This window comes from Triturus cristatus, chromosome 11, assembly GCF_964204655.1.
Source record: "Triturus cristatus chromosome 11, aTriCri1.1, whole genome shotgun sequence".
Taxonomy (NCBI): Eukaryota; Metazoa; Chordata; class Amphibia; order Caudata; family Salamandridae; genus Triturus; species Triturus cristatus.
Genome location: NC_140594.1, coordinates 126799965 through 126944143, shown reverse-complemented (window position 1 = coordinate 126944143; position 144179 = coordinate 126799965). Strand labels below are relative to the sequence as shown.

General features: G+C 46.9%; 1 protein-coding gene across 1 annotated transcript; it reads left to right on the top strand.

Moving 5' to 3' along the window:
- Positions 1-78606: 78606 nt before the first annotated feature.
- On the top strand, positions 78607-119812 carry UNC119B (unc-119 lipid binding chaperone B). The gene is made up of 5 exons (XM_085636313.1): positions 78607-78899; positions 85400-85513; positions 99858-99969; positions 100443-100615; positions 115722-119812. Exons 1-5 carry the CDS (start codon positions 78680-78682, stop codon positions 115832-115834), a joined length of 732 nt encoding a protein of 243 aa, XP_085492439.1. The 5' UTR covers positions 78607-78679; the 3' UTR covers positions 115835-119812.
- Positions 119813-144179: the final 24367 nt, after the last annotated feature.

Sequence of the window (144179 nt, the reverse complement as noted above, 5' to 3'; positions counted from 1 at the left end):
GAACAACATCTGAGAAAAACGTCACCTTTACCCCTGGATATCTGCTAGTTATATCACAGGTCCCCGAGAAATCTGTTGGAGAGCCAAGAATGCACTAATGCAGCACTACTTGGCGCTAGGTGCCATTGTACAGTCTCTCCCTATAGAGCTATATGGCGTTAGGTACAGTGCTATCTGTCCACACAGATTGCTTGCCATTAGGGGATCGTCGCATATATCTCTAAATGCATGCAGCGCTACTTGGTATTACGTGCTATAGTAATATCCGTTCACGCTGTGCTGTTCTGGCTTTAGGCGCTATAACAATCTTCTCTTCACACAGCGCTGTGTAGCATTGACTGCTACAGTAATATCTGTTCATACACCCATGACTGACTTGCGGCGCTATAACATATAGTCATATAGCGCTGCTTGGCATTAGGCGCTATAGTAATATCTGTTCCATGCTGCGCTGTTCTGCCATTAGACGCTTTAACAATCTTCTCTTCATGCAGTGCTTTATAGCATTGGATGCTATAGTAATATCTGTTCATACACCAGTGTCTGACTTACGGTGTTATAATATATATTCATATAGCGCTGCTTGGCATTAGGCGCTATAGTAATATCTGTAAATACCCCGTGTCTGACTTACAGTGCTATAATGCTAGTGTCACAGCAGCGCTACTCGAGTGCTCTGATGATATATGTGCATGCGGCGCTGCTTAGTATTAGGCATTATAGTAATAGCTGTCCATATAGCGCTGCTTGGCATTAAGCGTTATAGTGATAACATTTCATAGAATGCTGCTTGGTATCAGGCCTATAGTAATACCAGTTCATAGAGCACCGATATTTGTTCACTTAGCGCTGCTTGGCAGCAGGCGCTATAGTAATACCAGTTCATAGAGCGCCGATATTTGTTCACATAGCACTGCTTGGCATCAGGCGCTATAGTAATACCAGTTCATAGAGCGTAAATATTTGTTCACATAGCGCTGCTTGGCATCAGGCGCTATAGTAATACCAGTTCATAGAGCGCCGATATTTGTTCACATAGCACTGCTCGGCATTAGGTGCTATAGTAATATCTGTTCATGCAGCGCTGTTTATTGTGTTCTATAGTAATATATTTTCATGCAGCGCTACTTGCATTAGGTGCTGCAGTAATACCCGCCACTGCAGCGCTGTTCCTACAGCACTGTTTATTACGTTCTATAGAAAGAGACGTGCATGGAGCGTTGCCGGGCACTGAGTCCTGTTGTAATATGTGCTCATAAAATGCTGCTTGGCATTAGGCGCTATAGTAGCATGTTTTTGTAGCGCTGCTTGGCATTGAATGCTGCAGTAATACCTGTCCCAGCTTGGTCCCAGGCAGTTCATTCAGCACTGCCTGGCATTAGGCGCTATAGTAGCATCTGCTTATGTAGCGCTGCTTGACATTGGGTGTTGCAGTAATACCTGCCCCAGGTTGGCTTGGTGCTAGGCGCTATACCATCCGCCCCTCTGCGCTTCTGGGCAGGCCCGCACAGGCCCACAATGGGTATCACTTGCAGGTGCAGTGCTGCTCAGCCCCCGGAGCCGTCACCCCTAGACTCCCACTTTGGCAGCAGTTCAGGCCCCGCCCCCCTGCCCATTGTGCCCAGATGCCAACCTGAATGGAGGCCATAAGAGAACACCTTCTATGTTCGGATGCTTTTTTCTTCTGGTGGATTGTTTATGGAGACATGTAAAGCACCTCTATTCACCGCCAAGCTGGCCTTGGTAACTAGACAGTGGAGCTTTTCAGGAGTGGAGAGGTGGAAATGGGGGTGTCTCTCCCGCACCCCTCCGGCGGCACAGCAGGAAGCAGCCTGGTGAAGGCTGGGTCCCGGCGGGTGCGGGGAGAAAGAGAGTACAGGTAGCGCCTAATGCGGGTGCAGGAACTCCTAGGCACTCAGGATCTGCAGACGATAAGGTGAGAAGTCTTTTGTCTCTAAGGATAAGGCGGCGAAGCAGGCCCCCTGGTGTGTCCAGCCCCTTCCCTGGGGTGCAGGAGCAAACACCCTACTTCTGCGGGTCACATCTCGCTCGGTCTCTGCCTGACAAGATGCCCCCTCCGCCACTACATAGGGCTCCTGTAGACCCTGCCTTTGGACCCTTCCCTCCCCGTTGTTCGCCAGTACTTCATACTGTAAGCCTTTCCTTCCTGTTGCAGTCTGTATTGCGCACTGGGCGTACATTCAACCCCGCCCGCTTGTGCAACGGCTCGATGGTTTGTAGCTAGGTGTGCACTATATAGCTTCACGTACATATATATTATGCACACTGATACACTCGTACGTGTGATCACGTATATGACAGGGTCCCTGGCCCGAGCCTGTAGAGAGTGGACAACAAAGAAAGGGCAAGCATTGGCATAGCCAATAGGTCTCACCTTTGGGACCTTTTAAGTGTTTAGCCATGCAACAGTTGATGCAGTTGATGTTGTTGCACCAAGGATATCGTGCTGGATAACTAAACACTTATAAGGTCCCAAAGACGTGACCTATTGGCTATGCCAATGCTTGGTTAATTTGCCAGAACCCACGTGTTGCTTTCAAATTTCTTTTGCTCTCCAAGTGTTGCTTGCAGCACCAGCAAAAAGATTTTATTTCGTCGATGCTAAACATTGACCAACAAAAGCATCGTCAAAGCCAAATGGCGAGACCTTCTGGATTTGCCAAGGCTTGTTTGCAGTTGCAAGAACCACGCAGCGATGCCTGCAGACAGCGGATATTTCTGTCATCAGTACTCGAGACAGGAAGCAAATATTGCGCGTGCTCCCGTCCTCTCTTCCGCTTCAGTTGCGCTGCCGGAAGTCTCGCGTGGTTCCGGTTTACGCAACCAATGTGTCCTGTTTACTGTGTTCCGCTTGGCGCCCTTCAAGTAACTTCACATTAGGAAATTCGATGATAAAAAGAAAGAAACTAAAAGTACATTTAAAGTAAATTGTTGGGATAAAAAGTGCCATACGAGAGGTCGACCCTCTGAGACTCTGCCAAGAGTGGGCCTCTCGTGTGGCACTTTGCGACCTTATGCCCTGCAGCAGCTTCTCCTTCAAACAACGCTTTCTTCCCATTAAATCTGCCTCGTCGGTGATGACATAAAATAAAGGCCCACGGAAGAGAAGACGTCAGATTTTCTGAAACGAGAAAGTGCGGCCTGAGAACCGTCGCTTCACCGGCCCGTATCCGCAGCGTCACTGCGCCGTGTCTGCGTAATAAGCGGTGACGACTGCAGAAACGCCGGTGACGTCACGATCAAAGTAGGAGGGGAAATTACAAAGACAAGCATGACATTCTCCTCCTAATATTCACCGCAGTTCTGCCTTTTCGTCATTTTAAATGATGCTGTCTGGCAGACACCACGGGAGCGCTTTTATCACTTAGATCACTCACGTCGCTTTCATATTACTTTCCATTTCAGGGGCACGCATCGCCCTAGACCGTAATATTCAACCCAACATGTAAAAGCGAAGATGACTGAAGCCACCAGGTGCCGGACTGAAGCATGTCGTCACCCACTCATAACCAAGGGGGTGCTACTGGAGCCACCTTCTGGGGGCGCCGCGTGTGCACGTTTATTTTGGTTTTAAAAGCACCTGCTGCCGTGTTCCTTGCCTCCGGCAATTTCTAGCCAACAATATAAATGTCAAGATAACTCTTGGTGATTAATGTTCTTCCCAGAGAGAGATCAGAGTTTTGTCTAGTTGAGGTTTTGACTGATCATAAAATAGCATAGGGGGTAATATGCCTGCTGCAAAGAACGTGTACCAGGCAGATCACAAAGTGCATATAATGTAAAAAGGTCAGTGGGTTACTGCTTTTCTAAAAGACATCCTTTTGTTACTTGGAGTTCATAAGTTAAAATCCTAATGTAGAACAGTGAAATATTAACTGCTATCAGAGAACCACATGCACACTGCAAAGTATAAACTAGAGCATAGATTTTTACTTTTTTAATCCGCATTTCACCATTAGCATCTGCAAAGTTAACAATAAAAACCCATTCCAACCTGGGCGCCCAGGGCCTATGTTATTGCATTTGCTTTAGGCCAACCAGGCCAGCTTCTTTTGTACGAGACTTGGTGTAATCATTGGACCTTTGAGGCCTTAAACCAGCCTCATTTCCGTGCCCCAAAAGATCAATGGTGACCAGATGTTGTTATCCTCATTGTCTACCAAGCCCTGATCCAATCGCGCTGTGCCCAGTGCTGCACCCAACCAGATCTCATAAGACGGGGGTCTAGAATCTTTCCAAAATTTACAGATCTCCCTGCGGGCAATCAAAATCAAGCAGAAAAATAAACCTACTTGCACCGCAGAGATCATTATCCAATCCAAAAATGACTCGGGCTAGGTTCATATGCAGCTTAAGTTTAAAGATGCCTTCCATAGCACGCTCCACGTTGTGCCAAAAGTCTCTTAAATGAGTACAATCGAAGAAAATATGCATATCATCCGCCTCAACCAAATCGCATCTAGGACACTTAGGAGGTGGACAGGAAACAAATTTTGCAATTTTCTTAGGCTTTTAATACAGCCTATTAACCACATAAAAGGGATTCTTTTTAAGAGAAGCCGGTTTAACAAACATATAGGGTTTGAAGAGATAGAGCATATAGGCTAACAGATGCATCCCCCAATACGGTTGAATTCCATACAAGATAAGAAGGGGGAAGCCCTACATCCTCGGAATCTAATAAGCTCCTATACCAGAATCCGACCTTTTTTCTTGGGTCTACATTCTGAAGTATATTCTCAATCTCCCAATTTCCACCTATATGCTCCTTCTCTGTTGAAAACCAGGAGCACAATTGCAAATATTTGAATCTAGAGAGGGAGTCACCTATTTTTGATCTTAAAACCTCCCAGGGAAGAACTCCATCAGACGATATAAGGTCAGACCAGATCATGATTCCTGCCTTCCTAATAGGGGATGACAAACTATCTTCCAAACACACGGGCAATCCCGGGGAATCCCAGATTGGGGCAAAGTCTGAATAATATCTTATCCCCCATCTCGCTTTTACTTTATACCACACATTAAGTGCTGATTTTAAAACCTTTAAGCGAACCTTCTTAAAGAAACTTGGCGCCCCGAACTTGTACAGAAATCCAATACCCCCTCCCTCAAAATTGTCCATGACCCTCAGAATCCTCCCCCAATTAGTATCATCAGGGCTTGAGAGTAGACAGCGTATATTTTTAAACTGGAAGGCAAAAGAATACCAAAGCACGCCTGGAAGGGCTAGTCCGCCCTTTAAGAGTCTTCGTTTTAACTTCTTCCAGGATAACCTGGAGTTTTTATTAGTCCATATAAAGCTGCCTATTTTGTTTTGAATTTTACCCAGAAGTTTACCTGGGAAATCAAGGGGAATAGTGCTAAATAAATACGTCAATTTAGGCAAAATAACCATCTTGACTAGGTTTATACGGCCATAAATGGTGAGGGGTAGATTCTGCCATCTAGAAAAAAGATGGTCAATTTCCGTAGCCAATTTCCTCAAGTTAATCAGTGGGATGTTGCTTAAATCCTGTACTATAGTCATCCCCAAGTACTTAAACTCCTTACTACAGCTTTCAGACCAGTTATCAACACCCCAACACATTACCTCAGTCTTGGAGGAGTTAACCAAGTACCCAGAGTACAGACCAAATTCCTTCAGGGTAGTTTCTACCCTAGGGAGCACCTCTGCTGGGTAGTTGGTATAAACCAACAGATCGTCCGCGTATAGGGCTAATTTGCATCTGTATTCTGAAGCTTGGAAGGGAGTGATTTGTACATCCACTCTCAATGCTTGTGCAAGGGGTTCGATATAAATATCAAACAGTAGGGGTGAGATAGGGCACCCCTGTCGTGTTCCCCTTTTTAAGCTAAAACTCGATGTCAATAAACCATTCAAGAGGATAACTGCAGAGGCGCCCTCATAACATTTAATGAGGGTTTGTATAAATATTAAACCAAATCCCATCATTTATAGAGTCTCCCATAGGAAGGCCCAATTGACACGGTCAAACGCCTTGGCTGCGTCATATGCAGCCACAGCCAGGGGTTCCGACAGTGCCAATGCCAGATCAGAACTGCCTATTAGCTGTAAAGTTTGCCCCTGAATAAACCTTCCCAGGATAAAACCCTATTGATCAACATTGATCAACCGTGGAGCTATCCTGACCAACCTCCCCGCCAAAATGCTGGTAAAGATCTTATCCGCATTGAGCAGGGAGATTGGCCTATAAGAGTCCGCTTTAAGAGCGTCCTTTCCCGGCTTCAAGATAAGCACTATTGTTGCCTCCTTCCACGACGGGGGAACCCTACCTTCTGAACTGTAGATATAATTAAAGAGTTCACATAACCTAGGAACTATCACCTCCTGGAGGGCCTTGTAAACTTCACCCGGGAGAGCATCCGTCCCTGCAGCTTTGTTGTTCTTGATCTTCTTTATATGAAGTTTAATTTCCTCTTCCGTGATGGGATCATCTAGCATATTTCGACCCTCAGCTGTCAATGTTGGTAAGGCCTTATTTTTCAGCCATTCCCAAATACTGTCGGGACTCGAAGATGTCTCCTCTCCATAAAGATTAGAAAACATAGAAAGGAGGCACCTTTGCATATCCTCTTGATTACAAGAGGTTGCCCCCGTCTCATTCATGATCAATTTATTGATATTATTTTTTACTCGATCCGCCTTTACCTTCCATGCCAGAATAGCTCCCGCTTTTTCTCCATATTCGTAGTTTTTCATATTATGGGCCAACCATTGTGCCTTTACTTTTTGGTCTAGCTTTCCCCTATACTCTAATCGCAGGTGCTCCACGTCGCTAAGAGTTTGTGCCAAGTTGTCAGGTTGACAACTCAACCTAACTCTTTCCAATTTAGATATCTCTTTTTCCAATTTTTGGAATACTAGCGCCTCTTCCCTGCTCTTAGCACATATCAGGCTATGTAGCAGGCCACGAATATGGGCCTTAAATGCGTCCCAGACATAGTCTAGTGATGTCGAACCCATATTTTCTGAGAAATAATCGATAGTAGATGTTTTAATGGCATAAATTATTTCCTGGTTGGATAACATTGCCCTTTTTAATGTCCACCTAGGGGTGGAATTCATCTTAGACTTACTTCCTGAATATGAGAAAGTAATAGGAGCATAGTCAGATAAAATGCTTGGGAGAGCAGCGATATCCTCTAGATTCTCCAAACCCGATCTATCCATAAGGATATAATCGATTCTAGAGGAGTGTCCGTGCTTTTTGCTAAAAAAAAGTAAAGCCTGGACTAGAGCATAGATTAATGTTGCAAAAAAGGGTTCATTTGGGTAGAAATCGATTCTTATTATTAAAGAGAACCACCAACTATGGTGTTCCGTTTGTGCTTCTCCAGACCAAGCACTCTTAAACTATCCTCACTACCAGTATGGATGACATGCCACTCCTACGCCTTGTATTACTCTGGCTTATGTAACATGTCCTATAAACTGATTTACACATGTATGATTGACTGTGTCTGTGTAATGTGTGTGTGATGCAAAGTGCTCTGTCACCCTACACTGGTATGAGTGGCGCTATATAATGAATTTAATGCATCTGAAAAAGAGTGGTTATGGAGACATGAGGAAATCCGTGGTGGAGGTGGTCACCCCCTCCACCCTGGATTGGGGGGGGAGGAGTGCCAGCAAACATTGTTACACCAGGCGCCACCAGCGCTAAAGCCAGACCTCGCCAGGGTCTAACGTGACTGGCAGTTAACTCTGGCTTTTCTCTGACATTGTTCAATATTTGCATACACCCACTGACACACATGCAACAGGGGAACTGCAGATAGCAATTTCATAATTATACAGACTACACCTAGATTAATTACACACATGCAGCATAAATGGTAGTTGCAATTTCATACGTACACAGACTACACCTAGATTATTTCCTGTCTGGAGACTGACCTTGGTTGTCTATCAGATATCACCAAATGCCCCAACCGCATGTCCCTACAGAGGAAATAAAGTGTTTTTTGTTTAAAAGAAGCTAAGCAGGGAGGAACATGGCGGCCGCTGTTTGAACGGCCGCGGGCGCTCCTCTCCGGGCTCCGTGCTACCGGTGCTAATGGCTGATCCTGAGGTGAAAGCGAGGTGCTAATGCTACCCTGTTTGTCCGTGAATTATGGTCTGTCTCCAAAATCCTTTTTTGTACTTACCGAAGCCCTCCTCAACAACGAAGATATCGGCGGCAGCAGTCCCAGCACGGACAGATTCTCTCCGATTTCCTGATTCCTGCGGTTGGTTCAGCTGTTGTGGAGGCTGGATCGTGCACGGAATTCCGGCGGGGAGGGGCGAACTCGGAGCTGCTGAACGCCCAAGCTGGAGGTGGGGGAATGCCGCGGAGATTCTGAGAGTGAGAGCTGTGCCTCCTGTGGTAACACCTAGGTTGATTTTCTCGTTGGTGGGAGGATTATCCCTGAGTACGGGGGAGACTGTTTCGGACTCAGTCAGGGGTGAGCCATTACTCGCTAATACTATTGCTAATACTACCGCCTATAAGAATCATACGTCGAGGAATACAGAGGGGGTAATATTGGTTCAGTTTCCCCCCGAATGTATGGAGAATAGGATCCCTGTGCAGGAGGGTGCTTCCCCCCCTAAACTAACCAGATATTCATTAAGGGCCAGGGCGGCACATCTGGACTCCAACAAATTAATTACTCACTCAATTTTTACGCAGCAGATACCCCCCCTGTGGCCGAGATAAGTATTTCGGATAGGAAAGGGAAGCAGTTTAAGCAGGAAAGACCCTCAGAGGCCTCAGAGATATCCGCTTATTTTCCAAAACCCCAACGGGGCAAGTTGAAATTAAAAGAAAAGAAGCCTGCAGGTATCTAGATAAGAACCACCCCCTCTTTAAAATCTTACTATCAGGTCATGTCTCAAGCTTCTGCAAAAGCGAATCCCCGACCTCAGACACAAATTTGTAGTGGCTCCAAAAAAGTATCATCATTAGAGTCCACTATATTACATCCACCTACTAGCTCTCCTTCCCCCCTTCCCACGAAAGAGAACAAAGGGCAAAGATTAGAGGCTATCAACTCTGAGCAGAACAGTATGAATAGTGAAAATACTTTATCGGCGTCAGGAGACTCAGATGCACATTTAGAAGTACATCCTGCTATTACCTTGGACAACAGATACTCCATTTTGAATTCGCAGAATGAGGAAGAGCAGGTACAGGGAACGCAGTTAGCTAAAGGTCGGGAAGGAGAGCAAGGAATGGATAATCAAGAACTATTAGAGGCATTAACGGAGAGTCAAAATAAGGAAAAGCCAAAAGGGCAATCTGAGGATACGGGCTGTTCCACTACCCAGTCTCCTAAAGGGTCTCCACCCCTCCTTATGGATATCAAGACCGGTCCAGTTACAAGCACGCATTCGTTGGCCGACATCCTTTTAGCACTGAAGGATGAAATGGCAAATAGGTTCACAGTCTCAGAGGCTAACCAAGCGGATTTGGCGAATAGATTCTTGATCTCTGAGGCGAATCAGGCTGCTATCCAGTCATCTTGCGAGTTGCTGGCCCAGAAATTGGAACTTGCAACCGCAAGGATAGATGTAATTGAGGAGGAGATCCCAAAGATCAAGAACACAATGGAGGCCACGGCAGCAAAACTGGAGAAAATATCCATCCAGAATAAAGATCTCAAAGACGATCTGGAGAGGTTAGAAAACCACTCAAGGAGAAATAATTTGAAAATTTTGAATGTGCCTGAGGCAATGGAAGGAGATGATATCAAGAACTTTTTGATCTCCCTATTGAAGCGCACCGTTTTGAAAGACCATACTGGTATAGATTTAAGTTATGAAATCCAGAGAGTGCACAGGGATCCATTTAAAAGAAATCCCGGTCGGTTAAAACCCCGGAAAATTTTGGTTAACTTCTTATCTTACTCTGTGAAAGAACTGATCCTATCCGCCGCTTTAAAAGAAGGTGCCATCCCCTCGCCATTCTCAGAACAAGCCCCCTTCTCCTTCTTTATAAGATCTGATATTTCCCATATAACAGCGGAAAGACAATGGGAATTGGGAAAAAGACTCCCAGAACTGAATGGATTGGGGGCTAAGGCCCAATTGAGGTTTCCAGCTACACTGAGGGTGATGTGGAACAACCATATGCATATGATACGTTCATCGCAAGAAGTTGACACCTTAATTGCAAAAATTCAGCAGGACAAACAGGGAGGTTTGTGAGGTCCGTGAGGTCCCTCAGTTAAGTCAAGCTGCTAAGTTAATCAAATAGGTAGCCCGGAGAGGAAATTAGCCCGAATAGGCATTTGCCTTTTGGAAGGTAGGGTTCCTCAGGGAGTAAGGGAGGTAGGGGGTCACGAAGGGTGGAAGGGGAGGGTCCTGGGAGGTGGTGGGAAGAGGGGAGCACCGGGTGGCAGGAAAAACAGGAAAAATGAAAAAAAGGAAAAAAATGAAAAATCCTCAATTCACCGAGTATATAGAATAAATTGTAAATGCTGTCTGTTAAGTAATGAATCAACTCCGGAATGATAAAAGAAAAGGGAGGTAGTAAGATTCAAGTCATTTCATGGAATATAAATGGTTTAAGATGTCCGAGGAGGCAAAGATTGATTTTTAAGTACTTAGAGATGCTACCAGTCCAGGTCTGTTTACTACAGGAAACTCCTCTCAACCAAGAAGAGTCTAAGAGTATTTTTTCCAAACTCCCATGGATACAATCTTTCTGCCACTCCCAGCAATCAGTGAACTGCCGCGGGGTAGCAATCTTGGTTAAGAGGGGAATGTCCTGTGAAATAAAATCAGTCTTAACAGATCAAACAGGAAGATGGATTATAGCCCAGTTGGACTTCGGAGGGGAAAAATTGACTTGTTCTTCCTTTTATGGTCCCAACGTGGATGATCCCTCTTTTCTGGTCAAACTACAGGATAATCTTATTTCAGTACCCCCTCCTTTGATCGTCGGAGGTGACTTTAATGTGCGGTTGGACCCGGTTAAGGATAGGTCTAATCAGAGTCATACTATCGGCACTCCAAGATCTCGAAGGGTTATGAAAAGCCTCCTATTAAATATCAATATGGTGGATGTTTGGAGATCCAAGATGGGGAGTGTTAAGGGTTTTACCTTTTATAGTAAAAAGTATCGTCATTCGGCCAGGATAGATTATGTACTGATAAATAAGGAGGCTCTGGACAGCGTCCTCAATATCTCCATCCTTCCGAGTCATCTTTCAGACCATGCACCCTTACTTTTGCAATATTCCATGAGTAACACACGCCCGCAATCAAGGTGGACCCTGAATAGAGTATTTCTCTCAGATCCAGGGATCATCCAGGCAGCTAAAGAGGCTACAACTGAATTTTTTGTTTTTAATATTGATTCCTCCCCAATTGACCAGGTTTGGGAGGCATATAAAGCATATCTGAGAGGGGTGCTGGGTAGTCAAATTGGAATCAAAAATAAAAATAAAATCCGGGAATTACAGTCATTAGAGCTAAGAATATCTGCCCTTGAAAAAGAAAGGAACTGTATTAACCCTGAGAGGATTAGGGATATGGATAAGTTAGAGAAAGAACTTGAGGACGCTCGACAGAATCTCAGGATTTTTTTAGATGAGAAATGTAAGGCCCAGTGGCGTGTACGGAATATGGAGAATTTTGAATATGGGGAAAGAGCCGGAGCACTACTGGCCTGGAAAGCTAGATTAGATCGGGCAAAAAACGATATAAATGAACTTATTATAGACAGTAGTGGTACTAAATCTAGCACACAAGTAGAAATGCAGGAATGTCTTCGGTCTCTTTTCTCAAAGTTGTATAGTGAAGACATTACTCCCTCCGCTGAATCAATCTGTGCATGGTTAAAGGATAGGTCCTTACCTATGTTAACAGAAGCCGCCAAAGGCCGCTTAGAAGCACCTATCTCTATTGACGAGATAAGAGCCCAAATCAAGAGGGCAAAAAATAAGAAAGCGGCAGGTCTCGATTCTCTCCCTAATGAGGTCTATAAAATGTTAGTAGAAGAACTCCTCCCAATTCTCCATACACTCTTTAATGCAGTTTATAGTACCTCCGGGGTGGTCCCCAGATCATGGAAAGAAGCCATAATAGTTTTAATATTGAAACCAGGAAAGAATCCTCTTGCGGCAGATTCTTATCGTCCAATCTCTCTGCTGAATGCCGACTATAAAATCTTTGTGGGCATTTTAGCAGAGAGATTGGCAAAACTGGCACCAAATCTAATAAATATAGATCAGAAGGGTTTTATGGTCGGGAGATTTATCCAGGAGCAAACCCAAATTCTAATTGGCAATATAGATTTGGCAGAGATCAGAGGTGACCCCTTGGCGGTAGTGGCCTTAGATGCCGCTAAGGCCTTTGATCGAGTATGTTGGAACTTCCTATGGGGAGCGTTAGAGACAGCAGGTATAGGCCCGATATTTATCCAGACTTTAAAAAATTGTTATGCTGGGGCATCGGCGAAAATTTTACTAAATGGTTCCCTGATCCCCAGCTTTGAAATAAGGAGAGGAACAAGGCAGGGATGTCCTTTGTCCCCTCTCCTGTTCAATATATATATTGAACCTTTGGCGCAAATAATTAGGAACGACAAAGATATAAGTCCATTTGTATCACAGGATTATGAAAGTAAAATTGCACTCTACGCCGATGATATTATTATTTACACCAGTGACCCCAATATAGCGATTCCCCGGATTGAGATATTGCTGCAAGAGTTCGGTGCATTGTCAGGATACTCAGCAAATCCGGATAAAACAGAAATTATGTGTTGGAATACTACATATAGCTTAGGCTCTGAGAGTGGGGAGTTTAAATATCTCGGAATTAAAATAGTGAAAGACCTGAAGAAAATACCTCTCCTAAATATAGCCAAAATTGAAAAAGACATAGATTATCTCTTTGCTAGGTGGAAGAACCTTCCTATGACGATATATGGAAGAGTAAACCTAGTAAAGATGTCAGTTCTTCCAAAATTGACCTACCTCTTCAATACGATCCCCCTCACTTTTCCACCAAAAAGTATCAGTAAAATTCAGGGCAAAATAGGAAGCTTCATATGGGCACAGAAGAGTGCAAGACTTTCGTGGAAAAAACTAAGAAGAAAGCTTCTGAAGGGTGGCCTGGCCCTACCAGATATTAATTGGTATCTAGTTGCATTCCAGTTCAAGGGCACTAGGATGCTATTAACAACCCCGGTAGAATCTAGATGGGGCAGGCTATTGGTGGAAATGATTTCAGCTGAGGGGGACTTTGGACAAAGTGGGTTTCTGTATAAATTCGGGGCCCCCAGATTCTTTAAACGTGTACGCCTTAAAGTTTTAAAAACTGCTTTATCAAACTGGTATAAAATAAGGCGAACTCTGGGTATAGGCTATTACTCCCACTTTGCACCAATTTGGGATTCACCAGGGACCCCAGAGTGTCTGAAGGACGGCCTTGCTATCCCTATAAGAAAGGCGGGTTTGGGGAGATGGTCCGACCTGGTGGACTCAGAGGGGGTACTCTCATGGGAGCTGCTAGAGGCCAAGATTGGCTCCACCCTTTCGAGGTTCAAATACCTTCAGTTAAGATCATGGTATGAGGCAGAAGTGAGTGAAATCAAAGGGAATTGGGACATGGAACATCTATTTCAGGACCCTCACGTAAGGAAAAAAGAAATATCCCAATGGTATATAAATCTGCTTGAGGCGGAGGATAGAGAGATCCCGTCCCAAGCATCGGTGTGGAGCCCTCTCCTTCAAGTCCACCCCTTTGAAGCACGTTATGAATCTTCCTTTAAGTTACTCTATAGATACATAAGGCCTGCTAGGCTGAAAAAAAATCATTTTTTTGTGCTGAACAGGCTTTATTATACCCCCGCCAGAATTGCTAGGTTTGCCCCGGTCCCGACTCCACATTGCCCCAGATGTAAATATGACAAAGCGGATGATACACATATGTTTTTTGAATGTAAAGAATTGTGTTCATTTTGGAGGAAAGTGGGGGATATTTTGACTCTCATTTTTGATATAGAATTGGAAGTTGATGTCAACCTTGTACTCTTTGGTTCAAACGACTCTATAAAGGAAGCACTGTCCCAATTAGAAAAGGGATTACTATTATATCTAATTATTTTGGCTAGGAGAGAGATATGCCTAAGGTGGAAGGATCCGACTCCTCCCAATAGAGAAGACTGGGTAAAAGCCGCGCTGAATATGGCTTGTTTGAATCAGGAAGACAAGACAGAAGTAGACGGAAACATCTGGTCCCCCCTATTAGCGTGGGGAGGTCGCTTGCAACTGATTAATCGCTAGTGCTATGAAGGCTGAATCCTGGTCCAATGATTACACCTATCCTAAACAGCGTGGGGAAGCCCAAGGGGGCAGCGACTAAGGCAGTGAGTCGAAGGGCGCCCAGGTTCTTAATTTTCGGCTTGTAAAATCTGCCTAGGTTTAAAGGTGAGATGAGGACAAAAAAAAAAAAAAAAAAAAAAAAAAAAAGAAGCTAAGCAGGTCTCAGTGCTTGGCTGGGACTATACTCATAGCTGGCTTGTTTGAATAGCTGGCAAATATGTGCCATGACCACGTTTCAGGCAATAACAAATCCATGCGTCCTATTTGATGCAAAGCTCCGCTCCGCAGATCGATGCAGTGCTAAATGGCTTTCGAACATACACCCACTCCTGTGAACCCAACACAGACTAGTAAACTTAACCAGACCTTTATTGATGTCTCACCTTGATACTTGCAGCAGTGCCTACACTAAATTATCTAAGAAATGTACTGTTAGATTAGAGAAAGTGCTGAATCCGGAGGCCGAACAATGGCTCAATGTCAGGAAACAAGACTGGGGAAACCCCACCCTCTAATCCTCCCTCATAGACAAGGGATGCTGGTGCAAAGGACCAAACAATCTACACAAACTTGCCAGGGGTTCAAAGATCTAAAGCATGGTGGAACCCTAGTTTGAGGGTCAAACTCAAACTACATTTCAATTAGAAAGCTTTGAACAATGGAGCTGTTCAGACTCGCTCTGACAGAGATCCTGCCGCAAACAGGGAAGTGCTGAAACAATACTCAATAGCAGCTCCTTCCTCATATCAAGTTTGACTCTTAACTACTCCCCTGCACCATAGTGGTGACATTGTAGTTGTAGGGAAGTTGATTATTATTGTTGGTGGACAAGTGTTCACCTCAAAGGATGAGGCCAATGCCTCTAGATGTCACAGAAATTAAATTAAATAAACCTGTGCTCAATCCCATGTAACAGTTAGGCTTAAATAAAAGGCAATGTGTAAAGTATTTAAGCAGTGTAGACACAGTAGAAAAAGTCACACAAACACAATAAAATGTCACAACCAATTTTAGAATAAAGAAACAAACTTTATTAGCAAAAGAAGACCAAAACAACAAAAATCCAATAAGGGGAAATAGAGATATACATTTTGGAAGATTTAGTGAAAATAGCGTTAAAGAGCACAAATGATAGTCTATGGAAGTGGTAGACTGTCCTCTAGGCGGGATTTGAGGCTGACCGTGATGGAGCCCTGGTCAGATACAAGTGTCTAGTCTTCATGAAAGCCTGGAAGTCAAAATGTTAAAAAAGTTTCTAAGTCCCAGTGCAGAACGTGACTTGCTCACTTTTCTGGGCAAGAAAGAGGAGGAAAAGAGAAATTTGTTTTGTTGATAAAAAAGGCTGTGGAAATGACAGTCTCACCCGCATTGATTACTTTCTAGGTTCCCCCGGTTGTCTCCAGAATGTGGACAGTATAGACATTCAACCCAGAGGCATCTCTGATCACTCCCCGATCCTCTTGCAATACACTAGTTATCACCTAAAGCGCCGTCGCGTTTATCCGATTCGCCCTAGCTACATTCGCCTTCCAAAGATTAGTAAATCCCTAGTGCAAGCGACGAAATTCTACTTCCAGGAAAATGTCACTTCGGTCGACTCCCCTGCGGTTCTCTGGGAGGCATACAAAACGGTGGTGCGGGGCCGGGCGATGGCCGCCGTTGCAGAACACAAGCGCGAACAGGTAGCTGAACTGCAGTCGCTTGAGCTCGAGCTCCGGGCGGCGGAGGCCCGCCAAGCCGCGGCTCCCTCCCGTGCAACCTCGCATGACCTGCATGTGGCCCAGACGAAATATAAAGAGCACCTCGCAGAGCGAGTCAGGCAGCGCCTTGAGGCATCGAGGCATACAGTTTATGATGTGGGGGACAAAACTGGTAGGTTGCTGGCGTGGCTTGACAGGCGCGATAACGGCGCCAGGGGGATTGCGCAGCTGAGCACTGATGAGGGATTGGCAGTAACAGACCCACGAGTAATAGTGCGCACTCTGGCGGAGCACTTTCGCGAAGTATACTCCTCCAGCTCGTCCATGACGGTGGAAATGGCACTGACTTACGTCAAAGACCTGCAGATGCCCAAGCTCTCCCCTGAGGCTCGAGAGACGCTCGAGGCTGAGCTCACGGTGGAGGAGCTCCAGGCGGCTATCGGCGCGCTGCGGCCTGGTAAGGCGCTCGGACCGAACGGCATCCCAATCGAGCTTTACCAGCGACTCTCCGAGACGTTAACGCCGCACCTGCTAAATATGTTCACACATAGCCTCGAGGTGGGAGAACTCCCGGCGGACCAGCGAACGGCCACCATTGTGGTAATCCCGAAGCCGGGTAAGCCGATGGACCGCTGTACCTCATACCGTCCCATTTCGCTGATCAACGCAGAGGCCAAGATCCTCGCGAAGGTGTTGGCCGCCCGGCTCTCACCTCACTTATCGGACATTGTACACCCGGATCAATCCGGTTTCATGCCTGGCAGAAGCACGTCTCACAATCTGAGGCGGCTGCATGGTGTGCTGGCCCGAGTGGAGCGGTTGCAGGAGCCGGCTGTTATTCTCTCCCTTGACGCACGCATGGCGTTCGACATGGTGGAGTGGCCCTTTCTTTTCGCGGTACTCCAGCATCTGGGGTTCGGACCGAGATTCTGTGCCTGGGTCCAGCTCCTCTATACTAAACCACTAGCCCATGTCACGGCCAACGGACACATGTCGGAGGACTTCCCGTTGACACGTGGCACGAGACAGGGCTGCCCTCTGTCGCCTCTGCTCTTCGCCCTAGTGCTTGAGCCGCTGGCGGCTTGGATCCGCTGGGAGCCCATGATGCGGGGCCTCCGGTGGTCTCCCGACTGGGAGGACCGCGTCTCACTCTACGCGGATGACATACTACTCTATTTGTCCTCCCCGAGGCGTTCCATCTTGACGCTACTGAACATCTGCGAGATTTTTGGCCGGGCATCTGGCTACACGATCAACTGGTCGAAGTCGGTCCTCCTGGTCCTAAGGGGCCCACTCCCGCGACTACCGCCGAGTTGCCCGCTCCGGGTGGCGGAGGGGTCGTTCAAATACCTGGGGATACACATCGCGCTGGACCAGACGGAATTCTTCAAGCGCAATCTAAGCCCTCAGATAGACCGCCTTAAGCGGGACGTGCAGTATTGGGGAGCGCTGCCCCTGACACTGGTTGGGAGAGCGGCACTCTTCAAGATGATGGCGCTGCCGCGGTTTCTATATGTACTAGAGAATACCCCATACCAGGTGCCTCCGGCCTACTTCCGTGCGATAGCGGCACAGGTGTCCAGCCTGCTCTGGGGCAACAGGCCGGCGCGCATAGCGCAGTCTAAGCTGGTTTGCGGGTGGTACGATGGGGGAATTGCACTCCCGGATATTCAGCTTTATTACTGGGCGGCGCAGCTGAAGGTGATTAACCAGTGGCTCCACGCGCCTCAATCTGACCCGGCATTCAAGGCGGATAGGGACGTGCTGGGTGAGAGGGGTATGCTGTCCCCACTGTATGATACCCGACTGGCCTCGAGGATGATCGGCCCTTTGCGGCAGACTCTGTCCATCTGGCATGCTGCTCAGGCCAAGTTGGGATGGCGAGGGGTCTTGACTCAGCTAACACCTCTGTGGGATGCCAAGAAGCTGGGACGTCTGAGGGACAGCAAGGGCTTCGACGCTTGGGATAACATTGGAATATCGACGATAGGCGATGTGTGGCAAAAGGGAGAGGTTGTCCGGTTCGCGCGCCTGCAGCAGCAGTACGAGCTGGCCCCCTCGGAATGGTTCAGATACCTCCAGATGAGGCATGCCTTAATGACGCAGTTGGCTCCTGGAGCGAAGGTTCCGGAGGCGTCCCCGTTGGAGGACAGGTTGCTAACGGAATATATGCCAAAAAAGGCTACTTCCTTCACGTACCGCAAGCTGGTCAACAATCTACCGGATCCTATGGGGGTCCTGCGGGAGCGGTGGGCTGACGAGCTCGGCGATTTTGATGACCCAGAGTGGCGTGAGGCACTGGCCTCGCCGCGCGAGGCGGGTATACCCTCGAGGCTGCGACTGGTGCAGCTTCGTATCTTGCATCGCTCCTACTACACCAGATGCTTACTACACAAGCTGGGCAGGGCGTCACATCCCTTCTGCTTGCGGGGTTGTGGGGAGGAGGGAACCTTTTACCACACTATCTGGGACTGCCCAATCATTCAAGACTTCTGGAAACGAGTGCTGCGTACAATGTCACAGGCATGTGGAGTATCGCTGTTGCCGGAGCCCAGACGCTGCTTGGTAAATGTGTGGGAGCCCAATGACCTCAATCGTCAGACACAGGGCTGGGTGACGCTGGGCATCATGACGGCCAAAAGGAATATAGCCCAAAAATGGGGTGCAGAGGAGGTGCCACTGCTATCCACGTGGCGCAGGGAAATGGACGCAGCCATGTTTGCAGAGCGTTCTGTATTCATTAGACGGGGATGCCCTCGCAAGTGGGCCAAGGTCTGGGGGGCATGGAACAAGTACAGGGGAGGAATATGCGATCCGCCGCCTCTTTCAGATGAGGACTCCTCTGACTCAGATGGTTAAGGGAACCTGCGGAATGGTGGGAAGGTGGGGAGCCAGAGTCTTCCGAACTGCAATAGAAACTGGGTTGGTTGAGGGATTGCGCAATGGGGTGGTGCTCTATCTAGGGATATGTGTACAAGGTTCATTTCAATGTCCTACTGTTTTCACTGTTTTACAAAACAATAAAATTCTTTAAAAAAAAAAAAAAAAAAAAAGGCTGTGGAAACTCTAAACCTCTTTTAAGCCAGATGGAAAGCCATTGAACTTTTGAGCAGAGTTGTATAAAATCAGAAATATCACCTGCTTCCAACTCTTCATGCACTCTTTCTTCTGGTACACTTTGGGGGATCCACAGTATTCTTCTAAAAAATGTGTTTTCAGCTACTTGTATTAAGGGGCAGGATTTATATCCCCAAATCTCTGCACCAAAGGCCACCATCAGAATACACTTCGCATTATAAAGGTGTAATAAGGACTTTATAAGACTATGTCCTAGGCACCTTGAGAAAGCATCGATTCGATGTGCTGCCCTATTAAAGGATCAATCATCAATCATTTGTAAAGCGCACTAATCCTCTGTGAGAGTCTCAAGGTGCTGGGGGGAGGGGGTGCAGCTACTGCTCGAACAGCCAGGTTTTGAGGAGTCTCCTGAAGGTCAGCAGGTCCTGTGTTTAATGCAGCTGTGTGGGTAGGGTGTTCCATGTCTTGGCGGCGAGGTAGGAGAAGTATCTGCCACCGGTGGAGGTCCTGTGGATGCGTGGGACAGCAACGAGGTCGGCGGAACGAAGCTGGCTGTTCGGGGTGTAGAAGGTGAGACATTCGTTGAGGTATGCTGGTCCGGCGTTATGGAGTGCTTTGTGAGCGTGGGTGAGGAGCTTCAAGATGATCCTTTTGGTGACTGGGAGCCAGTGCAGATCTTTCAGGTGGGCGGTGATGTGGGTGTGGCTGGGTATGCCGAGGATGAGGCGTGCGGAGGCGTTCTGTATGCGCTGGAGTCTTTTCTGGAGTTTGGCCGTGGTTACTGCGTTGAGGGCGTTGCTGTAGTCCAGTCTGCTGCTGACGAGGGCCTGGGTGACCGTCCTCCTGGTTCCGGTGGGGATCCACCTGTAGATTTTGCGGAGCATCCGGAGGGTGTTGAAGCAGGAGGAGAAGACGGCATTGACTTGCTGGGTCATTGAGAGCGATGAGTCCAGGATGAACCCCAAGTTGCATGCGTGGTTGGTGGGTGTGGGTGCAACTCCCAGGGCGGCTGGCCACCAGGAGTCGTCCCAGGCGGAGGGGGTGGAGCCCAGAATGAGGACCTCTGTCTTGTCTGAGTTAAGTTTCAGGTGGCTGTTCTGCATCCAGTAGGCGACGGCCTTCATTCCTTTGTGGAGGTTGGTTTTGGCGGTGGCGGGGTTCTTGGTGAGAGAGAGGATCAGCTGAGTGTCGTCGGCGTGGGAGACGATGTTGAGGCTGTGCGAGCGGACGATGTTGGCGAGCGGTGCCATGTAGACGTTGAAAAGGGTAGGGCTGAGGGATGATCCTTGGGGCACGCCGCAGATGATCTTGGTGGCTTCAGAACGGAATGGAGGAGGCGAACCGTCTGGGTTCTGTGGGTGAGGAAGGAGGTGGTCCTGTCCGGGGCTTCTTTTTCACGCGTATTCCTGCGTTCGTGTAGGCGTGTGCATAGGGTATGGTGGCAGACGGTGTCAAAGGCGGCCAAGAGGTCCAGGAGGATGAGGGCCGTGGTTTCGCCTTTGTCCAGTAGGGTCCTGATGTTGTCTGTGGCAGCGATGAGGGCAGTTTCGGTGCTGTGATTGCTGCATAATCCAGATTGGGACGGTCTAGGATGTTGTTCTCCTCGAGGAAGTGAGTCAGTTGCTTGTTGACGATCTTTTCGATCACTTTCGCCGGGAATGGAAGCAGGGAGATAGACCGGAAATTCTTGAGGTCCTTTGGGTCCGCCGTGGGTTATTTGAGTAGGGCGTTGATCTCGGCGTGCTTCCAGCTTTCTGGGAAGGTGGCGGTCTCAAAGGAGCTGTTGATGATCTTCTGGAGTTGGAGTGCGATGATGCGGTTTGGTTTGTTGAAGATGTGGTGAGGGTAGGGGTCGGATGGTGAGCCGGAATGGATGGTGTTCATGGTCTTGATGGTGTCTTCGTTGCCGACGTGGGCCCCGGAGAGCAGGTGGTTGGTGAGGCCGGGGGGTGGTGAGTCTCTGTTGTCGGCGGCTGTATGGAGGGTCTGGGCGTTGAAGCTGTCGTGGATGTCAGAAATCTTGCGGTGAAAGAAGGTGGCTAAGGAGTCGCATAGGTCTTGCGATGGCGGGATGTCGTTGGAGCTGGAGCTTGGGTTGGAGAGTTCCTTCACGATGTTGAAGAGCTCTTTGCTGTTGTGTGCATTGTTGTCGATGCGTTCCTTGAAGGACGTCCTTTTGGTGGCTCGGATGAGTTGGTGGCGCTTGCGGTTGGTGTTCTTTAGGGCAGCGTGGTTGTCCGGAGTCCGTTCGTGGCACCACTTCTTCTCGAGTCTTCGGCAGGTCCGCTTGGATTCCTGGAGGTCGGTGATGAACCAGCTGCTTTTCTGGCGGTGCATCTGTTTGAGGGCTTTTTGATCGGGGCGAGGGTGTTAGCGCTTTCATCAATCCATTGCCTGAGGTTGTAGGCGGCTGTGTCGGTGGTGTCTGTTGGTGGGTCTCGGGCGAGGGTGGTGATGAGCTGGTCTTCAGTGACCTTGTTCCAGCTGCGGTAGGGGATCTGTTGCGGGTTGTGGTGCGAGGTGGGTTTCTTGAAGGTGAAGTGGATGCAGCGATGGTCGGTCCAGTGGAGCTCGGTGGTGTGGCTGAAGGAGACGTGGTTGCTGGCGGAGAGGATGGGGTCGAGCGTGAGTCCGGCGGTGTGAGTGGGGGTCGTGACGAGCTGTTTGAGTCCGAGGTTGGCGAGGTTATCCAGCAGGGCGACGAAGCTGCTGTCGTCTGCGTTCTCGATGTGGAAATTCAGGTCTCCGAGGAGGATGTATCTGTGGAAGCAAGAGCGTGCGTGCTGACGATGTCGGCGATGCAGTCGATGAACTGTGGCCGGGGTCCAGGCGGTCTGTAGACGAGTGTTCCTCTGAGGGTGGTGTTGGAGTCCGTGTGGATCTGGAAGTGCAGGTGAACAGCGGTGCTGGAGGTTATCTGCTGTGGAGGTCGAGATTCTGAGGGTGTTTCATTAGACAATGGCGATTCCGCCTCCTGGTGTGTTGGTGCGGTCCCTTCTGGTGATCTTGTAGCCATCTAGGATGGCTATGGCGATGTCGGGTGCCGAGGAGGGGTTCAGCCAGGTCTCTGTTAGGAAGGTGACGTCCGGGGAGGCTGAGTCGAGTAGGTCCCAGAGTTCGATAGCATGCTTGTGGACGGAGCGGGTGTTGAGTAGTATGCATCTGAGGTGGTTTCGTTTTGCTCTGGCGGGTGGAGTAGGTGTTCGGTGGCTGGTGAAGCTGCAGCTTCTGCAGGTGAAGGGTCCATGGGTGAGCTTCGGGGTGGCCTGGAAGCAGTTGTATGATCGTCCGTCGTTAAGTTCGTGGAGGAAGTTGGCGTCGTAGCAGCGTCGGGTGTCGTGGCTCTCGCGGGGGCCAAGGGTTCTGCCGCTGGGCGCGGGGAAGTCGCGGATGGGTGCAGACGGGTTTGCCTTAGGCGCGCCTTCGGCGTGCCAGCGGCGCAACCGCACAGCGGTCGCCATATGAAGGGGAGGGGGGCTGTAGCAGAGGCAGGGAGGCGGGAGCGGCTGGGCCGGGGGGCGGGGCCGCAGGGGCAGCAGCAGCGGGAACGGGAAGACAAGAGGCCAATACAATGAAGGGTAATATACAACGCAGGAGTAAAATAAAACAAATACAACCATAATACAATCAGCAAACAGCAACGGTTGGGAAAAGCAAAGTGGAGCACTGGGGGTTACCGGAAGGCAACCAGGCGGACCCTGATGCACAGTGCCGGGTAGCTGGCTCGAACCCTGATCAGGTGTCGGTCTCAGTCCTGGCAACGGGTAGGCGGAGCTGCTGGGGAGAGCGCTGCCCTTGGCCCAGAGGTCAAGGTCTCACGTGAACATGCGGTCTTATCAAAGAGTTTCAATTAATTTTGTTATCAAGAAAAATGCCTAAATAACAAAACGTTCTCACTTTCCCTATTTAGTGGTCCTTGATTAAATAATTTGTTGTTTTTACATTTTTAGGGCCTAGTATCATAGTATACGATTTGGAAAAATTAATGTTCAATCCCAAACTTTCCATAAAATCATGATTTAATAATAACTGCAAGCCATTAGCTGTGCCAGTTAGCGCAGGCAGCTGGAAAGATGTTTGGAGGGGTTCGACTCAGAACAGGTCATTCATTCTTAGTAACAAAACCAGCAGGGCGATAGTTCGAGCGTTTGTGTAATGGGAACGTTTTCTCAAGACTCACTAACACACCCTCTAAAGGTATAATATGAGCACAGCAGTGCCCCCTGCATCTAAGCGACCACGCCTCCCGCACCATTGCCTCCAGACCACTCTTCCAGGTTAAACAACATATATTTGTTTTGCATTGCACCGCTCAACCCCAGGGGTACGAGAGCACGTTACAGAGAATGATAGAAACATGACCAATGAGCTAGCCCCTTACAAAAACCAGTTGCCCAGGCTGGCTGGGAAGAGATAAGGACACACGGAGACATACTTTGCAAACTTCAGTGCTGCTGGGAAGGGCGGTGAGATTTGTTGTGCGAGAAATTAGTAAGTCAAACAATTGCATTCCTGGTAAAACAGACTTGGCCTATCCCCATTAATAAATGAGGTGTCCCTCAAAAAAGGGCCCCAGGCTGTTGTCTGACCTTAGTCTTTCAAGTGGGTGACATGTATATACTGCTATGGTTTCCTGAGAATGATAACCGTGGAATGCAGAGTGCTGCTCCAGCCCTCTGTGGAATGTGCCCAGTATGCATTTCTGTAAAATGTGTACAGAAAGAAATCTGGAAACCCTACACTGCTGTAATCTCTGAGCTGAGGTGCTGGTGCAGGCCCACAATGTAGGGTAACCCTGCTTCCATTTCTGCAAACTGGAGTATGGGACTGAGCAAAGGGTTTTACCCACTCTGTGTCTATAGGGAAATGCGTCGATACTTAATGGGCAAGGTTATGGTACAGGATTCTTGATAGCAAAGTCTCTAAGCATTGCTTGAAATTGCCAGAGTGACTCTTTGGGCAGGTGGATTAAGACAGAATTCCAACAAAACTGATGTATGACTATGACCTTGCTTTCCATGCTTGGAAATGTTTCAAAAGAAGTGGGGTCACATTGTAAAAAAAATACAATTGTGAGATTCAAAAAACATGGAAACACACATTGTGATTAGAAAAAAGTGAACAGAAACATGAAGGGCACAAGTAAGGAATAAGGATTAAAGAAGGAAAACCCGTAAGGGACTAATATAAAGAGAAGTGACGTATGGGTGTCCCTGTTTTTTTTTTTATAAATGATTTTTATTGATTTTAATAAAGTAACATCCAGAGCATTTGCATGACAGTGGAAGCATACTGTTAGCGAATGGGTGTCCCTGTTAATCATTAATAATAATAACAAATAATTGTTTTATCAGATTAATACAAAATGAATAATCCAGTATTCATTTTAAAACATTAAAGTTACGATTCTGTAATTAATTACTCTGATGTTCATCTCCCAAGAGTAACCTCGAAGTAAATAATGAAACAAAAACAAAAATAACACTGAACTAGTTTAAAATATTGTTCTGTGTGTTTATATTCAGGTTTCATCATTTAGTTTCAAGAGGGCCTTGTAATGTAAAGCAAGGTAACCCACTACATATGTGGTGCAACTTTATTTGGGATATATTAATGCGTACATTTAATAAAGTGCTCAAACCCAGCCGTATCCTAGGACTTATACCGGGGAGTGTTAGCTGAGGTTAGTGAACTAGAGACTCATAAACATTAGTTGCCAAGGATCTCATGGAGGTTTTAGGTCTAGTCGAAAGAATGCTTTGGCTGTCTCTCTAGTCTCGTGTTTTCATAATAAAAATACATACATATATACATATTGAGTGGCCTTGGGTCAGTCTTCTTCATCCATTGGTCTGTTTAAGTGTCATTCACTTGTTGCTTCCACCCACGACAGCATATAGCATGGGGCAATAGCTCAGCCTACTTCATCCATTGGCTGTCTTGCTCTGTGAGTGAAGGCATTTTGTTTACTTGCATGTGCCCAGCTGCTCTAACAGGAGTGCTCTTCAGTGCCAGACAGGAGAGACTGGGATGATGGGCCACTCTTTTATTTTTAATTTTTTTATATTTGCATTTTTTTGCATATTGTTTATATTTCTTAAAGAAAAAACAATTTTAAAAACTTGATGCTTGCCAAGGCCAGCCCTTTAGGCTCTGGCAATGATTGTTTTATATGTTCATCTGTATCAGACTTTATGAAGATAGTTCAGTCTATTAGGGCCTCTATACGCATAGTCTCCTCTATAAGGAGTTGTCCTTTTCATTTTTGGCAACAAGGGTGTACCAGATGTAGCAATGAAGGACTCTAGTGCTTCGAGATTTTCGTGCAAAGGTTTAGCTGGTTGGCACTTTATGCTAGTGTCTCTAACGTGTCATCAGCAGTGGAGAAGTGTGGCTCAATGATTAGAGCGGCAGACCCTGATGCAGAGGTCTAGCCTGGGACCAGGGTTCAATTCCCCGCCATGGCGGGTCTTGGGCTCAAAAATTCCACGGACCTGATAATTCTCGCCTCGGTGCCTATTCCAATCATGGAGTCCCACTCTGCAACTCTGGGCAATAGCTTGCTTAATCTCCACAACGGCCCCCACAATGCTAAGGATGCCTGGCCTCCACCTTGGGGGTGCCCAGGAGTGGACGCCTCACAGGGAAAGCCAGGATGGGTTCCACAGTGGTATTCGTACAAGCGCCTTGAGACCCTTGCGGGTGAGTAGTGCGCTATACAAATATCAAATCTACAATTTTACATTTATCATCAAGGTGATAGCACAGCTCCATAAGGCACTTACTGAACCCCATCCCCAACTCCTTTAACTCCTCAGGCGCCTTGTTTATCACAATCAAACTGATTTTCTTCCCCCAAACGTTTATGCTTATCCATTGCACACTCTTCTAGACTCCCAAACAGCACTTCCATTACCAAAGTATCTTTATTTGAGACCCCGCTTCTCTGTTATCCCCGTCCTTATATCTCAGTCTTTCTTAATTTCTTCCACTCTTGTCCAGGATTGTCCTCTATGGCTCTTCATTACAGCTCCTACTTGTATTGTTTTTCAGCACTTTTATCTACTCCAGGCTCCATCTTTCAAGCTCCACTGAGTAAATAATTACTCCCAATGACAACCCTGAAGATCTGCTGGGCAGGAATCTGAGCTGATTGCTCCATAAGTGAAATTTTAGACTCAAAGTGTTGTGTTGTATGGGATTTATATAGCACACTGAATGGTTTGAACTGCCCCTTGACACTATTCTCTGTGTGGTGATATTATTCCACTGGAGAGTACTCCTACTGGTTCTGGTCTTGCAACCCTCCACTGGGTCTGTATGTTCTTATTGTTACGCTTGTGGTACTTTGGACCCTCTGTGAGTTTTATCCCGATTAACTTGGCATTTTCTTGCTCCTTTGTCTATGCCATGTTAAGGCGACTGTGGGGATTATTTTGAGAATTGGTGGGGTTCCTGCCCAATTTAGCGACTGGGAATCACTCTGTGACTGTCAGTGGAGCATCTGTTGTTTGGAACTGCTCCCCATTTTTAGCGAAGACAGAGTGAATGCTTGGTGGATATGACCGTTAACTTCTGGACAGACAGTTGATCCCGCATAGACATTTTTTCCATATTGTAGGTGGTACACAATGAGGCTGCCTGGTGACTTGTGTCCTGACACTGCTTAGAGAGCGGATTCCATTGAAGTGGTTGAAGCTCAAACTATTCCTCACATCAAAATGCACGCAGAGGGCAGGATCCACAAGCGGACAACACGCTACTGCCCATTCCCAAACCCTGGGTTCATGGAGTAAGTACACTGGCCGAGAGATCTCTGTGACCAAGTACTGGCCTAAGTATGAAATAGCTATTTAGTAGCGCCACTGAGTAATTTGTGTACCGAGCTTTGGAATAGGGGTGTGCGGTAAAAATTGTGGGCAAAGAACGTGGTAGAGATAGAGTACTCAATGCCTTTAAGAGTGAAAATAATGTTGGAGGTTTGGATTGGGTGTTCAGGCTGAGGTCATGAGTAGGACTATCCAATGATATCCCGAGGAGGAGCAATGGGAGTCTGGGCTCTCAAAGCACCTTTGGATGTATGCACGTCTTCGTTTGCCTTCTATAGAAGAACCAGGGTCAAGGAGTGAGCAATCATATCAAAACAGGGGCACGCTGCCATGGTGGCAGAGTGCTGGGTCCTGGACGATCAGACTTCTTTCAAGAACCCACTGTCCTGAGTGGCAGAGGAACAGGACTCCCCCTTGTTATGAACGAGAAATGCGAAGTTGCCTGGTTCGAGCTTTAACGTAGTACATGGAGATGATGCCATAGGGATCTCGGAGGACACTTGTGCAGGGCTATTGTAAACCAAGTGCCTGGATGGCTTGTGGGGAACAGCGAAGCAGTGTGGGTGTGCATGTTCAGGAATGCACAGTGTATGACACAGGGGCCACTTGACTGTCACTTTAGAAACCTGGGTGATGGGGATCCAATTATGTCGTCGTCTAGGAGCCTGGTAGTATCCGACTTTAACAAGGAGGTTTCGGCCAAGTGGATCTTCATGTTGGTCAGGCTCAACGGCAGTGCGACAAACTGCAATATAGTGAGGTGCGTTGGGTGAGCTACAATAGAAGAAGTGTATCTGATGCTGTCCACCAGAGCTGAGAGGGCTCAATAAAGATGCTGTTGTCAGGCATTTTCCAGGCTAGGACAACCCCTCCTGTGAGCAGTAGATTGTGTGTACATGTAAACATGGATGCTGTGCGATATGTCGTTTTTAAGGGTTATGAGGTCTACTAGTTGGCGAGAGGACCAACGAGCTATTGAGGGGTGCACTGTCCAAGTCTGGCAGGATCAGTATGACAACCTGATATGCACTAACAGAACTGTAAGGTGAAGGTGAACAGGCAGGTGTGATCACGAAAGTTAAAGTTTAGAGGCTGTGGTTCAAAAGAAAAAGGGCAGCAGTCACTCCCTGTCCTGCTACAATTAAAGGATGCCAGGAAAGCCAATAGGGGAGGTGTGGATTGGTGTGGTCCATCATTAAGATGGTTCAAGTGGACGTTAAGATCCGTCCTAGGACCAGATTTATACTTATCGCATACAAATGTGGTCACATATATCATATGCATTCTAATACGATGTAGTTTGCAAAAACTATTCTCCTCTATCTGTTTTTGCAAGAATCATATAGACTGATTGTTGCCCTTTTAAAGCCCACATAGAGCTGCCTGTTGAGCCCCATCTCCAGCTATTTCTATCGTAAAATCGATGTGTCTATTGTGTCTACGTATCATGTTATAATCAAGGCAAAGAGGTGGTCAGGGCAGGCAACAGTCTGTCTTCTTCCCATCACAATACCCTCAGGATGCAATGCAGGGTTCAGAGGGGGTTTAAAGGAGAGGATTGCCTGGATGACAGTCCCCCATCCCAACTTGTGTGGTCTGCTAGCAGGGAAAAAAGACACAATCCTTTTCGGGCCTAATCTTTCATCACCTACTTACATCCCTTAGGTGGAGCTGCAGCTCCCAGTATCACATGATCCCACATGGTGAGGGGGTGGTGCCAGTATACCCACCTGGGCCACCACGCCAAAACCAGTTGGCAGTGAGCTGAGATTTAACTATGGGGGATTAATGTTGAAAGGCAAAAGTTCACTTCTAGTCCAGCTGTTCTCCTTCGCTAGTGTAAGAACCAGTAGCGGAATCTGGGACTGGTGCATGTCATTGTGAACTAGTAGGAAAACACTTGTTCAGCCAGGAGTTCAGAGCCATGACCGGTTTGCTGAGGTCCACCCATTGCAGGTGACCAGATATGTCAGTAGCACTCTAGTATGGAGATTTTCGCCAAACTTTTACTTACTGTGTGTCAGTTTAATAATCTCATGGGCAGGCAAGCCAATTACTGATTTCACCTCTAGCTATTGTCTCCAAGTTACTGCATGTGTGTATTCTGAGAATGAAATGCTACAAGAACTGCAAACAAAAGAGGGCAGCCCTTGCAATGGCCTGACCTTCTCCCACCAACATGTTATTAGGGTGCATAATTGTGGACAATTGGAGTTTGTTGGCTGTGAACCAGCGACCCCATGGGTCATCTGGGCCAACCGCGTGCCGCGCCTGCATCAGAATGATGTCATTCTAAGGCACTGCTGTCACACACATTGTCTTCGGGTACTGAATCATGCTGCAACTACCTTTTGAGTCCTGACAGTGTGCCGAGCAGGCCTCTCTATTATCATTTATAATCACCCTTAAACCAAACTGCTGGTCAGCGGTACCAGGGACATCTTAAGCATTTTGGGGACCCTGGATCAAATGTATTTTGGGGGCTCCTGTTAGGAACAGCTTTGAATTTATGATCTGATTTCAACTCTTTCCCGCTCTCTTTGGTCAGGTAACCTACAGTGTACAGGCGCACTCCTCTGAATTCTAAACGTGTTTACATCTAATATTCAGAGATATAGGGCCATATGTAGGAAGCCCAATACCGGTCGGTAACGGCCGATTTTCGGTAAAAATCCCGTTACCGACCGGTATTCAGGCTTTTGGTATGTAGGGGGCACATTTCAGGATTCGGTAATTTACCGAATCGGTAAAATTACCGAATCGGTAATTTTACCAATTCGGTAAATACCGAATCCTGAAATGAGATGTAGGGGGAGTGTGTGGGTGTTGTGTGGATTCGTTATTTACCACCAACTAAAAGTTGGTGGTAAATGACGAATGTCTTTGAAAAAGCATTTTTTCGCACTTAGAAGTGTGCAATGTGGCAGACATACATGCCCTTAGGGCATGTATGTGTGCCACATGTGCACACATGCAGGAATCAGGGGTGCAACAGGGTGTCACTGTGACACCCTGCCACCCTTGATTGTGCTCCCCCCATTACCGAATCGGTATTTACCGATTTGGTAATGGTAACTGGCTTCCCATTGATTCCTATGGGCCTCCTGGCCCATAGGAATCAATGGGAAGCCAGTTACCATTACCGAATCGGTAAATACCGATTCTAAAATACCGACCCATTCCGAATCGGTAAATATTACCGATGATTTACCTACATAGTATTTACCACTTCATAAATACCGAATCGGTAAAATTCGGTATTTATGAAGTGGTAAATGTTAGGCCACCTACATATGGCCCATAGTGACATGCTTCAATATTGAAACACAGCAGCTGCTCTCTAACATTACTGCAAATAATCTCTGTGACACCATCCCATTTCTCATATGTGAGGTCGTGTTTTGATTTGATAACTTTTTTTAGGGATGTTGCATGAAACATAAACACAACATTTCTCTGCAAAATGTCTGTAAGAGTCTAACAGATCACCCATGGTATCTCTACTGTAATATCTCTATCTTTACAGAACCTTTTCATGGAAGGTGACGATGTAAGGATTGTGAGAATGTGAGGGATAATGTGAAGGGGGTTGTCAGTTGGAAGTCGGACTGAAGGGGTGGCTGAGACGTTTCACATTTACTTATGATACTCGAGTAAATTAAAGGATATCTATAATAGGCCTGGGCTAAAATTTCGTTCCGTTCGCGGAAATTGCGATAATTTGACATTTTCGCGTTCCGCGGAAAGCGCGAAAATGTCAAAATTTCTGCATTCCGCAGCTTTGCGATAATTTGGTTCGCGCTGTAAAATAATACATTCTCGCGCGCGATCGCCTTACCTGAATCCCTGCGTTCGCCGACAAGTTTTCTTGATCCGGTCGCGTTCTCCATGAGATGTTGTATTGTTTTTAGCCATTTGCGCTGTCTCGCGACAGTTCGCGCCCGCAGTGACGTCATGCGTCGCGCGATCACGTCTTTCTTCTCGCGATCATGCACCGCGAGACAACTGAAAACAAGATGGCCGCGCCCGTGAGCAACCGCATGGGTAAGTTGGCGAGCCGCAACCATGCAGAAAATCTCGCGAACATGCAGGAAAAAAACTTCCGCATCTTCGCGATATTTCCGCGTGTTTGCGATAATTTTTAACATTTTCGCGATAATTTGCGAAAGTGGATTTCGCAAATTCCGCCCACCCCTAATCTATAACCCCGCGTGTGGACTCTGTACTTCTTCACTTCACCCACATTAAAGATAAATTAAAGGTAAACGATATTTAAAAAAAATTGTTTAAGAATTATTCAAGGTCATCAGGGCAAGACTCTCTGCAGGACAGAGATGGCTCTATTGGGGCCCCCTGAAAGGCTGGGGCCCTGGGCCAGCACCCACTTTGCATATGCCTTTAAACCACTCTGAGTAGTACCACACTGATGCAACCGGGGACAATGGGGCTTCTGTACCAGAAGAGTCGCCTGATTTGCACAAACAAAGTGGCATGGAGCCCTGGTATGAACATGATGGTTAAAGTTAAGGGGAGAGGATGTGGCCTAACGGCTAGGGCAGTCGATGTCAAATCTGCAGAACCGGGTTCGAGTCTCAGCAACGGCACTCAACATCCTGTGAATCTGGCCAAATCAATTAATCTCCCCGTGCCTAACAAAAATGAGTGTGTCCTTGTGTAACGCAACTGGTGCTCATGGAAAGCGCTCTAATACCTGATACCTTCGGATCAAGTTTGCACTAAATAAAACTCCGGGAAAAAAAAAATCAGAGGTTATGGTTCAAAAGCAAAAGGTCCCCAGCCAGTCCTACTGAAGCTAAACTGGGTAAGGAAGAGGGGTCATTGAAATGGTGCAACATAGAGATGAAAAGGTTCACCTTAAGGATGACGCTGGGTCGTGTAACTTTGTATAACAGGTATGTTTATCCCCAAGTCGTTAAGTACAACCGGCAGGGCAGCCTGGGGACACATCAAATCCCGATATTCAAAGCAATACATTCCACATTCTACAGACCCCTAATCATCCCGTGCTCGCCATTCCAAACCACCCTTCAGCATTCCAGCCAGCTAAACCCAACACATCTTCCCCTTATACAAACTATACAAAACACAATACTACTAAACAGTTACAACCTAAGGAAAGAAAGGGAAACTTACATACATTCATGAATAATAACAAATACAGATTCAGATATAAATTAATGATACATAGTCACGATGGTTTCCTTTCTGTTGAGACTGTAGTGTATGGTTTTTCATTCTCTACAACAGTTCCTGTACACAGCCCTGGAATGTTTGACCCAGTACGAGGCTCCAGATTTTTTCTTGAACTCTTACAGCCTGGGTACCACGGTTTCCCCAGTTCACATTACTCTGACACTTCTGTACAGAAAACCGTTCTTTTTTCCCACCACTTCCCATCCTCAAGCATAACCACACAACTCCTCACACACCACATTTTTAGGGTCAGAAAATGTAGAATGCCTTTTGGCAACAATTCCAGGCAACTTAACTCTGACCCAATCGCCATCTTAACCACCAATCGCTCCTCTGGATTCACAGCCACATATTTCCTTTGCGCAGCCTCATGCCTATCCTTTACTTGTGCCCATTTCTCCTCTAACACCTCCAAACCATTCATCCATGACGCACCAATTTGGTTGAGCAAAGCAAAAGGTTACATCCCAGCACCCGCATTGGGGGTAGTGCGTATTGTCCACAACAAATCTTCCAGCTCCACAACCCAATACAAACCATTCGCTAATTACAATTGCACATTGTCCTTACTGACTCTGTTGAGCCTTTCCAACAGTCCTGGGATGATACAATGAAGTAGTCACATGCTTTACTCCCCAATCACTCATGAACTTCCTAAAGTCATCTGATGTAAATTGTACTTCATTGTCAGTCACCAATTCAACCGGTGCACCTTCCCTCAAAAACAATGCATGAAAAAACTTTACCACCTCCCTAGTATTCACTGCCCTCACAATCTTCACTTCAGGCCATTGTGAATAATAATCCATTAGTAAAATGCCATACCTACAACTTTCCTTAAGGATGTTCATGGGGACAATGATGTCCATGCCAAGTTTACTCCATGGTTTGTCTGGCACTGGAACCGCCTCCACAGGACTTGGCACAGTCACTTGAGACTTATCACTAATTGCGCAGGCCACACAATCTCTCACCCAATGCTCTACCTCTCTATCCATGCTTGGCCACCAAATTGTGTCCCTGATCCTTCTCTTCATCGGTCTCTTTCCAACATGCCCCTCATGTTGCAACTTTAATACCTTTGGGCACACTCCTTATGGTGCAACCAATAAGTCTGCACTTCTTAGAATTCCACTAGAGACACTCAATTCTTCAAAGACTTCTACAAAAACCTTCACCGAGTCATCAACACACTCCTTGGGCCAACCCTTGTTCAAGTATGATATGAGTTCTTGCAATGCCTTGTCTTGCTTTGCCGCTTGTCTCCACTCCTCCTCATCCATGCAGCCCTTTTCATCTGCTAAAGTACACGCAACCACACAAAATTCATCCTCCTTGACCACTTTCCACTCTCGTGTGCAGCCACAGGCAAATGGGACAATCAATCAGCAAAGACATTTTTAACTCTTGGAATGTACTCCAATTTAAATTGGAACTCTTGCAACTGGTAATGCCATTTGGCAATTCTGGGAGTTGCTGTGCACTCTGCCTTGGTGGTGAACAGATTGAGCAAAGGTTTGTGGTCCATTCGCAGGGTAAACTCCACACCCCATAAATACTTTCTAAAATGGTCTACACCCCACCAACACACCAAAGCTTCCCTCTCAATCATTGAATATGAAGAGCACGCGAAGCAAACGTCACCACGTCATCCTTCCCATCACGTGATTGCATTAACACTGCACCTAATCCGTATTGACTAGCATCTGTAACTATAATACAGGGATCAGAAGTATCAAATGGTTTAAGAGGAGTCAAATCAGCAACCTCCTCCTTGATCAGATTAAACTCCTTGCTAACATCCTCACCCCCAAACAAACTTTTCACTTTTCTTCAACAAAAGTCTCATCAGCTTCGTCCTTTCAGCACACTTAGGCACAAACCGTGCATAAAACTGTGGCATGCAAAAAGAATCACGTAATTGATCTTCATTCTGCAGTGGAGGGAATGCTTTAATAGCCTTTATGAGACTCCCTTGGCTCCACCCCTTCAGCAGACAACTTATGTCCTGAATATTCCACACTGGCCACCGCAAATCGGCATTCGTCGGTTTCAAAGTCTCCCTTCTTTCCTTCAGAATGGACAAAACTAAGGCTAAGGTTTCCTCATGTGATGCTTCATCAGGACTGAAAATCAGTCTATCATCCTGGAAACACCTGACATTGGCAATACCTTTAAACATGGCTTCAATACTCACTGGAACACAGATGAGGCTGAAGCCAAGCCAAACGGCATACGCTTAAATCTGGAAGCTCCCCCATAGGTGACAAAAGAGGTTAAGTGACAAGAATCCCGATGTAATGAGATTTGATGCTACGTGGAGGACATATCCAAAGTCATGAAAATCTTCACCCCCTTCAGAGTGGTCAACATGCAGTAATGTTTGGTAGAGGATGTCTATCAACCCATAGCCACTTATTTAAATCTCTCAGGTCAAGACACATCCTCAAAACTCCATTACCTTTTCTGGCTAAAACCACCGGAGACAGCCACTTCAAACTCTCTATTGGTTCAATGTTCCTTGGTCACACAGGTTTTTAAGTTCTTTGCTTAACTCCTCCCTCATGGCAATAGGAACATGTCTGGCTTTGTGCACCAGCGGCTAAGCAACTTCTTTAAAGCCAATTTGATGCATGAACTCTTTAATCTTACCCAACACATTGCTAAACACTTCCGGGAAGGGAGCCATTCCAAACTACCCTTCAAAATTCCAGCCATCTAAACCCAGCAAGAGATTATGCCAAGCACTACATTATCTTGTAGCCTCGTAAAATAGGGTTTCATAGAAACATCAGAACGGAGAGTGTAATTCTTGCAATCTTGGGAGATATGAAAAGTTGCCTCAAGGTGGTGATATTATCAGGCCTTTCAGATGCCTTAAACACCATTTGCCAATGTGTTTTTCTCTAGCAGCTCTTTGAGGCAAGGAACCGTCATTGCATTCTTACTATGCATATTTCTTTCAGCAGCTACTCAGAATGTAGTTCTTGCTAGGTGTGAATTTGCCTTGAGGTGTTTGAATGGGGAGTCGTTCAGGCATCTGCCTTCCCCCCTTCTTACTCAAATATTATTCATGTCCCCTTGTCAACAACTGCATTGTTTTCAAGTCAATAGTTTTGTGCAACTCACCTTCCTTTAATATAAAGAGACTACTTCATCAGTTTCATCATCTGGTGGTTTGTGCATGTTAACTCCTGAAAGTCTGGCCCATCTAAAGCTGCTTTAATACCAGCTGACCTAAACAGGGAGGAAGGGGAAGCAAAACAAAGAGGAGGTGCAACGAAAGAAAGTGGACATTCAAGGGAGGACAGGAAAAGAGAAGGGGAGCTGGAGTATACGCCCCTGATGTGTGTGAAATGAATACAAGCTGTTCACTGATTTGACTTTGGGTTTTGCTGGTTTGAACACAACAGTCATTAGTACAAAATTTCATAACGTTAAATCTAAAATTGTACTCATGCAAAAATGTTCACCATTTTGAAGCCACTCTGTGTGGTATTTCTCTAGAGGCGACAGCTCCGACCATCGTTGTCAGGGAGTGAGAGCCTGGAAGGACTTATACACCACTTTAGCTCCTTAAATATTGGAGAGGTGTGGCTCACTGGTTAGAGGAAGCAGACCCAGAAGCAGAGGACGGCCCAGGACCAGGGTTCAATCCCCGACGCGGCAGGGTCGTGGACCAGGGCCAGCGGACTCGATAATTCTCGCTTCGGTGCCTACTCTAACAAGGGATCACACTCGGTGACTCTGGGCATTAGCTTGCCTCATCTCCACAACGGCCCCCCACATTCGCCGGGGATGCCTGGTTTCACCTTGGAGATACCCTGGAGGGACCATCTCACAGGGATAGCCAGGACGGGTTCCCCAGCGGTCTACAGCGCCAGGACGCCTCAGGGCAGCAGTGTGCTTTACAAGACACATACATACATACATACATACATACATAACCGACCAGAAGATGGTTTTACTTGTGGTTGCTGTGTCATATTCTTTGCCTGTTTAAGAGTGTCTCTAAGAGGTTGCTCCTCTGTCTGTCGCCACCGGATGGACACCATAAAATGCTTCTTGCTACTTCAGCAGCGTCTCCAGCGGTTTGACTCCTCTGATTTGTCACTGGGTGAGCTCCATATATCACAATAAACTCTACTGATAGACATCAAAGGTGATTTCCTTGTATGGTACAGCCCGCTTCAAAAGATGGTAAGTACCTGCATGCTGGCTACCTCTGTTCTCACACTCTTTGCAACATCCATGTTTATGTGCAGCGACACTGCGCGTACTATGCACCTGCCATGTCATCAAACCTCTCATTAACATGTCGTGCATAGCCTAAACCATAAACAACACCCCATAGAGCACCATGGAACTTCATGCAGATTGAAGCACTTAGTGACCTCTCCAGGGATATGAAGTACCATAAGTAATGCAGCCAGGACTGCCAGGGAAATGCATTAGGCCGAGTAAGGGTCTTTAATTCCCTGTTTGCTAGTGTTGAGAGCTTATGTTTCTTGAGGTCAAGTTATGGAAATAACATTGATATGAACCTGCAGACCTACGCTGTGCAGCAGCTTCAACATCTTCAAAATGATCAAAAGAAGTCTGATCGCATTCTCTGCAAGCTGCGGGCCGTGCAATGCCCGCCTCTTTCAATCTGCACACTTGGCGAGACACTTTGCAAGACTTTCGGTATTGATTACAGAACCTTTTGTCTTCGACAACTGGGTCAGAGAAGTTTAATATGCGCATGTCTGGCTGGCTGTCACGAGACGGCCGGCCAAAGGGACATACACACTTTAAACATAAGTGCAAAGCTGTCTGCTGCCACTTAGCAGCAATTGCCCCGCTCCGTCCTGACACTCGGTTCAGAGGGTTCCTGAAAAATAATATGGTAATATATAAACTTTATTACCATTTCATTTTTCAACTCTGGGGCTTTTGGGGGCATTTTGTGACTGGGGCAGCGCTTCTCAGCTCTCACTGAGGAACCGCCCCTTCCCAGTTTATAAGCAAACAATAAAAAAAATCTCATCCATGTTGTTCCCTTCATACCTCACCTAACCGTCTTCTAAAGATTTCTCTAGGTTGGCCTCTGTTGAGGACAAGGACTTCTGATTTTAAGAATTTGAAATTCAGTCACTGTCGATCTCTGAAAAGAAAAAAATATTTACCCCAAATCCTAGAGTGATGTGTTTGAACTGGGTGGCATATGTTGGTTTGAAATAGTAGCTATCCATGCCAATGCCACACACAATACTGCCTTCAGTCACCGTGGACCAGCAAAGTCAGAGAAACATTAAAAGTGTGCCCTTTTTTATTCAAGCACAACTGATCTGGTGTCTGAGATTGCAAGTAGAAAAGAAAGTGGCAAGGAAAGCCACAAATGTGCAGCCTGCATAGCCACCTGAGATAAGACCACAAACAGATAGGGCCAGAGACATATTGGGATGGAGACAGAAAAGGACAGATGGGCATGAACACACTTACTACTACATGTTTTATATGAAGAAACAGACAAGAAATGGACAATGTAGCAACAAAGAGATAGGGACAAAAAGGGCACTGTGGCAGATGGGGGCATAGATAGAACAGAGATGGATAGAGAAAGAGAGAGACTGATTTAGCAGAGACAGATTGGGCACATCAATGAAAAGAAAGACCAAAATGGACAGTGGCAGACACCAGAAGGAGAAAGACAGGGCGAGAGGAAAACAGGCAGAGGCTGTGTGCTTAAACATGGGCAGAGGTGGACAGAGATGCACAAGATAGGTAGAAAGGGGCACATATACACAGAAAAGAACACAGGAATAGAGAGAGAAAGATGTGTAGATTAAGCTCACTGCAATCCACAGAGAACACCCTGGTATTTTGAGGCAAGTAAATATAGACTGCAGCCCAGTTAGTTCAGCACAGTTCATTTCTGAATGCATATTTTCCCATCTGGACTAAACCAGCAGGATGCTAAAACTGGAATATGCACATACATGCCAATATACCCGATTCCGGCGGGAGACGCCCGATATTATAAGCCAAAAATGCCTTTATTTTAGCCGTCTACCTCCTGAAATTGCCTCTCCTTTAATAAAAGTCAATAGGGGAAATACATTTTCCCGATTGTTTTGGTATACGTTTTAAAACCATTTGTTACATTTTCTTTCCTTTTATGTTCTATCTCTTTAATTACTTTCCTTACAATTTATTTGTGTTTGAAGTGCTATCTGTAATCTGTTGCTATGGTTCATGGTGATTCCATGTTCCATGGGGCAGAAGCTCTGGAGATCTTATCCTGAGCAGTAGGATGTACTGTGCTGAGCCAGAATAAACTACTATTTTTTATATATTTCCTGCATCTAGATTCATCTTTACAATTTTGGCGACGATTGAAGACTGGTTTGCTTCATTTCTCAACACAGGGGCGACCTGTCTTCAAAGGATAAGAACCCTTGTGCACTTTTATTGGAATTTGCTGCTTATCTGAAATCTTCTTCGATAGACTTTCAAATTTTGTACTTGCTACTTCTGCGCAGTGTTTGATTTTGCGCATCTTCCTTCTGGATGTGTTTGTTGGATATTTTGTGGACATCACCCTGTAAGCTGTGACCTGTTGCTTGGGAAACATTGCGCACTTTAGAAGCGTTTTGGCTACTTCTTTGTTACTGCTACTAATTTCGCGAGGCATCGAAATCGGAATCGAAAAAGGTAACGGTTTACCTTTCTACTTTATGGCCTGGTACTCCCCCAAGTCCCCTCTTTAACTTTTGGTACCCACAGCCAGCCCTTGCCCAGATGAGGTCTCCCTCCCTCCTTTAAGGCAAGTATTGAGACCACACCAATTTTTGAATTAGGGGGGGAGTAACCCCCCCCGGCCGTATTTATTGCAAAATAAAAAACATTATTTATTAACCTTATGTACAATTACGCAGAAAGGCCAAATACATTGTTAGACAGATGATGTCACATGGCCATCTTTAACTCTAATACACACGACACTCCTACCGTAAATCTAACAATGCATATATTCACTTTCTGCGTGTCCCATCTAGAGCCTACGGCAAAGTCAATGACTGGCAGCCTCCCGATCCCAGCAAACGAGCAAATTACGCGAAATTATTTCGCCGGAGTTGGCTTGCGCAGGGGTACAGCTTATCGGACAGATACTTTCCACCGGGACCCCTGCCTTAAACTCCATGACGGGGGCTGCAGAAATTCGGCATACTTGCGCCCTGATGCGCATGCGTGTGCGGGGGTGGCCACAGGCCCACTGGAAAGAATGACTCCCCCGGCCCCCGCACCCCGACAGCCTACCTACCGGCTGTCACTGCCCCTGGAGGTACATGGTTCTGACCGCTAAGGACCGAAGACTATGCTTACCAATCATGACCTTACCGCCACAGGACAGCATAGTTGCCCGACTATCTGTCCTCCCCCTAAGCCCATTAGGAAGGTCATGCCCTGTAACTCGCCTGCCCCGAGACTCAACTACAACCCTTCGCCCCAGGCGAGCCGGGTCGTTACCCCCTAGGTGCATGCCCATGTAACTATCTCTCGTTCCCATATTACGCACCATGGCCTCGGGAAACTGCAAGCAAAACATACAAATGGCACATCCGTCAGTGGACTGCCCTACTGACAGGCTAAAGACGTACACTACTGTGCATGATACTATGTACCCGTGCACTGAAGCAAACTTCTCCCTGAGTCACAGGGTAAAGAAGCTTGCCATTCACGTGAAACAGAACCAATGGGCTAACTCTATTCTTGTTCCCAACCTACGCCACATGACCTCGTGAACTGTATGCCAACATGAAAATAGAACATCCGTCCGTGTATTGCCCTACTGCCAGGCTAAAAACTTACACTACTGTGCATGATACTATTTACCAGTGCACCAATGCAAATTTCTCCCTGAGTCACAGGATAAAATTGCAAGTCATATGAACAGGACTGATGGGCTACAGCAAATGAGCCGAAACCAACCCGGCGTCGTGGATGGCGAAACTCACGACTCTTGAAATGGAAGATGGTGAGGCGTGACCCATCGCCACGTAGGCTACCCCATAGTATCTAGTGTGACCCGTGTAGAAAACACAGGGTGCGTAGGTATTGTATAATACGACCTGGGCATCTAATGCCAGAATGTGCCCAAGCATAGGTACCGTGATACAAGCATGGACATCCGTTGCATAAGTGTTCGGGCACTAGGGCGCTGAGTTAATGTGTGACAATACATTAATAGTACAAGTGTACGAGCACAAAAAAGGGGGTGACGAAACCACAGGCATGTAAATATTGATTGCACGAGCACAAAAGGTGCATAAGTACCATGCGACACAGCCATTCCAATGCCTCTGCGTTCAGGCACAAGAGTGCCGAGACTTTTCTTGCTACCATACATAACTCATCATAAGTATATGCGTACAAAGGGTGCATAGGTACTGTGTGACATCTCACAGGCCTGTCTTGTGTACGTGTACCCGCACACAGGTGCAGAGCTATAAGGTGACATACTAGCTTCCAATGCATTCGTGTATCTGTGATGGGTGCATAGATGTTATTTGACAACCGACTCCTAATTCATATTCATTTCTGTAACAGCACCCGCTCGCTTATGGGACTCTCGAAAGGTGTAACCATGAGGTCTGGGATGTAGTGACATCATAAGTACTGATAATGTATGTAAATGACCACACAGAGGCAGGCGCCTCTCGAGACTGACATCAAAAGACTTGTATAATATTGACGTGACGTTACCCCGGTTTGAAATGCCTTGCTGTAATGCCCATAGTAAGCAGTCATGCTTCTATCATTTCGTTAGCAGGGTGAGCTAACCAAGCTGTCTCCATTCTTTAACAAGCAGGGATATGTTCGCACTCGCAAGGCTTTACTTGTGAACTACAAGGATAACGGGTGATATACCGTATATATACACGCACCTTGCTGGCTGACCTGAAGCAGGGCTTTTACAACTTTACATTGGCATCAGACTTTTAATTCCGCCCGCTTAGCATAGCCTCAATTCTATTTCATAAGGAACATTGCATGTGACTTTCAACGGGAGCGCCTAGCATCGTGCCACTTGCATTGAGGGAAGGAAGATTGGAAATCATATTACTAATTAAGAGCGCCTAGCATAGCACCGGCTGTATTGGATTTTCAATTCTGACCGCTTAGCATAGCTTACATAGGGAAAATTGCATGTGACTTCCAATGAGAGTGTCTCGCACACATACTGCACTTTTCCAAGTGTTTTGCCAGTAGGTCCCATATGCCACCCATGGTAAAACCAATGTCCGTCATCAGGTAGAGAGCTTATGCCCTATCGGCACTGCCCAATAGTGCCCCTGAATCTCAAGGCCTCCTGCCTCTGCCCATGATGTTGCTTTACCTTTGAGAACACAGATAGTGAGGCACTGTGGTGTAGATAAGTACCTTTTACGCACATTATTATCCCCCTGGCCGCGTTAAATTCAGCTTCTTTCCGTAGAGTTCGGCAGAGCTCACGTTCACCAGAGGGCAACTTGGCGCTGAATCACAGATGTTTATTGTTACCCAACTCAATGGTATTCAGCTTATCCACTCAGAAGGATAAAGGCTGAATGAACCCCCCCACGAATTGAACCTGGGACCATGAGGTCAAACACAGGCCCCTAAAGTGGACACCTTAGTCCCTTAAGCCCCCAGGCCCAACTCAATATTGAACACAGCTGCAGATCATTAATAGTGCTGCCAAAAATTAGCCTCTAAGACCACCTTTCTCTGAAGCCTGTTTAGACTAGGCTCACGCCAGGCACCCACCGGAGAAAAAAGGAACATTGCCATTAAACCATCCGCTTTGCAGTTATTCCCCGGACCTCGGGGTGAGAAAAAGCAGACCCAACCTTAGTCTGCATTAGAAACACATCCGCCTAACTTATATGACATGTGTTCTGCATACATTCAACAATATCTAAAAAAGGGGGCTGGTGTTTGTGGTGGCCAACAATATCACTGTATGTCCCCTGCCCAAGCACTGTTAGACTATTAATAGGCTGACCTTATTTCTTGTTGATAAATTTCTTATTTCAAAATCACTCCCACCGAGAGTTACACAAAATTCACTGACCACCCCCCCTGTCCTGTATTGTTGGGTGTGACATAAGTGTCCAAACAATCACCCATGCGTGTTGTCATAAACCGCTGTATAGTCTGCCTCCCCACAAGGTCGCGCGCTAACATGATGGTAAATGGGATGACTCCAATATGCTATTAAAGGGAATAGTTGCATACTCTTGTTATGCGCTACGAAGGCAGCCTTCGGTGCGTGTGGTGAACCCTGCTGTTACGAATGTCATCCATACTTGTGTGTGCAAGCGTGCTGCGCTCCTTACATTACGGGCCGCTGGTGGCCCGGGTGCTGCGCCTGTGGGGAGAGCAGAACAAGAGACTGTTCTGCTCCCCACACCCCCTTTTAAAAGAGGGGGTGGGGGGGGGGGGGCACAGGCCAGGCCGGTCTAAACCGGCCGGACCCCTACGCTAATGCCCACGTGAACCGGAAGCACTAAAGTGCTTCCGGTTCACGCCCTACAGAAATGCCCCCTATTGGACGCCTAATGGGGAGGTGGGAGTGCTCCCACCTCCCCCTTTCCCCCGGGGACCGGTCCGACCGCCATAAGGGCGGGGCGCGCGCTAGTTAGCGCTCAGCCTTGCTCATTCTTGTCACTGCTTTCTTTGGATTCCTCACGACTTTGCTCGCGCATCTGTTTTCATTTGAATTTACCCCGCTAGCAAGATGGTGCACGGGTACTGCTGCTGGAATCTTCAACAAGGAACGCCTGCACTCCTGCAGCACGCTTTACACGCTGTGAATGATGTATTCACGCATGCGTTAGCCGGCATCCTTATTATTTTAGCATTTTAGTCTCCTTGGCTGCGCAAAGACGCAAACATTGCTGGTATACCCCTGAAACATGCACATTGAGCATTTTCGTCTCCTTGACAACGCAAAGACGGAAACATCGCTGGTATACACCTGAAACATGCTGTTTTCGTTTGTACAAATAAGTATCTGCAAGGCAACAAAGCTTTCAGGGAAAACTTTTTATTCAAGTAAGTGCAAAAGGTTGGAAACTATATATTTTTAAAGACTTGGGAGCCGCATTCTACTTTATATTTTACCTCATATGCTTTGTTTCATTATTGACTACACACTATTTTGAATATTATTTTTCATAATGCAATTTGAACCTCCCTCCAAATTCCTTCAGAGAAAGGTTAAGCCTCCCATTCCTTGGACCAGATGGAAAGAAGAGTTTTTGACTTATCTTAAAGCTTTTGCTGGGGAAAGACTTTATGCAGAAAGGAAAAAAAACATTCTTCTGCATTCTCTAGGGTTAGAAGGTCAAGTTGTTTTTAGAACACTTCCTCAAACTGATGGCAGCGGTGATAGGAATGTGTTTGATGGTGCAATGGTCCGCATTGAAACCAGCTTTAAACCTACTTCTAGTGTCGCTTTAAACAGATTTAAATTCTATACAAGAGCTCAAAGTGATTCTGAAACTTTTGATGATTTTCTCACGGGTTTACGTTCCCTATCTGTAAACTGTAATTTTGGAACCATAACCGATGAAATGATCAGAGATCAAATTATAGTTCATGTTAAGAGCAAGAAGATCCTAGAACAACTGTGGATTATGGAACAATCTGAAAAGTGGATGAAGTCTTCGGATAAAGAAGGAAAAGGAAAGGTTGAAGATATTTGCGCTGTTAAACCTGAATCACCTCGCAGTGGAACAATTGGTCAACGTAATTACAGAGGACCTGGCAGGGAGGTTCATTGTTTTAGATGTGGTAGTGTCAACCATGGGGCATCTTTCCCTAGATATCCTGCTTTGGGTAAAGAATGCAAGAAGTGTGGACGTCGTGGGCTTTTCGCCAGTGTTTGTAAAAATACTTATGGAGAAAACACCAATAGAGGGAAGATTTCCTATTTGAATGAAGAAGGGTACGATGACAGTGCGAATGGAAATAACAGAGGCATTGTAGTTCCTATAACTGATGAGGGAAGCCCAGAGAATGCTGGGTTCTGTTTGAGACCCCCAAAATGTATTGTACATGTTCTTGGTTTGATTATAGAGCTCATGACTGATTCAGGGTCACCCTGGGCTATAATTACTAAGGAGTACTTTTTATTGATATCTTTAAAGGAGTTCTGAGTCTCAAAGATTTTAAAAAGTCTGACATCATTGCTAAAGCTTTTGATGGCACTACTATTGACATGGAAGGTTTTACAGAAGTTGACATGGTATTCAAGGGATGTGTTGCGCATGTGAAGTTGTATGTTGCTCTCAAGGGGGTGATTGTGCTTTGCTGGAAAGATCAGTGGGGTTTGGGGATAATCCTTAATCCTAGAAGTTTTGATCCGGCATTAGTCATGTCAGAAGGTTAGAGTGATGATGAGAGTATAAATGAAGTCATTGATGCTTTTCCAAAAGTATTTTCAAAAAGTCTGGGCAAGCTCAATAATTTCAGTCATAATATTAGATTAAAGAAAGAAGCTGTGCCAGTCAAGCAGAAACTTCAGAATGTTCTAGTTAATGTGAGGGAAGATCTCAAACTTTTATTGCAAAACCTTATTGTCGATGACATCATTGGAGAAGTGGAATCGTCCGAGTGGGTTTCTCCAATTATTTTGGCCGGGAAGTCTGACAAAAGTTTGAGACTTAGTGTGGATTTGAGAGCTTTGAATGCTAATTTAGTGATAGTCTAACCACCAGTTGCCTAATATTAATGAGGTGGTATGTATGTTGGAGGGAGCCAAGGTGTTTTCTACTTTCGATTTGTGATCAGCTTAACATTGGATTGCTTTAACTTTTGATTCTAAAGAATTTACGGCGTTTCTTACACCGCAGGAGCTTTTTTAATATATGAGAATGCCTTTTGGATTGGCCTCTGCGGTGTCTGTTTTTCAGAGAGCTATGCATCATATTTTCAAGGATTTGGATGCTTTTGTGAAATGTTTCCAAGATGATATCCTTGTGTTTTCCCATAGTCATGGAGCACATAAGGAACATGTTATTGAAGTTTGCAAACGGTTGGAGTTGCATGGCTTAACCCTCAAAAGCAATAAATGCAAAATGTCTCGTGATTCTATTGAGTATCTAGGGCACACCCACTCTGGAGATGCCATTGTGAAAGCTCCTGCACCGGATAGCAAAGAGAAACTACTGTCTTTTTCCGGTTACGTGAGTACTACAGAAAGTTTATTAAGGGGTTTGCTACCAAGATGGAGCCCCTTAGGGAACTTACCAGGCAAAAGACAGAGTTCTGTTGGGGCAAGAGGCAACAAGATGCCTTTCAGCAGATCAAAGATGAAATTGTGCAGGCACCAACTTTGAAACCCTTCTGTGTGAACAAGCTATGCATTGTCACTGTTGATGTCAGTTTGTATGGTGTAGGTGGTGTTTTATCCCAGAAATGTGGTAACGATGAGTGGTGTATTGCTTTTGCCTCTCGCACCCTCAATGACACAGAGAGGAAGTATTCGGTCATTGAAAAATAGCTCTTGGGGTGTGTGTGGGGCATTGAGCATTTTCGTTACTTCCTTTGGGGCAACAGATTTCTGCTTAGGACAGATCACAAACCCTTGGTATCTATTTTGTCACCTGGGGGTGGTCATAATGCAACAGCATGCATAAGCAGACCCATGTCTATATTACAATAATATAGCTTTGCTGTAGAGTATGTGCCAGATAAAAACAATGTGACCTCTGACTGTCTTTCCCATTTACCTTGTCCTGGTGAAGAAAAGTATGTGATGAATGATGATATTGAGTTTGTTGCTTCTGTGGGGGATTACATTGCAGAAGATTTCTCTGCCATTTCTGAATATTCATGGAGAAGCAGTGTTGCTGGAGATGACAGGTGAAATCGCTTGAAAAAATGTACTTTGGATGGATGGCCAAAAGTTGATAAAGTTCCTGCAGAATTAAAACTGTTTCAGCAGGTGTCTAATGAGTTAGAAGTTGAAAGTGAGTTTTTTTTTTAAAAATGGTAAGTGTGTACCCCCAGAGCTTATGCAAGATGAAATTCTTAGGCTTGCCCATGAAGATCATCCTGGAATGTCATCAATGAAACGGTTAGTGAGATCAAGTTTTTGGTGGCCTAGCAGCCCAGCATGGATAGGATGGTAGAACGGGTAGTGAGAGAATGCTCTAAATGTATCAGCAGTGACAAAATGTTAAAATCTTACCCTTCACCTTGAAAAGCTGTTCCTTGGCCCAAAAATCCTTGGCAGAAAGTAGCTTTTGACATTTCTGGTCCGTTTTATTGTTTACCACAAGATGCTCGCTTTGCTCTTGTGTTAATAGATTATAACTCTAAGTGGTCAGAAGTTAGGTTTGTCTCGCCTGCTACTAACACAAGTGATCATTGAATTCTTTAGGAAAGTATTTGCGCATGATGGCAGTCCTGACGTTTTGAATACTGACAATGGTGTGCAGTTGAAGTCACATCAGATGGAAGATTTTCTTCAACTGTGTGGAATTAAACACATCACTGCTCCTCTTTATGACCCACAGGGTAATGGTCAAGTAGAAAGATTTAATCATGTTCCTAAGGATTGTGTAGGATGGGCCAGGAATTCTGGCAGAGAGTGGAAGACAGTGATGAGGGAGAGGCTTTGGATGTATCGGGTCACTCCTTATTCCGTCACGGAACTTATTCCATTCCATCTGTTGAGGGTAAGAGCACCTGTCTCTAAGTTGTGTCCATGGGGGATAAAAAAAGAAGATGACAAGTAGTGTGTATGATGATTTGCGAAATAGTTTTCTGAGGGTAAAAAGCCACCAGGATAAAATGAAAGAGAATCCCGGGACAATGTTGAAAATGAAGGATACACAGCAAGAACCAATTTTTCTAATGGTGCTGATGACTTTGGTGTGGGTGAAAACTCTGGGAGGCCTTTGAATTCTGTTGGTATCGATTCTGTAGCCTCCAGAGTTTAAGTGAGCGAGAGAATTGCCAGTCCCCCAGTGAAATTTGGAGATTATGTTTAACCTTGTTTTCCTTTTGTTTAATTTTAAGGGAATAGATGTGTTACATTTTCTTTCCTTTTATGTTCTATCTCTTTAATTAATTTCCTTACAACTTATTTATGTTTGAAGTGCTATCTGTAATCTGTTGCTGTGGTTCATGGTGATTCCACGTTCCATGGGGCAGAAGCTCTGGAGATCTTATCCTGAACAGTTGGATAAACTGTGCTGAGCCAGAATAAACTACTATTTTTAAATATATTTGCTGCATCTGGATTCATCTTTACACCATTGTAGACTCCAACAAAGGTGAACCATGAATGGACAAACAAAAACACTGAAACAAAAGAAGAAAGCGAAAAGAGGGAACATTGAGAGGAAGAAAAAGGGAGAAAGCAGTAGAAATAAAGTGTGAGAGATAATGAAAATGGAGAGGGACAGAATCCACAGAAATTAGCAGGGGCTGGTGGCTAAGTGTATTAGTCCATTAATTCTATTACTCTTTGCTCGACCTCATGGTTACAGGTGTGAATTGTAATGGATTCTCTTGGATAAGAAATTAATGGGTAAAAAATGTTAGTAGTAGAATATAACTCTTCATGTTATGCGCTGTAAAAAAGGGATGATTCAAAGCACGGAATCTGCTCTCGACCCTAGTCATTCTTTGGATTCTGGAAATGATTCCTTACAGTATTTGCAGGTACAATGTGCACACGCTGGCGATCCTGGAGGCACCTTAGGTTTTCGGAACAGTTTACCCGGGTCTGATCTGTTGCCCCCGCCCCAGTTGATCTCTATCCGGCACAGCCTGGACCTACATAATCTCGGCTTCGCTGTATGGGACACGAATAATACGTGCTTCCCTCAAAGATGGGATTATAGGATACACTCGTTCCTGTAGCTCGATTTTTTCAACTTTTTTCACTTTAGGTCCTGACGAAGCGCTAAGGATCCATTAGGGTCCAAGGGCAGCGCGAAACATGTTGACCACCCACCCCACATCCTCACTCTCACTCTAAAAACCTCACACACGGGTTGAGAGCAGTAGGATCACCTATCCTTTCCCCTACTCATTAGAGTGCTATCTAGGCACCACTCCCCGTTAGATTTTATCTAGACCCGACGGACTCACTAATAAACCGTTTGGGGTACCTGAGGGTCTTTTTAGTTTCACCACTTCACCCACCATCCCCACACACCCGCACGCACAACTACGGCTACTCCAACAAAAGATCTCCGACAGAGAGCCCTCTTGAAGGGCCCGTGAGGGACTGCAGCGCCACCCCCACGAGGAGCAACGCCCTAGGATGATGCTTTGCACCCGCAAGGGTGTGTGAGGGCACTTTGAACACCATCCAGGAGTATCTGGCCTACACTACAGACACTACCACGAACCTTCTCCCTATCACTCTATCTCCACCCATCAGGCAATATACCATACTGGTACTGCCCGCCATAGGAACTGTTACCTCTTTTGTTTGTGTACACGCTGGCTATGCCTGATCAGCAGGGATACTTCATATCAATCATACTTATATTGCATACAGGCACTTCACCCATTTTGTGCACTTATGTAGTACATTCCTATTACATGTGCACTCCATCTCACGTGTTCCCATTCATTTTACTCTGAAACACTGAACAATTTTCACTGATTTATCCTAATTTAAGGTTTGTCATAAGAGCTTGCTCTGAAGGGCCCTGAAAATTTCGAAGGGAACCTTCTTAGGCTGGCTCGTCCATCTCTCTCCCTTGGCTAGCTGCCTCCTTTTCCTCTTTTATCTGTCTGCTCCTTATCCTTCACTGCTTTCTGGGATGTTAACTAAGGAGGTCTGAAGATCAAGCAGGAGGCATAGGATATGGGGGACAAAGATGTTTAGGTGGTGCTAATCTAGGGGAAGAAAGACAAGAATAATACATATGTTGAATGGACAGAAGTGGGGGAAGTAGAACTAAAGGGGGAGAGAAAGGAGAAGTATGTGGAGGTGGGTTAGATTGTAAGGCATGGAATGGATTGCACGACCAACACCAGGTCAAGGTGAACCTCAGAGTTGCACCTTATGATGTGTGTTTATGTGAATAGGTTCTCAATAAACATGGCTGTTTGAAAGACCAACCTCATAATAAAAGTATGGATGTTGTGCTTCTTATAGCCAAGCCAATGGCTCTGTCCCACTGACCCAACCCACCCACTCAGTGAGTATCCCTCTCCCATTTTTGTATCCTAGATCACAGTTTGCAGCAATTTGACCACTGCTGGAGAGATCTACCATGCGTTGCTGGTCATAGATGACTCTAACATGATCCCCCCTGTGGGTTCTGAATAATCACAGACTCTACGAACTCACAGGCTCTGCGCACCGATATCCTAAAATGTCAATTATAACAAGCATTTGCAATGCAATAGGTCTCACATTTAAGCGAGTTTAAGCTATTGGCATTGTAAATGAGAATGCCTTTTATTTATGTTTTTAAAAAGCAAAACAAAAAAGGCATTGTTGTTTAGAATGCCAATAGCTCAAACTCGCGTAATTGCGAGACCTATTGCATTGCAAATACTTGTTAAACAATTCAGTAGGTACCTAAGAATGCTGGCTCAAAGGTTAACATTTCAATAAGGAATACAGAACACCATTGGGGACGTAACTCTTCCCTGTCTTTGGATAGCGTTTACAATAAACACCAGTCGAAGGCCAGCATGCAGACAGAACTAGACATAACAGCACAGTCACTATTTTTGCGAGGTGAGGGGGTACCCTGCCTGAGGCCGAGTTCCACTGCTTCCAGTCGATTTCAAAAGTTCACTACCTGGAGGAGTGGGATGGCAGCAATGTGCCTAAGCAAGAAGTGCACCCGCTGTGACGCAATCAGCCGCTACACATGGAAGTTACATTTGAAGATGCGGAGAAGGAAATCTCACTGTGGCAGGCATAGAGAAGACAAATTTAAATGCCTCTGGGTTGCCTTTTATTCATGCTAAAGAGACGGCAACTTAATACACCAGTACACATGGCTCACTGCAATGAGAACTAATAAAACAGAGAGGTGTAAATCAATCCTTTTCATCAGGGGAATGGACAGGATTTATCTAATGTGTCAAACCAGCCTTTGGATTTTGGTAAAAAGGCTTGATGGTGTATCGGATATTCCACATTATATGGATTCAAACCACTCACTCTTTAATACTAAAAAGAGCATAGTTGCAGAAAGTCCTCCAAGTCAAGACTCAAGGAAAATACTAGATCTTACAGTGACAAACCAAGGGTCATGGGAGAAGCGTGAACCGCCAACTTGACAAGGATGGGAACAATTTACAAAACCTTGGCTTTAATCATCATCATCACGTTAATTAACGCACAAGAATTAAACTTTGGAATTAATAAAAGCCCTTTCAAAAATTGGCAAAAGTGTAATTTAAGTGGCAACATGTGCTTCTGACATAGCTGTAGTGATGAGAAAACAATATACCTTGACGTGTATTAAAACACACGGGAGCCTCCAGCACAAAAAAGCATTTGCAATGCAATTGGCCTCGCCTTTAAGACCTTGTAATTGTTTAACCATGCAGCACATTATCGCACATTACTGCAATGGATTGTAGCCAGGAGACGCACGTGGTGCTAGCCGGCGGACATGCATTCAGAAGGGGAAGCCCCTAAAATCCTTAGCCTCCTGTTTCTGGTGAAGACAAGGCAGGAGGTTCCTGTACAACAGTCATATAAACTCACAAGATAACATGGAGAAGTCACCTGTGCTAATCACAGTTTGTGATAACCTGTTTGAAGGATTGGTGACGAATGTTTGCATATTGTGATGAAATGAGATTTAGGTGAATAGCGCATTTCTTCCAGCAAGGGACTATTAACAACACAGAAGGGACACTAAGACATGTAGTCCTCAGCACTTCTGAAATGTTAGGCTTGAGACACAGGACGAAAGAAACAAATACACACACTGATTTGGGTGCGATTAGCCCATGGCCAGCCATTCCCATATGGCAGTAGTGTAACAAGCCCCCTGCTGGGGGTTGGAGGCTGTGGGCCGGGGCTAGGGAGTTAAAGACTGTGCTGCAGGGGTGGAATGTGCCCCGCGCTCCATGGCAGGTTGGCAAATCCCACTGCAGGAACATCCCAGAAGTAGCTTGGAACCCACCTGGCGGTATGGTGAGGCTCCGAGTGTTAGCTGTTGGTGCAGACTTCACTATGGCACAAGGGGAATTTTCCTGCACCTACGGAGGAAATTAAAGCAGGCTTGAAGGCTGCGTGTTGCTCCCCCTCCCCCCACCAAAGCGGAGATGTTGATTTGTTGACAGAGTTGCCCAAGCCCTACGGCTGCCATTGTTTGTTTAGGTCTCAGGCCAGCTGTAATTACATACGGCGTTAGTACTGTAAAAAAAAAATACATATTAACAGCAATCGTCAAAAAAACGTTTATAAAAACAGACGCCTGCTAAAATATTAAGCATGGCCCGTGTTGTTGTTAATGCTCACAGTTTAGCATGGCGTCTGGGTGCAGGACAGCGAATTAGCCCTGATTGCAACAAAGTGCTTCATAATGTGCAAAAGTTAGAAAGGGTCAGGCAGGCACATCGCTCCCCTCACAGTCACCCGCATGTGTGGGACCCTGTGCCTCTCTTGCTCCGCCAGTAGACAGCTCCTTAGCATACTGATCGACCTGTACGGTGTTCTAGCTTGTATGCACTCTCACCTTCAGTACTTTGGTCACACCGTTCTTTTTGCAGATTTCATTCCTAGGGATGTCGTCAAGCTTCCCAACTGGGTAGCAATGCCCGTTGCTGAGGGAGTGGTGGCGCTGGGAGTCAGCCATGGAGGTGCCAGGGAGGCGTGCTTGCCAGGTATACAGGCAGGGAGTACCGTTTACTGCAGCTTCCCAAGGGAGAGGGTTGGGAGCAGGCAGAGTGTTCCGGGGCAGCCACAGACATGGGCAAGGCTGAGCTACAAAAGACCCAACCAGCCCGTCCTACTTTCCCAGCAGCAGCGGCTCACAATGGCAGGCAATCGTCATCACAGCACGGTCCTACAAAAGTGGCAACTGATCCCTTACGCATGCGTGGTAAAAAAGTAGTGCGCATGGCGGCCGCAAGGAATTTAAATAGAAACAAACAAAGCAAGCCCTTATATTGCACATAATGCCATATTACCCCCACGCCACATGTGACACATTTAGTCAGGCCGTATCTTAAATACACAAAGTGTCTTTGATGCAACCACGACCGGCGCTTACATTTGTCGGCAGGGTCTGACACGTCCGTCAGGGAGGGGTAAAAAACAGATGGCACACTGCATGCAATTAAGTGCGAGTGAAGCGGACGAAAACTGTAGTTAGGCGCCGCTGCTTCGGGACTACACAGAAGTTACCATAGGATCAACAGCCAACAGAAATCAAGAAAACAACAGCAATGCCAGACCTAAACCAATCGCAAGTGGCAGGAGAAATTACACAGAGTTGAAGCCAATATACAGATTACTTTAAGTCTCTCTGAGACAGCACATGCAGCGCATGTGCTGCCAAGGCGATACCTAAAAATGATGCCTATAAAGCAGTGCATCTTGGCAATGCCTCCTACATGACGTCTCCTAATGGCAATAATATGAAGGAGAACTGTAACGCAGACTATCTGGGCAGGTCTCTGATTACCGTCACTTTCTTTATCCCGTTACCTTCCCCAGATCCATAGAATCTCAGAGTGGATGACCTTCTGCATAGGAAATCAGACAGAGAACATAAAAGAAAAAAATACTAGACAATAAAGGGACACGCAGAGCTAATCAGAGCAGTTAGCATACCGTGAACTAAACAAATGCATGTCTGTCTCTAACACTTTCTCATCCATCACACCACAAAGCAAAGGCACCACCAACCACTCACCCCACATGATATATATCATCAGTGGCGGTTCCTGAGAATGGGCGGAAGGGCTGTGTCCCGTTTGTTTTCTGGCCCATTATTTGTGCTTGTTTTTGTAATGCCAAGAGTGAATAATAATATACTATTCACTTTTGGGATAACAAAAAAAATGCAGAGCTCAGCTCCTTACGTTCAACAGCAAGCCAGCAACAGGCTCTGTCTGAAGGCTGGCGCAGGCGCACAAAGGTGCCTGCACCAGCCTTCAGAGATGTCCGGGGCTGGAGAAATTCCATCCGTACATAATTGTATTGGGCATCCCCTCGGTGGGACGGGCGGCTCCCCAGCCAAAACAAACCACAGAGATTTTCCCCAATTGATAGAGTACCCAGAGAACCTGCCAAAAATGGCAAGAATATGTAGAACCACAATCAAGGACCGTCTCAGAGAAGTCAAGTAAAGCAGGATATCATCCGCGTAGAGCGAGATGCGGTCCTCCCAATATGGGGATCAGCGCATGCCCCGGATCATCGGGTCTCTGCGTATCCACGCCGCCAATGGTTCCAAGGATAGGGCAAACAGGAGGGGGGACAATGGACATCCCTGCCGGGTCCCCGGCCCAGCTCAAAGATGGCGGATTTCTTGTTATTGACCACCACTTGGGGTAGCGGTTTAGCATATAAGAGCTGTACCATCGAATGAAGTTCGGGCCGAACCCGAACATTTCCAGTACTGCCCAGAGAAATGGCCATTCAATGGTATCAAAAGCCATGGTGTCAACTAGGCAGACTATTACTGCTGGTTATAGGATGGAAGCCGCTCTGCCCAGTACCCCATGCACCCGTCGCAAGTTAAGCACCGTATTACGATGCAGAATAAAACCAGATTGATCTGAATGGACTAGAGTCTCGATAACTGTAATCAGGCGGTTGGCTAATAGTTTAGCCAAAATCTTGGGCTCTGCATTCAGGAGGGAGATCGGTCTGTACGAACTGCAGTCAGTTCTAGGTTTGCCCTCCTTGTGAATGGTGATAATGGTGGCTGTCTTCTGGTCTACTAGCAGGAACCGTTTTTCCCTGGAGTCCTCATACATACCCCTAAGATAGGGGGCCAGCCTATCCGGTTTAAATTTGTATAATTCAACCGGGAGCCCATTAGGGCCGGTGGCCTTACCCGATCTGATGTACCTTATCGCTTTCGCTATTTCATCATTGGACAAGTCACTGTCCAAAATGTCGCGGTCCTCTGCCAGGAGTTTGGGCAATGCAATGTCCGCTAGCATCAGGCGGGAAATCCTCAACTGAATAGGGAGCAACCGATGAGTAAACAGTGCAATAATGCTCAGCAAACTTGTACACAATGGCCTGTGGGTCTGTAATAGGGCCGCCTCCCTCCCTGCGGAGTTCCGGCACTAGAAGGCTTGCCCATTTCTTCTTATCCAACCATGCTAGTAATTTTCCGGCCTTGTCACCCATTTCATATATCCGCCCCTGCACAGCTCTTCCCAAGGCCTTCGCTCGGTCAGTAGCTAGTGCTCTGTATTCCTGCTGTCGGAGTTTTAAATAGTGGAGTTTGTCTTGCGTGACCTCCGATTCCAGGTCAGCTTCTAGTTGGCTAAGTTCTGCCTCAATGGCCACCATCTCTCTATAGCAATCTTTCTTCTTCCCTGAAATTTGGGAAAGGGCTTGACCCCGAATCACCGTCTTGAAGGCTTCCCACAACACCAGCGGGGAATCAAGGGACCCTTCATTATCCATAAAGTAGTTATCTATTGCTGCGAGGAGCGCTTTGCGAATTTTGGGGTCTCTAAAGTACCATGGGTTGATGGAGGCTACCATCCCACATGTTTATAGTTAAAAACCATGTGTAGCCAGACTGGAGAGTGGTCGGAGATACCCCTAGCTAAGTGCTTAATCTCGTGGATATGGGCTACCTGAGATGCATGCGGAGACCAAAAAATAATCTATACGCGAAAGGCTCCTGTGTGCCCCGGAGTGGCAGGTGTGCTGCGCCATATTTGGATGATAAATCCGCCATCCATCCACCAGCCCCAAGGTCTCAAGAAATTCAGGAAGCCAACATGCCTCAGGGCTAAGATCTCGGGGGGGATGCCGGTCCAACTCACCCGAGACTACTGAGTTGAGGTCCCCTCCCAATATCAACAAGCTCTCCGGAATAGTAAGAGAAACTACATTTAAATCATGTGGCTTATTTAGTAAAATTCTCAAAAAGTTAAATGTGGAAGAAGCACAATATGGTCCAATTTTCCAAACAATTTCTTTAAGGGAATTCTCCCAAAGATCTCTAAATTTGAGAGCTTGCTTGATGTCTCTATGTGTGATTAGTTTACCTGTGAGTGAAAGTTAGAGTCTGCATGGAAAGTCCTGGTTCCACTGTTTGCGGATCAAAGAAAGAATTTGGATCCCAGCTCTCCTTGCCTCCGCAAGGTGTGATCTTGGACGAGGCCGCTCAACTTCACTGACACTACCCTTCTGTTGCCCAATGCAAGACACAAACGACAATAGCCTGAGCGTAGAAACTGCAGCAATGGGAAGTAGGAAGTATTTGTTCTTGAGAAATAGTATTTTGTGATACAGCAGTCTTTTTTCAGCCACATGGTCTCTTTTTTTTTTTTTTTAATTGAGCAGAGCATCGAGACCATAACAATCACATATAGACTACATTAACAGGAATCAATAATAGATAGCATTAGGATAACATCAATGTAATTAATTACATCTACTAAAATTATGCCATGAAGAAATGCTGCTTTTAGTAAAAAACTATTGTATATAGCTGCTAAGATATGTTTTAAAGAGCTATATAAAAAAAGTGCAACTTGTTTTAGTAAAGTAGTAATAAAGTGTCCCAGTGCTAAAGTGCTAGAACTAACCAGGTGCATCCTCCAAGCTTTTATTTAAATACTCCATGTAACACCAAACTTCGATATAAAAGAAAGCCTAGATTCCGTTTCAGGATAGTACTACTCATCTATCAAATTTTCAAGATTGCTCAAAAACTTCCAGCTTTCATTAAACTTCCTGGAAGCGCCGACTCGCATCGCATAGGCTTCCTCAAAGGCCCTCATCTAGTTCATTTTATTGAGCCATTTGTTGTAGGTGGGAGCTTCCCTTGACCTCCAATTCTGGAGAATTAGAGTGCGACCTACTAATGAGGCAATAGCAAGAAAAGTCTCCTCGGGTTTCCTCAAGTTTGTCCTATCTTTACTAATTACGAACAAGGCCACCTCAGCTTCGGGCGCTATCTGCATCTTAATTGCCCTGTTTAAGGCTGAAAAGATCTCCCCCCAGAAAGGCCCTATTCTAGGACATGTAAAAAAGATATGTAACCAGTCCCATTCATCTTCTGCCTGGCAGCGAAAGCATCTATTTTCAACTTCTGGATGTTTTTTGTTGAGTGCTTTCGGAGTATAATATGCCAGCCACCGGGATAAGAAGGCCATTCTTTTAAAGTTGGCTGCCCTCAAAGCCTTACTCCCTCGCAATCATATGGTCTCCCATTCATGCTTTGAGAAGGTACATTGCGTTTCCCGAGTCACCCTTTCGAGCTGGCTCTCTACCAACAGGGATTGGCCAGAGTTATGCAGCAGACGATACCAATTCCCCACTCTTCTTAACTTTGCTCCAAAAAAGGTCTGTCACAAGTTTGGTCGGTACACAAAGAAGAAAATTCTGCCTATTTAAAAAGTGAGCAATCTGTAAATACTCGAACAAAGCTGGCTTCCTCTGGTCTCTACTCCTCGACAGAAACTCTTCCCAAGTTATTACCCTATTCTGTATTAGGAAATGTCTTAGCTCTAGTAAACCACAAGCCTTCCATTTTTTTAAATGGCAAAATTGAATTGGAAGGTCGAGATTCTTGCATTCCCGCAAATTAAGATAGTGTAGCCCAGAGGAGTCCGCCCCCTTAGTCTGATGGAATAATCCTTCAACGTCTTATATCTTGTTTTTTCGGAAGTTTGGAGGTTTTAAAAATATCGGGGTCTGAGATCCGGCTTCCTGCACCATTTCATCCACACAAAAAATCATCTTTTGACCCATTAAGAACCAATAAGTGAGCTATTAATTCTAAAAAAGCAGCATCGTAGTATGTCCGTGCGTGCGGTAGAGCCAGCCCACCCTGTTCAATAGTTAATTGTAATGATGCGAGCTAAACCCTTGGTGTCTTTTTCCCCCAAACAAACTGTCTGAACATAGTTTCTAATTCTTTGAAATAACCAATATTGATTTTAATAGGTATATTAATAAAAAGAAAGATGAGTAGCGGAAGTATCGACATCTTTATGAGAGATACTCGTACTACCAAAGTTAAAGGGAGTAGTAGCCACCTATCCAGTAAATTCTTGACTTTGTCCTGTATTCTTATATAGTTCAACTTATATAACTGATGGTATTGATCAGAGACATAAATCCCCAAGTATCTTATGGGGTCGGGTTTTGCTGCTTGCAGCTTAAGATTGGCAGGGAGGAAATCAATATCGGTATTCAATATTAGAATTTCTGTTTTATTTTGATTAATTTTATAACCCCCAATTAACTTGGATTTACTAAATTCCCTCATAGCCAGTTCCAAATTCTGGCTATTGGGTTTCAGATATAAAATGATGTCTTCCGCGAATAGCTTTAATTTGGCCATGCCCAAGATTGGAGTATTGATTGCAGCATTATTCCGCATTCTTATGGCTAATGGCTCTATAAAGAACGTAAACAGCAAAGGGGAGAGTGGGCACCCTTATCTTGTCCCCCGATTTATTTTAATTATACCCGCCCATTTTGTATTTATTAATACCTGAGCACGGGCCCCCTGATAAATATTGCAAAGGGCTGAAGAGTCCGTACACTGAGGGCCAAAGTTGAGACTTGGCGTCAGTTTACGTCCTTTATAAGTGAACAGGTGTCCTGCAGAGTGCACGGCTGTTGCTCACAGGGAGCAACAACGCTTTGATTTGGGGTTCTGTGTCACAATATTAAGGTGGGAAATATAATCCAATTGAAATATTGTATCTAGATTGTTTACTGTCGGTATATCGTGAGGGTCAACAAGATTTACAGTTCTTAACTCCACATATACTAGGAAGATGGGGAGTGAAGAACTGTAAATCCCCTCGTATTGTAAAGCTTGATGAAGGTGAACCAGCTGTCCTTTCACCTTAGTGTGAGGCTCCCATGGTCACATTTACCAGCACTGAAGTCCAGGCGGCAGCAGCTAAAGCAGCCACAGCTGAATTCCCCCAGTTGATGGTGTTCCCCCAGTTGAGGGTACCCCTCGAAGGCCAGGTGATTTTGTGTGCTAAATACAGTTTAATTTCAGTGCATCAGAAACAGGGGCGTTGCTTGGCCAGTAAGATTTTGGGGAGGGGGGTGAGCTTCAGATTTCCCAACAAGCATGCTGGCTAAAATATTGTATGAGAAGCAGCGCAGGAGGGGGGCTTAAGGAACAGTGTGAAGGGAGAGGAGTGCGGATTTAGAGGGGTACTTAAAAATCTATATTTTGTAAAATAACCATTTTTTAAGACCTTTTATAAACAGAGGCGAGAGTGTGTGTACGTTTTTATCTCCATGTAGGTTTAAAAATCCCAAGTGAAACCCAACAAATACCTCACCATACCCAACGTAAATATAATACGCAAAATTGACCTTTCATAGACCAAAGCATTCATCGAAGTTGGCCTTTAGGCAATGATTAACTGTGCTCTGTGTCTCCATATAACTACCTTGGTGTGTGTGTGTGTAGGTGGTTCTGTGGGTGGCTCTATTTGTGTGTGGGTTGCTCTATGTGAGTGGCTCTGTGTGGGTGGCTCTGTGTGTGTGGGTGGCTTTGTGTGTGTGGGTGCAAATGCAATAGGTCATGCATTTGAGAGTGATTAAGCTATCGACATTGTAAATAACAATGCCGTTTCTTTAAATGTTTTAAAAACAAAAACATAAACAAAAATAATGTCATGAGCAATGCCAATAGCTCTAACTTTAACAATGCCGAGACCATTGCATTGTAAATGCGTGTTTAGATCCTGTATATACTTGAAATCCCCCCCCAATAACAATCTGGCCAGGGACACCCATTAATACTTCATTGATCTTTTCAACCCCGAGGCGTCGTCCATAACCAGGCCATAGTAATTTACAAAATTTAAAATTCCCCCATTCAATCTTGCAGCTACCCATAACCATCTCCCCTGTGGATCACTGCGAACTTGCTCAAATTCCCAAGGCAAATTTCTAGAAAAATAGATGGCTACCCCTCTCATAGCTAATCCTGGGGATGCAAAAAAGGCATGAGAGAATGTCCTCGGTAAGTAGAGCTGAGGTGAATTAGACTTCAGATGAGTTTCTTGAAGAAACAAGACTTGGGGTGAAAAGGAGGCAAGCCATCTAATAAGCCCGCCATATTTTTTTGTTAAGCATCCCATTTACATTGACTGACAAAATACTACACTTGTTAGCAATTTTTATTTCATAAAAAAACTTGGTATCTACTCAAATGCAAAATACTGTTTTCTCCAACTTTTGCTCCCTTTGCTCCCTTTGCTTCTGCTCTTTTCTCTGCTGAAACCCCCCCAAGCCATCCCCAACCCCTCCCAGAACCCCTCCCCTGAGAAATGTGGAAAACCCCACTAGCCACGCTAGCCACATTTCAGCCCTCCCTACGAACCTAGTGGGTGTCATGGAACTACACCCATGGTGACAGTACCTACCCCCAGTGATGAAGAAACGTAAACCTCTATACTATACGCACAAATGATTATCAACTTCTAGAAGAAATTTCTTTCAATAACCCCTGGGCATCTACTAAGTTTGAAAAAAGATTAAACCTCCTCTTCACAAGAACACGAAGTTTTGATTGTTGTGCAATTGAGGCCTGGGCGCCCTAAGCTTTAAACAGATACAGCATCTTCACAAATTCCTTACACCTACACGCTGCTGACATGTCAGAGAATATGTGACATTTATTAGTCTCATTAACAGAGAATTGTCTTTGCTGTATCGCCTTTGCCAGGACTCTCTCCTTGACACGAAAGTCAGCAAAATTCAACAGGATTGTTTGTGGTATCTTTGAATTCGGCAGAGGGTAAGCGGGAACTCGGTGTGCCCTTGTGATCGTTAGATCCCCATTAAATTCAGGAAGATCTTTTTGTTTTATAAACGTGTCGGTCCATTGGAGAGTTTGAGATCCCTCGATTCCTTTGGGAACCCCTACTATTCAAAGATTCGATCTCCGGGAGTGATTCTTTAACTCCTCAAGTTTGTTCTCCAAAAAGATTCGACTTTTTGCCGCTTCATTTGCTTTCACAAACATGTTGCTCATCTTATCCTCCAGCTATGCAATTCTTGTTTCAGTTTCCTGCAGTCTTGCTGGGAAACAAGCCACCGCTTCTTCAATTTTGCCTACCCGCTGATGGAGGGAGCCAATATCAAATTCTTGATATTTTTTCATCTCCCTAATCTCCTCCAAAATGAGGTTCAACATATCCCTTATATCCATATGTTGTGTTCTGCTCCCCTCTGCCGATGAGTTACAGCTGTCTTGTGAAGTCTTCCCGTCAGGCTTTTGATTCCCAGCTAACTGATCCTCAATCTCCAGACCGGATCCATCAGTCCGCTGCTCCTGTAACTGGGGCATGGGTAGAGCCTGTAGCTGGAGCTGGTTTTACACCTCTGCTGATGATGAATTTATAGCTTCATGCAATGGTGATGCAGACTGTACCTGTTCTTGCGATGTACATGTTATTAGAGCTGGCGACGTTTCCAAGTCATTCCAAGAGCTTTCCTGATTTTGCGCTGCTGAGCCCCTTTTGGATGGAGGAGATGGAGGAAGTAGGGCCTGTTTAAGCGTCTGGGCTTGAGGTGGGGGTGACGAGGCCTGAGATGCGGCCTTTGACGACTCGCCCAATGTTTCCTGTGATTTAATTGTAGAATTGGGGGGAGCCAAAAAAGATGCTTTTTTAAGAAAAAGAGGAAAGTCCTTAGCACTTTTCAACTCTTTCTTACGGCTCGCGGTTGTTGACACCTCTTGTTGTTCCCCTGCTAATGGTGTCGCTATGGACTCTTTCTCCCCTTCGAATGTCTCGTCCACCAGTTGTACCTGGGATAAAGAATGTTCTTCTTCAGAGATTTTGAAGCTGGAGTTTAAGCCAGGTCGATTTATGATGTGGTCGACTCTGGCAGCTCGCGCTGTTGCCTTTGCCTGGGCTAAGCGGGTCTTAGCTTTTAGCACAGCCGCTGAATCGACCTTGGCTACTACGCTCGTAGGTTTCAAGTTCTTTCCCATCTTCCCCTTTCTTTTTTCCCTTTTTTACTTTCAGGCTCAGGGTCCATATGTCCCAAATACACCAAGTGCCTCCCTAGTCGCCCAAAAGTTAGTGCCAGGCTTCTATGTTTGAATTGCTTTCATCCGTCTTAAACAAAACAAAAACAACAAAAAGTTCCTCGTACCTCTAACCTCCGGCCTCCTGCTTCAAGATCCTACCTCCTGGGGTTGAAGCATACGTGAAGTCTCTCCTCCGGTGTTCTTGTCACCTTTGCTGAATTACTCGCACAGAGCCATGTGAGACCAAATCAGCAAAAAACAAACTCCAGACTGCAGCGAAGCTCCAAAACGCTCCGTGTCAGCCGCATCCGCATCCGTTGCATCAATCGTGGGGGAGAAAGAGAGCCACCAGCGGGAGCCGCAGACAGGAGCTCTGATTTTCGCTGAGCCGCGCGGGACGCCGAAACTCCATCCCTGGGGGTGGGGCAGCGTCACCTGTGGCTACACGGAGGCGTGGTTCTCCGTAGCAATCCCTATTGCCAGCCACATGGTCTCTCGTCAGCCCAGACTGGTTCCACCAACCTGTCTACCCAGTATCCAGCCTTTAAGTATGCGTGACACTGAGATGCAGTTTGTTTTTAAGCAGCTCCTACTGCTGTAAGTAAATGTACAGAGGCATAGGAGATAGCGTGGCACAGTATTACACAGTTTTGGTCATAAGAGAGCCGTGCACTGCTACCGGGTCACCCTCTAGCCTCCTGGTAGTGCCATGTGGATCGTCTCCCTGGCATGGATCGCTCTAATGGGTGCAGCGGGAGGCGCCTTCTCTGGTAAGTGGCCACTGGTCTGTGCTGAGCGTAATCGAACATTCTAGACTAACATTCTAGACTTCTGGCCAGGGCCACTGGAAATATATAATTCTGTGGGTGTGTTGTTTTATTTTTGCACTGTTATGGATTTGTGGCATTTGCCAAATAATCCATCATCTGCAGCATAATCTTTAGAATTTAACAAAAAGAAAAAATTCTAGTTCATACCTGCAAAAGTTACTAAAACCACTGGACATGTGTTTTTGAAAGCCGGAAGGCCCTTCGGAATGGTTGACTGGTCGGCTTCCAGTTGATTGTTGCTGTATTTGAGTGTTAAATTGGTACTCATAAGGTGAAATACTTTCCCAGACAGTGTTACCAAGTGTAAAATTGACAGAATAATGAGGAAATTTTATCACAAAATGTGCCTCTTTATGCCACATAATTTGCAGTTTCTTGCTGCATAATTTAGTCCACCCTGCCTTCAAAATGTGTTTATTCTCTGCAGTAGCCCTGCTTATAGCTGAAAGATGGGCAGAAGGGAAGGCACACACATGTGTTTTTCTGAAAACTGTATTCGCAGTTGGAGGGCGTTTGGCTTGGTGTGCTCCTGTGCAGTTCTGGTGTCTTTTTCACATCTTTACACCCGAGTATAGAGAGCGGAACTCTGCCCTTCTGGATTGACTGTGGAGGAAAAATTGGACGGGACTGCGAGGACCAGCAGCCCCGTGACCAGGCGCAGCTGTGCCCTCTTCCCGCCCCTGCAGACCTCCGAGCGTTCTTAAACGCCTCACAGCCCCCGCTTCGCGGGCGCTGTTCGCAGTTGGAGGGCGTTTGGCTTGGTGTGCTCCTGTGCAGTTCTGGTGTCTTTTTCACATCTTTACACCCGAGTATAGAGAGCGGAACTCTGCCCTTCTGGATTGACTGTGGAGGAAAAATTGGACGGGACTGCGAGGACCAGCAGCCCCGTGACCAGGCGCAGCTGTGCCCTCTTCCCGCCCCTGTGGATCCCCGTATAAAGATAACAAGGCTTCCCGCTATGCGGTCGCGCGCCGGGAGAAGCCCGGGACAAGGGCGGGACCGTTTGTGGCCGTTCGTGGCCAGTTGTGGTCGGGTCGGGCCACCTCTCGTTCACCAGAGACTCTAGTAGTACATCAGTGAGCCGTGTTATTGTTTATTTTTTCCTGGGCCCACTCCGTGATCTTGCGGTTTAGACATTTGGTGATCTGCTTTGACATTGAGTCTCCAACAAGTGTTGCCTTGTGTTAGACCTGTCAGCCCTTTGGCAGTTCCCTCCTCATTTTATTATTTTTATCCCTTGTCCCCTTCTCATTTTTTCTGTCTACTAAACTTTTTGGGTGCTGGTGTAGAGGTTCTGGGCGCCTTATCTTCACCACATGAGGGAAAGGCGCAAGGTGCTCCTCTGAGGAGAATAGATGAGGAAGGTGATATTCACAAAATGGTGGCTCCAACTGTCACCTCAGCACCTGGACCATGACTGTTATGGGAGATTCCAGAACCTTCTGGACCTCTCTGGCAAGTCAGGTCCAAGGTGATAAATAGAGGTGACAGGAGGGCGGCCATTTTAGGTTAGAGCAGAGCAGCCAGTTGCCAGGAGTAAGGCACCTGAGTGGGGAGGTGGTTGCACTAGTCGAGGAGGGACAGGTCTCCGGGCCTGCAGCGTTCCCTGGCCAGTGATAATACCCCCAACCTGTTGACCGGTCCCTGGGCGCTGCCAGTGATTCCAGTTACCCCAACATCTGTGGAGGACTTAAGGAGGAGTGAAACCCTGAACCCTTCGCTCTGGCCGAGGGCCACCCACTTCTAATACTGTGGTTGCCAGAATTACCATCTCCCTGAAGAAGGGGAAAGCTGCGGGTGCCCAGGCCATGAGAGTAACGTCAACTTCAGCCGCGGTGTAAAGTGGAGACAGAACCCCCTCCCCCCCTGTATCGTCAACCTCCCCTCCATCCGAGAGCTCTACCTACGAAATCGGGGAGCTGCCCTCTTACCAGATTGAGAGTTGGCCTGGTGAGCCTCGGTGGTAATTTGGAGTGAGGAATGGCCTGATGAGGAGCGACGGCGCCGGGGTCGATTAGGGCAGGAGGAGCGACGCGACTGACAGCGAAGAAACCCCCTGTCAGGAAGTGCCAGCCAAGTCACCTGATCGGGGACCCGGGCGCCGCCCCCCAGGCTGTGGTGTGAGAACGGAGGCTGCGCACAGGCGGGACGCGCTTCCTCAGGTTGGTGCAGCGGGAGCAGAGGGACGGCTGAGGAGGTAGACTTCCTGTCGAAGGACCGGTGAGCAAGAGGCCCGGCCTCCGGAGGCGGAGTAAGCGCCCCCTCGTCAGCGAGAGGCAGTGGGAGGTGACCTCGAAGGAACGAATTATCGGGTCCGTGACTGGTGAGAGAAGTTCCGAGTGGGACCTTCCCCCCCCCACCTTTTTCATCTGCCCCATGTGAGGACCTTTCCCGTGACACTCCCCCCTCTTCCTGGCTCCGTGTCTAAAGAGCCGAAGTTTGACACGCAACGTTGTGGGCGAGGAAAACCACCAGGGAACAGTAAGCGGGGTGTCGCTATGGAGGGGAAGGGGTGGAAAGGTTTGTGATCGCTGGAAATAGGAGAGGGTCCTTGGAGAACCGGCCTAGAAGGCTCTCGAGAGAACAGTAAAGAGGGGGTGGAGGGAATTCAGGGGACAACCATACTGTCTAGTTCCTAGGTGGAAGAAGCCCCTTTGATCGCCAACAGCTTTTCCAAGGCGCCGTGACTGAGTGCATTCAGGATCTAAGCGGGGAAAAATGATCAACTAAGGGCCCAGCCCACCAGGGATTAGTTATCTTTCTATTAACCAGGAGTCCTGGGGAGCCCACGTAGAAGGGGGGAGAGGTGCCAGACTAGAAGTAGGACCCCTGGCCCAAGGTTGTCCCGGTAGTTCCCGGAAATGCTATCTTGAAATGTAACAGGGTGCTAAATGTAAGCTGTTTTGATGAAAAGTTAAACCTGAACTGTACTGACCAGTTATGCCTCAGGATATTGGGGAATGTTAATTTGAAAATGTACTGAAATGTTACCAGAGTAATGGGAAATTGAAATCGGAGCATAACAAGGAAGAGAAGTGATAGTTTTGTTCTTTTAATAAAGCTTCTCATTTAATCAGTGTAGCGTCCTTTTTGGGTGAGGCGGCGCCAGATTGCAAGCTGGGTAGGATGCAAGCATGAGAAGCCAGAGGGAGGTATAAGCCTGTTGACCTGAGCCAAGCTACCCCTAGGACGTAGGTCCAACACCTTGCTTTAGCTATATCTTGTGTGTGTAAGGGTTGTCGTTATCTTTGCTGCTGCTGATATATTATATTTGTTGTGTTAGAAAATGACTTCCTTAAGGTCTGGGAGAAAGATTGCCCAGGATAGTACTGGGGCCTCAGTATCAGGGACACTTAATAATTTTATCTCCAGAGCTGTTCGTGTCCTTGAGCACGAAATTATTCTTACTGAAAAAAGATTGTCCTTGGACCTAACGGCTAAGAGATCTTCCCTGGGCAACATTATGTCTGCTGCCTCTCCTGAGTGCCGGTTGCGGCAAATTGATTCTGTCCAGGTGCCTAGTATTCTGACCGCAGAGTTGGACACAACAAATTTTAGTAATCTGGATATTACATCCGATAGTATATCTATCTTAGATCCTAGACCCTCTATCGAGATATCTAATACCAATCCTCCCTTGCCCCATACAAATAGACCCCTTGAAGTTAATCTGGAGAAGGGTTGCACGATCCAGCACTCTACCGGGAAAAGGAAACGTGTGGGCGGGGAAAAAAAGGGTAGACGTGCTAAAGTGTCTAAAGCATCTAAACCCGCTATTCCACCTAAATTATCCCAACCTTCTACTTCCCGTAATATTCCTCCAGCCCTTGCTAGCCCTACGCATTACAAGTCCTCACTTTGTCAATCTTGTGTTAATTTATCTTCCACTGTTAATTTGGATACTTTTGAACAATTGCTAAAATCACTCTTGTTACCGATACACAAGAGACTTAAGCAACTCATTACTACTATTGGGAAATTGGAAAGTATCGTGGTTGCCCACTCGACCCCTTTGGAAAAAACACTAGTGCCCCTGCCTGATCCTAGAATTATTCCACCTCCTGGTATTACAGCCATAGCAAAGACCCTTTCAAATTATATCAGTCTACCTTCCCCGGCTAGTAAATCCCCCAACCGCTCTGTACATAAAGATCCTGTTACTACCTCTGCCTTGGATCCTCCTCGGGGTGATGTCCCTCTACCAACTGGAGTTGGTCGGGCCAAGAATTTGGTTACAAATGTCTTCAATGACGAGTTTAACAACCCAGTAGGACCTAATGTCTCTCAGAGTGTTGGTTCGCCTTGCAAACTTCCCTGTATCAATCTTCCTCCCGAGTCATTGCCATATACAGTAATTTTGGCAGGTGTCCCGAGGATTTCCCAAGACAAGATTGAGCCTCATAGTGAGCTTAAGAATAAGGTTATTCATTGGCTCAACAGTTATAGGCCTCTACCTCCCTACCTTCGTGCTGAAATTCTGTTCGTACGAAGGGTGAGTTGGTTAGGCACTAGACGGAAGGATGTGGAGGGTGATTGCATCATTATTAATTTTAGGGACCCCAGAGTAGTGAGGCACATATGTTACCATCCCAATGCAATAAGTCCTAGAGGAATAACCACCTTAGATTTAAGGCATTTTACCCTACTGCCCCCAGCGACTTATACTATGCTCACTTAGCTGGATGGCAAAGGGTTACCAGAGGCCGCCGAGGACCACCTAATTCGGATTTCCATCTACCCCTGTTTAACCATTTTGGTCCTTTAAGTAGTATGGAAGGAGTAGATTGACTGGCTAATAGTTATAATATTAACTCAGGTTCCGTTAGGGTAAACGAAAAAGGTTTGGGAAGCTTTCCTTGTCCAGGAAACCAATTTCATAGCTGTTTCATGGAGGGTCCCGTGTATTCAGGTGGTAAGCGTCCTAATATTGCATGTACTCCTTCCCAAGTGCCCTGTAGTAATCCTGATCCCCCTCTGTTAACTCGGGATTTGTCTCTGGTCTCATTGGGTATTAGTTGTGAAAGCCCTCTACAAATCGACTTAGCCTTAGTGCCCCTTGATAGCACGACTGGTCCTGTTAGCTCCAATTTTATGCTTTCAGAACCCTGCCCTGGTGACCTCTCGTGTCCAGTTCCCGGTAAGATCGTAAACTTTACTGTCCCACAGGTCTTGGACCAGGCTCAACTGTCAGCTGTTGATGAGCACCCCCTTCTCCTTACTTTGGTCTCATGGAATATTGCTGGCCTAAGGAGTAAAACCAAAATAGACGAGTGGTCTACCTGGGTGGATAATTATGATATATTGGCCTTTCAGGAAACGTGGGCAGTGGACCCGGTATATTCACCGGGTTTTATTAACTTCCACAAAGGGGCTATTAGCGGGACTAGGGGCCAACCCTCGGGAGGTCTTTGTATTTGGGTTAGGCAAACCCTTAAATGTAGACTTACTGAATTGGCTGTTGACAGCCCGGACCTCCTGATAATCTCGTTGCATCTTAAAAACGAACCTGATATTATGATTATCAATGTCTATAACAGAGGCCAACCTGGAGGTCGTGGCTCAAATACTTTTTTACAACTTGACGGATTTTTGAAATCTGTTAAACCCGGTATTAATGTGTTAATAGTGGGGGATCTAAATTGTTGTTTTGAGCCTTTGAATATTGCCGGGGATTCACTTACAATGGAAGCGGATGCTATCTGGAATATTCCCCCCCTTGACCTCCCTCCCATCAAGAAATGGACTGAGGGGGAGGAGCCTAGCGCGCATCCAAGATGGTCGCGTGAGCACAGGGCTCCCCGGACCCTCGCTGCTCCTCGGAATTTATCCTGACAATATCCTGATTTGGTTTATGGAATCTGGGAGATGACGACCGGCTGAGCACGTATCTCTTTTCAGAAATTTAATCGGACCCGGGAATCCTGAGTTATCGTTGTTTGAACTTTTGGGACCCACCCGACGGAGGTGCCCGGGGCGAAGGTGAGCCGTGGGGCCGTGTCGCAGTTGAACAACAACGGCTGCGGCGCGGTGCCAGGGGCCGCTTGGCCACTTTCGGTTTCACTTTCAGACCTCAGGGGGCTGGCCGGTGGAGCGATTGAGGTGGCGGGGTGTTTCCCTGACCTCAGCACAAAGCTTTGTCACCACCTGCCACTAGAGTGCCTATCGCCTTGGGTCCCCCCGCACCGCCATATTGTGGCCTCGGGTGAGGCGCTGGTTTCCAGGGCCGGTATCCCAACTACTTTTGATCGGCGGTCCCCCTCGGAGTCCGTGGCCGCATGGGGGGCAAGGGGGGCCCCGAGGGGCGCAAGACTAAATCCTCCCTCCGTGGAGGATCGGTCCAGACCAACAACATGGACCGCTACACTCAGGGCAGAGGCTCTCCTGGAACGGCCGGTCCCCCCTCAGACGTCGCCGGTGGTGGCACATCCGTCTCTTCGGAACTTTCCCTACAGGACATCATGGGCGCCATTGATGGCATCAGGGAGACCATCGCCACGCAATACGAGGCCCTGGCCCGCAAGATCGATACGGTGGCGATTGATGTCACCTTAATACGGGCGGACCTCTCCAAAACAAACGAGAGGGTTCAAACTCTCGATGCGCGGACCTCCACCCTGGGTGCGGATGTGTCGGACCTGCAGGCCGCGCTTGGCGACATCAAGGTGGTCAATGAGCAGATGGCCCGGCGGCTGGAGGACTTCGAGGGACGGGCCCGACGCAACAACATCCGTGTCATCGGCGTACCGGAGTCCTCCGACGACCGCCCGGTTGACCTCCTGGTCGAGGAACTCATCCTCCAACAGCTGACCCCTGCGGGCTTGAGTAAATTTTTTGCCGTTGAACGGGCTCATCGAGTTCCGGGCGGGCGGCCACGGCCGGGGGCCCCCCCCGAGGCCTATCGTGGCCAAACTGTTTTACTACAGAGACCGGGATGCGATTCTGCAGGCCTCGCGGGTCCATGGCCCGGTTCGACATGAGAACTCATCCATTAACTTTTATCCGGACTTTACTCAACTTGTCCAGAAACAGCGGATGGGATTCCAGGGGGTGAAACGTCGTCTTCGTGAGCTGGGCCTAAAGTACTCTATGCTCTACCCTGCCAAACTCCGAGTGGAACATGAGGATCGGACTGCCTTCTTTGACTCTCCTGTGGCCGTGAGTGACTGGTTGGACTCGCTGCCGGACAGAGGTGGCCGTCCCGGGCCCTCTGCAGGTGCCAACGGTGACGGGTCCCCTTTGGAGTGACTCTTGGTCCTTGATTTTGCCAATTTGCACTGCTCAGCTGGGTTGTACTTCTTTGGTTCAGTGTGTTTTGCTAGTACCTGTATGGGGGGCGGGCGGGGACGGGTCCCTTTCCTCCTCCGGGGTCTTTTTGTAGACTGGGGTTAGTTGGGCGACAGGCACACTGCAATTTGGGGTTTTTTTTTGGCCCGCAGGGGTGCAGGGTGGGGGGAGTTGGGTGTTGGGGGGGTGGGGGGGAAGGAGGGGTTGTTTTGTAGTGTGGTTTTTGTTTGCAGGGCGAGGTATTGATTTTCTGCCACCTTTGGGACTTGTGCTACTTGCCGGGGGACCTCTGATCTATTGGAGGGGATGGGGGGGACGGGTTGAAGCTGATGTCATGGAACGTCAATGGGTTGGGGGACCGTATCAAACGGGGTGTAGTTCTGCAGTATTTGCGTCGTCTGACTCCTGATGTGGTGTTTATCCAGGAGACGCATTTGGTTGGTAATGTCTGCCATGCAATGAACAGGGGGGGATACCGCCTCGTGGCTCACTCTGGTTTCACAACTGGCTCCAGGGGGGTGGGCATTCTCCTGCGATCCTCACTTCCGTTGGAGATCACGAGGGTGGTCTCAGATGACAGAGGGCGTTATGTTTGTCTGACTGGGAGGTGGGAGGGGCATCCCCTTGCCCTGGTCTCAATTTACGTCCCACCGGGCCTCCAGAACTCCACCTTCGCGGACTTGGGTCGAATGCTGCTTGAACTTCCGGATGGCCTTTTGCTTATGGGCGGGGATTTTAACTCGGTGGTTTCGGGTGACCTGGATCGTCACCCACCCAGGGCCCTCCCCGCTGCCCAGGCTTGGCTAGGTGGTCTGTTGGAGACCTTCGGCCTGGTGGATAGTTGGCGATTAATGCATCCGACCCAATGTCAATACACCTTTCACTCTGGGGCACATGGGAGTCTTTCTAGGTTAGACTATTTCCTTATGCCCGCGGCGCAGACGGGTCGAATTCGAGAGGTCAGGCACCTGGCGAGGGGTATCTCCGATCATTCCCCGCTGTGGCTTCTCTTTGACACCGAGTCGCGGTCTGCAGGGCGGATCGCTCCCATTAACCCGTGGTACCTGCGAGACCCTACGACCCGCGAGAGTCTGGTTAAGGCTATGGACCAATACTTTCTTGAAAACGAGGGGTCTGTGTTGTCTGCAATGTCCCTGTGGGAAGCCTTTAAAACCGTAATCCGCGGACACGCCCTCTCCCAGATAGTGGTGGCTAAGAAGCTCAGGAGTGAGGCGGTGGTGAAGCTGGAGACTGACATCTCGGGGCTGGAGTCGGCCTTGGAGGCGGGTGTCACTCCGGACGGGCTCCATGCCCTCAGCCTGAAACAGTTTGAATACAGATCTCTTGTCACCGACGCTGCCAAAACTATGTATAGGGAGCAGCAGGGTCGGTTGTATGATGCCGGGGACAAGGCGGGAAAGCTGATTGCGTGGCTGGACAAGAAGGAGAGAGTGAATCGTGTGGTCCCGGAGTTGCGTGTCTCGGATGGAGTGTGTGTGACTGAGCCTGGTGAGATTGTGGAATGTTTTGCCGACCACCTCCGGACTGTGTACTCCCCGGTGACTGATAGGGATGAGGAAGATTCTCGCCTTCTCCTGAGGGACATTGCTTTGCCTGGCCTTTCTGCCGAGGACCGTGAGCAGCTGGACGCTCCCTTGTCGGTAGATGAAATCGCGACTGCGATTCGGTCCCTTCGCTCGGGCAAGGCCATGGGTCCCAACGGTCTACCTATCGAATTATATAAGTTGCGCCCGGATAAACTAGCGCCCTTCCTCCGTCGTATGTTTCAGGAGTCCCTTGAGGCCGGTTCCCTTCCGGTCGACCAGCGACTGGCCACGATAGTCGTGATCCCCAAGGAAGGTAAGCCACGGGACCGCTGTGCCTCTTACAGGCCTATCTCACTGCTAAATGCAGAGCCTAAAATCCTGGCTAAAGTCCTTGCCAATCGTTTGTTGAGCGTCATCTGCGATCTGATTCATCCAGATCAATGCGGCTTCATCCCACATCGCAACACCGCCCTCAACTTGCGGCGTCTCCATGGCGCCCTCGCCAGGGCAGAGTACCTCTCCGAACCGGCCGTGCTGGTTTCTTTAGATGCCACGATGGCCTTTGACACCATCGAGTGGCCATTCCTCTGGGCTGTCTTGACCAAATTCGGCTTTGGGGAGGGATTTCTTGGCTGGGTGAAGCTTCTCTACACGGGACCCATGGCTCAGGTGGTGGTTAATGGGCGGGTCTCTCGGCCCTTCGCTCTCGGTAGGGGTACGAGGCAGGGGTGCCCGTTGTCCCCTCTGCTCTTTGCTCTCGCCCTGGAGCCACTCGCCGCTTGGCTCCGCTGGGAGCCCTCGATCAGGGGGATCCGGTGGGCCCCGGGCTTTGAGGATCGGGTCTCGTTATATGCTGACGATATCCTCCTGTATCTTACCTCGCCGCGGCAGTCGCTTAACGTTCTCTTCGATGTTCTGACTTCCTACGGGAGAAATTCGGGTCTCACGATTAACTGGTCTAAATCCTGTGTCTATCCTATCTCCGGTGGCCCCCCTCTCCTGCCGCCTCGGCTTCCGATCCAAATCTCTCTGTCCGGCTTTAAATACCTGGGGATACACATCTCGTTGGACCCGGTAGCTCGCTATGATCACAATCTCCTGCTTCCACTTCGGCGTTTGAGGGAAGACACGGCTCGGTGGTGTAGGCTGCCCCTGTCCCCACTGGGTCGGGCCGCATTGTTTAAAATGATGTCCCTTCCCAGGTTCCTCTATGCACTTCAGAACTCCTTCGACATCATTCCAGTGGCCTACTTTCGGGAAGTAGAGAGCCTGCAGAGGAGACTGGTGTGGGACGGACGGGCGCGTATCGCCCTGGCCAAACTCACTCTCCCCTGGTACGACGGGGGCATCGCGCTTCCCGACATTCGCAGGTATTATTGGGCCTCACAGCTATCAGCCATTAACCATGCCACGTATGCGCCTGGCTTGAACCCGGCGTATGAGATGGATAAATTCCTGCTTCCCGGCGGTAACTATAACAGGGCGCTTTACTCCCGCTCGGCTGGACGGACCCTGACGGGCCCCACTAAGATCGCGGTACGGATTTGGAAGGCGGCCAATGTAGCCATGGGCTGGAGTGAGCGACTAACATGCGCTACTCCTTTATTTGCCTCCGACCGACTGGGAAGCCTCTGGACAACGAAGGGGTTTGACCGTTGGGACACAATTGGCATCAGTAGAGTGGGAGACTTATGGATGAAGGGCGCGGTTAAGACCTTCGCGGCGCTCCAGAGCGAATACGAACTCACGGAAAAGGAGTTCTTCCGATACGCCCAGGTTCGGCATGCCCTGCTCTCTGTCTTTGGGGAGGGGACCAAGATCCCGGCCTCTTCGCCCCTCGAGGACCGCATACTTGATGGTCATGTTCCCGACAGTACTATCTCCTTAATCTATAAAAAACTCATTAATAATCGGGCTGACCTATTGGTGCGCCTTCGGGAGACGTGGACGGGGGACGGGGTGGAATTAGACGACGAGGACTGGCAGTCCGCACTATCGTCCCCCAAGGAAGTCGCCATTCCAGCCCGTCTCCGCCTGGTCCAGTTAAAGATTCTCCACCGGGTGTATGTGACGGGCCCCCGTCTGGTCTCGATGGGATTCTCGGAAGATGGGCTCTGCAAGCGGGGGTGTGGGCTCAGTGCCACCTTTCTCCATATCCTTTGGGAGTGCCGGGAGGTGGCGGAATACTGGCGTCGGGTTCATGGGGTCATGGGACAAGTCACCGGGGTGGCGCTGCTGCCGGAGGTGCGTCGCTGTGTCTTGAATGTGTGGGAGCCCAATGATTATAACGCGGCGCAGACTCGGTGGGCGGCCCTGGGCTACATGATTGCTAAGAGGGATATAGCGCAGCTTTGGGGCTCCCAGCGGCCACCCACCGTGTCAGTATGGAAGGAAAACATGGACTGGTGTATGTTCAGGGAGAAGACTGTATATGTGGCCCGCGGTAAACCCGGGGCATGGGGTAGAATTTGGGGGCAATGGAACGTGTATCGTGGGGGTATCTGTACGCCCCCCCTAGTGGACACCGATATTGCCTTGTCCCCCTGACCCTTGATGGTTCCTTGCAACTGATTGTAATAATCGAATATAGATGTTCCTTTCCCGTTACCCCCACCGATCTTTCAGTACTCCCTCCTGTTGATAGCTAATTGAAGGTTTGGAGTAAAAGTCCCCCGGATGTAGCCTGACCCACGCTTTTTGCCCGTATGCCTCGCCTTTTGTTTTTTGTTGTTATTTATGTTAAATGTATGTCTCCTGCTTCTCTCGAGCTATCCTGAGCCATTTACGGGGCTGGGCCCCAGGTGTCGCCTACTGCCTTAACTAATGTACGATCCTTTCTGAGTCTAGCGGCCGGCCCTGGTGGTTGTAGGCCCATGCTTGTAACTGATTTATTGTTTTAATAAAAATTTTTGGAAAAAAAAAAAAAAAGAAAAAAAAAGAAATGGACTGAGTCTGTCATCCAGTGGATGAGTTTATGTATGGGGCGTGGCTTTAGGGCGGCAAATGGACGGTCTATCTCAGATAAAAATGGATGTGATACCTTTGTTGATGGCCTACGTAGCAGTAGAATAGATTATGCTCTTATTAAAGTGGAGTTTTGGTCTACTTTAAAGGATATGGCAATTTTAGATCGCCCTGAAAGTGACCACAATCCCCTAGTATTGAGTTTACTGTCCTGTATAGTCCGACGCAGTACTGAATTAGCTGAGATAGTTACTGCAGATGCCCTCCTTACTAACAATCAACGGAGAGTGTGTTGGGACAGGGTAGCCACTGATAGTGCTGTCATAGCCGAAATCAGCTCACGAGTCTCAGGTGCGCTGGAAGCCTTCCATTCCCTACAAAGTCAAGAAGCTGTTATTGGGGAGACTACGTGCATTCATGAATCCTTGTTTTTGGGCTTAAAGGCTCTTTTTTCTAAGCCCAGAAATGTAAAGAAACCAATTTTACCAAAGCACAGCCAATGGTATAACAAATTGTACCGAGATCTTTATGGAAAATTAAAAATCGCCATTAAAACTAAAAATATGGCCAATATCCGAATTGCTCGGGGTAATTATCGTAGGGCCAAAGTTTTGGCCAAACGAGAATGGGATGATGACCATTGGCATGATCTTTTGGTTGCCAGTAAGCAAAAAAATCTGACCACTTTCTGGCATATCGTGAAGTGGGGGAATTCGCCGTGCTCGCAGGTCCCTTCTAACCATGTTCTTCCTGAGATTTTGGTGGACCACTTTGAGTCTCAGTTCTCCGATACCATCCTGGCTGACGAGACAATACCCCAAATTCCCAGAGACATGCGCTCCCTCCAAAATTTTTCGTTCAACAGCAAAGAAGTCGAGATGGCTTTAAGTAGGATGTCTAGTGGGAAGGCCCCGGGAATCGATTGTGTCCCAGCGGACCTTTTTAAACATGATTATAGTATTTGGGTTCCCTATATTGCCTTCTTGGCCACTGCCCTGGTAAAGTGAGCGGCTATCCCGGAATCATGGAAAGGGGCCGAGATAATGCCCATCTTTAAGAAGGGTGATCGCTCGTGCCCTGGAAATTATCGCCCGATTAGTCTAATTGATTCGATCCAAAAAATCATCGCTAGAATGATTTTGGCAAGAATCCAGTTATGGATAGAGCAGGAAGACATTATATCGCCATTGCAGGCCGGGTTTAGACCCTGCATTAGTACTATTGATCAGGTCTTCAGGTTCCAATTGATTGTCTGGAAAACGGTCTATCTGGGTGGCGGCTCTTTATATTCCGCCTTTGTTGACCTTAGGTCAGCTTTTGACCTAGTTCCTAGGACTAAATTATGGGGGGCGTTAGTCAGGTTAGGGATGCGCACAGCCTCCCCAGGAGCAGAGAGCAGCCTCCGAGTGAAAGAGCCCAGGCAAGTAAAATCAGATGTCCGAGCCTACGAGCGGCCCCCGCGAAGCGGGGGCCGCGAGGCGTCAAGTAGCAGCTGGGGGAGGAGTCGGGAAGAGGCACCAGGTGCGAAGAGCACCGAGCAACCTGGTCCTCGCAGTCCCGATGCTTGAGTAGTCCAGGCTAAAACAGCGTCCCCCTTGGCAGCAGCACAGCTTCCCCAGGAGCAGAGAGCAGCCTCCGAGTGAAAGAGCCCAGGCAAGTAAAATCAGATGTCCGAGCCTACGAGCGGCTCCCGCGAAGCGGGGGCCGCGAGGCGTCAAGTAGCAGCTGGGGGAGGAGTCGGGAAGAGGCACCAGGTGCGAAGAGCACCGAGCAACCTGGTCCTCGCAGTCCCGATGCTTAAGTAGTCCAGGCTAAAACAGCGTCCCCCTTGGCAGCAGCACAGCGTGCCCAGGAGCAGAGAGCAGCCTCCGAGTGAAAGAGCCCAGGCAAGTAAAATCAGATGTCCGAGCCTACGAGCGGCTCCCGCGAAGCGGGGGCCGCGAGGCGTCAAGTAGCAGCTGGGGGAGGAGTCGGGAAGAGGCACCAGGTGCGAAGAGCACCGAGCAACCTGGTCCTCGCAGTCCCGATGCTTGAGTAGTCCAGGCTAAAACAGCGTCCCCCTTGGCAGCAGCACAGCGTCCCCAGGAGCAGAGAGCAGCCTCCGAGTGAAAGAGCCCAGGCAAGTAAAATCAGATGTCCGAGCCTACGAGCCTTAGTATATTTGATATAAGACACACAGGCGCTTCATTTCGAGCTTACTGTAGCAAGGAACAGTTTTAAAAGGTAAACCTGGGCGAAGAGGGGGCACCCCCGGTCACTCCGGGTGACACCGGTCAAAATCCCTCTCAGCGGGGCCCTTTCCAGGTGGCGAGTCTGAGCTCTGGATGGAGGGCCCGGGTCCGGGGACTCGTGTCTGTACTTCAGCCGTCCTCCAGCTACATCCGCCCAGCCACCACGCAGGGCAGGCTGCTGCTTCGTTAGCTCCACCCACTTCTCAGGCCTCGCGCCGCTCCGAAGTCAACCACACTAGCATGTTCGATCCATTTTGGGTTCTGGCAACATAGCTTGTTTAAGCATGTTAGATTGCTTTTGGATTCCATGGGCCTGGGAATTCTATGGTCCGACCCTGCTAATAACCCCTTCCCTCCCAAAAAACTATTTAAAGGTCTCTATTGGTCTCTGCTTCGCAGAATCCTTCAACCCAAATCCTGGTTGAGTCTTTGACCAGTAGGTTTCTCGAGTGGAAAAATGTTCCCCTCTTAGAAGACTATTGGGATATAATTAGTAGGTCCAGCGACAGGAAACTCTATCACCAATTTAGGGTTGGCTCCCTTCCTATTAGATCGTTTACTAAAAGTTGGAAGGGTGAGGTGTCTGATTCCTGTCGCTGGTGTACCGATTGTGTTGAATCTGTCGGCCATATTTTCTTTGCATGCCCGGCCTATGCTGCACCTCGGACGAAATGGCTCAAACCCATTTGTCGAAATATGGGTACCAGGCTGGGGTTTGTTGCTCTAAGAATTTTAAGATTCGACACCAGCGAACCCATTGTTATTGCCGTGGCAAAATTCCTAGGCTGGGTTTGGATCATTAGAAACAAGGCATAAAGTTACCTAGTGCTGTGTTTTATGTATTTCTTATTCTGTTTTTATTATTGAAATGGCTTTTTAACCCCTATTTTTACGGATTGCTTTTATATTGTATTGTCTTTTATGATGAATTTAATCGATAATGAAGACTTTGAAGTGGAAGTAGTGGAAAACTGTATTGGTGAAAGTTTGTGCTGACATTTGCACTGCTTGACATGTGCCAAAACGCCCTTCACACCAATTGATAAGTGCAAATCTGACAATTTGTTTATCAATACGTGTCATTGAATTTGATAAAAATTGGAAAATATGCTAACCAAATGTTAAATGTGATATAAACTGTGAGATCACATTATGCCCCTAATTTAAGAATAATGACTAGCAGCAAATGGCATGTCTAGGACTATCTGATGTGTAACTTCTGATGATTTTCCGGCCATAAGAAAGTGTCATACTGAATAAACAGCTACCTATGCCATTATCATATGAGAGCTCTTTATTCATGTCATAACTACAAATTTACAATTTCTTTATTAACCTTCTTTCTTTCTCACATTTGCTTGAAAAGACACCATTTGCCCACTCTGTTTTTAAAAAAATTCCGGGGGCATCCCCCCCCCCCCCCCCCCGCAATCCCCCTTGACAGAAGGGCTCGGGGGCTACGCTCGCTTGCCACAGGGCACTCATCCTGAACTTTTACGCCACACCACTTTCAAATGTCACCAGCCGCCACTGTACAATCCACGTAGCTAAGCGACTGAGCGCTCCGCATATTTAAGAACTTCACGGCTATATATGAAGTGCTCTAAAAATGTCACAGTACAACGCAATTATTACAGACTCAGGAGTGCACTGAACAGCTGGCCATATGGCAATCCGGATTCTAAAGTATCAAGAGAATGTATCCATTTAAGGCAATGAGTAGCTTGTTTCTTGATTCCGTTTCCAATTATTTCTGTCTCCAACTTATCGCTGGCCCTTACCCCACAATAGGTAGAAGTCCTATACAAAACATGCCACTGCTTTGTCTCTACGATTATTACTTTAGGTTAAACTATGTTATCTGTCTGGTGCACCCCATTGAACTCAGCACGCCCCGTCTCCTTCAATACAACACGTTGCCAATGAAACATAAAACTGACATAACAATAGAGAAATGCCCAGCCCTCTCCCTGGCTCCGCCCCTTTCTGTCAGTCCTTTTACCCGGCCCCACCCGTACACAGGAAACCCTTCTCCTCTTACCCTATAAAAACAGGAAGCCACGCCCAGCATGAATACAAGGCCACGCCTTTTCGAGGCTGCGTCGAGAAAGCTAACTCTGAAACAAGGAAGCCACGCCCTTAAACGAGGACGCTATAAACCACCCTCATACTAACCAGGAACCCCTGCCCCTATGAAGGACTGTCTGCTGTTCCATAGGGAAGAAAGCTCCGCCCACTCGTTACGACCGCGCCTCCAATACGGCTCGGTGATCCTATGTAGTGTTCGATTGCACGAAAGCCCCGCCTCTCTTCTGTCCTCGAACTTTTGGCGTGGCTCTTGGTTGCTTAGTGACGGGTCCCCGCGCCCTTTGACCCCATCAGACTCCGCCCTTCTCGCTGATACGGCGCGCGGAGCTGCGCGGCGGCCATCTTTGCCGGAGCGATGAGCGGCCCAAATCCTAAAACGGTTCCTCTGGGACCAGCCAAGGACGATAAGAAGAAATCGGGCGGCAGCGTTCTCAACCGGCTGAAGGCTCGGCGTACCCCTGGGGGCGAGGGTGGACCCGAGCACAGACGTATTACCCCCATCACGGAGCAGGAGTTGCGGGCGCTGGACAACCTGAGGCCCGAGCACGTTCTGGGGCTTGGACGTGTGACCGAGAGTAAGTGCTGGGCAGGGGGTGGTGAGAACATTTTGAGGGGGTTAACCGATTGAGTTAAACTGAACAACCTCGGCATTTGGGGCAGGGGGCGGCGCGCGAGTGGAATGCTGAGTGGGAGGTGATGGGACAGAGGACTCTAGCCTACCTACCACTTCAACGATCAGGAGCTGGAGCTCGGCAAGGAGTCCAGGTAAGTGGACACCTACAGCGAGAGGGGATTCATAATCAGGTTAACACCCTATGAAAACAGTTGATCATCGATATCCGGTGCCCAATGAGATCACAGGAAATCTGAGGTGTGGGGAAGTTAACTGAGCATTTCCTTTATATTTTCCTTGGTCTGTGTGGTAGAGAGAGGACACGTAGCCTTATGACTACTTATGCAGAGGTTAGAAAAACATCAAGCCAAACAGTCGGAAACGAGACGGTCCATTGAAGTCCTGAAAGTAAGAGGTGAGGAAAATGTAGGTATATGTTTGCGGTGGATAGTGTTGAGGTAGCTGAATGTGTCTTTAGAAAGAAACCACGAGATGGGCAGTTTGTTATCAGTATCTGGGGAGAGCGAACAACTGGAGGCCGGAGATAGGCAAAGCTGACTAATTTGAGGTAGGCTGTCGAGGTGTGGTGTATCAGTCAACCAGACAACGCAGGTGGCAATATATAGGTTGGTATAACAACCCATCTTGGTCCATGGAGCAGACTCTCTGGTTCTTCCACGGTTGAAATTGCCTGCTCCTAGTTATCATGGGTTTGATGTTGCGTGTAATCATTGCACGTCGTTTGGCTGTCTATGCAGTTAGACTAGTAGGATGTGGAATGACAGATCTACAGCCTGGAAATGCAATTCATACTATGCGAAACCATTTTTGCAGTAACGACTACTTTTCCTAAAGTGTTTCTGGTGTTACCAGCTGTCTTGGTGTTAATGTTTACAGGCCCAAACTTGCCTGTTTGTGTCCTGTTGTTGGCAACAATTGTTCTTTGCGATCTGTTTACCTAGATTTCTAGACTTGTCACGTGTCGTAGGCCAAGAAACGGAGTGTGAGGACTGTACACATCCTAGTAACAATGAAACTGAACAAAAACAGCAATCGGTTTTAGTGACAGCTGTCAGTTTTATGGTTTTATTTACGCCCGAAGATAATGAAAATTCTATGTTTGGAAACTGATGCTCATTTCAACCATTCGGGTGATTTAGAATGCTGGTAAAGTTAGCAGCATGTAGGCACACGCTGGTGTGTTGTGGAAGTTGGTGTATGAAACCCTACCTCTTGTGGTTTCCCATCACTAGGCTTATGATCTATTACAGTGGAATTAGCTGTTAAAAAATGTTTTGTTGTCCTTTAAAAAAAAAACTGGCTAATGTGCATGCTTTCAAGAATTTTACCGATTGCAGTGTAATCGTTGCAAACAGCTAAGCAGCTACTACTTATTCATGGGTGTACCGTCAGACCATTTATTTATAGGTTCCGTCTGCTTGAGCCAAACTCTCCCCTTCTGTATTCCTGTGCTGCCGGTGGTAATCTACCAACTATCACCTGCACCGACCGGTCTGTCTACTGTCCCATATACAAACATGTCTAAGCCTGCTTGGAATGTAACTAGCCTTGCTCTTCCTGCTCTGAGAGCCCTGTGAATCTGGACACAAGGAAAGTACACACTTCAACCAGACTTAAGGAGGTGTTTGGAGTTTGGAATAGGCAGCCTTCTGGTTGGCTTGGCTTCTTGCCTTGATTCACAGAGGATGAGCGTCCTCTGCTGCATTGCTGTTTTCCCTCCAGACTAGTCCGAAGTCTAGATTCTGTATGAAGCCTTAGTTGTTGTGACCTGGGAGGAGCACATCTATCTACAGAAATAGTGGTAGATTGCACTTGCCAAGAGAAGCGATGTTCTGATCCCAGGAAATCCGACGAGGATCAACTGACTTAAGTATCCTTATGGAGGTCACCTTAATGGACATAACCTGCTTGATCACTGATTGCCCCGAACACCAAGAAAAAGTAGCTCACTAAGTTATACTGAACTTATTTAGGCAGGTGTCTTATAGGTGTAGTTTCCTCAAACAATAAGCAGTTTGTTCCCTTTATGTTGGGAAACAGTGGGGAGTAGTATAGCAGCTTTGTGCTCCTTGGGTGGTCTTTTTTTCTGCTACTTCCATTTTTAGGTCTTGCATGGCGTTGCAGCGCAAAGCGCTGCTCGCTGGGCGAGAGATATTGTAAGAGAGTAGATTTGAGACGGAGACTTGAGGCCCCTCCCCTCATTTCCATTGGCTGGCGTCACCGGTTTGCAGCCCTTTATGCACGTGGACCCATAGTAGTACATAACAAAAGGAGACTAGTTAACAAAACCTAACAAAACACGAGACACCAGCAGGCGGCCCAGGTTGATGTATAATACTGGAGCACAGGAAAATGTGCACACATTGGAGCCCAGGAGGACGTGCAGCGGGGGGCATTGGTTTATAAACATGCGAGGTGCACAAAGCATTGGGAAATGTGCACGAGGAGGTGTCACATGGAAGCACAATGTAATGTACCTACACTTTTTCTTAGGAGTCCGACGTCTACTCCCCCATCCCCCCCTGTGTGGCACAGCTCACGTTCACTACTGCCACTGCCTGCACTGAGAATACCAAACCAGGCTGTGAACAACCAAAGCGAGTGACAGTTTCCAACAGAGTGGGGGTCCTTACCGCCTAAAAAATGTTTCCATTGGCCCTTTCCATATTTTAAAAGTTAGGTAATTCCTCAACCGATTTTCCCGTAGAATTGGAACTTCAACTGACGCATGCCTGGCCATCGTTCTGCTGAGGCCAAGGATAGGATGAGCACTAGTAAAAGCACATTTATGACAGTGGCACTGTCAGAATCTCGCGCTCCCTTCAGCCTCCTCTCCAGAGCGCGCAGTGCTGCTGTCATGACACCAATCCACTTCCTAAGTACAGCCCCAAACGTAAAGCAGCTCAATCACAGTATGCGCTCGCATGAAAAACATAACCGCAGAAACAAAACACCTGGGAAAAGACACTGTTACGAGATAGGCAACATATATCACACAACAAGAAGTGAAAGTGTGAGATGTAACAGAGAACGCATCACTGACTCTGATTACCTAAATAATTCTCGCATACACTGTCAACAAGGAAATCATTGTCTCTGCCTGACCACTTGAAAGACAGGGTTAATTTCAAAGTCTGTTTTAAAATACTGCAGATGCTAACTACCTACCGCATATAAACCCCTGACTCACACACAGTCACACTTACATTTCTCTTTCTCTCGTTACTCCTCATTCTCGCGTCTCACGCTGCCATAGGCGACAGACAATTAGTGTTGTGTAAAAAGGGCAGAGCCAGTCTTTCACTGATTACACAAAACGAACGGGCTGTCGAAAAGCAGCGGTGTGCCTGTGTGGGGGGGGGATCGTGATATGAATCCTAGTCCCCATGCTGGCGCGTCCCACCGCCACACTCTGGTACAAATTAACCACTGAATATACCTCAGGGGAGAACTTGATGATGTGCCTCTGAGGAACACAGAGTGGCGTGCCTCATGACAGTGCCTGGTGCTGTACATCAAGGCACTGAATTATGTTGTTCAGGGCCATAGGATGTAGGCATTAGCGGCTCTGGGATTTGCAGTGAGGGTCAGGGTTACTTCAAAAGTTGTATGAACAAATGTGCTTGTACATGTGGCTTGGCTTCCCTGGGACACCTGCAGCCTAGGGTCCGATGGGGGTGGGAGGGAGGTGTCCTAGGTGCTGTCTCTGTGCAGGCAGCAGATGAGCGGCTGCATTTCTGTGCAATATTAGCAGAGCTGAGCAGCCCCACAACCTCATTCTAGGTCAGAAACCAGCATTTGCAATGCAATACGTCTTGCATTTACGAGAGTTTAAGCCATTGGCATTGTAAATCACAGTGCCTTTTATGTTTTAAAATCCAAAACATAAATAAAAAGCATTGTCATTTACAATGCCATTAGCTCAAACTCGCGTAAATGCGAGACCTATTGCATTGCAAATGCTTGTTTGTGTTTACAAATGAACAGGCTGGAAAATGGGTTGGTTTCCATGTGTTTTTTTCTAGAGCATTCGCTACACTATCATCAACTATAATGTTCTATTTGGGTTTCGGGATCTATGCATTGGTGTTGTACAACCTTTGTCTTTTCAGTTGGAGTTATCAGCACTTTCTGATATGAAGGTTCATCCATTTGCCTTATTTTGGCCGGACAGTATGTTTCTGATACAGACTAATATTGTATTTTGAGCAGGCATGAGCTCAGCGGGCTCCAATTCTGTAAAAGCTCCTACTTTCATAGTGCCATCAGTGGGATCCTTATGAACGGAATTAAAATATCAATCAACTATGTTGCTGGAGAGGAGGAACATGGACTGGTGTGTCTTATATTTTTCTGTGACAAATTAGGCTCCTCTAGATCCAGTGTTAAGATTCTGACAACCGTGTCAGAGAACCTGTTTTCTGCAGGGTTGTAGAAGTCGACCCTCACTTGAGCCCACGAAAGGTTCAGAATATGTATTTTCTGGTGTTATGTAATATAATATTTTTCTTTTACAATTCATGCACAGACCTTGTGTACCAGAATGATTGAAATTATTGTAATATCAGCAGCCATGATAAAAGAAAATGCCTTGGGTTACAATGTTTGTAGTGCACATCCCTGCTACATGTAATCATTGGTGTAAACACTACCTAAAGCATATGTCTATACTGTTATCTGCATCATAGTTATGGTATTGGCTGAATGATTATTTCCCCTCACAACCCTATGCCAAGCCATGTATTATCCTTGCATATCTTTAATTTCTTTAATTTTGCCCAAGTTACCAGTCATTGTATCTGCATCTCCAAATATGCTTTGGTCTTATACCTTTTTCCCTGTGATTCTGTATGGGAAGGGGAAGTTTACGCAATATCTTGTATCTGCCTCATTGCATAAATAAGGCTTCAGTTAGAGACCTACCCAAAGGGAAAGCAGTTGTATCGACATTAGCCTTGTGTGGGCCAGGCTGCCTTGTAATGTTGCTTTCTATATTTTGCTCTCTGGACAGCAGAATTAAAGCTTCTGCTTTGCTGCTTTTCTGCTATTTTTGTTAGTGACTAATAATAACATGGCAATCCTACAGACCCTGTTAGCAGCTATTGTAATTCATTGTATTCGTTTTCTAGGCCCCAAGTCTTTCTCTTGCTTGCCATACAATTAGGCCTGATTTGTATGTAATGTTTGCGTGTCCTCACAAAAGCCTTGCCTCGTGCATCAGTGTATGCCAAGCTAGATTTAACTTTAGCAAGTGATGTTTGGATACAGGCCGCAGCGATAAAACATTTCATGTGTATGCCTTAATCTTTAATTGTACTCAGTTCTAGCTGCACCCCTATTTTCCCTTCTGGTGTACATCATTTTCGTAAGGCCCTAGTTGGGTATTTCTGCAACATCTACTTTGTCTGTTGGTCTCCGAGAGCCAATGCCACTCATTGACATGTTCTTCTGCTGTCACATCGCAGAGGCAATAAGAAAATGCATGGGACAATATCCAGTCAAAAACTGGGACCCAAGAGAGGACAACTAGGAAGCAATTTACAGGAAAATCCAACGGTTCAATAGACTTACTCCACTGAGCTGGCCCTGAAAATTTGCATACTTATTTTTCTTTAACATTTCACATCATGCGTCCTAATCCAAGTGCTATTTGGGGTGTCTCGCCCTACATAAAGTTCTTGTAGACAGGCCTGACTGTTAAAGGCTAGATCTGTAGACCTGACTTCATGTATGAAAACCAAGACCACACTGACTGATTTTCTTCTTCCTTTTTAAATAAGGTTTGATATGTGAATCGTTCTTGTGCGAATACAAGTTTATTTGGCCAAAAACCTACAAATTGACTTGGTCTCCTTTGCCCCATTTACTCTGGGGTGTTTCAGCTAATGTATATAGGCATACATCCCTTTACAGTCCTTGTGAGTCTGCACATATAACAGTAATTGGCTTCCCTGTGCTCCCCAATTTGCATGAACTCTTGGGTTCCCCAGGTTTTGTATTTAATAGTTTTAACAGTCCACCTTTTTATTTATCTCCGTTTAGGCCACAAAGTATAGCTGTTGTTTATGGGCTGCCAATTAGTTGCAATTTGTGAAAATGACTGAGATGCATTTGTATGCAATATTGATTAATTGCAGTATCATTGAAGTGAGGTGGAGAGGGTGTTGACTTGGATTCGGAGCCTCATCTCTGTACATACCATGTTTTGCTTCAGTCTGACTACAAAACTGGCGTCATAATCTTTATTTATAGTCGGATTTGCTCTGTTTGTGTCTCATGCATAGCCGTGTGATTGGTGAATGCATGCTGACAGCTGGGCAGCAAATTTGGTTCAGGCTGGGGGTTGTGAGTTGTGCACGTGATTTCATTGTAATAGTGTCCCATTGCTCATCCTTATCCCTTGTCACACTGTCATTTCTCATTCTCATATTCTTTTCCCAGATTATTTGTGCAAACCTGAAGATAATATCTACAACATCGACTTCACACGCTTCAAGATTCGTGACTTGGAAACTGGAACAGTGCTTTTTGAGATTGCCAAGCCTTCAGCCTCGGGTAATTTAATTAACTTATGTTCCATTTGTGAAGCGGCAGGAGTGTAATCTGTCCTAAAGACACTTGTGCCTTCTGAACTTGAATTTTTTTCTTTTAATATATTTGGTTTTTTATTTGCTGCATCTCTTTAATTGTTAGCTTCCACCCCCCCCCCCCCCCCCCCCCCCCCCCCAAAATGTGTTATGGGTGGCATTCCATATTGAAAGAAATTCCTGTTTGGCCACAATAGAGTTCATAATGTTGTAAACTTTGGTGGTAGAGAACTTTTGTAGACTACCATTATAACCATAACGTTTACCTTAAACTGAAAACAGGATCCCAAGAAAGTACACTTGGAAACGAGTTCCTTTACCACATGAATATACTTACACAGCTGGTATCCTTTTCAAGGAAATCTCAAGACGTATTAAACACCAGTCAGTCATGCAATGCCCTACGTACTTCAACATCCTAAAGACTTAGAAGGGATCTTATAGCCGGTCCTAGTTGATGATCTCTTGCTAAACGCTGATGAGGCCAAAGGGACCGATTTAGATAGTCTGATGATGCCTCCTCTAGAGTAGCATAGAGCTGTTCTTGGTATTAAAGTTAAAGACTGACCAATTGAGTCCCGCGATAAGTTCCCACATTTTGTGGCAGGAGAACTACTTTGATGACGAGATGGTGAGGTCTGCTTGGAAAGAAATCTAGATCATGAAGCATAATGGATTTCTTTTCCTGGCAGTTTTTCCAGAACTGGAGGACATAGTGAACCAGAGCTGAAGGCAACAGCTGAGGTTTCCCGCAAACAGAAGTACACATATATAAAGCTCGAGACAGATAAAGGAGAAGTTAGAACTGAGAAGTAATGTTTAAGGCCAAATCAGTACCTTGTTGGGATGAAAAGGCAAAAATAAGTGGTATATCTGGCTACTTTCTTCCATGCGCATTGACTGCATGACTCTGCCATAAAATATTTGTATTATCAGAACCGATATGCTCAGTATATGCCATTTAGCAAAACTGTTGTGCCAAAAACGAATTGCGTGGTAAAATTTACTGTCGACGAGAATGCAGTTTTGAAATTGCTCTTACTAAATATATCACATCAGACTTGCTTACTACGTAATTCATGTGGCATACTATTGGAGCTTCGGCTTCACATGGGATGTGCTTTTCCATACTGGGAGTCCCTCTGGATCTCCTTTCTGATTAGCAGCGTGCAGAAGTTGCACATCATGGTCGGAGAACGGCTGATCTCCATGGTCACAACTGTCTATTTGCAGCTTAGGTATTGGGCGATGGCCCGTGGAGTGCCTCCGGTAGCAGTAGAGGGGGCATTGCCATGACAGCTTTGTATTTATTTCATGTTTTAACACGTAATCTTATTACTAAAGTTTGTGATTAAGTAAACAGTAACATAAAACAACTAAAAACTGCAAAAAAACAAATCCAGTCAGGGCTGATCAGTATTCATAAATATCAAGCCACAAATACACACTAGTATCAAGTCATATAATTAGCATCAAGCGTCCATCAGCATCTCAATATCCACAGTTTCAAAATGTACACACATCGCAACAATGATCCCTGTGTAATGAAAGGCTAGCCATGTGTTATAGCATATCCATCTCCTTTTATCAACTTCAGGATCAGCTACCCTTGATATAGAGCCATCATCTGCAACCTTTATTCCCACCTAGGTATCAACGTAGCCTCGGAGCCTGTCAGTATGCATAAGTGTTTGCTTTTTTTGTTACAAAAGACCACATCGCCATGGGATTCATAGGTCCTAGGAATTGAGCTCTTAAGCGAGACTCTCGCAGCCTGGTGCCTAGTGTGTACCAGTGCCCTGAGCTTTCTCTTGTCCCGAGAGATATTTACAACAAATACCAGTATCAGAGGAAGCAACATACAGGTCAATTGAATGTCTTTAATCTCATAAATGATAGAAACTGTCTCAGCCTGGCATGCCTTAATATGGGGTACGTGCCAAGCAAGATGTATGAAGTCTGCAGGATCTGTAGAGCTTATTTTGTGTTCAGACAGTTGTTTTGCATCGATTTGGTGCAGTCGTCTAGGTGTATAATAAACCCTATGAAGAAAATTAAAGTGTACCAGTCTGGCTCTGATTTATGTAGACTTGCTTAGTTTGCTCACAGCTGTCACCATATCTCAAAAGGGTAGGCCACCATCCATCGTGCTGTGACCTTGACATGTGCCACAGGGTTCATTTAATCTTTCATCCGGTATAACCTGGCGACCTACCCTCTAGTGTTGACTGGTAGATATGCCAGTCCGTGACCGTATCCATTTTAGTGTTGAATCGTTTTGGGGGGTGGTGGAGGGCGGCGGCATCCCCTCACTTCTTGCATTAGGTGACTGAGATTTTTGCAGATGGAAACACATTCAGGTGTGCAAATCGGTCTCTGTGGCATGCAGTTTAACACAACGTTGTGTTTTTCACAGTGGGTAGAGTACTAATCAAAAAAATCCGTAGTGCCACAAATAAGGCTGAAATCAATCTTGAGATAACTTAATCACCCATTGCAGCTACATAAAGGAGTTAAACAGAAATAAATGCCGAAGTGAAGCACCCAGTCAAGGATATTTCCTCTTTTCAGAACAGACTAGACTCTATATTATATAACGTTGTATCTGTGCACCTGACGATGGGCTGGAACAGAGTGCCCAGGTAACAGATTGGGGTTAAGAATTGTGTGGTCTTGTCATGGAAAGACTGTGTGCCTCGAAGACTGGAGTTGATGCAACAACATCTGGGTCGCAGGAGTTTTCATAAATTAAGACTGATACATGTTATCTTTCCTGGGACCCTTCCATCTCAACATAGTGGACCAGAATTTCAAATAACGGATGGAATTTCAAAGTGGCCTCAGGGTATGTTTGAGATACACCTCAGACTGGCTGCCCACCATTTTATTTTGGCCTGCCTTTTGTACCACCAGCGGACCAGACAGATAATCATGGTAACAAACAGAGAAACTGTCCCCTCCTTTTTAGAAGATAGTCATCTTTGCAGATTTTGCCATGCACACCGGTGTAAAAAGGGAAACCTATCTTGCACTCCTTCCACAGCTTGAAATGGGGCTCCCCCATGGACTCTTAGCCTAGACAACTGTGCTGCTTACTATGAATTGGAAGAATAACTTGAAGTCTCTTGGCTATGCTTTTATGGATATTTTTTGCCCAGGTGAATGTGTGAAAGCTTCTAACACCACATCTGAAAACCCTGCTAGATATGAGGACACAAACTTATTTGGCTGTTGAATGAGACCACTTAGTCTGTCAAAAGACGCTGGGCGAAGATCATGTACCGGAGGAGGCAATAGATTGAGATATAGCCAGATCCCTGCTATAAACCTAACCCAATGCTTGGCAGCTCACATTGATTTTGAAATGAAGCCCAGGATTGTACATTTGTCCATCCACCCCCCACCCACCAGGATGGGATGTAGAGGGCCACCCACTAAAGTAGATCAGTAGTGCAGTTTGAAGTAGTAGATAAATATCATGTTGGTTAGCTGTGGCACAACCCTGTGCAAGCGGTCTGCCTCAATAGGTTGTTAATTTCCTGAGACTCCCACCCTCCTCCTAGAAACCATCAGTGACTTTACTATGGGCTCAAACCCCCTCCGTCTGCAATGCCTATACTCTTCTATGGCTTACACTATTACTTTCTTAATGGTGTGGAGCAGGGATATGGGGCATGGGCCTACCTGTTTATCCCTTATAATTTGGCTTAATATAGGCCTTTAATAGGTGGATGTCCTCTTCCTTTCCAGGTTATCTAGTTTTCTTACTGACATTGGTAGAACTAGGTTGATACTGGGGAGAGATTGCAATCTGACTATAGTACCTCTACTGGACAAATCTGGATGGCCTGGTGTGGTCTTTGCTAGGGACAGGCCCCTTCTCAGAAATCTACTAGAAGATCACACTCCTGTGGAGACACTTGTATCCTTGTTAAAGGGACTACGTTTTGTGTTGTACGTACATGGCTCATGTTATCACATTGATTTCTTCCTAGTTAGTTTCTATTGTTCCAGATTTTTTGCTTGGTACTAGCTCGTAGGATTCTCCTATACTCCTGTATTTAGCTTTAGGGATCATGGGACCAATTACGCAACTCTGGTGCATGAACATCTTTACTAATGCCTCATGACAGTTGTTAATTGTAGATTTTCCTCTCGACAATGAAGGCTTAGTGATCTCTTACAAGACAGTAGGGGCTGCTGGCAAGGCCTGCATGAGATTGCACCTGAGAGAATAGGCTCGGAGAAGGAAAAAGGCTTGGGAAGTTCAAATGAAATTAGCGGTGGCCATAAGGGATATTGCAATCTGCTATGATGGGTCACAGTTCCCTTCTTCTACAGGAACTAATTGGGGCTAAGTGAGTTCTTAATGTGTTTTTTACACCATAAGTGGAGTATGCTTTACTCTGCTTAGAAAGAAAACAAGCATTGACATAGCCAATAGGGTCTCGCCTTTGGGACCTTTATACGTTTTTGGGCCACAGCGATTGGCTTTTTCAATGTTTTTAAGCTATGTTGAAAGGCTCTACAGTGCCTAACAAAAAAAATGAATGAGTTTTTCTGTAACAAGACTGGTGCTCATGTCAAGCGCTCTGCTACCTCGGGTCTAGTTCGAATTAAATAAAAAACTCAACAAATATATATATATATATATATATATATATATATATATATATATATATATATATATATATACACACACTCACAATACAAATTAAGTTGGAAGCATATGTTCGTAAAAACACTTTGGCAAATCCATTCAGAAAAGATGGAGTTGGCAGTTGATACCAATGCGTGTCATTTATCCTTAACCGACACTCTCTTTGAGCAAACCACAACCTGATTTCACGAACAATGAACGACAACAGCCGAAATAAATCATTAAGCACCTCGCGATTGTGGACTGAGATAATGGGCAAAGCGCGATTTTCATACCAATCTCACTAAATGTTTTCTTGCACTAAACAAAACTATAACAAAATACACGAAGATCAAGAGTTCACTATTTTAGATTCTTGTTACTGAAGAAACTTGTTAGAATTTGGTCAGGCTCCACGCTTTCCAGAAGACAGGTTTTGCTGAATACAAATTGAGGGTGGGAAAAGAGTCCTTCTATTACTGTACAGTGCTGCTATCGGGTCTCTCCAATAAACCATGGCCAAGTGTTATGAACCTCACGGCGATTTTGAGCAAACGTCGTGCTATGCTGTCAGACCCTGCCCATAATGGGGAGAGGCTTACTGTCATGCCGCCGTCCTGAGCCCACCACCCCTGCACTGCATCAGTATCCATAATGGGACTGCTTACTTTTCCTGGGGTGGGGTGGGCGGCAATGGGGTTTGTAGTGCACAAGCTTACTGACCCTGCCCAGCTGCCAAGCACCTCCAAGCTAAACGTGCTGTATCCAAGAACCCCTGGGACAAGCTCCGCGAAGCTCCAAGAAACCAACTCCGTCCCCCTTTCTCTCCTAACGAGGCAATAAACCCCGGGCACCGACCACGTCCGCCAGCGCTCACCTGAAGCCGCCATATTGGGACAGTGAGAGAACTCAAGGCCCCGGTCACATGATGTATCGCACGTGCTGCTGGAAAGGGGGGAGCGCGCATCACTTAGAAACAGAATGCGATGCGTATGACGTAAAGGAGCGCAACCGGAAACCATTTCTGGTCAAATGTAAGTCTTTCTTCTATCCTGTTCCTCTATGACTGGATTTTGACTGTTCCAACATGGCTACCTCGTTTCTGGGAAATGTGCCACGAAAAAGCGATGTTTAGAGTGGTCTTCCCCAAAGTGTGACTTGTCTCACCTCATTAGATGCGTGCATGTGATCTGTTTACAATTGTAAATAAAATAATCTCTATACCAACAAGCGTTCGCGCCTCGCGCAAAGCGCGCGTGCAGCAGCAGGAATAAGTGGAACTGATCGCACTGGACGGGAGGCAGATGGCAGCTGCCGCTTGCGTGAACGCAAGCTTGAGACCAGCAAAAGCCTCTGGTAGCACTTTGAAACCCCAATACTAAATATCTCGCAGAGCAGCGCATGCGCTGGCTCAGGCGAGACCTAAAAATGGTAAGTTCTTTACCCATTAATAGGATTCCACTTGTCCTCAGATCATACATTAGGTTTCTGAATTGTTGTCTGATGTCACAGTTGACAAGTTGACTGTGAATTAGAGCACTGAACTAGGCGGCGGTATCGCTTGAGGAAGAAATTGCAAAAGTAATCTAACATTTGCACTGGAAGAGCCCCACTGAGAAGAGGGTGAGGAGTGAGGTGGAATGACTGATTCCCAATAGTATACTACAAGACAAACCAGGCCAGAGTCTCAACAGTTGGCTAAAGATCCCTTATTTAGTGCCAGTTATAAACTTCTATCCTAACTGAAAACTGATATGAGAATTTTCACCCAAGTACTTGCTGGTAGACTTAACTTGATGAGCCCTGAGCTGACAGTATTCGGAATGGCCAAGATGAGATTGTGGGCACATGCTTTCATGCCAAGAAGGCCTTTACTGTGTGGGGTGGGGCTCTCTTATCCGGGCCATTGAAAGGGCTGGGCTGGATTGGAGGCAGAGTTCCTAAATTAGGTACTTAGGGTATATTCTAGGCCTGCCATGAAGGGCATTGAGATCCGTGTGTGTGCTCTCAAGATTTTGTTTTATGCAGACTATATGCCCCTTATGAACTCCCAACGTCCACATGTGAATTTCTTTTAGTTTTGTTATTGAGTTCACATGAGCACGGAGTGGGATACTCTCATCTATCAGAAATGGACGCCGTAATCCAAAAATAAATGGGGCTTTGTGAGGTAGGCTTCGATTCAAGTAATCGAAATTGTATGCTGTGCTGTATGGAGGCGTACGGCGACTACATTGAATCCTATTATTTGGCACAACCTTCCTGTAGGAAAAATGGTTTCTGTTGCAGTAACCCCCCCCCCCTACACACACACACAAACTTTTTGCCAGACTAGTGATGCACTTTCACTTGATGTGCCCTGGGTACCTGGTCCCTGCCAATCCGGTTCCCAGGGCCTGTGTTCTTTCCCCAAAACTAACCCAATTTGCATCTCTGGCTACAGGTCAGCCCCTGGTAAATGGAGGTACCCAGGACACTGTGACCAGGGAAGACCTCCAAGGGCTGCGGCACTCATTGTGCCACTCTTCGAGGCCCTGTACCTTTACACACACACACTGCCTTTGCAGGCTGCGTGTTTTGGTGCAGAACAAAGTGAATAGTCCACACGGCACACATCCCTGTGTGCCATGCCAACAACCCACTGCCCTGGCATAGATCATTCACCCTGCCCTCTGCCAGTGGTGAGGGTACAGGTGCATGAGCCCTGTACCCCTACAGTGTCTAAGTCCATTCTTCGACATTGTAAGTGCAGTGCTGCCATTAAGAGTATATGGTGCTGGGAGCTTGTCATTACAAACGCCCCAGCAGCAGAATGGCTAGACTGAAAACTGAGGCATTTGGTATCAAACTTCAGCACATTAAACCCCCACTGATGCCAGTGTGGGATTTAATGAAAAATGCACACACAGAGCATCTTATAGAAGCCCCCCTGAAAAATGACCAGCCTCTGGTGGGTTCCCTGACTGGTACACACCAGCCTGCCACCACAAGACATGTTTCTGGACCCCTAGGGTAGAAGCATTCGCTCCCTGAGCTCAGAAACAAAGCCTTTCCTGGGTGGAGGTGTTCTCAACTCCGTCAGGCCAGGAAGAGCCATCTATGGCAGGGGAGCTGCAAAGGCCTGGCAGCCTTTGTAATGCGACCCCCCCAGCCTCTCCTGCAATCAGGAGCAGGCCCCCTTCCCGTCTCCCCTCCTTTTCGACGGGAAGACAGGCGGGGAAAAAATAGCCAGCTCAGAAGGTGTGCCCACCTCTGCCAACTCCACCCCTCAGGTGGGGGAGGCGAGGTGAAGCCCTCTCTTCAGTGCCCGCCATCTAGCAGATGGCAGGCACTCCCCAATCAGGATTAGGAAATGTGCTCGCTCCTCCACGTGGGGTGAGCACACCCAGGTTGTAGTCACTCTGTGGTCAGTAGCCCATTGACTACTGACCTCGAGACCCTTAAAACACCCCCTAAATATAGTATTTAAGGGGCAGCCCTGAACGAAGAAGTCACATTCCCGCAACCTAAGAAGAAAAAGGACAAAAGAAGAGGCGCAGCAGAGTAGACTGCAGAGAACAACTGACTTGGCCCCAGCTCTACCGGCCCGTCTGCAGTTTCCAGAGATCCTGCGTCAAAAATTGTCTTGTCCTGCAGCCAGCGACCTCCAGAGCCCCTGGGAGGACTGAATGCCTTCAAGAACAAGCATTTGCAATGCAATAGGTCTCGCATTAATTAAGTTTCAGCTATTGGCATTGCTAAATATTGCAACACCAATTGCTACAAAAGTCTATAAATTGTAGGCCAAAAAAATGTGTATTTTTTTTTGTAGCAATGGTGGCATGCTGCGCTTTAGATGAATATGTTTAAAAGTAAAGTGCGCCTTACTGCGATTGCTACAATAGTTAATTGTGGATGCGTTAACAATTGATGTGTGCACTGATGGCTGGTGGTGTGTGTGCCGGTAGAAATTGTGCACTGATGGCTGGTGGTGTGTGTGCCTAGTGGAAGTGTGCACTGATGGCTGGTGGTGTGTGTGCCTGGTGGAAGTGTGCACTGCCGGCTGGTGGTGTGTGTGCCTGGTGGAAGCGTGCACTGCCGGCTGGTGGTGTGTGTGCCTGGTGGAAGCGTGCACTGACGGCTGGTGGTGTGTGCCTGGCGAAAGCGTGCACTGACTGACGGTTGTTGGTGTGTGTGTGCCTGGTGAAAGCGTGCACTGATGGCTGGTGGTGTGTGTGTGCCTGGTGAAAGCGTGCACTGACGTCCAGTGGTGTGTGCCTGGTGGAAGCGTGTACTGATGGCTGGTGGGGGTTGTGCCTGTAGAAATTGTGCACTGATGGCTGGTGGTGTTTGTGCCTGTAGAAATTGTGCACTGGTGGTGTGTGTGTGCCTGGTGAAAGCGTGCACTGACGTCTGGTGGTGTGTGCCTGGTGGAAGCGTGCACTGACGGCTGGTGGTGTCTGTGCCTGGTGAAAGTGTGCACTGACGGTGTGGTTGTGGATGTGTGCTTGTGGATGTGTGCTTGTGGATGTGTGCTTGTGGATGTGTGCTTGTGGATGTGTGCTTGTGGATGTGTGCTTGTGGATGTGTGCTTGTGGATGTGTGCTTGTGGATGTGTGCTTGTGGATGTGTGCTTGTGGTTGTGTGCTTGTGGTTGTGTGCTTGTGGTTGTGCTTGTGTGTGGTTGTGGATGTGTGGTGTGTGACGGGGCAGCGAAGGGGACAGAAGGAGAAAAAGGCACCGAATCACGGGGGCAGCGAAGGGGACAGGAGAAAACAAGGCCTGAATCCAGGACAGTTTTTCAAGTTATCTAAGTAAGATAAATGAACATAGAATTACTGTAATAATTATTTAATTAGTGGTCATATAACTGGCCTGGATGTGGCTTTCATGATTTTTTGTTGAAAACTCTTAATTTGACCTGACACACCATATCTTGCCTTTTGCCTGCCAGTAGCTAGTTACATGGTCCACTTTCACATTTTCAGCCCAGTGCCACATTATGTCTCCTAATGCCCAGCTAGTGTTGATAATTGACATTTGGCGGGATGTGCACGTCAAGGACAATTCGGCCTTTCTGTCTTACACGAACAATAAACTAAAGCCAGTTCCAACGGTGATGAGAACATCTGTTATTTATAGCACTTAGAAGTGTCAACCCCTGTGGTTTAAGGGTGTATTTATTTAGAACTAAGTTAACACGAGTTTTCTAACCACCTACTCTTAATGGAGTCAAAGGCTAGCAACATACAAGAGGACAATGAGACATAACGAGAGAGGCCACGTGAATGAACCAGGGAGACGCCATTTATGAATGGGGTAAATTATTGCATATCAAAAAGCCTGCACGGGTGTCTCCCAGAGTGTCACAATCCACAAAATCAGCCAAAAGATCGCCCTGAAAGACACGGACACAGTGTACAAACATTAGGAGGATTAAGTAAAAGAAACATGTGCGCCAAGGACACCCAGCAGCCAGTTCGAGGATCCATACAGTGACGCTGCCCTATTTGTTATGGAATAATTGTGAGGTTCGCGCGCGGATGCCGGCTATGTGTTACTGAAACGTTAACACACAGTTTAATGTGCCATCAGCTCTGGGATCGAGTGTGCTGCTGGCCCCGGAAGCGGAGTACGGAAAACGTCCGCCTGTGAACCCTGATGTGCCCAGGCGCCTCTGTGTCTCTGAGGGAGATGTACTTTTCACACTCTTGATGATTGCCAGGATTCACTGGTGGGCAAAAATACTCAAACTTTAGCTGCACAAATCAAATTTAAGTGCAAAAATCACATTTGGTGCCAAGTAAACATAATATTACATTTAGAAGCAAGGTGAGACCTAAAAATCACATGTATTGACCGTTAGAAACTCTATGACGAAGAGGGCAAGACACACATTGCATCCCTTTTCATAGAACTCATTTCGTCGTCAGACGCCTCTAGAAGATAGAAAGAATGCTTTCTATCAATCAAGTGCTAAACGGTTTGTCACCAATACATATACCCAAAATTCAAGCCTCCCCCCCCCTCACTCCAGACCATTACTGCACCGTAACCGGTCCTGACCTTTTCGTCTGCAAATCATTATTTTACAGAAGCCATCGGATGAACGGCACCACATCCAAAAAACGTCTTTAAACAACGCAAAAAGCCCGTTGTCGAGGATTGTTCGAGATGCAGGACTGGGAAAGAGCTGCATTTTTTTATACACAAAAGGCCTCAGTAAGGGGTGCTAGTTTTATGGAATCGAAAGAAAGAAGACGACAATTCCCAGAATTCATTTCGTTTCACGCGAAGGTTAGCACCTGCGGTTCAGACAGACTAAGCCCTTTGCACATCGACGACGCATTCCAAGAAAACGTTTTAGGGCGGCCACACACAATCCTGAAAGTTGGGACAGGGAGGGAGGACTTGCGAGAAGGGTGGTGCAATGTTCCTGAACCAAATACAATACATTACTTTGCTTATCACTTCGACCGCCTCTTCCACTTGAGCACCTACCCATGAGTTGAAAAATCTCCATCTTGAAAGCAAACCACCGCTAAAACAAATGTGCTGCTCAGAAGGTATCCTGTCCTCTTTTCACATAAAAAGAAAAAGAAAAAAAAACACCCACTCGTTCTTGTTTTAAGATGGAGCACACCTGGAAGTAAGGAACAATCAGCAAACACTCAATGAATAGTCATTTCTGATTGGCCCAACCGGCTTCCTGTTAACCAATGGTCTCGCATGGATTTTTAGCCAGTAAGTTTGATCCCATGGTAGTTTTAGAACAAGCCCGGCGGAGCGTGGCGCGCGCGCGCTTGGGGGCGGGGGAGCGGACCCTTTGAAGTGCTCCCAAAGGGCGGATTGCATGGCGGCACGATGCGCGTGATTGTGCGCGTGCTAGCCATGCAATCCGCTTTTTGGGAGCCTTTTTGAAACCCGTATTCTATAGTCTCGCTTTGCAATCGCTTACGCGATAGCAAGGCGAGACCTAAAAACTGGATCTCCTGTGAACAGCAGCTCTCTTCAGAAGAAACAATAAAGAAAGACTCGGAGCCTGCTGAGGAAAAAGAAACCAGACGCCTGGAACCACCACTGCACCCGTCGCCTACGGCCCGAGTTTGAGTGGCCCACCGGTCCCAGCGAGGTCCCCTAGCGCTCCAGATTCTGAGTCCACCGTGAGTTAACCCCTCCAGGACTCCCCAGCGTTGCCTGCAGCCTTCTCACGGAGACCTCCCCCCAACTGCGAGTGGCCCGGTAAGGTGAAATTTGATCTCTAAAGACACCCCTGCATCCAGGTGCCCTGGAGAAAAGATCCCGAGGTGCACCTATGTCCTCGAGCCCTCCAACTTACCTGGCCAGCTGTTGGTTCATCCCGGAAGTCTTCCTGGACCGAGCCTGCAGCTGAAAACCAAAACCGAAAATCCCTATTGAAAACAGGACACCAGACGCCAAAACAGCACCCTGCACCCAGCCGCTGCTACGGGTGCACACTGTGTGCTAAACCGGATCCCTCTTTGCCCTGAGCTTAACACCAGTGGCTCCCACAGCCTTGTGGCCTGCTCGTCAGCAGCCCCCAACCGGAGGCCCCCTATCCCCCGTTGGATAACATTGGGCCTCAGCACTCTTCACCCGGCCGCACTAGTGCCGCTGAGGGTGTAACAAGAGTGCATCCCTCATCCTGGGGGACCCCGGAGTCTACCCCCAGAACCGTAACTCCCACTACTAAATACTTACCTTAAAACTGATGACACTATTTTCCTCCATAGGATAACATTGAGTTGGAAAAGTTTTTAAGTGTGGAGTTTGGAAACCTAAAGAAATTCTTTAAAATTGCACTAACTAACAAAAACGATTTTTCTTACCTGTTTACAGGAAATGTCCTAGAGTAGTGTCCAGGTATACTACTCTGAGTAAGAAAAATCTCAAAAGTAACTTACCAGTAATTTTACTGAAAAGCCCATTCAGTCTATGTACTGTATTTACAAAGTATTGCATTTCTCTGAAACCAGAGTTATAACTGAATATAGTTACAGTGGTTTAATTGTAAAATGTTTAGAGCTACCAGTTTAATAGACTTTTTGAAAAAATGTTTGTAATTCGAGCAACGCCCAATGAAATGTTTCTGCACAGGGATTTGCATGGCATTAAAAAGCTTGGAGACCTCTGACTTGGAGCTATATGTGTATAGTGGAGCTGGGAGTTATTTCTACCAAATACTTATGTTGTAACAGATGTTTTAGTGAGTAAGACTACTTAGATGTAGGGTTAGTTAAGGACATAAATGCAGTGAGCCCTGCAGGCAGACTTATTTCAGAGCATTTATTTGGTTATTGGCAAGACATTAATACAAGGCACTATTGCATATTGAATAAGTAAAAATTTGTGGTAATGGATTGCCTTCCTTTTTGTTGAAGTGCATGCAAGGTAGGGACTTGTGGAAGAACTTGCGGAGTAGGGGTGCCAAAGACCCAAAGGTTGTAGCTGCAGAGTAGTTCCTCACTTCCTTATCTGGTTCTGTGCAGAGCCTGGGTGTATCCGAAGAGTTCCTCCACTCCTGAGCCCAAGCTATCCAACTGCGGTGTGCCCACTGTTCATCTGCCCCATCGCTGGTCAGTTTGAATCTATACAGGGAGTCTCTTTGAGTCTGACTGGCTACCAGAGTGTGGATGATGCTTAGTTCGGTCAGTCATGGCTAGAATATAGTTGGGTAGTCTGAAGAACTGCGTTGCCAATGTTTGACATTGTATATCTGAGGTCTCCCTCTAGCCAAACACTTATAAAATAGTTGTTACTCATCAACACCAGGTCAAAGTAACAGCGGGTTCAAGAAGAGTTCTCTGGTCTTCGTTGGAGCTTGTGAGTTTCCCAGATCAGTGCATAAGTAGCTCATCTATTCCCATTCCCCTCCCTCCCCAATTTTAATTGCACCGTTTGCAGGGCAGCAAAGGACATCAGTCTGTTGATAATGGGTTAGGACTTACAGCAGGGGAGTGAAGGACACAAAAGTGGACTAATATGCTTTAGCAGAAGTGTGCTTTTTGTTTACCTGCTGATCATTGTGATGGCAAACTTAATTCTGACCCAAACAAGGACTCTGGTTCGAGAAACCAGTTCACTTCATTGGTAAAGACTGTAATCTCAAATGTATTGTACTTGCAGGATGAATGACCCCATTGTTCCCCCTCCCCCCCGAATTTCCTACCCCAAATTCTTAGAAGTTTTACCCTTATACATTACCTAATCAAACGGGATAGCGCAAAATCTTTTGTGTGGATTATACCATTCAATAAGACTTTCATGTCTGCATTGCAAACAGCAAGGATTGATTTTAGTTATAAAAATTGTAATTTTAGATTTTAAGAGTTGCTGTACAGTTCTGTGCTAAGTTTGTGTTTCTTCATCTTCATTGTAAGATACTATTTTGTTCTAAGACTATTAGCAAAATAAACAGCAATGTTACTGACGTCAGCCTATAAGATAATTTGACTGCAGAAAATAGTGTAGAAGAAAGCAAATACTGAAATATGAGATGATTGCATTTCTTCAATCTGTGCACCTCTGAAGGTATTTCTGCTCCCTTTCCACCAGAAACAGCTTTTTTTCTGGTAGGTCTTTCTTTTGTTCTGTGATTTGGTTTCCCTGCCAGTATTTTGTTTCTGTGGTAATATAAATGCAACAACCAAACGTTTTTTTATTTATGTTCTAGAACAAGATGAGGATGGCGAAGAAGATAATGTTGACCCTGATACAAGCGCGGGTCGTTTTGTACGCTATCAGTTCACTCCAGCTTTCCTCCGGCTCCGTACAGTCGGGGCAACGTAAGTAATTTTGATCCCGGTCGTTGCCAGTTCTTAAATTCTAATACCACCTTATAACCCCCTCCCAGTTCTTACCTCCTGCATGGCAGAGGACAGTACCAAACCCGCCCCACCCCCCTCCCCGGGTGACTGAATTTGTGTTGGAAAAGCTAAAGCGGTCTTTCCTTACCCTGGGAGATCTGAATTGAGCCTGTCCTTAAATACTTGTTTCCTACTACGGGTGAGACTTGCTCATTTTTATGCACACTATGAAACCAATCTTGGAATGTTATTAATTTGATTTCTTGGCCACAAGTCTTTGTGGTAGTTATGTCTGGTTTAACAGATGAAAGCACCAGACTATAGCTCATACTAGTGCAATAATTTAGTTGTTGTGTCAAGTGGTCTCACTTGGGCAAAAGAGGTGTGCTAGACGAGTGAGAAGATCCTTGGTGTCCTTTACCTAATGAGTTTATTTTTGACCTGGTTTACAGAGTTGAATTCACAGTTGGAGACAAACCAGTGACCAATTTCCGAATGATTGAAAGGCATTACTTCCGAGACCATGTGCTAAAAAGCTTCGACTTTGATTTTGGATTCTGTATCCCGAATAGTAGGAACACTTGTGAACACATCTACGAGTTTCCCCAGCTCTCAGAGGACCTTGGTATGAATCTTTTCACCATCTATTGGAAAATTGAGTAAATGTATACTTTCTTGGTGGCTGTAAGTAGCAAGTATCCACGAATAAGAAACTACTTCTGCAAACTGATGTAAAGATGTCCTGAATAACACATTAAGTACTTGTGATGTGGATCAATTTGTACTTCGAGGTTGGGTTTTGTGGTATCTAGAAAGCAATCTTTGAAAGTCCGTTTTTGAAGAAAGTCAGTCCATTTTGTACTACTGCTTTTTGATTCAGTGACCATTTGTAAATGAGAATGCATAGCTTCACGCTGACTAGGTAAGTTTTACCCTTCGAGCAGGGATGTGGAATTCCTATAGCCCGACGCCCGTGGCATATTGTTTGGTGTCAAGGGCAACAAGTTTTCATGTGTATTTTGTCCTTGGGACAAGTAGGCCCAACCCCTACAGCACAAACCCTTTGGCTGCCTGTTTACAGTACCTTATTATGGATGAGAGTAAGGCATTGCCTATAGCTAAGGCAATATTTATCTCCATGTGTTAATGCTGTTAAAACCTGTATTTATGGTTCATGAATGCAAAACCTTTATTATTAGGGTGAGCACTCTAAGTAAATGTTGTAGGCTCACACTGCACTACTGACAGTGGTTCCAGTATAAAAATGTGAACACACATTTTCAATGTTTATCAATATGAGGCTATTTATAATGCTCCCAGAATGATCTCTGATTAGAGGCAAATATTTGCAGGCGCTTGAAAGCAAGATTGATTCTTTGCTTAAAAAAACAAATTCACTTAAAAAAATGCAAAAACATTTAGCTAAACTACTGTGAAATTTGAGGTACCATTTCTTTGCAGCATCATTTAGTAAAATGTGTTGATGTATGCTAGTATTTCCCAAAAATATTCATCATGGAAAATCAGTGTAACCAGTTTTAATAAGATTATGGGAAACATAAAAATAAACAAGCATTGGTAAAGCCAGTAAGTCTGAAATTGTTGGTCAGCCTGTAGGTTTTGTCAATACATGACTTGTTTTGGCACGGTTTTTGTCAAACCTTATTGGTGTGGGAGCTGCCAGGCTCTCACCATTATAACAAACATTGGCAAAAGCAAAAATAGTTTTTGGTCTCAAACAGCATACTTTGCCACAGTAGTTCCTGGCACTGAACAAAATGACAGTGTGTTGATATGCTCCTTGTAAAACAACAGAATGTCATCACTCTCAGTGAATCTAGCAGAGAGAGAATTTTAGTAAACACAAAAGGCCATTGTTAACACCAGACCCAATTAGGGCCCAATTATTAAATGTCTCAAAAGTGCACCAATGTCCTTGCATTAAGTGCAGATATGAGGCTTTCATGAATTCACAAGACTTTAGACAAGTAGGCCAAGAATTAGTATTCCTAGAAAATATTTGTGAACTGCATTTTAGCATGAGGAATATGCATGTGTAGATTTGCTCATGCAAAAATCTGAGTGTTTGCAAGTTCACTTTCCCTTCTACCACCTTTATTCAAAAGTCTGGAAGAAGTTTTATGTCCACTGTCGTGAGTATATTTCAAACCTTTCTACGTATGGGAAAAGATTAGAGAAGAGTTGGTGAAAACCCTTAAAAGACCCAAGTTAGTAGGTTTGCACAGACTCAAAAGGGCATTCCAACTCTGGAACTAAAGCTTTCAATTACCTTCAGCTCCAGTATGTAAATTTGCGAAAACGTGGCAACATAAGGGAATTGCTAGTATTCAAACCCTACTATGGAAGGTGCCCTGGCATAATCAGAGAGGCTACTTCAGAGCTCTTCTATAATGAGATTGCTGCCATAATTTGTCGCCACATTACATGGCACAAAAGGGACAAGTGGGTTTTGTTACGGACAAGTAGATTTATGAAGCAACCTGCCCCATGTACAAGTAGATATTTTATTAAATTCGACACCCGTTAGAGATATCTAAAACACCTTTATGAAGGACGCATGGGTTGGCAACTTTTTAAAATCCTTTATACAATCTTTATCAGCATGACCACGCCATTGTAAATGCTTTTGGTATATGCACAAATGTGGAACTAAAGGGATTAATATTGATTACTCACTGAGTTCGGTAGCGAGAGTGTTAATTAGCCCTGATTTAACAGTCCCACTTTTGGATGCCAAGTTCTGTGAATTCTAGTGTGGCACAAGTCAAGTAACTAGTGTAAACCTAGAAAATAAGGAACCAGCCACTGGTTGCTCGTGTCATGACTTTGTGTAATCTTTTAATATTAAGGGCTGTGCATCTTCCAGGCACAAACCCACACTGATCCATGTGGATTAGTTTTGGTATGAATTGGAGGACCCTATTTGCCAATAACTCGCTTAAAATCGTATAATCCGTGTTTAATAGTGAAAGGGGGCGACATCCTGCCATTTCTTTGCTGTCCCTGCCTGGTTTCGGCAGTGAGACCACTATTGCTTGCAGTGAAGTAGGCGGAAGGGAACCAGTCTCCCAACAAGACTTGATACAGTCTCTGTAAATGTGGAACCTAGTAATGCTGAATACGTTACATAAAACTCTATTGGCAATCCGTCAATCCCTGGTGTTTTGTTGCGGGGTAGGTCTTTGGAGCTTGTAAATATGCCCTATGATGTGGTCATGGCATCGAGAACCTTGAGTACACTCACAATCGCAAACATCCCTAACGTCGCGACACCGAATGCAGATTGCTGATACTCAACCTAAATTGCTGCTTTCCCACCCACTTCTAAGAACTTCTGTCGAGGGTGAGACGCGTTAGTGCGATTAAAATTACGCAAAAGGACTTAGCGAACGTCCATCTTAGTTGAGGGTAAAACACGCCCGATCCTGCAAAGGATAGAGCGGTTTCGCTACTACTTCGACGGCCATGTTGGATGTGGGTATAGTCAGCAAACCCTTTAAAAGAAGGATCGGATCGCTGACGACGGCCATATTATGAATCGGAAAGTCTTCAGTTTGAAGGTGGTTCTAGATTACTTCGGCGGCCAAGTTAAGTGCCGGTTAAAATTCTACTCTGGTTAGCAGTCTGACACCATTTGCCTCACTAAATATGGCAGCCTCCATGCAACCGTGGGTCGTGTCTCTGGCTGAATCTTTTGACACTGAAGATGTTTCTCGCCCGGAGAGCGTTGTTTGCGATCTGCCGGCCCCAGGGAAGCCGCCGTCTTTCGGGTCATTTCTTGAACAGTCCCCAGAACTCTGATGGAGATGGAGACGCCCTGGGTCGTTCTCCATCTCCTACGAAATCAAGTCAAGAGTCTGGGAATTGTAATCAGTTGCGATCTTTCGATGAAAGCACAGATTAAATCGGTGGTATCTGCTTGTTTCTTCCATCTTCGAAGAATTCGCAACATTTCCAGATTTCTGACTCTTGAGGCCCGGACTCAGGCCGTCCTTGCCTTGGTGATGTCGCGTATTGATTTTGCCAATTCTCTCTATGCTTGCATTCCCGCCTATCAATTACACCAACTTCAATTGGTACAGAACCAAGCCGCTCGTCTTGTACACGGCCAGCCTAAATTTCATCATGTGAAACCCATTTTGAAGGATCTTCATTGGCTTCCAGTCTTTCAACGTTGCCTTTTCAAATTAGGATGCACCATTTTTAAAGCCCTTTGGGATCTTGGCCCATTTTTTATTAGGTCTAGACTGTCACGCTATACCCCCTCTCGTGTACTACGTTCCTCAAACTTGAATCTTCTGACGCCTTATTCTTTTAAGCGCAAGAAACACGGTGGTCTTTGTTTTTCATTCCTGGCGCCTCAATTCTGGAACACCCTTCCTTTTGATCTTCGCTCATCTTCTTATGCTCAGTTCAGATCCACTCTTAAAACCTGGCTGTTCATTCAAGCTTATAATTAAAACACTTCTCTTTCCTCTCTATCCTCTCTTCTTTTCAACTGTCTGACTCTGCTTAGCGCCAAGAAACCGTTTGGTGAATGTGCGCTGAATAAATATCTTTTAACATAACATCTCTGCTGCATGCACAGGGTCGGGCTCTAATGGAAGGACAAACGAGGAGCGAGGTGACTATTGGATATGTGTTGATATGGAGAAATGCTAACATTACGATGGGGCGGTAATAAATTCACTGGAATCACGGTAATTTGTCATAGCTCCTAAGAGTACTTTAATCCTTCATAAGGGCTGTCAACGAGGATAAGGCACAACAACCAGAGCTGCCACCTTTGGGATTGGGGAACGGGCTTCGAGTCTCTGCATTTGCTCATTTTGTGATTCTAGGCAAATCACTTACTCCCCCGTGCCTTCAAACAATGAATGTGTGCTTGTGTAATGTAACTGGTGCTCATGCATAGCTCTCCAATTCCTTTGGGTCGAGTGTGTTTTGTTGTAGTATTCGCATTGTTATGGATGCATCTTTTATGGGACTTATAGCCTATAATAACGGTCACATTACCACTCTTAACAAATTTGACATTCCCTCAAATAGTTTGTTTAAAATGTACAAAAGCTGGGTGTGGATCCAGAGCTGAGGCAATGAAGTGCCTCGTGCACTTATTTGTGTGCATCGGTCTGCATGTGACATTGTGTCTCCCCCCTAATAACCATTGTTGCTCCTTGGAAGCTATGCCTTGGACCACCAAAACAATATGCTACTCCTCATCATAAGGGGCTTATTCCTGATACAGTTGTCAGTTCATGATATAATAATGGCAGTGGAATACCTGTGGTCAGGGCTTTCAGTGGGATGAAAAAAAACTGGGGAGTCTCTCAAAGGGGCGTGGCCAATGGAATTTAGGTTGGGGCTTAAACACGTAAGCAAAAAATCTGTGCTTAGCATAGTGTGCCGCCCGACTTGAATTTTGCTGCTTCTGTCAATGCATCCAGATATGATACAACAAGTAACATCATACCAGGCAGGCATGACTATTGCCTTTGTCAATGGTTGTTAGTTGCATAAGATAAATAAGCAGCAACTATTGGCTTGTATATAATATTGAAAAAGCTTCCACTTAAAGCCCTGGTGACACCACGACAATGTTGCTGCTCCTGATTTTCAAAAAGAGAAGAGAAATACAGAGAGAAAATGACTCTCCTTAAAGTATTTCCCTTCCACTGCAACGCTCACCTGGCATGACGTCATGCCGTAACTTCTCCACTAATGAGAAGTGAACATGCGCACATCAATGTGCCTGCTGTCACTACAGTCTGGTAAACCAGCATTGGCATAGCCAATAGGTCTCGCCTTTGGGACCGTATAAGTGTTTAGCCATGCAACACTTGATGTTGTTGCACCAAGTAAATTGTGCTGCATAACTCAAAACTTATAAGGTCCCAAAAGCGAGACCTATTGGCTATACCAATGCTTGTTGTGGTCTGCTGTCAATTGTGGGATTCGCAGTCCCTCGAAGAAAGATTCAGATTCATAGTCTGCTTCAGAAGGCTCTACCGTTGCTGCATACAATGTCTCATAGTAATTTTTAAAAGCAGTATTTATCTCAGAGTGCGGGCAGCGGTCCCCTCTTGAGAGGTAATTTCAGTAATGGGAGCCATCAGCGGTGTATCTTTAATAATCCTATCAAGGAGCGAACCCGCTCGGTCTGCTTCTGCATGCTGCTTTTGTGTGTATAGGCAATAGTCTATAATTCTGCATGTCTTGTATGTGCCTCCTGCAGTTTGTCCCTATTTATGTCACTCGTGACTGCTGCTTGTTCCAGGTAGCCCAAGCTATTTGCAACTTCCGCAAGCTCTTTGACTAGTGAAGAACGGGCCCCCACTTGTGTGCTAATTGCTACCCCCCCGTATCACAGTTTTAAATGCTTCCCATTCCACTTGACGTGTACTAGCAGTGTCTGCATTTCCTACAAAATAATTAATAATCGCTGTAAAAAGGGAGCTGCTAAACACCGGATCTTCAAGAAGCGAAGGTTGGAATGTCCAGGTCTGGATTGGTGTGGGGATCTTACCCACCCCCCATAGTAGTGTAACTTCAAGGGAGTTATGGTCCGATAAAGTTTTGCCTAGGTACGTGGTGTCTATTACATTGGCAGTTAAACGCATAGAACAGAAGTTCTAACTGTCTAAAAAAAAAACTCATTCATGTGATATTCTAGCCGATGGTATTCTAGCCAATGGTATATCTTGGTTGTCCGCTTCAGTTTGTTACGTGAACAGCATCATCATAGGGTCTTAGTCGTGCTTGCCTCCACCTGGAGGATGATCAACTGGTTATTCACAGTAGTGATCAGAAAGTATAATTGTGAGCGTGAAGTTAATTTAAAATTACCTCCATCCCTCTGGTTTGAATTTATTCTGTCCGGGATGGGGCAAGGGTAAAAACGAGGGTGGTGCGTGGATAGAAGAGCTACTATTTTATAGCACTTGTTTAGGAAACATGAGCGGTCGACATGTTTCAGCCCCTTCGGTGCCCGTTTGGGTCGAAGGGCTTTCTTCAGGACCAAAATGTTGCAAGCCACGTTTGCGTGACGTGCGAGGGGGAAGTTATTCACTTACCCTTCTTCGCAGTGTGTCAATTAATACACTGGCTTGTTATGGGTCAATGGTACCTATAACGTTTTGGGGTGCATTGTAGGCTCCCTTGGGGGACAGGCAGAGTGGATTTGCTTCTTTGTGAAGTCTACGACGCAGCTTGTGCTATCTCCGTCTCTGGTGCCCCGGTGTCCGTAATAGACCTACAGAGCATCTGTTTGTGGCGCCTGGGGAGCAAGCATGACTCCAAGTTGTGAAGCAAGTGTTCTTATGCATCTGAAGGTCACCTGAGAAAGAGGTTAAACTTTACGTTGCAATTAGTGGGGTAGGCCTTGGTCAAGGCTTCCCTAATCAAGAAAGTCCAAGACTAAATTGGAAGACAAGGGCAAGTTGAGGAAGAACAGCAAGTGCTCCTGTAGCTCCTTGATGCCCTGGTCCAGGGGAAGGACACAGTGTGCAGTTGCATCAGCAGACTCCTACTTTGGTTCCCTATTCCCAATACACCCAGAATTCCCTGGGCCATCCACAGCAGGTAGTGGACTTCAAGGTGGCCATTCTGTTGATTTCCAAGTTTATTCTGGGTCTCCTTGATGCACCTACCACCACCATTGACCCTTCTGATTCATCAGCTTGGCTTCCTTCAGTGGGCCCCTCCCTTGTTCTGACTAACCCTAAAAAAGATAGCCCTCACATCGACTGTGCTAGTCCTGTCTCCACTATTCTGCTACATGCTTACTGCCTGGCCCTCTGTTGGCACAGACTACAATTCTGGAAGTGGTTTTTATCTGATCTGGAACACTATTCAACCAGAGGCTCCCCTCTGTCGAAGTTATCAAGACAAAGGCTCGGGCCCATGAATACTCTCTTGCAGGCCCTTGGCAGCAATACTTAGGAAGTTGGAGGTCATTTTGGGTCAGGTTAGGCCTTGAGCATGACCAACATGAGTAAGACAATACACGGTTGATAATTTTTCCCTCAAATTATTACACCTTTACCTTGCCAGTAGCTTGGATACTGCTCCACAGTTGACCCTACCTTCACACTTGGGGCTTTCTTTAGTTCGGCATGGTTGCAGAAGTCCTGGACCTAACTCTTTCCAGAGAAGAGACTAAGGCTATCCTTTCAGAAAATGTTGAAACCTGCTGTTGTCTTGTGAGCCTTTGTTGCCTTTTGACTATTTCCTGGCCAACTTAATCCTGGCAGCTTACCTAAAAAAACAAAATTGCATCCTTGCCCCTCGCCCCGAATTGTTATTTCACAGTTCACCTCCATGTGATCCAAAATGGTTTTGCCCAAACTCTTAGGGACCTATTAATAAAGACAACCCCACGTTATTTTTCTTCCACTCGAGACTGAATCCTAACAAATTTGCACTAACAGCAAAAGGTTTTGTTTTCTTCTGCCAGTTTGGCATAATGCTCCCTGAATGGAGTTTGCCTTCTGGACCCTTACGCTTACTCATGGGACATGGCATGTAAGAAGATCTTGTCAACATTGCCCAAGGACCTGTGCAACACCTTCATTCAAATAGTGTAAGAGTAAGGATGCAGAAAATTACGTTTTATCTTTTGCATTGGGCACTACAGGTGCTTGCCCTTGATGTCTGCACCATTGTCCTCAATAGATGGCATGTCTAGATGTATTTAGCTGGTTTCTCATGGGACTTCCAGGCCATCTTGGTTGCCATACGGATTGATAGATCTCTGCTTTGTGGCAAGAAATTTGAAGACAGCAGAATTCTGGTTTGTTCTCTGGGTTACTTTTCCCTACTCGCCAGTTCCATCAGCAAACAGACAGACCGCTCTGAAGATACTCTGGGTCTTGCATATCGCCAGACACTGTGCTCAAAGAGGATGCATCCACCCATGCAGACTTTTCATGCAGAGAAGTGTAGTGGAAGTGCTAAAGGTCTGGGTCAACAGCAGCAGCACTCCTTATACTCTTCACCAGACACTGCTCCCTAACCGCTTTAGTTTGTCCTCCAACCTCCCCTTGAGACCATTGGTGGTCCAGGATCCAGCATTGCGTGCCTTATTGACATTCCATCACATTGGACCAATGGGTTTACCCAAGTCAGTTGCATCTTAGACCTCAGTTGGTTAGACTTCCTTCTCAAAATACTCAATGTTCTCCTTTATTCAGATTCTGCTGGTCATGCACCCCAAGGACTGGATGATGTCCCTGGGCCTTTAGGATTAGTACTTTCCTGTGCCGGTTCTACAGGCCTGCTGGAAGCATCTCTGCTTTTGGTGGAGGCGAGCCCACTTCCAACTGTCCTGGCTGCCCTTCAGTGTTTATTGGTATGAATATCGTAAGATAATAAGCATTGCATCTGGTCTGTGAGTTATGGTTTGCTTGGCCATCGTGTGAGTTATAGATTGTGGTCCTAACCATAACATGCACATTTTAATGTTTTTTATATTTTAATTTGTAACCATGACTGCACTGAAAATGTAACCCGTTAAGGTGTTCTGAAAAGCACCTATAACTTCAGTTTAACCTTTTGTATTTTTTTTTCTCCAATGAATGTTTGGATTTTCTGGCCATATACCATATGCAGTTCCCTGGGCCCACCCCCCAAAAACTGTTTAGCAGGTCCATAATTCAGCTAATGGTTTCAAGTACAAGCTTCGCAGACCTAGGCCAGCCTCGTCTGAGCCCCTACTTCCGTTTAATGAATCCCTCAATGACACCTTTATGGCAAGCAAAGCCTTGCCCTTAGATATCAGTGAACAGGCAGGTAGCCAGGTAGCCAGGTGCCACAGACAGGCGGTGGGCAACTCAGACTTTGTCACACAGTACTTAGGTCCTGCCAGTTTAGCTGACCAAAGCTTCCCCCACCAATGGCTGCCCTAATGCAACCCCTCTAGGCAATGAGTTTTAAAGGTTTGAGGCTTTTGGGAAGCTGATATTCTCTTCCACCATCCTTCCGTTGAGGTCCATTCATGCGGCCTGCTTTTGAGGTACTGATATGCATGCACACAGTTTTTGACATAGCCAGGGAGATTTTGCTGACACTTACAGAAGAGATTCAGGCCTCTTTAGCTCAAACTATTGAAGACGGCCAGGATTCAGCTAAATAGGTCAGTATGGTTGGCCTGGAAACATCTGACTGCTTAGGCGTGCAGTAGGCTCTAGTGTGGTGTTCCGCTGCCATGTGTGGATATGATCCTCTAGCTGTGATGGATCCGCCTCTTTTGTCCTTAAAAGCTTCAGAAAAAGATGGTCCACAGCGCATTCCTTGTGCCTTTGCCCTTCTGCCTGACCGTATCCTCAGCTGCCTGAGATTTCCGAGGCTACTCTAGAGAGCTGGTGTATAAACACTGTCAAACCTTCGACCATTGCAGCATGTCACCTCAGTCCTCTTGTGGCCCGGGATCAGGCAGACACCATACAAGTCACCAGGTACTTCGTTCTGCCAAGTCTCTTCTCCTGCCCTCCTTAGCAGCGCATAGCCACTGTCAGAGTCTGGATCAGATTATTTTTTTATTTTTATGATTTCAACCCATTGCATCCATAAGATCCATTCTGCCCCCCCCCCCCCCCCCGTTCCTTCCTGGCCCACCTCTCCTTCCCGCATCAAAGCGGTTTTCAGAGGAGTACCTGTCTTTCTTGCTGCAAGAGATTCAGGCTTTACTGGAAAAAAGGACAAGATTTCGTTATAAGCTGCCACGCTTCCTAAGACGTGGATTAGAGTTCAGCGGCAAAGCAAGAGTTAAAAGCACATAGGAATGCCCACTTTCTAAATGTGGCATTCCTACAATAGTAATGAAAAATACACCTACGCCAATAAGCAGGATTTATCACCACTATTCCAAACATACCAAAAATGGCAACGTCACTCCTTTCAGATCAGTAATTACCACAGAAAAGCATATCTGGGAATTCCCTACACAGCACCCTGCCCACAGGGCTACCTAGGGCCTCCCTTGGAGGTGACCTATATGTAGTAAAAGGGTAGTTATAAACCTGGCAAGTAACTTTAAATGCCAAGTCAATGTGGCAGTAAACTGCGCACACAAGCCCTGCAGTGGTAGAGGCCTTAGACTTGAAAGGCGACTTCTGTGAGTGGCGTAAGCAGCGCTTCAAACCCACTAGTAGCATTTAATTTACAGGCACTTGGTATGTGGAATACCACTGTACAAGGGACTTACAGGTAAATAAAATATGACAAACGGTTGCAAGCCAATCATACCATGTTTTTACAAAGATCACTGAATAGCAGTGGTAACGTTCCCAGAGTCCTAAAGCAAACAAACGAGGTCAGACAAAAATACAGGAGGATGGCAAAAAGTCTGGATAATCCTGCTAAAAGGGCCAGGTCCAACAAGCACAGCTATTAATAGATAAACTGCAGTCTATTCTTGGAATTGGGTTTCTCGCAATTTATATTACACTTGTCATGGCCACTCCGATTAGTTTATTTAGTTTGTATCCAAATTCAACGTAGGACTAGGATTTATTGTTGGGACAGAATTGACAACCAACCGCTAATAGAGTCTGGATAAGTAAAAACCCCAAATCATAACCCAATAAAGATATCACTAGTTGCAATGATGGGTGGAATATGGAAGGTTTTGCATGGCTCCCAATAACACAGGTTACTGTTGGTGGGGTTATCTTCCATGTGTTGTTATTTCCCTTGCTTTTTCTATTGAAAATGTACTTTATTTTTAGGCTTCTGGATAAAGGTTGTTCACAATTTCAAAGGGAGGGGTGGTTACCAAGTGAGAGAATAACTAGTTCTGGTTGGCTCAGAAATTACAGATCTCGGTTTAGGTTTAGAAGGCTGGAATGAGTGACCAAGAATGTATTTGGAGGAGTTTGTTTTCTCACATTAGGTAATTCATCTTTCATTTTCAAATATCTCCTCCATATGAGCAAGTTTATAGATGCTTTACGTGCGACCTAAAAATGTTGTCCCTTAATAAGAAGAGACTGAATCGCCTCAGTGAAATTAAATTGGTTGCTTATAGTCTTGGTTCTGCTTTCTAGGAGTTTTCATTGAGGTGATACATTTTGGAATAATGTCTTAACTTCGTGAGCGTACCCAGAACACTATGATCTGCACCACCTTTTAGGGGCCCGACAAAGGCAATATATTTCTGAAATTTAGACTGCTAATCGCCAATAAGCACCATCAAGACTATAATACATCATTTCAGGGGAAAAGGCTGCCGAGCTGTCTAACATTGCGGCCATTTGCACCCGGTTTAAGAAAACCCTCACAAACATGGTTATGAAGTGTTCTGTGGTCCAAGAGTCCAAGCACGGAGAAAGGGGGGGAATTAATCAACATTTATAACTGTCAATGAAAATCCTACATTTGCATAAGTAGGATTATCGTAAGGGAGTGATAGATGTCCTAAACGATGGGAAGAATGTGGTAAATATCCAAGAAATATAAATACCAATGGCAGATGACTGATAAGACAGTTGGCTGCTGGGTAGGAGTCAGATATGTAAAAGGTTGTTTACATTAGGACTGTGTGTCAACTTTTCTGTGTTATTTTGGAACAGAAACTGAACTCCATGTTCGATGGCAAGTTAATTTTAGAAAGCAACTTTAATCTACATATGCAACTGTTATACTAGCTGTCAGCAGCACCCATCCCACCTACCAGGGTAACTACGAAACTAAGTATACCACTCTCAACCTTAAGCAGACCTCCAAAAATGAAACGTGGTCATCTCGCATAAATGATATTCTGGTCTGTCATGTCCATCTCAATCCCCGCTTCAGACAGATTTCTCAAGAACACCCGCAATTCTTTCTGTTCATATACAGAATGTCTTAACCTTGTTTGTAATTCTCCTATTGAATGAGTCCTGAGAGGAGATTGCAGTGTTCATGTTTGTGGTGCGCTTTCTCGGATTCATAATGCAGTTTAAAATTTGAACCAATTCCCTGACCTTCCTGAATCAGAGGGGGGGGGGTGATGAGGAGAAGGGGGATTCCTTCTGCTGTAGAATTTCTTGCAAATGTGGTCCCAGGATCCATGACTTGCAACAGTTCTGTGCTAGAGTTTGCCCCATCCACATACCAATCTGGAAAACGGAATATCTAGAGGATAGCACCTCCGTATTTTGGGTTATAGTTATGTGATCTTTTTCCAAATCAGTGCCTTGTTCCTATGGCACTTAATTGCTTCCACTGGGCAGTTACAGTTTTTTCAAATCTCACTCTGAATTGGAAGATACCCATGCTGATTCTTGCCATCCGTGCATGAATTACATTTCTAGTCATTTTGCTGCTGTCTGAGGTTCCTTGTATTGCAGCAGATTCCTTCATGGCAGTCAGTTGTGTTAAATGGCACACTAGTTACCCTTGATGGTATCCTGGCGCACTGTAGCAGGTGAGAGACCAGCCCTGGGCCTTACTTGAAAAGCCACGTCTTCAGCTTCTTGTGAAGTAGAGAGGTGTGTTGTGGGAGGTTTAAAGTGTGCAGGCTTGTGTATCGGGAGCCAGTGGAGTTCCCCATGGGTGTGGTGTGATGTGGGCTCAGCGTGGGAGGTTCAGGAATAGTCTGTCCAGTGCTTAATTTGCGCCGGAGGGGGCCTCTGGCATTTCTTTTTCTGCATCAGATTTACCGAGCGCCAGAGAGGGGAAAGCACACACATTGGTAAAACGGAAGAAGAGAAAGGTGACGAAACTGCCACAAAGGGATAAGCAGGACCCTGCAAGAATGAGATAAAAGGGCAGGGAGTGTCTGGTAGTGGATTAAAGAGACATGAGGTGGATTTAAGACTATCAGGCTTGGTATTCAACTGGCCTATGTTTCATTGCACCGGTCGTGTGCTTTTGAGCAGAAATTTAGGCACCACCACTTCATTTGCAAATTAGGCACAAAGTTGGACTTGTGCGTTTTGGACGGTCTGCAGTCTTTGTGAAAACACAATGTTTTTTCATTGACGGACGAAAATTGAACAGGTAGTTCAGCCTTTGTGTGTTTAAGGTTAGTTCTGCCATAATTCGATCTCTAGATATAAATTATCAGTATTTGACCCTTTTGTACAGCAACATGCAATGCCAGGGACGCTCTTAGTAGACCTTAATGTACAGATGTAATGTTTTGCACAAGTTGTGCTCTTCAGTTTATATAGCTTGATTCATATAAATACGTTTCCACAAAGATTACCCTACTTAATCATTGGTGCTTTAGCATAATTACAGCACATTTATTTAGAATATAATACAATCAGTGTATTATAGAATATAACGCAACCAACTCCATCCACATAACATAGTATAAATTCCACTTCTTGTCAAGCACAATTATACACATAAAGTACCCAAAGTTACATATACATACAATTAAACATCGATAAAACATATATCACAGAATTATTGTTTCACTACTGTCTTCCCATTAGTTAATCAAAGTTGGCTGTGTTATAAAATTCTCACAAAATCCACCAATGGAGATAGTTTATAAGTAGCGCAACTATGGGGAAAAATGTTCCCCCTCATGTTCCAAAATATGTGCGCCAAAAGACTTTAATCTGCCTGTATTAGATTAAAGAAGACTCCTCCAGTATAACTGTTTTGGCCTTAAAAGTTTCCGCCTCTTGAGGACAAAGGAAAGGCTAGGTGCTACTGCACCAGCAGTCCGTCTGAGAAAAATAATCACTGGTTCTGTTTCTGATTATCTACTGAGAGCAGGTCACTGCACGTGTGCTGCTCTAGCAAGTACAAGGTCCCAACAAATGGTAGCCTGTCTGGGTAAAAGGTTCCAGCTGCATGAACCGCATGCGGCTGTATTGTAATATCGGCCACTGCTGCCTTAAACCATAGGCTCGCTCTAAAGTGGATTGATTTACAATCATTTGGTTAAAACCCTGATTATAATATTCTGAATAAATGTGCTGTAATTATGGTAAAGCAGCAATGATTAATTAGGGTACTCTATTGGGAAATGTATTTATATGAATCTGTTCCCGCTTGACTAATTTTTTCTGTTCTAGTTATATTTAGCCCAAGTGATGCAGAATTAATAGGGCTGACCCCTATATGTACTTTGCTTCCGTTTTATATAGGGCAGGCCATTAAATGTATTGTAAACCATACATTAGGCATGATGCCAATACGCCAGTCTCTGCTTCTATGTAAAGTCAATATGGCATGTTTAGATGGCAATGAAATTTGAGTAACAGGTTTCTTACAATATATGACACCCAATCTGCTGTACACTGGGGCATTTCCAGGGCAGTCATTGAGGAACAGCCAATTCAGGGAGCTGTTGAAGTACTAAGTGCGTGATTTCTTTAGATTATGGTTGTCGAGCTACGTCTCTGCAGACACATGATGAATTCTGGAAATCGATTTTGGGTTCAGTTCCTTTTGTCACCATTTTAGTAGTGCTGACACTTCTTTCCACCAAAACACTGAAATCCTGTGTTGTGATGTGTGCTTTAGCTGTTTGCCAGTTACATATGAATACCATTGTAAATTCCTTGAGGTTATTTGCCAAAATCTTTTATGCTTTTAATTTTTTACGCATCACTTGCGTTTTACACGTTTTTTTTCCCAAATAAATGCTGCTATGGTTCTGAAATGCATCAGTGGTATTGTCCTTCCATGATCATCTCCTGTTGCATAGTTGCCTTCTTTTCAGACGGTCCGTCCACTCCAGTTAACTGATTTCTTTGTTTGTCCTGCAGTTCGCCTGATGGTCGAGAACCCCTACGAGACTCGTTCCGATAGCTTTTACTTTGTGGACAACAAGCTGATCATGCACAACAAAGCAGACTATGCCTACAACGGGGGACAGTGAAACTGAGTTCTTCCTCCCATGCAGGTCTCTTCTTCTGCAGCTAACAATTCCAAATATAAGAAGGGAAGAAGGCTCCCATGCGGCTTTGAATACCCGAAACTGGAATCTTGGAGCTTGGACTCCCCAAGTGGTACTGCTAATGCTGCTCCTCCCGTCCCCAACCTCCCCGCTTCCAGCATTGCAATACACATGGCCAGGTTACCTCTGTAAAGGTAGCGCTGCAGAACAGCAGGGTAGCATTTTGTATTGCTGTTTGCCTAGTTACAAGGGAAGAAGCTTTATTTATTGACTCTATAGTATTTTTTTTTGTATCTTTTTCATTCCTACTGTTTCTGTTACATAGACAAAGCTGGCCAGCTGCTCCTTGGAAAGGGGTCTAAGATTGGCCAGCTCATCACTATCGGCAATCAGCAGACTCAAGTAGCCAATGCAATATTAAGGGTGGAGTTTGGCGGGTGAACATATGGCAGTGAGAAGTTCTTATGCCTTCTTCATGCTGATCAGTTTACTTAATGCACAGTTTTGCCCGACTCTCCTTCCTGTCTCAGTATGCCTCACTGGTAAAGAGTTTGGTAAAGCCTATTCATGTCCATTTTCTGGAAGATTATTTTCATTGTGTGCCCGTGAAGTGCCTGTGGTGTGTACACCATTCTAATGACCGTTTCTGCCTCCTGGTCAAGACCAGCTCGTGTTCACGGATATAGTTTGTCACTACCTGAAGAAGCCAGTAACATGGTGGGCATGACTTTGCACAGGTGAGGGTGCACCTTAGGCCAGCCTGTGCAGAGAAACTTGTAGCACCCTTCTCCTTTTAGGGATGACCATTTGTTGGTTTCAGCCTTTCAAGGTGGTGAACGTTAAGCAAGAAGGCCATAGAAGATTTCCGGCCATAATTCTTAACATGTCAGAACCCACACAAAAACACATGCTGCACATTGAGTTGGTCCTGTTGCAGCCATGGAGTGACGTTACATGTCAGTTTTGCTTCTAACTGTCCAAGTTGATTGTCGAGATGCAACAGTTTTTTTCGGGGATCCAAGGGAATTTAAGTTGGTAGCAGAGTCTGTGGTTCACTAAAGATAATGGGCTCATGCTGTGCTGTTTGCCAGATCTCTATCCCCAAGAGTTTCAGATTGATAGAGCACAATGGTTATTCACCCTTTTCTGAAGAGAACGGCAAGTTGAGTCTAGTCTATAAGAGGAGTAGACTTGTGAGAAAGCAATATGCATAACAAACCTTATTTACAGGTGGAAAGAGTGGTTAAAGACTTTGGCGAGTGGAGTGTGTTTGTCTCCAGATAGCGATAGTTGTCCTGTCTTGATTGGAAGGGTAGATTCCAGTTTGTCCTATGGAAGAACGACAGAGTAATGCATTGAAATTTGAGTGGTCCTCTGTCCTTGAATCATTTTCCCATTGCTTCAAACTACTGTAGTTAGCTTTGGCTTGGATACTCCCAGGTTACACCTTGTGTGCCATGGCTAGCTTAAGGGCTGGCTACTACTGCAGCTATAGTTTCAGCAGTACTGATGGGTTGTCACTAACATCGCCTGGTAAGCCGTAGAAAGCAGTGCCATTGGCAGTCACTGATTTCCTGCAGGGCATACTATACTGTAGCAGCGAGTTACATCAGATACCTCTAGCGTCAGTGTAAGCGACTGCAGCTTGCTCCAGAAGTGTACCCACATCCCCTTGAGAGGTGTATAAGAGCAACTTCACCTCTTGTTTGGTGTTCTTTATGCCCAGACTTTTTTAGCATGGCCAATGCAAGGTTTGTATAGCACGGAACCAAAATAAAACATAATTTCTAACTCCAAGCACTTGTACTCAAGTCAGCATGGCCATTAAGAGCACTATAGTCTCTAGATTTGTACTTCATTTTTCTCTTTTGAGTGCAATTTTCCACTGTTTAAAGTTACCAATGAGACCCTAGGAGGCTGAGAACCAACTTAAAAATTGTACAGAAACTGTACGGAGGAGCTAATAAAATTCCAGGTTCAGTGACAAGAATATGACTCCCTGGAGTGTGACATGGTTGCTCTCTGCTTCGATATCTGTTCCAGCTGTTTTAAAACCTGTTTTGAAGTGCTTCCTCATTGCCCTATCTCTATCTTAAGTTCTAATGTGTTAAAGGATGTCTTGGAACATCTGATAATTTGCCAGTTCAGAATTCACTGAGCTGCTTGATGATCTGTAGCAGCAGGATTTGACATGCTAACAAGCAAGCTAACAAATGTGCCAGCCATCCTAATTTATATGGGATTCAAATGTAAAATTTTGTTTTAAAAAAAAAAAGTGGAAAATTGAAACTACCTGGCAAATTTATAGGACTGTCATAAATGTGCTTTTATGGGCATGATGTGTGCAGCAGTTTTTTTCATTGTACACAAGGCGTACAACTGGTCTGATAGATTCATAAACTGTTTCCAGGAGCACTGCACTTTTGCACTACTCGAAGAAGGATCTTTGTGTGCAATGTATTTCGTATCACTCACTGAACTTACTCTGATTCCAGCGACCCACTCCGAGTTTCTGAAAGCTATTCTGATGGAAGTATTTGCCTGCAACATCAGGAAACCTCAAACAATATGGAATATGTTGAGCAAACACATTAATTTTCGATGAGTTACTACATAAAAATAAACATGAATGCACAGTAATGCGTAGGCTAACTTTGTAGCCCTGTAAACTTTCAAAATTAAATACATCATTCATTTTCTTGTTGCACCTTGGCACATGGTGCAATAATGTTCAGCGTCTGTTTTGAAAATCTGCTAGCCCATCTTTCCTTTTTTTCCTTCCTCTGACACTCTATTTTCTGCATTTGAATATATTTAAAAAGGGATGTTGCCCTACAATGGTGTGCACCGATTTTATGCACCCACACCATCTCAGACCCTGTTATTTTTATGCATTTTCTTTGTAGCATTGCTTTGGTGCTCTACTTCGTGTTGCTGGTGCACCATCTCAATTCCCTCTACCAACACAGTCCCCTCAGTTTTGCGTTTTGAACATGCACATTAAGTTTACTATTTTTCTGTTGCATTTTGTATCTAGTTTCTTATTGCCGAGTTGATCTGAGATGAAGACTACAGCAGCCCAAATCCACAATCACAGTGAGGAAAGTTGGCATTGAAAAATTACATTGAGAGGGTGTTTTCATAGCCCCCCTCAACATGTTGCCTGCTTATTTTGGGAAAGGACCAATCAGCCAAGTCTTCCTTTACACTTGGACCATTCGTTTCTGTAGCACAAGGCCCTGGAGCAATGTTGGTGTGTAAACAAGACTTTGACAAATTTAGGCCACTAAATGTTTTCAGGATGGGTTTTATTTATTTGGTATTCAGTTGTGGAATCCAACAGTTTTGTTCCATATGTAGAGAGAAGTGTACAGAAAAATAAACCGCAACATATTTGCTGTTTTGTAGTTAATTTCATTGGCACTCCTTCCAGTCGTAGTCTGCTCGGTGGTGGCTTGCAGAGTAGACCTTGCACTTTTATTTGTCGGCTGTTTTCGTATTGTCTACTCTGATGTCGGGAAAAATCACACATTCCTCGCATAATGTCTTAATTGGTCAGCATTACTTGTCTTTTGAAAATGGTAGTTTTTTTTTACCACCTGAAACACCAATACAAACTGTTGTATACTTGTGCCGAGTTCTTCCTTAGCTCCAGGGCCGAAGTGTCCATATTTAAATGTATATATATTTTTGTAGGTACTGAAATATTAGATACAGTAGGTTTCGTTCATGGACATTGCTAACTTGTCATAATGTGTTTTTATTTGTAAATGCTTAATTTACTCCCATCTTTCTGTGAAAAAGTTTGGAAAACTATTTCCCTGCTTAGCTATTAAAAGTTGGATTTCTGTCTGTCTTGTAACCTTTGGCTTTCCTTGTTGAAAGTAAACTAGGGGACATATTTGTATAAATGGTTATTTTGTCACAAACAAAAGAAATAAAAATAATTTTCACAGAGGTGATATGCGTTTGCGTGTTCATTCAATGGGAAGACTTTTCTTAGGGTCGTCATCTGGATCAGAAATGCTGGGTAATAGTAATTTCTCATTCCGTGTGTGTTGACCTAACTAGCTACTGCGGCTGCATGTGATAATGGTAAGAGCATAGATATGTTTTTTCAATTCTTTGGCTAGATGAGATGATCTGTGGCCCTTTTCATTTTGTAGGTAGGAGAAGGCTTTGAGGATTTCGACAAGAAGTGTGCTATTAGGGAGAATTAAATATCAAGCATTGGCAAAGCCAATAGGTCTTGCCTTTTGGACCTATTGGCTTTGTCAATGAAGTCTGCCAATGCTGTGCAGCATCCATGCTTTGCAGAGTCGGCAAACGAAATGAAGGAAAAAGGTGCCATAATGCATGCACATGCCTACAGAAAGGCATGGCTACCTTTTTTATTTTTTTTATTTTTATTTGGTGATCCCGGGTGGCACTCTGATTGGTACATAAAGTTTCTTTTTAAAAAAAAAAAGAAATGTAAGCTAAAATGAAGGATTGCAAGGGTGGGGCGCAATGGAGAAGTGTGTTGGGGAGGAGGGTAGAAAGCAGCACATAAGTGTGATAACAACACCTGTGGAAGAAGGAGTAGCACACACCATGGAGAGAATAAAGAGCACAGGGTTAGTGAGGGGGGAGAGGCACACTAGAGCGAGACAGCAAGGAGCACACTGGGGAGATAGCAAAACAAAGTGGAGGGCTAGGTATTTGGAAGCGGGCAAAGCAACAAGGGAGTGTTGGGAACATGCATGTGTAAATGCTTAACCAAAAATAACTTTTCTAAAAGTGAACAGTGGAAGGCTACAAGTCAGCCATTGTAAACTGTGGTAAAGCTGCTATGCTCCAGGGAAGGGACAAACAAGTCAGACAATGTAGACAATAGTAAAACTGCTATGCTTGAGAGGAGGGACAAACGCAAGTCTGCCAATGTAAAACATGGTAAAGCTGCTATGCTCCAGAGGAGGGACAAACACAAGTCAGCCAATGTAAAACATGGTAAAGCTGCTATGCTCCAGAGGAGGGACCACACAAGTCAGCCAATGTAAACCATGGTAAAGCTGCTATGCCAGTGATCTTCAAAAGTGGTGGGGGCGCAATAGTGGACCTGAATATTAATGAGCGAGGGAGTGAGCTCAGTTATCAAGGTTGATGCAAGAGCATTCGCCCACTAAGAAATGTTTAAAAAAACAAGAGGTCAGATATTGTATTGTACTGCACATCTTTCACAAAAATGATAAGAATTCCTACAAATATGCTGTGGCCAGGTTTCTCCCAGTATGGACTTACTCCTACCATGGATGCAGCAAAATTCCTGGAATTGCCACCAAATACAAAAGAGTCGGCCAGCCCACTTGCATATTTAGGAATGCTCGACAACACACAAACACTTTGAGAAGTTTTTCAAACTTGGCTTCTGCTGCCTGAAAAGGTCTGGATTCAGCTTCTTTTATGGAGCAACACTGCTCCAGGGACACTCTGAGCACACACGTTGCTCCTGCTTGCAACACCTAGAGTCACACATGCAGTGTGACTAGCAGCACAGGACCTGACTGACCCATATCTTCACGACCACACTCCTCAATTATGACATTTGGCATTATCTATAGCCTCCACAGTAAGAACTGGGCAGTGAAGAGATTTGTAGTTATTGCTCAAATACATCCAACCTGCATTTAATATTAACTTGGTTTTATATAATGCTTCATACTACTGTTTGTCTTTTCTTAGGCCTGTATATAACACTAATTACAAATTAATGTAATAAGTGTTTATTCTACCCTTGCCCATTTAAGGATTTCACTCGTCACCCACAGGTCACAGCATCTGTCAGCAGTGAATCTTTAATTCGCTTAAGCCTTCACCATGAACATTTTCTACTGTAGTTAGATGTATAATCTTGACTTTTTAAGCTATGAAAACAGGTATATGGTTTATACATCACTTAAACAGATGTGTTGTGTTGCAAGGGGCAACTGGTAGGCTGATCTGTTTAATGCATTACTGGCGAGACTGCTTTTAATCACTGCGACAGGACCTACCTAAACAGTCTTTTTCGAACCTATTCTTGCTGCCTTATGCATATGCTTAGGTTTAATATTTCGATCTGCATAAGAATTCAAGTGGAGATGTATCCTTGTGGAGACCTTGTAGACATTTTCAGACAGGAGAATAAAAGTGCAGAGCACCGACTATGCCGCAGAGCTAAAATGTTGCCTTGGTTTACCACGCAGCAAAGGCGGTGAAAAAGACATACATTTTATACCGAGTTCATGTCGTCATATGTGCGAATTACTGGAGTGGCGTCACTTGTGGTTTAAAAATGTTCTCCAAAATTTAGTGATTTCAAGTCATTGGGTGACCGCATTATTTAGAGTAGGAACTCTGGAAAGTAGGGGAAAAGAAAGATCGAAACTCGCCATATATGACTTTTGAAATGCGTCACTAGTGGTCTTTTGTTCCTCAGCTGGAGCCGTGCCAAAAGTCATACCTAGGACACTTTTTTTGTCAGTGTGTGCCCTGTTGATAAACAGCAGAACAAGACAACCAGTCACATCCTTGGTTGTGGCTCTTCTGTACTAATTATACCACTGCCTTTTACCACCAACCGTGAGGTGCAGCTGACCCCACCCCAAAAAAGGGCACGGCAGCAGCAGGGCATGAAAGCGCGCCAAATAAAGGGTCAGCAAATGACCTGGGGAGTTTGGATTCAAAGGACCAAATCAAGAAGAAAGGGCTTGGTAACAAGCACGATTATAAAGGCGACCAGGATCCCTCACCCAAGAAAGCAGGAGTCGCAGCCGCAGTGAGACGAGGGGGCAGGGAGTCACGAGGTTAAAATATCTTCTCAGAAGGACGTAAAAGGGGCAATTGCCTGAACAACGTCCTTGGGATGCCTTAACGGCAGGGACTCTTGAGACAATTGAAATTACCTGAACAAGGTCCTATTTTGTACCCTTGTGTTGACTTCTGTGCCCCCTTTTTGAGTCCGTGCCCTGTGCCTGTCTTCTTTCCCCCGTTCCTGCCGCTGCTTCCCCTGCGGCTCCGCGCCCATTCGCTCCACCCGACACTCTCCTCCCGCCTCCCAGTTGCGCCTCCCTCCCCACCTCCCCATATATGGCGGCCACTGCGCGTTGAGGAGAGCGACCCTTGACCTTCCCTGGTAGGTCGCTCCCCCCCCGCTGCAGCTCCGCCTGCACCCCCGCTGCCATCTACTGCCGCCGTTGTAGTAGAAGCCCTCCACCACCCGCAGGCTTCCACCTGCGCCTCATCCCTGGTGGCCAGTGGTGGCTATAGGTTTGTATCCGCTTTGTTGTGTGTGCCTGTAACTGTCTACCCACTCCTCTTCTTTGCCCCCCTGCCCCCGCTTTGCTTCTGTGCCCCCGTTTGATTCTGTACCCCTCGCCAACTGTGCCCCCTTTTATTTTGTACCCCTTGTGTTGACTTCTGTGCCCCCTTCTTGAGTCCGTGTCCTGTGCCTGTCTCCTTTCCCCTGTCCACGCTGCTGCTTCCCCTGCGGCATGCCCCCTCTGTGCCCATTCGCTCCACCCGACACTCCCCTCCCAGCTGCTCCTCCCTCCCCATATATGGCGGCCGCTGCGCAGTGAGGAGAGCGACCCTTAACCTTCCCTGGTAGGCCGCTCCCCCCCCCCCCCGCTGCAGCTCCGCCTGCACCCCCGCTGCCATCTACTGCCGCCGTTGTAGTCGAGGCCCTCCTCCACCCACAGGCTTCCACCTGCGCCTCATCCCTGGTGGCCAGTGGTGGCCTTAGGTTTGTATCCGCTTTGTTGTGTGTGCCTGTAACTGTCTGCCCGCTCCTCTTCTGTGCCCCCAGCTGCTTTGCTTCTGCGCCCCGTTTGATTCTGTACCCCTCGCTAACTGTGCCCCCTTTTATTTTGTACCCCTTGTGTTGACTTCTGTGCCCCCTTCTTGAGTCCGTGCCTGTCTCCTTTCCCCCGTCCCCGCCGCTGCTTCCCCTGTGGCCCCACCCCCTCCGCGCCCATTCGCTCCACCCGACACTCCTCCCAGCTGCTCCTCCCTCCCCACCTCCCCATATATGGCAGCCGCGCAGCTGGCGCGCCTAAGGCAAGCCTGTCCGCACCTGGACCGTGCCCAGCGCCAGAGCCCCTGCCCCCCCGCACCAGACACGACAACCGCCTCCGCTACGACGCCAACACCCTCGTCGCTCTCAACCCAGGAAGGACCCACACCTGCTGCAAGGCCGCCCCGAAGCGCATCCACGGTCCCTTCACCTGCCTGAACTGCAGCTTCTCCTGTCTCAAAAGCACCAAGACACCCGCCACGACGGAACCCAACCAGCTAAGATGCATCCTGATCAACACCCGCTCCGCACACATACACGCCGTCGAGCTCTGGGACCTACTCGACACCGCCTCCCCGGACGTCTCCTTCTTGACAGAGACCCGGATGAACGAAACCTCCTCGCCAGACATCGCCATAGCCATCCCCGACGGGTACAAGATCACCCACAGAGACCGCACCAACAAGGCCGGAGGAGGAATCGCCATCGTCCACAAAAACACCATCAGGGTCTCAACCAACACAAACGACACCCTCAGCACCGCCGAACACATGCACTTCCAGCTCCACATGGACCCCAAGATCACCCTAAGAGGCACCCTCGTCTACAGACCGCCAGGACTCCGGCCTCAATTCTGCGACTCCATCGCCAACCTAATCAGCACACACGAGCTGACCTCCACCGACTACATCTCCTCGGAGACCTGAACTATCATCTGGAGAACAACTCCTTCACCCTGATCGACAACCTCGCCAACCTCGGACTAAAACAGCTCGTCACGACGCCGACCCACATCGCCGGTTACACACTTGTTGCCATCTTCTCAAGCCCCCACGTCACCTTCAGCCACGTCTCCGAACTCACCTGGACAGACCACCACTGCATCCACTTCTCCTTCCGAAAACCCCTCACACACCAACGCACCATACAGACCCCCTTGCCGCTGCTGGGGCAAAGTCACTGAAGAACAACTACAGACAAGCCTCGCACTCAACCCTCCGACCAACCCCACCAACCCCGATGATGGTGCACTCACCCTCGAACGCTGGATGAACGACTGCGCCAACACCGTAGCCCAGCTGAAAAAACCCACCAACAGAGACACCAGCAAAAGAGCCAGCTGGTTCACCCTGAAACTCGTCGACTCCATGCGCACATGCCGGAAATTGGAGAACATATGCCACAGCGACAAGATGCCGGACAGCCGCACTGCCCACAAAGACGCCATCCGCAACCACCACCACCTCATCAGGACCGCCAAAAGGACCTCCTTCACAGACTGCCTTGACAACAACGCACACAACAGCAAGGAGCTCTTCAACATCGTGAAGGAACTCTCCAACCCCAGCTCCAGAGCCAACGACATCCCACCATCGCAAGCCCTGTGCGACTTCCTCGCCACCTTCTTTCACCTAAAAAAATCACCCAACATCCATGACCGTTTCAAACCCCGGACAACCCCTGCGGGCCCTGTCGCACCGGACCCACAGCACCCCACCGTCCACGACTCCCTGACAACCTGGGCCAACGTGAGCATCGAGGACACAATCAAGACCATGGGCACAATCCACTCCGGATCCCCGTCCGACCCTCTCCCACACCACATCTTCAACAAACAATTCCATCGCACCCCACCTGCGCAACATAATCAACCTCTCCTTCGAGACCGCTACCTTCCCTGAGAACTGGAAGCACGCAGAGATCAACGCCCTACTGAAGAAACCCAAGGCAGATCCGAGCGACCTCAAGAACTTCCAGCCCATCTCTCTGCTCCCGTTCCCAGCAAAGGTCATCCAGAAGATAGTTAACACCAAGCTCACCCGTCACCTCGAAGACAACAACATCTTGGACCCCTCCCAATCAGGATTCCGCAGCAACCACAGCGCCGAGACCGCCCTCATCGCCGCCACAGATGACATCATGATCCTTCTAGGAGATGGCGGCCCTCATCCTCCTGGATCTCTCCGCTGCCTTCGACGCCGTCTGCCACCACACACTACGCACGCGACTCCAAGGTGCAGGGATCCCAGTGAAGGCCTTGGACTGGACCTCCTCCTTCCTCTCCGGCAGAACTCAAGAGTCCGCCTCCCCCCGTTCCGGTCCGAGGCCTCCAAGATCATCTGCGGCGTCCCACAAGGATCCTCCCTCAGCCCGATGCTGTTCAACGTCTACATGGCACCACTAGCACGCATCACCCGACAGCACGACCTCAACATAATCTCCTACGCCGAAGACACGCAGCTGATCCTTTCCCTCACCAAGGACCCACTCACCGCCAAATCTAACCTCCACCAGGGAATGAAGGCAGTCGCAGACTGGATGAAGGAAAGCAGACTTGAGCTGAACTCTGACAAAACGGAGATCCTCATCCTCGGGTCCAACCCCTCAGCATGGGACGACTCATGGTGGCCTGCATCACTGGGGACCCCCACCGACCCCGCACGCAACCTGGGAGTCATCCTAGACTCAAAACTCACCATGACCAAACAAGTCAACGTAGTCTCCTCCACCTGCTTCAACACCCTCCGCATGCTTCGCAAGATCTACAGATGGATCCCGACAAACACAAGGAAAACACTCACCCAGGCTCTAGTCAGCAGCAGACTCTACTACGGAAACACCCTCTACGCCAGAGCCTCGTCCAAGCTCATCAACAGACTACAAAGAATCCAGAACGCCTCAGCACACCTGATCCTCGACGTCCCGCGCCGCTACCACATCACCCCTTACCTGAGGAACCTGCACTGACTCCCCGTCGACAGGAGAATCTCCTTCAAGCGCCTGATCCACGCACACAAGGCACTCCACAAAACCGGCCCAGCCTATCTCAACAGTCTGCTCTCCTTCTACGTACCCAACAGGAAACTCCGCTCCGCTGGCCACGGTCCCGCGCATCCGTAGAACCACTTCCGGAGGCAGGTCCTTCTCCCCCGCGCCGCCAAGACCTGGATCACCCTCCCCCTCTACCTACGACAAACCGAAGACCTGCTGACCTTCAGGAGACTACTCAAGACCTGGCTTTTCGACCAGCGCCTTGAAACCCTTACGGGTAAGTAGTGCGCTTTACAAATGAACTGATTGAATGATTGGGATGCCTTACGGCGGTTGCTCTGGAGACAAGTGCCCGTACAAGGTCCTTGGGATGCCTCATGGCAGGGATACTTGAGGCATAAGGTCAAATGGGCAGCGCGGGCGGACACAGCACTTGCAGCCCAGGCATGGACATGGGGCCACGACCCGCTGTATCAAGTGGCCGAAGTAGAGCTGTCACAGCAGTTGGAAGCGCGTTATCACCACCTTGAAGAGGCATGACTGTAAGGTTGATCCATTGTAGAATTAGGCAAAATACGGTTTTAAGATCTAATAAAGTATAGGAGTTATACGGTATAACCTGTTATGAGATGGCTTACATTGTAATCTGAGATAAGACAGAAATGAGCATGTTAAGGATCCATGCCATCATGACAAGTGTGTACTAACTTATGATGTGAATAAACTGCAGCCCTTCTAATGCCACAATGGACTTGGTGTACATAATTGATGAGAATGAAGAAACAGCGGGAGGGCCCATGAGATGCTCGCACAGCTGAGGTTTAGTGAAAGGCATGTACAAACCTCGACCTGCTGCTGCAGGGTAAACACAGGCCTGTTCTCTCTGACTAAACACTGAAAACGGATGGCCCTCAATTTCAATCAATCATTAATTTGTAGAGTGCGCTAATCACCCGTGAGGGTTTCAAGGCGCTGAGCGGGGTTGGGGCTGCAGCCACTGCTCGAACAGCCAGGTCTTGAGAAGTCTCCTGAAGGTCTGCGGGTCTGGGGTCTGTCGCAGCTGTGTGGGGAGGGTGTCCCCATGTCTTGGCCGTGATGTAAGAAAAGGATCTGCTGCCGGAGGAGGATCTGTGAATGCGTGGGTTGGTGGCGAGGGCGAAGTCAGCGGAGCAAAGCTGGCAGTTCAGGGTGTAGAAGGTGAGACGCTTGTTGAGGTATGCTGGTCTGGCGTTGTGTAGTGCTTTGTGGATGAGGAGCTTGAAGGTGATCCTCTTCTTGACTAGTATCCAGTGCAGGTCTTTCAGGTGGGTGTGGCGGGGTATGTCGAGGATGAGGCATGCGGAGGCGTTCTGTATGTGTTGGAGTCTCTTCTGGAGTTTGGCCGTGGTTCCTGCGTAGAGGGTGTTGCTGTAGTCGGCCTGCTGCGGACGAGGGCCTGTGTGACCGTCCTGGTTCCGGTGGGGATCCGTCTTTAGATCTTGCGGAGCATGCGGAGGAAGAGGAGACGGCGTTGACTTGCTGGGTCATTGAGAGCGATGAGTCCAGGATGAAACCCAGTTTCATGCGTGGATGTGGCTCCCAGGGCGGCTGGCCAAGAGTCATCCCAGCCGGAGGGGGTGGGGCCGAGGATGAGGACCTCTGAGTTCATTGTCAGGCGGCTGGTCTGCATCCAGCTGGCGACGGCCTTCATTCCTTCGTGGAGATTGGTTTTTGACAGTGGCGTGGTGTTTGGTGCGTGAGTGGATCAGTTGAGTGTTGTCGGCGTAGGAGACTATGTTGAGGTTGTGAAGTGGGTAGGGCTGAGGAATGATCCTTGGGGCACGCCGCAGATCTTGGTAGCTTCGGAAAGGCGGGAGGCAGACCCTCTGGGTTCAGTCGGTGAGGAAGGAGGTGATCCAGTCAGGGCTTTGTTGTGTATTCCTGCGTCGTGTAGGTAGGATGTGGCGGCAGACGGTGTCGAAGGCGGCAAAGAGGTCCAGGAGGATGAGGGCCGTGGTTTCGCGTTGTCCAGTAGGGTCCTGATGCCGTCTGTGGCAGCGATGAGGGTGGTTTTGGTGCTGTGATTGCTGCGGAAAACCGGTTTGGGACGGGTCGAGGATGTTGTTCTCCTCGAGGAAGTGGGTCAGTTGCCTGTTGACGATCTTTTCGATGACTTTCGCCGGGCATGGAAGAAGGGAGATGGGCCGGAAGTTCTTGAGGTCCTTTGGGTCCGCTGTGGGTTTTTTGAATAGGGCGTTTATCTCGGCGTGCTTCCACCTTTCTGGGAAGGTGGCGGTCTCGAAGGAGCTGTTGATGATCTTCCGAAGTTGGGGTGTGATGTTTGCTTTGGTGAAGATGTGGTGAGGGCAGGGGTAGGTGGGCGAACCGGAGTGGATGGTGTTCATGGTCTTGATTGTGTCGTTGACGTGGGTCCAGGCCAGCAGGTGGTTAGTAAGGCTGGGGGGCTGTGGTTCTGCAGTGTTGGCGGCTGTGGGGAGGGTCTGGGTGTTGAAGCTGTCGTGGATGTCTGCGATCTTTCGGTGAAAAAAGGTGGCTAGGGAGTTGCATAGGTCTTGACCTCAGACTAGGCAGCCAGGCACGGATGTACCTACTGCTCAGATAATCATTTCTAAAAGTGAAAGAAAACTGTTTAGGTGGTCCTGCGCATCAGATGCGTGGAGCCCCGTAGTCCTCATGGAAAAACCGCTGCTGTGCTATGCTCCAGAGGAGGGACCGACACAAATCCGCCAAGCTAAACAATGGTAAAGCTGCTGTGTTCCAGAGGAGGGAGAACACACAATTCAGCCAAATGTAAACAACTGTAAAACTGCTATGCTCCAGAGGAGGGACAAACCCAAGAAGAGGAAGGCAAGACATTGACTAAGAAGCAAGTAAATGAGTGAGAATAAAGCCAACCAGTGGTGAGCAGTGGGCAGGCTGTAAGTAGATAGAACGTTCACAGTAGGTCGTTAGCAACCAGTGTGGTAAGCCGCAACCTAAATATATGGTTCCATGTGGGCCAGTCATGTTAAATACCATGCCCTGGAATTAGAAGTGCTTTGAGGGTGCAGGGTTAGAGTACTTGTGGAGACTGGTACCTCTCTTCATACAACATTCTTGGGTTTAGCCTTGCCAGAGACTGCACCCAATCCAAACACCCGGTTCAGAGAAGGAGAAATGATTGAGGCATGCCCCCCTGCTCCCTAAATTCACTAGCCCCCTGCCACATAAGCATTGCCCAGCCTTCCTGTATTAAATAATGCGGCTAAAGATGGGGGATTAGTAACGTCCGGGTCCCTATGGAAGAGATAAGTGATGGTGCTTGATGTAAAATATCGCTTGTTGCCACTGGGCTTCTAGAGAATGTTCTGATGGGACTTTGCATCCTAGCTGCACACGCGTTTTGAACACTCAATAAGAGAACACCAGCCAAACGATTTCTCAAAACTAATGCATGGAGTGTCTCGGGTCCTTGCTCATTAAGGGCAGTGGGGCTCAGGAGCCGGTGATCTTGTTCACATCTGGTTACACAAATTAATGATTTTCTCTCATGTCGTTTCCATGGCTGCCCCTGGCAATATGCTCCTTAGGAGATGATCTTAAAATATCAGAGTTCCCCAAACTGGAATCCGAATTAGCACCGGCCTCCTGTCTCTGACTGATACCAGCCTGCAACGCCTGCTCTTCCTCAGGAGAACCCGTCCCGTGACTCCTTACTGCGCGTAATGTCCACAAAACCCGGATATGAAGGAGAGCAGCCCAGCTCTGGAGAACACGTACTTCACAGGACTGCGCAGACACCCAGTTAGTCCAGAGCATTGAAGCCTCAAGCACCCAGGATGTGTGTGCCTTTAAACCACGATTCCCACACTTGTGCCTGGGCATATTCCCCGAGTTTGGTCTTATAATGGTGTTGAATTTTGTAGTCTCCAAAAGGTTCTCAAGAGTTTTTCCACAATTTTGAACTTTACCTTCTTTTCATTCTTATTTTATGGTCATCTGTACCAAAGTTTCTCCATCTGCAGTGATTGCATGTGCAATATTTCATTTTATCACCCCAATACAAATATTGCATGTTGGAGCATTTGTGTCTCCTTGAGATTCAGCCCCTTCGACGTGGCTGACGTAGCCACTTGCATTATCTGCACCTGTACTACTTTCGACTGGTCATCATTCCATGCATATGCTTTCTAGTTCTCAAAGCCTTTTGTAGAATCCATCCAGAGTCCTCCTCTTCTTCTTCTTCTATGGTTGTCTCAGGATGCATTGCTCATAATCCGGGTTTATTTGTGGGTGGAATTGCACATCAAGAGCAGCAACTGTTTTGCCTTAGTTCTTGTCTTCGCCCCTGTCTGGGAAGTTTTCAAAAACCGGTTTTGTTTCCAAACTAATGCAACAAAGGTGAATGCTTGATCTCGCCATCAGTTGTCCTCGATGCACACAGGGAAGGGATTGACCCTGCAAGTCCACACATTCCACCTCAAGACCACAGTGAAGAAGCGGCTAATCCTCTGAGTAGAGGCAGCAAGCAGCAAGTCAAAGCACAGGCAGGTGGGCATCATCATCCGCGAGCTCCCTCAGCCAACTGGAAGGCCATGCATAACCTCAGACCCTTCATCGCCAATATTTTATTTGGGGTATTAGACGTTTGAGGTGTTGAGGCATTGATTGGAAGGACTCGATGGCCACAGTGCTGCATGCAAACACTGCCACTAAGATCACAGAGCCGAGCATGCTAACCATTACTATGCGGGCACAGCCATTCCCAGAGACAGAGGTCGGCTGGATGCATGATGATGTCATATGATGCTTGTCCCTGTGAGATGAGTCTTCATGGAACACAGCAAAATCCCTCCAGGTTTGCTTTAGCAAATTTATTGGAAACTCTTATGAATTGCAGCTTATGGTCCTTCAGCAGGCAAGCTCGCTGTATCAGTTCTAATCCTCATTTCAGCCGGTTACTCCTTATATCAGCTGAATTGGGAACTACGGTTACAATGCGGGTCGCACAGTAAAAGGACCCTTCAAACTGCAGGCCTATGTTTGCTAAACTACGAACCACGATTGGTTACTAAAAAGCTCCTGTCTGTTGGGACTGGTTATAATTATCATATATATTTTTACGTTTAAGTATCCCCTTTCTTGAATTACATATGCTTTTTATTTAGACAGTGTCAAATATAAAATGCACGTTTATGCACGTCATTATTGATTGAAAAGTGATAATTAAGTCTGGCTGGATATATTCAGGTTATTTTGTATAAATCGAATTTTATGTTCTAGTGAATATTTTAAGTAACGAACAATGTTTTATAAAAGCTGATAACTTCATTTCTTGTTTAATGGATTTAACTTCATTTCTTGTTTAATGGATTTTCAATAATGAGCATGCTTTCACAGTTAGTGACATGGTGCCTAGGCGTCTTCTGCGAATTATTTATTTTGAAAGTTTCCACAATTTTTGAGATGTTGTAAAAAAAAAAAAGTTTAAAAAAATGAGAACAGCGAGTGAGGAGATAACTTTGTGCTTGGGACTTCAGACAGAAGCCATACAGAACCGTATCATCTTTCTTTGCTGAAGGTACTGGAAGGCACATTTAACCTTCGCCCGGTGGTCTTCTCTGTCTGCTCGCTTGCACAGATGCGACTAGAGGTTTGGAAGAGGTATGTGGGTGTGAACTATTTGTTAAACTGAAATTAGACCTCTTTTTGCTGCTGAGTTTAGCTGAAGTAATGGGATGGAGTTGGAGATATCAATATAAAGAAAATGCTATGATCTGTAGTATGGTACAGTATTTGCTCTTCAGATAATAATCGCTGCCACTATTTCATTTTTAGGTCTTGCCTAGGCAGCACACATGTGCTGCTCTAGGAGATGACCTTTAGAAATTGGTCCGCTCTTTTCAAGCATTCATGCTTGTGCTGGCACCCACATTGCGGGAGCGAGCAGCGGCGCGCGGGCCATTTGTTTTCAATGAGCATGGCCACGCGCGCCGCTCCGCGCAAGCACGAGTGCTTGAAAAGAGCTTACCCTACCTCACCTCCCTCTCTCCTGCAGTGTTTTCACTCGCTCCCGTGGCAACTCCCACAGATAAAGTTGTCTTGGGACTCGAATCATAGTGGTCATATAGTTCGGAATGAGTAAAGTTGAAAATATATACATATATTTTTTTAAGGTAACCATGCTCTTCTCCATTTTACTTGGTTTCCCCTGCTCCGACTCTCGCCATTTTTGCTTTCCTCTCCTGTTTTCCAGCTCTACTTTTCTTTTTCTTTTCTGTCTCTTGCGCCCGCTTCTCTACTTTACATTCATTCTTCCCACTGGTCCCCACTTCTCTCGTCACTTTGACTACCATTCTTCCTCTCGTGGCCCGTCTACCATTCACTTCACATCTCCTAGATCTCTGCAGCACTACTTGTAGCACCGCCATTCACAACTTGCGTGCCATTACTGTCATTAACTCCCTCTGTACCACCCCTTGCATCCTCATCTTTACTTCTATTCCTCCCGTTTTCTCTCTTCTCCAGCTGTTTGCTTTGCTTCCTTCAGTGAACACTTGTTGGCTAATCGTCTTTACTTCCATTCCAGTCATGTTCTAGCCCTGTTTTGCCTGATTCCCAAGCCCTCCGTGATGCCAGCTTGAAGTGGCGTACGGTGGTAACGTGTTTAATTCAGAACATCATTGAGTGGTTAGGAAGTATCGACAATTCCCGGACGACTGGACAGCAGCGCCGTCGTGGTCCGGATCTCCCTCTTGCCGCAGTCACCTTTCTCAGTCGTCTGTTCTCTTTTCCACAGTGTCCTCTACCCACTGGCTGTCCCTGTGCTCCACAGTTCTCCTGTCATCTTATCTCTGCACCTTGCTCTATTGACCGCCTCTGCCTCCAGCCCATAAATCACATCTGAAATCCACCGCAGCTGTCGCTCCCCAGCAGGGGCCTGCTGTGTAAATCAATTGGGCGGGTACAATATCGCATACTACCCTGATAAATTATGTACAGAGCTTTACTGACATCTAGCAATTTGGTAATATACTCTGCTTCCGTAATCGGATGCATGAGAGATGTCACTGCCCTCCCTGTGCCTGTTTATCTTCCTCACGCTTTAACAGATGACAATGTTTATCGCCTTTCTCGTGATTGTTCACCATAGGGAACTTCTGTAGTGTTGAAGCTTCATGGCGTCTCCTCGGCTTTAAGTTTACGCATTCCTGGGTGGCGTGGTGGTTATTCGTGTGCAGTCTGTCATTGTCACTAGTGTCCGACATGTCATTTAAGAATGAGTTCACAGAGCGCTTCAATCTACTGTGCTGACCAAGTGGTCTGCGAGTGGTAGAGGCTTCCGATATTGGGCAGCTGCCAGTCCCGCGTGCTTTGATAAAGATCTGTGTAGTCAGTGGTTTGAGGCGCTGTTTGCTTCTGCAATATCACTTTTGTATTCTCTGACCTAAAGTGCCCTTTCCACTGCCCCTTTCACCAACACCACCCCCATTGACATAGTATGGCCTGTCCGTGCTATCAGGTTCGGGTACCAGTAGTTATTACTTTGCACATTTTAGGTTCTGCGTAGCCTCAGAATTTAAAACTCCATTACTTGCACAGATTTGCCTTCTAGACCTACTTTTGGTATTCCAAGCAGCACCGTGGTTGGGCTTTGAGATGGTGACAAAGCCTATCTTTGATGTGTGCTGGAGATACAGGGGCAAAGTATTCGCGTTCAGACATGGGCACTACTGATGAAATCATAAAAAACATTACCGCTGCTTGTTGTGAATCAGGTCATAGCAAATTGGTATCATGTACGTAATTTGTGGACTGAAGGGAGTAAGCTTTGTAGCCTGGCAAGCGGCTGGAGACAATTGATGATGTAGGAGGAAACTTTCTGACCCTTCAATTGAAAGTGGTACAATAACTGTTTACATTGTTTTTACCTTAATACGTTGAAATAAGGGGCGAGTTTAGAGCAAGTGAAAAGCTGTTTGGGAGGAAAAACATTTGAAACGGTGTGGCAAAGCTACTGCACACTGGAGGGGAAACGGCCATTACAAAGCAGCTGTTACCACACACAGCCTGTACCATGTACCAGTGGCACGAAACTATCTTATATATATATTTCTAAATCAGACTACTTGAACTAGTGTGTAGCAGTTGTATAGCTCTTCAATTCCTGGCTGCACAACACCCAGGAAAATGTGCTGCATGGCTAAACACTTATAAGGTCCCAAAGGCGAGAGCTGTTGGCTATGCCAATTCTTGTTTATAATAGATACTATTCATATTGTATGCACATGTATAGAATTTAGATTTTAAAAATAAATCTTCAGAATATATCATTCGTTTCCTAGAGTTGTGCAGTGTGCCTTTCCTTAACGAAAGGGGGTGTGGGTTTCACTAATTATCTTTGTGATATCTCATGGTATTGATTATTACTGTAAACTCATCTCACTCAAATAGTGCTTAGTGGGTTGTGGGGTGGTTGCCGTCCAACTGGCTTGTTCTGTTGGGTTGGCACAGTGCCAAAATCCTTAGTTCCGGGGGTCTGGAAAGTCTGTCTCTGGCCATGGCCTGGCCAGTCCAGAAAACATGTTTTAGTGTGTGCGTGCACGATCAAGTTACTGAATGTTCTGGTGGACTGTTTGGTTGGGATGTATTATGGATGGCAGTGCTTTTAATTGTCTCAACTGTCTGCTCATTGCAGGCTATGTGCACACAAGATTCTTCACAAAACAGGAATGAAACTCGGAAAATGACACCTTCTTCCTCTGAACAGCACAGGTTACCTATGTGTCCGCTTCAGTTAGTGCACCAGCAGGAGGGTTATCACATAAGGACATAACTCCATGCCTTGATCCTAGGCTTTTCTGTCACAAATCACTGATGTCGGGCGGGTCAGGCTAAGTGAAGCAAAAAGTTGCTCCGTTCCAATGTGTAGTTATGTATTTACGTTTGCTTGGCACGCTCGTGTTGCCTCAATGCTTCTTGCCCAATGACTTGGAATGTTTATGCTTGAATCTTAGGGTGATTACAAAACTGGCCTGAAAGTAACCTCCTCCCATCTTGGAGATGTTTTGCTCTGGGGCTCTTCTCCATAATACAGATGACTTTATTCCAATGTCCATTTGTCTTCCATACAAACCATGACTACAATGCCAAGAACACATTTGGTTGTCTAATTAAAGGTCACGGCTGGAAACATGCAGAGCTCGCAAGGTGTTCCAGTACCGTGCATTGGTATCCCATCGTGGTATCTGAATTCTGTGTGCGTGTGGCACAGGATCAAGAATCTGCTCCATGGAAACATACAAGAAAGTATCACAACGTATAGCTCATTTGGCATGCAGGCTACATGAGCATGTATGGAGTATATTCCTGGGAAAACTAGAGTAACTGCAGATTATTGTATCATGCAGGCCATGTGATCCTGTGGTTTGTGACTGTGAATTAAGTGAGGATGACCAAGATGTAGCGGCAACTTTATTATTTGATGAGCCTAGTACTGAACTGGGTTGAATGGATGGATGCCTTTTGAAATGACAGTCTGCCAATGCATTTGGAGTTCATAGTGAAGGGATGACCAAAGCAAAAGGAAATGAAGGTCACCCTGCGACCATATTGGAAAATAAAGACTGTTTGTCAATTGAGAATGTTATTGCGAGAAATGATGCACTTGTAAAACCCCCCAAGTTGAGATCCTGTCTTAATTTGTGCTCTGCTATGGAGATATGGGTGCCAAATTTGCAAAATTCTGACAAGATGCAAGTGGTTCACACCCTTGTTGATTTACCTGCTGACCTTGACAGAAATTCAGAATGTATCTCATTATACTGATGAGTTACCTCTTTCATGCCAAATGCTGTGGTGATGATGGATTACTACACTAAATTGACCAGATGTACATTTTTAGAAATGATGAAACGCTACGAACGGAGGAAGGCTGTGACTGGCAATAGTGTGTCTATCTTTTTTTTTTGTCTATCAAGATCATGCAAAGTCTCTGTCCTCTTTGAGCTGGAGCACCGCCTTGCTCCGTAGTGCCGGAGCCGCACACGGGATAGTGCTCTCACTTGTCCCTCATCATAGTTTGAGGATGGATTTAAAGGGGCACCTAGAATGTCATCCTCGCTTCTTATCGTCCCTCTCCTCTACACGATACCACTGGATAACGCTGCAGGGGAGACAAAGATCTTTACCAAAGGTGTGGGTGGAATGGGTAGAGGGCTGGGTTAGTTCCCACTTGGTGTGAGTATGGGTGAAAAATCTCAAAAGCTGGAAGGCATGGAGCAACCAAAGGGGCTTCCCCCCCCAGTGCTTTCTCAAATTTCTGTAGCAAGGGCAATGGGGCCAGACGTGCAGGTGGTGAAGGTTGCCTGGCGAGGAGGCGGTGTCCAGTGCATGTCCATCCTGTACGGTAGTGCTCTCTTTTTTTCATGCTTTGCTGCGAAGGAGCCACCTTGCTTCTGGGGGGAGATGTTCATATGTGACATTCTCTCTCTTCGTCTGCCAGGGTCTGGTATCCCTCCACATCCAATTTCTTTTGATAGGTGCATTCCTACCATCTGTAATGGGCTGTTTTGTTAGCCCATGAGTTTTACTGTTGCCCACGTTGGTGAGTAGGGCAGTGAACATTTCTGCTTGGTTACTGTCACAGCTGGAGCACATGTTTCAGCGGCAGAAAGCCTGCTCCATTATGTATTTACAACAGCGGACTCCTGTTGGCCAATTAAATTGAGGGGGCAGGTGCGGCCTACCACCTAGAGCTGACGCAATGGAACTAGAGAATCAGGCTGGATTCTGGGCAGAACGCTTAAACCCCCCCCCCTGCCTAAACGTGTCACTACATTGGCTCTTGTGTAAGTCGGTCTAATGCTTGTGGGGAAAGATCTACAACTGAAGGTGCCTTCTCTGCCGGGTTAGTGTAGTTGGTAAAAGCGAGAGTTGTGCTATGGGTCTCTCTTGGTGCAAGAAGCCAGTGCAGGAGTTCAACGAGGAAAAAAAGATTGGCATGTGTATCATGCTACACACACCATTTAAAAGTATTTTTAATACTTGGAAAAGTGGAATCTTAACATGCAGAAGCGGGGGCATGGCTAAGCAGGCTAACATGGCGGTCGCAGCCGGCTAGAGCTCCGCGATCGGGCCAAAAGATTGGCAGTTCCCAGACGTTGTTCCTGCCCGCAACTACAGCTCCAGACACCGGAGCGGGCTGGACTTCACCGCTGCCAAGATACGGCGCCTACCACGGGAGCAGAGCTGCCGCGGCGATAGAAGCACCGGGCCGGGGCTCGCAGCCGCAAGATGGCGGCGACAGGTTCTGAGGTTCCGCGCTAGGGGAAGCGGACGGGAGCCCAGACACTGGCATCATCAGCGATCTGCCGCAAGAAGCGCACTGCAAGCGCTAGTACCATCGGCGCGGACCCTTGCGGGGGCAGTACCTGGCACAATTCCGGAGCGCGAGTCCCTCACCACACAGGGATCAGCGCGCAGACGACAGGTAGCCATCTTGGATGCGGTGCGGACCTAGCGCTGGAACAGGCTCTGCGATTGAGACAGCGCTGCAGCGCTGAGGAGAGATTACGCCTTCCCAGGGTGACATATGACAACCACGGCATCAGTGGTGTGTGTGAGACCGGTGGTGGACCCTGGTGACTCCCGGTGTCTGGTCGGGGCGCCTGACCTCAAGATGGCGACTGACTCGAGTTTACAACACACGGAGTAAGAGCCTGGGGGAGAACTGCGAGTACTCGAGTGGAATGAGTTGGGCTCCCCTGTCCCCGGACCTGTGAGGAATAATTCAGCGGAGGGACGCAGGACTGGGCAGCGCTCTGCAACACAGCTGGTGGTAGGTCCCCTGCAGTTACGGACGACAGCCTCCCCGTGGGGTGGGGGAGAGAGGAGTGCAGCGGGGAGCCTAGAGGAGTGGGGGTGCTCACACGAAGTGGAGGACGTCGGTCGCTGGTGGCGACAGGACCGTCGACGGAGTGGCCCCCCCATCTCCGAGAGAGGATGTTACCCCGGATAATCAGCAGACAAGCCCGGCTCAACGCGTTACCCCAACAGCAGCTATGGTGAAGCCTAGAGGGACCCAGCAATCGGCGGTCCCCGAGACGGCTCCTGAGAAGATGCCTAAATCCCGGATGTGGGTGAACGCAGCGGAATCACCGGCCGATCCCTCAATCTCCACCAAGTTGGACCAGGTACTCGCCGCCATTGAACTCTCCAGAGTGTCTATGGAAGAGCGGCTCGGGACCCTAGCGACAGACATTAGTCTTCTCCGGGATGACCACCGGAAACAGGCGGATAGAGTGAAGGAAGGAGAGAAGAAGATGGCGGACATGCAGCCGACGATCGGAACGCACCAGAAGACGATGCAGGCGATTGTACAAAGACTCACCACCCTGGAGGAGCGCACAGATGACTTGGAAGGACGCTCGAAACGCTGTAACATATACGCATACTGGGTTTACCCGAAGGAATTGAAGGCACGGACCCTCTGCAATACCTGGAAACATGGGTGAAATCCTTCACCCCAGAAAAGGACCGCTCAAAATTCTTTTCCATGGAATGGGCCCACAGGGTTCCGGCCCGCAGACCACTGCCGGGGGCGCCCCCAAGGCCGATGTTGGCGAAGTTTCTGCACTTCAGGGACAGAGACGCTGTGCTGCGTGCGGCACGAGTAGCTGGCACCCTACAGGTCGACAATCAGCGGATCATGGTGTTCCCGGACTATGCAAGAGCGGTACAACAACAACGGTCCTCATTCCTGACCGTGAAACGTCGACTCCGTGAGAACAACATCCAATATTCGCTGCTCTTTCCGGCTCACCTCAGGGTCATCTATGCTGGTTCCACTGTGTTTTTCGCTACTGCCTCGGAGGCGCAGGATTGGGCGGACCGGCACTGCACACGACAGTCCAGGACAGAAGCCGCAAGAGACCTGAACCCTAAGTTGTCACAGCCCAGGAGGCGCTCTCAGAGGTGCCCACGCAGGGGTGCGAGTGGCGGATCCCGATCACGTACCCAGGACTCCCCTGACTTGGAGCAGATCGTGAAAGAACGGAGGGAGGCCCTGCAAGCAGTGATCGATCTGCGAGCGTCTCCCCAGATAGACGACATCGACCGGCCTCCACATGTCTTTACCTCCGAGGGGGAGAATGACAGCGATGGAACAGGGTCAGGGGAAGAGTCTGTGACACCCCTCCTGGTCACTCCTCAGACGGCGGACCTCATCTTTGATGAACAATCCAGATCTCATGTGAAATGAGAAGGGACACTCGGGACTAACATTGAGATAAGTATGCTCCAGCCCCACGCATTAGCTATAGACACTCCGATTAACATCTGACACAGTACGAGCAACGTCCATTGAACCTCCTACTGGCCCGACTCGCGTCTGGCCCGGCCTGCACACGCCACTGCCCCCATCGTACATTGTTACGCCCCCCGTACCAGGGTAAGCAGGTTTGGATGCATCGTTGTTTGACGATGGGTCCTTGGCATTGGGAATGTTTCCCATACCCGATTGTTCAGTTGAGTATCCCAGTTCCGCAATATCCCGACCCCCTGCATCGAATACCCCAGACCCAACCACACACTACACATAGCCGAACAGCGTTGTGGGGTACAGGCACCTTCATTCTGCTAGACCGACCGAGTTTAAAGCACCCCAACAAGCAAAATCCCCACTCCTTGCGCTCAGATGCCAAGATATGGCACCGAATACGCCACACACGGATATTACCATCCTCACCCTAAATATTAGGGAGCTTCACACACCGCGCAAGCGATATGCAGTGTACTCATATGCGAAACGTCACAATGCCCCGATTGCTTTCCTACAGGAGACGCATCTCATTGCAAAAGAGGTGGGGAAACTACAGGCAAAGTGGCGGGGTGTCATATGCGCCACAAATTACTCTGCGTTCGCCCGGGGGGCGCTGATCTGGGTGCGACCGGGAACCCCGTTCCAGGAACTCCGGAGGGTAGTGGATAGAGACGGCAGATATGCACTAATGGAGGGCCTCTTAGACGGGCAGGCGGTACTTCTTGGTAGCATTTACGCCCCCAATGTAGAACAAGACAAATTTTGGGATCACCTCACCGGGATCCTTGCCCCATTTGCCTCAATCCCCTGGATCCTGGGAGGAGACTATAATTGCACGCTTGATCTACACCTGGACCGCTCGCACCCTCCCACGGCGCACTCGCCGGCACACAGGCAGACGGCTCAATTTCGGGCGTGGATTGCACATTGGTCCCTGACCGACGCGTGGCGAATACTCCACCCCCAGACCAGACTGTACTCCTTCCATTCCATCCCACATAATTTACGCGTACGTCTTGACCGATTCTTATGCTCCGCAGCCATACTGCCCAAAATTGCCCACACGGACTATATGGGCAGGGTCATTTCTGACCACGATGCCCACGTTCTCCGGCTCAATTGGCGGCCCCCGCGCCCCCCGGTCCCTGCCTGATGCTTACCACGGGACTGTCTTTCAGACCAGGTATTCAGGCATGAGCAGGAACGTAGTATCCAGGATTATTTCACACACAATGCTGGTACAGCGTCTTCCACATTGGTAGAATGGGACACATTTAAATTCGTGGCCCGGGGAGAACGCATGAACCAAATAGCGGGAGTTAAACGGATATTAGAACAAGCGCTCACCAAGGCGGAACAGCACCTCGCCGCGCTCACCAAACAGGATACCGCATCCGAGGGGGAGACACAGCGCTTAGCGGACGCAAAAACAGCATATCAGGCCGCCTCCGCGGATCTTCGTCGGTATAACTTCAGATCATACGCTACACGGATGCATAGGCAGAGAGACAAAACTGGCACTCTCCTGGCGTGGCTAGCCAGGCAGGACTCTGATATCAAGCCCATTACAGAGATCCTAGACTCCCGGGGGGTATTGGTGCGGTCCCAGGTCGAGATTTTGGGGGCTTTTCACGACTACTATGCGAAGATATATCATGACCCCGCCGCTACCCCACAAGACGTGGTGGAGCGATTCCTTGCTCCCTTAACTGTGCCAAAAATCTCACGGACGGAAAAGAGGCCCTGGATTTACCAATAACAGCAGCAGATGTGACCCAGGCCTTACGCGCCCTAGCCCGCAATAAGGCACCGGGATTAGACGGGTTTCCGCTAGAATACTACTCAACATTTGCAGCGCACCCGGTCCCTCGCTTGGTGGCGATGCTGACGACTGCGCTTGAGAAGGGAGAGTTACCGAAATCTATGCGAGAGTCAGTACTCGTGACCTTTTTAAAACCGCATCGAGATCCGCAGCAACTGGCCTCCTATCGACCCATAACGTTGCTATCCGCTGACTGCAAAATTCTCGGAAAGATTCTTGCAGATAGATACCTACAAATAATCTGTCCCCTGGTCCACCCAGATCAGTGCGGATTTATCCCTGGCAGACGCATTTCCCAGAACATACACCGGGCTTTCCACATCCAAGATCAGGTGCAAGGGATTTACCCCCGGGCGGCCTGTCTCATCCTCGATCTTGAGAAGGCTTTTGATTCCCTCACGTGGCAGTATCTTTTTGCGGTCCTACAGCGTGCGGACATTGGTCCCACCCTTCTCGCATATACGCAACTTCTGTACACTAAACTGACATCGCGGGTGCGCCTAGGCCGGTATTTCTCAGCAACGTTTGCGGTCCAGAGAGGCACGAGACAAGGGTGCCCATTGTCTCCTTTACTTTTTGCCCTGGCAGTCGAGCCCTTAGCCATACGACTCCGCCAGGAGGGGGCTCACTGAGGCATCCCTGTCGCGGGCACAGTGCACAGTGTCTCTTTGTATGCTGACGATCTGTTAATCTATATACGAGATATCACGGACGACCTGACCCCCCTATGGGTGACTTTGACGGAGTTCGCGGCGGCCTCTGGACTGCGGGTAAATTGGGACAAATCCACGGTATACCCGCTACACCCGGGCCTTCCCCCTCAGGAGATTAGACTGGGGGCCCAGCACATCCCTTGGAGTGCGGATGCCCCTCGGTACCTGGGGATTCGTCTCTACCACTCTCCAACGGATATTTTCGAGGGTAACCACGGTAGGGCATTGGCGGGCGTAAGAGCTGCAGTCAGCTTCTGGAGGAGCCTCCCGTTGGCCCCAATTGGGCGAGTGGCTTTAGCCAAAATGGTTCTGGTCCCGCGATTATTATACTTTTTCACCAATCTGCCAGTGATTCCTCCTAGAACCTTTTTTCGGGACTTGGACTCCCTCCTTAGCACGTTAATCTGGGGATCCGCCACACATAGAATAGGACTGAAAAAACTGCAGTTGCCCACCACGCAGGGCGGCTTCGGGGCTCCCTCATTTGAGGCCTACTTTTTAGCTGCGCAACTACAGTGGCTGTCTCACTGGACGGCAGACAAATACGCTGTGGAAACGCATACCATAACGGGGCGGATACCTGTTCCGGAGCTACGGCGCCTGCTGCTCCCCGGCACTAAGCCGAAACGTACGTACCCCCTTCAGGTGGCGGTGGCACGGAGGTGCATGCAAAGGATTCACCGCATGTCCTCGGGGACACCGTTGTATTCCCCACTGCTCCCTCTGGTGGGATGGCCCAACCATGAACACTATTACACAAGTGGTGCTCTTCGCACTTGGACATCCTGTGGCATCACGGAGATGGAATCCCTTTTTAAGGACGGGCAGCTTCGAACCTTCCACAATCTGGTGGAGGACTACGACCTGCCTCCAGGGCAGTTCCTGCTTCACCGTCAACTACTAGATAGCTACCGGCCATATCACGACTTTGCAAAGGGGGAACCGCGTGCACATACAGTCCTCCACACGATTCTACACATGGGAGTGGGTCGCCATTTAACTACATGGCTCTATAAAGCCATACGGGAGCTAACCATCAGACCACTAGAGACCTTGCGGGCCACATGGGAAACTGAAATTGGGCGCGTGCTTCACAAGAAGGAGTGGGAGAGGGCTCTGGAGTACCCTAAGAAGGTATCTCGAAACGCACGCTTTAAACACATTCAATACTACATACTCCACAGAGCTTACTTAACACCAGCGCACCTCCAACGTTACTACCCTGACACACATTTCCTTTGTCCCAGATGCAGCGCACAGGACGCAGATTTCCGACACATGTTTTGGAGTTGCTCCATCATTCGAGCGTTCTGGCAGCGCATTCACGCTGCTCTAAGTGACCTTACAGGGATTACTTCTATGAACACGTGGGAGGCCAGCGCCCTAGGGATCTTCCGAGTACGTAAGCAACATCAGGTGCAGACTCGTTTTCTCTCCCTCGCGATGCTATTGGCCAAACGCAGCATCGCCATGTACTGGCGATCCCCCACCGGCCCCCCACTGGCAGCTTGGGTGGGAGAGACACATAAATGCGCGGCGGCAGAGGAGGAGACATTGCGGGAGGAGGAGGTGAGAGGGGTCCACAAGAACCCTATAGCAATGGAATGGGCCATGTTACTATTTCGATTCAAGCAATGGACCCCTGGCGAAGACCCTACAGATGACACATTCACACTATTAGCCCCGAT

Bases quoted from the DNA above. Each gene is read 5' to 3' on its own strand.
- UNC119B (XM_085636313.1), top strand. From the start codon at position 78,680: ATGAGCGGCCCAAATCCTAAAACGGTTCCTCTGGGACCAGCCAAGGAC. The intron at 78,900-85,399 runs GTAAGTGCTGGG...TTCTTTTCCCAG, and splicing joins GCTTGGACGTGTGACCGAGA to ATTATTTGTGCAAACCTGAA. The intron at 85,514-99,857 runs GTAATTTAATTA...TTTATGTTCTAG, and splicing joins TGCCAAGCCTTCAGCCTCGG to AACAAGATGAGGATGGCGAA.